Source organism: Panthera pardus, unplaced genomic scaffold, assembly GCF_024362965.1.
Source record: "Panthera pardus isolate Hobbes unplaced genomic scaffold, ASM2436296v1 HiC_scaffold_25, whole genome shotgun sequence".
NCBI lineage: Eukaryota > Metazoa > Chordata > Mammalia > Carnivora > Felidae > Panthera > Panthera pardus.
In genome coordinates this window covers 25,241,426-25,363,722 of record NW_026526821.1, presented here as the reverse complement: position 1 = coordinate 25,363,722, position 122,297 = coordinate 25,241,426, and the positions used below count along the sequence as shown (strand labels likewise).

General features: G+C 49.5%; 6 protein-coding genes and 1 non-coding gene across 16 annotated transcripts; 4 read left to right on the top strand and 3 right to left on the bottom strand.

Annotated features, from left to right (window-relative positions):
* Positions 1–5,716: 5,716 nt before the first annotated feature.
* NECAB3 (N-terminal EF-hand calcium binding protein 3) lies at positions 5,717–22,061 on the bottom strand. 2 transcript variants are annotated; one of them, XM_019458770.2, is made up of 13 exons: positions 21,848–22,059; positions 19,842–19,866; positions 18,233–18,341; positions 17,212–17,237; positions 16,895–16,992; positions 8,870–9,006; positions 8,491–8,609; positions 8,306–8,385; positions 8,129–8,182; positions 7,502–7,614; positions 7,255–7,332; positions 6,654–6,745; positions 5,717–6,564 (listed from the first exon to the last, which is right to left on the bottom strand). In XM_019458770.2, the coding sequence occupies exons 1-13, from the start codon at positions 21,962–21,964 to the stop codon at positions 6,536–6,538; spliced, it is 1,077 nt and encodes a 358-aa protein (XP_019314315.1). In that variant the 5' UTR covers positions 21,965–22,059; the 3' UTR covers positions 5,717–6,535. The 2 variants fall into 2 exon arrangements, with proteins under 2 accessions (XP_019314315.1, XP_019314316.1); XM_019458771.2 differs by lacking the exon at positions 7,255–7,332 and having other exon boundaries at positions 21,848–22,061.
* Positions 10,374–11,856, top strand: CUNH20orf144 (chromosome unknown C20orf144 homolog). Its single transcript, XM_019458773.2, has 2 exons — positions 10,374–10,686; positions 11,408–11,856. The coding sequence occupies exons 1-2, from the start codon at positions 10,441–10,443 to the stop codon at positions 11,816–11,818; spliced, it is 657 nt and encodes a 218-aa protein (XP_019314318.2). The 5' UTR covers positions 10,374–10,440; the 3' UTR covers positions 11,819–11,856.
* Positions 13,646–15,798, top strand: ACTL10 (actin like 10). Its single transcript, XM_053890709.1, has 3 exons — positions 13,646–13,697; positions 13,960–14,030; positions 14,426–15,798. The coding sequence occupies exons 1-3, from the start codon at positions 13,646–13,648 to the stop codon at positions 15,695–15,697; spliced, it is 1,395 nt and encodes a 464-aa protein (XP_053746684.1). The 3' UTR covers positions 15,698–15,798.
* A 1,910-nt stretch (positions 22,062–23,971) lies between the features above and the next one.
* On the bottom strand, positions 23,972–33,526 carry E2F1 (E2F transcription factor 1). The gene is given in 8 exon segments (XM_019458764.2): positions 23,972–24,741; positions 24,872–25,094; positions 25,189–25,303; positions 26,183–26,335; positions 27,161–27,380; positions 27,757–27,847; positions 33,149–33,229; positions 33,231–33,526. Coding segments are annotated over 8 exon segments (1,311 nt in total). The 5' UTR covers positions 33,411–33,526; the 3' UTR covers positions 23,972–24,493.
* PXMP4 (peroxisomal membrane protein 4) lies at positions 27,755–60,414 on the bottom strand. 7 transcript variants are annotated; one of them, XM_019458766.2, is made up of 5 exons: positions 60,238–60,413; positions 53,604–53,666; positions 50,364–50,562; positions 46,305–46,384; positions 38,733–38,936 (listed from the first exon to the last, which is right to left on the bottom strand). In XM_019458766.2, exons 1-5 carry the CDS (start codon positions 60,348–60,350, stop codon positions 38,855–38,857), a joined length of 537 nt encoding a protein of 178 aa, XP_019314311.2. In that variant the 5' UTR covers positions 60,351–60,413; the 3' UTR covers positions 38,733–38,854. The 7 variants fall into 7 exon arrangements, with proteins under 7 accessions (XP_053746316.1, XP_019314312.1, XP_019314311.2 ...); XM_053890341.1 differs by lacking the exons at positions 38,733–38,936; positions 50,364–50,562 and adding an exon at positions 27,755–27,847 and having other exon boundaries at positions 60,238–60,414; XM_019458767.2 differs by lacking the exon at positions 50,364–50,562 and having other exon boundaries at positions 36,662–38,936; positions 60,238–60,414.
* On the top strand, positions 50,008–50,110 carry LOC128773618 (U6 spliceosomal RNA). The gene has a single exon (XR_008417970.1). It is a non-coding gene; the product is annotated as a U6 spliceosomal RNA (small nuclear RNA).
* A 5,439-nt stretch (positions 60,415–65,853) lies between the features above and the next one.
* ZNF341 (zinc finger protein 341) lies at positions 65,854–117,777 on the top strand. 3 transcript variants are annotated; one of them, XM_053890338.1, is made up of 15 exons: positions 65,854–65,958; positions 71,668–71,778; positions 73,639–73,835; positions 77,237–77,386; positions 80,767–81,021; positions 84,810–85,005; positions 86,395–86,485; positions 88,433–88,626; positions 88,863–89,053; positions 93,381–93,589; positions 100,888–100,984; positions 103,760–103,892; positions 106,863–106,974; positions 107,230–107,300; positions 109,442–117,777. In XM_053890338.1, exons 1-15 carry the CDS (start codon positions 65,928–65,930, stop codon positions 109,969–109,971), a joined length of 2,568 nt encoding a protein of 855 aa, XP_053746313.1. In that variant the 5' UTR covers positions 65,854–65,927; the 3' UTR covers positions 109,972–117,777. The 3 variants fall into 3 exon arrangements, with proteins under 3 accessions (XP_053746313.1, XP_053746314.1, XP_019314303.1); XM_053890339.1 differs by lacking the exon at positions 73,639–73,835; XM_019458758.2 differs by lacking the exon at positions 80,767–81,021.
* Positions 117,778–122,297: the final 4,520 nt, after the last annotated feature.

Below are 122,297 nucleotides of genomic sequence, written 5' to 3'. Positions count from 1 at the left end.
TTACACGATGTTAAATCACGTGAGTTCACGGTTTCCTTCATGCTCACTTGCTCAGTGGTTGTTTGATTTAATTGGGGTTATACTTTCATGGACTCTTCGCCTCCTGTCAGGTAATTGGATCGCCTTCAAGGTTTCCCTGTCCAACATACTGAAGTGAACATCTTCCTCTGCCTGCTTTATTTCTTTGGGATAATTTTCCAAAGTGGGAGTTCTAAAACTGACCATTTCTTGCATCCGTGGAGAATACGTTCCGACTGCTTTCCTGAAAGCCCACCAGCTTGTGGTGCCCCCAAGCAGGCCGTTTGTAATACTTTCCACGGCTCTGAGGTGGTCTAACCAGCCGTGAAGTGACCCAGATAGGTGCAGGCACACCCGTGCACACCTGTATGTATGGAGTCTTAGGCTGTCAGTCCAGTTTCCTGGCTAGTGACCCAAGGCCTCACTTCCCAGGGCCCTGGCCCCATCCTCCCTCCTGTAGCCCGAATACCCATCTCTGGCCTCTGCCCTAGACCTACTTCGAAGCGGCCTTGCCCGAAGAGACTTGACACCAGCAGCTTCACAGGCCCTCAAAAAGCAAAGGGAGTGATCTTGGGGTAGGGAAAAGGGCTGGGCCGTGGCCATGGCCCCAGAAGACAAGGTGGCGGCCTCGCTGCGTGATCTTTCACGCAGATGGTGCCAACTGCCAGTCTCTTGGCAGCTGCCCAGCGCTGCAATCCGGCACCTAGAACAATAACAGGATCTCAGCCTTGTGACTGCCAGCCTCGCACAAAAGCACATTTGGTAGACAAGTCAGCGATCCACAGCCTGCCTTAGCTCTGAAAAAGAGACCCTCGGGACTCCAGTGATAGTACAGTAAAATAACTATTGGCTATAGAAATAGTCTAAAAAATTGCCGTTATCATTAAAAAAAAAAAAAAACCAGATGCTGGATAAATTCCAATGAATGGACTTTTAGCTGCATTGCTGAGGTCACAGATGAGGAAGTCTAGGGAATCCCCAAGAGCCAGGACAAAAAATTAGAAGAGTACAGCAAACCAAAACCACAGAGGTAGTTGAACACAAAAGAGGAAACCTGTACTGCCTTGGGTCAGGAGAAATTTCAAGAAGGTGGAGTCTGAGAGGTTAATTGCCTCTAGGGGCAGTGTGAGGCTCTGAAGGGCTTTGAGCCTCTACAAAATGCAGAAGCAGATCTGGGGCCAATCTGTCCACCCAGGTCACTCTGGCTTTGACCTCAGTGAAAAGGCAAGCAGGGAAAAATCTGCAAAGGGAACTATGCAGAACTCTCTGCCCGTCTGAAGGATGAGAATCTAGAGACTCCTCATGTCTGCTCTCTCCTGGGGCTGAGGTTCAGATTTTCATACTCCTGAGGCCAAAGCACTCCTGGGCTGAGGAATTAAGATAATTCTAAGCTTGCAGGTATCTCCTGGTGTCTGACAGAAGCAAAAATGAAAATTCTCTAGAGAAAAAAACAATATCAAAAATATAAATCATAATATAGCAACCAATTATAAAGTGTCCAAAAAAATTACTGAACATCCGAGGAAATGAGCCACTATGAGCAAGAGTCAGCAAGAAGAGTAAACAATTGATTTAGACCCCAGGAACTTCAGATAATAGTACCAGATACAGAATGTAACTATGAAATCTCTAGAGATGGTGCTGGAAAAAAGTGAGCACAAACTAAGAGACTAAATAACAGGCAGATGTGAAAATCAAATTCTGGAGAGGACCACTGCAGAGTAAATACCCTGCACTACCAGGCAGCATAGTAGATGAATCTGAAAGCGGGTGACGCATAGACAAGGAGATGGAAAACAGGAAAAAGTTCCTTCCGGAACGTGTCGAGTGGAGAGCCCTTTCAAATTTTACCAAGCGTGGAGTCAAGGAGCCTACTGACTTCTCAGCATGAAAAGGGAAATAATTGGCCTGAGATGATTCGACCTCAGTATGAGCAAATTGCATCGATGTGAACTCCTCTTTCCTGTCAGTGCTGGTTTCTTACTGCTGGGTTTTTAGGGTCCCGAGTTGGGTTTATCCTCTCAGCTGTCCTCCCTCCCAAGAGGGTTGCGGGGAACCCACAACAAACCACCCACCGACCCTTCCCCCATTCCCCAAGAGAGCTTCACTGTCTTGGTGCTGGGCGCCCTCTTGTGGAAAGAGCCTGACTTGCTCCCTCTGTTGCCTCGAGCCCGCAAGCCAGATTCCTCTCCGGTGCACACCCCAGCAACTTTTCCTTTCTCCTTTGCACCCTTTTCTGCCTTTCCGCCCCATGAGTTCGTCTAACATTATCTGGGTGCCTCCTAGGGAGTTTCAGAAGTGAGTAAATCAACCCCACCACCACCTACCTTCGGATGGCTGGGTCCTGAATAGCCCGCACCAGGTCAACCCTCCACCTTGCGCTGTGCTCCCATGGCTCTTCCTTGCTGCCCCATCTGCCATCCTGCAACCCCAAGCCTTGCCCTCCTTCCTTCCTTCCTTTGTTCTAGGTGCCACTGTCCTCCAGCCATGCGCTGGCTTCCATTGCTAAAGGATGCCTGGGATCTCCCTCAGCCTTGTTCGTGCTTGACAGCAAGCAGCTACTGGTGCCAGGGAGTAAGTCCGGCTATGACTTGGAGCAAAGTGTTTGCTAGCTGAGCTTTCTTCTTTCTCTTTAAATTGGGCATGCTAATGATGCCCACACCATTGAGTTGCTGTGAGGTGAAATGTGATGATACGGGAGTTGTCCCAGCACAGGGCCTGGTGCCCAGGACCCTCGGTAAACAGAGGCTGCTCTCATAGCCTGCTTCTCCCTCTGCCACTATGTGATTTCCTTGAGAGGATCCATCTTTGCCCCAGTATCCTGCCTGGAGCATGGTGTCTTACATATGTACTTGTTTTGAGAATAACTTCCTGGGGGCGCCTGGCTGCCTCAGTTGGTAGAGCATGCGATTCTTGATCCCGGGGTAGTGAGTCCAAGCCCCATGTTGGGTGTAGAGCTTTGGAAAAGTGTGTGTGTGTGTGTGTGTGTGTGTGTGTGTGTATCCGTGTGTGTCTTCCTGAAGGCCCACTTAATTCTCAGGTCCTTTGTTTTGACGCATCAGAGGCTGTAAGGGGACTTGGTGTGTTTCCCTCTGAGAGCTGGAGAGCAATGACAGCCATTTAGACTGTTGCTGTCTCTCCCACACCTGGCCTGGCACTGGCCCAGTCGCCAGGACAGGTTTGAATGTGTACAGGTGAGTCACTGGCACAGGTGGGAGAGGTGAGGAGGCAGGTGCAGGGAGTGGGTGAAAGGGCGGGAATGGCAGCTGGTGGAAGGACCCAGGAGCTCTCCCAGCTTCAGTGTTCTGCCTGCCCTTGACCTGGGTGCTGTCACCAGCTCGGGGCATTTCACCGTCCCCAGCACCTGCCACAAAGCAGGTGCCCAATGGCCGCTGAAATGAGATGAAGAGCCACCAAGAGCAGGGCATTGAGGGCAAGGGCTGGAAAGGTGACCCAGACCTGATGGCTTTGACCTGCTACTTAAAGGCTAAGGCGCGTTTCTGTGGTGGACAGGGGCAGGGGTGTGGGGGAGGCCAAGAGGGAGTGACAGGTCACAAATAGCCCAGCTCAGCTTGTGTGTGTTTTAGGGAGAGGAGGCTCCACAGAGTGGGAGAGGGGGCTGATTGCTAAGGGTCTTGAATGCCAATTCAAGTAACCAAACTTGATCTTGATGCTGAAGCCAGTGTGGTGGCACTGAAGGGTCTTAGCCACAGGGGTGTGGTCCCCACGTCAATGTTTTGAAAGCCCCTTGTCTGTTTTCTTATGGAATGGATTTGGGGTGGGGCGGGGGGGATGCAGATGGGAAGCCCAGTGAAGAGGCTGCCACAGTCTTCTAGGCCAGAGGTGATGGTGGACACGAGCTGGGGGTTAGGGTGACTACCGGATGGAGATGAAGGTGGGCTCTCAAGAGGTAAGTAAACACGACGTAAAGGCTTGGCAAGCTCCTCTGTGCCCCTGCAGGCTGCCGAGAACTTTGTTCTCCCTGTAAGCTCTAACTCCAGCGTCGGGTCTACAGTCCAGCCCCCACAGCCACTGGACATTTCTGACGGCTTCCAGGCTGCCCTGTTACCTGCAGGCCATCGTGCAAATTCCCTCTGGTCGGGCCCCCTGCCTCACCTCCAATCCCTTACACTCCATGGCTCCACCTCTGCTCCCTTTGTGTGCCACGTTCTCCCTCCCCAACCACCCCTGTCAGAGACCCCTGCTGAAAGCCAGGACACCACCCAGGAGGCCACCCCCGACCCTGCGGGACCGGCCCGCTCCCCTCCACCTGCAGCGCCCTCCCCAGCACCTGCAGGCTCCCGTAAAGGAGGAAGGCCACCGCCAGGTGAGGCGGGCAAGGGCGAAAACCCTCCGGAGGCACTCGCTTCACAGAAGTCAGCTTGAGGATTTCAGCATCATCATTCGAAGATGCCAACGGGGAGTGTTTTTTAGTGTTGAGGGTTTGCTGTTGCTGTTCATGTGGAGGAAATGGAACAGAAGCAATTAGAACCTAGGACAGAAAGCAGGACTGTTTCCTCCCGGATGGGCTTCTTGTCTAACCAGGACACCGAAGCCTCCTCAGGCCGCCCAGAGCAGTGCGGCACCGGTGCTGGCTGCCCTCTCCAGGAACCGCCCGGAGCCTGCGAAGAGGTGTGGTGGGGCACAGCCCGGCACGGTGCCGGCCAGCGAGCCACCAGGGACCCCCGTGCTGGCTCTTTGGCCCGGGTGGCCGGGCCGGCGGCATAGCTCTGTGGCACCCCCTCACGGGGAGACACCTCAGGGAAGACCCTGCCTAGAGTCCCGGGCCAGGACGTCCATCTGAGCTGTCTTCCTGGCACCACTGGGGCACTCGGAACACTGGTGACATGTCAGCCCACTGGCCAGTCACCCCCGGCTTAAAACCTACCACAGCTTCCTCAGCATGAAGCACATTTGAGGCCCTGCCGCCTCCTCACTTTCACCTCAGCCCACTGCCCCCTCACCCCAACCTCAGCCCCCTGCTGGGCTTCCTTCAGTTCGTGAGGCAAGCTCTCTTCCCCCTCAGGGCCTGAGCGTGTGTTTCCGGCCTAAAGACTCCTGACCCCAACACCTTCCAGACCAGGTCAGAGGCCATCCTTTGCTCTTGTGTTGCCAAGTGCCTCCCCTTTAGAACCCACGACTGTGGCAGTCGCCTCTCCCCAGATGGCTCAGAGGAGGGCCCCCTGGTGCCTGGATGGACCAACTTGGCCATTTTGCACCTGATTCTGTCAGGTGACATGGGTGGTGACAAACCCAGTCTGGAAGGGGGGCCGTGGGGAGGAAGGTTCTGTTGGGACAGAACTTCTCACAGGCATGCAGTTACACTATCTGGGACTCCAAGAAGGTTCTGTGCCCCCAACTTCAGACCACATCATGTTGGCAACGAGGGTGGTGGTGAAGCTAGGACGGCCAGCTGACTTTCGGGGGGTTGAGAGCAGAGACCCAATCCAGTCCACTCCCATTCCCAGACAAGGCCCAAGAACCAGGGCTTGTGAGCCTGAGAAGGTCCTGAGTTGAGGAAACGGAGACGAGCTGTGATTTAAGTTATCATCATCATCATCATCTGTTCACAAGGGAGCTCAAGATAGGAACTGACTGATTCCTAAGGATAGGTTGTCTGCCCTAAATCTCTCATCTGAGATGCAAACCAACCCCAGGGCCTGGACTTCTTGCAGAGGGAGAGAGAGGACACAACACCAGAGGTGACCACTGCCTTTATTGCCTCTGTGCTGGGGTCTTGGGCTGGGGGTCGGGGTTTGGAGGTATCTGGGGGGAGCAGGTGACACTGGGCCCAAATTATTGCTACTTGGCAAGGTCACCTTGGGACTTCCCATAGTGCCCTGAGTGTGGGTAGGCATGAACATGCAAAATATATGCAAATGACATGCAAACCAACCCAGGATCTTGACGAGGTCTCTGGTGCAGCCAAGGGTGCTGGAAGAGTTGGAAGCCTGCTAACCCAGGAGGGTGATGGGGACACCCAGGTCCTTACCCCACACTGCAGACGGATCCGGCCCAGCCTCAGGGGTCAAGGTTTGGTGGGGGGGGGGGTGGGGGGGGTGTCCCTGAGCATCAGCCCTTGTTCTGCTGCTGGCTGAGGAAGAGCAGAAGCCTGGCCCCAAGACAGCAGGAAGAAAGCAGGGTACCCACTAGGCAGCCAGACAGCCCGAGGCCCACCCAGAGAGGGAAGCGACCTCCTTCCTCTGTGTCACACAAGGCTGGGACAGAGGTGACCAAATCCAAGCTTCCTGAGCCAGGCAGAGGCCAGAATGCCTCAGAGGCCAAAGCTACAAACAATAAAATACACTGATAAATAAATAGAAAGTGAGCAGCCCAGTCCCTGATCCCTGGGCTGAGAGACTCTCCGCCAGCTAGGTCTGGGGCAGGGGGACCTTTGAGAGCCCGGCCCCAGTTCTAAGAGTGGCAGCGTCCTTGGTCTTGGTGCTGAGTTGACCAGTCGAGAAGCTCCAGAAGGAGGCAGGTAGGGCCCCAGGGCCTTGGCTTATGCAGGTCAGGCTCAGTTATTATTCATAATCCACCAGGAGGCTAGGGGTCAGAGGTTGAGGGTCAGAGGCCATCAGGGGCCCACTGCCACTCCATAGGGCTGTAGAGCAGGGTCGGGGGCCACAGCATACCTGGGAAGAACACAGTGGTGAGGGTGTCTGGAGCTCGCAGGTGGTCAATGAGGATGCGCTGGAAGGCCTTACTGCAGGCGGACTGCTGGTGCCTGGGGAGGGCCGTGGAGTGACCTGAGGCTGGAGCTGGTCCCTCGGAGAGCAAGACCACATGGCTGAGAGCTCCCCACCCCCACCCTGTCCTACTGTCTGGATTCAGATCCCGGTCCTGCCTCACATTGGCTCTGAGCCTCAGTTCTCTCTCTGTGAAATGGGGACAATAGTGCCTACTGTACCGGGACACTGGGAGGATGACGTGAAATAATACGTGGGTGCTTGGCATAGACCGTGGCACGGTGGTAACAGTGTGTATTCACTGAGTGCCCGCCATCTACTGTGTTCCTGCCATCGTGCTCAGCTTTTCATACACCATCTCGTTTGGCTCATAGAAGGGTAGACCTATTATGACTCTCATTTTGGAAAGATCACTGGGGCTCAGAGTGGATGAGTAACTCTCCCGAGGTCACACAGCCAGTGATTAATAGAGGATGGTTTGAACCCAGGCCTGACTCACTCCAGGGCCCATACTCAATAAACTTTAGCTTTCAGATACCATTCATACCTTCTCCAGGAGGCCTCATCCTGCCAGAACTCATATAGGGTGAAAGAGGCATTGTCCAGCATCTTCTGGGCAGACACACTGTGGGGCCAAAGAGATGGCCAGGCCAGGCCCAGGCTACCACCACCACTGCCCACCCAGCCTGGGTGTCTGACGGGAGCCTTGGCCAAGGACGCCCAGCCCCAGCACTTTGCCCTGCTCACCCCCCTCCCGTGACCTTGGCCAGCCCACTAGCCAGCTAGGGACTCACTGCAGGCAACGGCTCTGGGCCCCTGTGAAGTCCACATAGCAGCACAGGGCACGGTGGAAATCCTGCAGGGCTTCCTCTGCCACGTGCACCTGCCTCTGGGCCAGGAGGATGTGCTGGCAAGAGAGGCAGCCTGGTGAGCCGGGGCGAGGCAGGGCCCAGGGGAAGGACTGGCTGTGGCCTTCAGGAGGACTCCGCCCTTCTTGACTTGCACTAGCCCCGCCTACCGTGAGGTCAAGCTCCTGCCCCAACCTGGCCCCCAGCATCCCTGCCTCCAGCCTCTCCTCATGGCCAAGATCATTGCCTTGATCCGGCCACTGTCCCTCCCTCCAGCAGCATGCCACCACTTCCCCCTCTAGCCTCCACCCACACACCCCAGACCCAGCTTTCAGGAACGCAGATGAAGTGAACTAATACCCAGAGAGACACAGTGATTTCTACAGGGTCACAGAGCAAGGGCCAGAACCCAGCACCTGCCAGGCTTGGGGGACGAGGGCTGGGCCAAGCCTGAGAAATGGGCATGTGTGTAACACAGAGGCCAAGCGGGCAGCAGGCCCCGTGAAACCCCTCATTTGATGAGCACCTCATCCTGGCCCAATACCCAGTTGCCTGTCCCTCTCCTGGACTCACCGAGTCAGGCCCCTTGGTAAGCTCCTCTTCATGCAGGGGTTCCAGCCGGGGGGCCTATGAGGGACACAGAGTGTGGGCAAGGCCCCCGGTGGGGGACACAGAGTGTGGGCAAGGCCTGGCTTATGTAGATTCCAGGAAGAACCTCCCCCTTGGGGCACTGGCCACCTGGTCACTCACCTTACACTCAAGCTGGTCAATGAGCTCCTGGAGACGGTTGACCTGGAGCCGCCACTGCATCTCAGCTTCTGAGCTCTGCCCTGGGGTGGGACACCCATGGGGGGAAGTCAGGCATGGGCCCCCTCGGGTTGGGAAGCCTCTCAGGATGAGCTGAGGGGCAGTGGGTGAGTGGGCACCAGGGGCACCTGTGTCCGAGGAGCCAGGAGACCAGGCGGGTGACCGACTGACGCTCCGCGGGGCCCTGCGCCCTGCCCTCCGGCAGCCATGGGGCCTGCTCTGTACCTCCTCGCTGTCTTCATCTGACCTAAGAGAAGTGGAGGGTCAGCCCATTGCTCCCAGACCCACAGGCCAAGGACTGGGGCCCCTGCACAGGGCTGGGCCTGGGTGGAGCAAGACAGGCTTCCTGGGACACTGAGGCCCAGCCAGCCGCTCCCTCTCACCCCTTCTTGGCCTCCCTGTCCGAGAACAAGAATAATGGGCTCTGGGATGCTGGAGCTGAGGAATGTGATGAAAGCTGAGGGCCCTGGAATGTGGAGACAATGACCAGCAGGGCACCTCACGTACCGTGGGCCACGGGCCTGGGCCTCCAGGGTATCTGACGCCCCTTCCAGCGAACTCTGCAGGGCTTGTAGCTGGCTCACCGTCTCCCGCAGTAGGAAGCGGGTCACAAACTGGTCCACCTTGGAGGCCCGCTCATATTCCTGGGGGCAGAGGGAGCATGCTCAACATACCCTGGCCCCAAGCATATATTTCTGAATGGGGAGCCACTGTCCTGCTCCCCTACCCTTGCCCATCCAAGCAATAGTACAGCATGAAGAGCAGAGAGCGTGCAACCAGAGCAGGACAGTTCTGGGACTGGGAGCAGGGCCTGGCCTCCCTTTCTGGGAGGTGTAAGGCCACCTTTACAGGGAGGCATCTGCCATTTTCTGGGCCCTAAGGCCCCTTCCCTGTTGGGCCACCACCTTTAGCCAGGCTGGTGGCAGCGGGGGGAGAGAGGGGGGTGTAAGGCAGGTCACATGGCATCCGAAGGCATGAGGCAAAATGATGGTGTGATGTGGCCCCATGCTCACCAGTTGGCCCTAAACTCATGATCTATGCATGCATTCATTCATGCACTCATCCATGCAACAAATACTTAACTTCTACTAGGAGCTGCAGATACAAAACAGCCAGGCCACTGTCCTTATACACATAGCACTGATTCCTACATCACTAGCCTCCACTCAGCCCCTCCCAATGTGGGCAGAGAGACAAGGCCGACAGGCCAGTCCCTACACTGCCCATTTGAGATGCTCAGAGACTCTCCAACTACCTTCGCCTCCTTGTGCCTTAGTTTCCTCACCTAGAGAACAGGGAGGATAATAGCCGTCTCACCGAGCGGTTGAAAAACTTCAGTGAACTAATTCCTACATAGGACACAGCCCAGGATGGGAGTCCTGAGAAGCCAAAGTCCAGGTGCTTGCCCACCCTCCACAAAGGGCTCCAGAGGCAACATCCATCAGGGGCTTCATTTCTTTCCATGACCTGCCTCTGCTCAGCCATCAGATGGGCCCTGCTGGGCCAGGCTCATGAGCAGGGAGGCAGGAACAGAATGGGGGCCAGGTGCTCTCACTCTTAGGCCAGTGGTTTCTGCCCTGTCTCCAAGCCTCGTTCTCCAGACTTCCTGGCCATGCTCTGAGCTCTCTGAAATCCTTCCAATAAATTCCCTTTTGAGTGCTTAAGATGGTCGATCGAGTCTCTGTTGCTTGCAACCAAAAAACCCAGCTGCCACAAGCACCCACTCTGTGCCATGCCCTGTTCCAAGCAGAATTTCATTTAATCCTCATAACAACTTATAAAAACCATAATGGACCCCATTTTGTAGATGAGAAGACTGAGGCCTGGAGCAATTAATTACCTTGGGCCAAGATCACACAATTAGTTAGTGGCAGAGCCAGAATTCAAACCGGGACCACAAAAATTCGTCTCTACTCACCACTAAGCGCCTTACAAGCATTGCCTTATTTGTGATTATCAGCCCAGTTTTACAGCTGAGAAACCAAGGCCAGAAGTCACAGCCAGAGTAAATGTAGCCAAGATTCGCCTGTGGGTTCTGGGAGGAGGAGCTTAGAGCCTACAGCTGGTGAGGTTGACCTATGAGGTCACAATGTGGCCTCCCCAGGATAGAGTGGGGACAAGAGTGCCCCTCCCCCAGCCAGAGGGCAGGGCAGAGGCAGCATGGGCTGTGGCCTCCAGTGGTGACCAGCCCTGCCATGGGAAACAACAGTTCTCACAAGAGAACCAAAGTGCGCAAGCAGGCCTGCAGGGAGAGGCCACCTGACATGGACAAGGCTGGGTGGAAACAGCAGTTCTTCAGCCATCTCAAGCGGAAGAAGCCAAACGTGAGTGCCAGGGTGTTAGGGCAGGTGGGAGTCAGGGGAACTTGAACAGGCGGGCAGGAGGGGATGCTGGGATTCTAGGCCTTGTGGGCATAAGTCCGAGGCGCATGGAAGGGCTTGGATAACCCCTCTGAAGATGGCAGTCCCAGGAACCCACGTGGTGTGGTTGGGTCCTAAAAGCCCAGAGGGAGGGCAGGGATTCAAGCAACCAGGAGAAATTAGGAGACCGGAATCCAGGAGGGTGGGCCGGAAGGGATTCTCCCAACTCCCCACAGAGAAGTAGAGGGTTCTGCGTGGTGAATCAGCCTTAGTTGGTACCGCAGGGGCTATGGGCACAGGGAGCTCCTTTATGCCCCCTTTCCAGCTCCCAGCCTCAAAACATGCTACTTTTCCCCTTCTTCGAGTGGGCAGAGGCCCTGGAGGGGGTCCGGGTGGGTGAGAGTCCCGCTACTAAGGCTGGGAGGGCAGGCAAAGATCCCACAATCGCAGACGGTGCAAGTCTGAGGAGGTCAGCTACGGTGGGTGAACGTTTCCAGAGGGAAGGCAGGTGTCCTGGGCAATGGCACCCGGAGAGACCCACTCCCGCCCCCGAGCACGGGAGGAGAGCGGGAGTCCTGGAAATGTAAAGGGGGCAGAGTCTTGGGAGACTGGATCTGGGTGGGTGAGGATCCTCAAGAAGAAGGCGCTGTACGCTCTTCCCCCTCACGCTCCCGCCCCGCCCCAGGCCAAGATCGTGCTACTTTTCCCCTTGGACAAGCAGCAGCAGCTATCCGACGTGGCGGCGGGCTCAGGCGCGCGGCCCGGGCGTCCAGGCGAGGACGCGACGGGCGCCCCCGTGGGCTCCCCGGCGGCGGCGCCCACGCTGCGAGGAGCGGGTGACTGTGCTGATCGGTGCGAGGGCGCACGCGCGCGAGACCTGAAGACGATCTTGGTCCTGCTGCTGCTGCTGGACGCGCGGCTGCAGGAGGGGCGCTGCGCGGCCGGCGCGCCCGGACTGGGGGGCGGGGCCAAGGTCGCGCAGGGCTGGCAGCGGCTCTACTCGCGCCTGCTGACCGACGTTCAGGCGAACCGCGAGGCCGACCCCGCCGAGGAGCAGCCGCGCAAGCGGCGCCGCTGCCCTCGCTCGCGGCCCTGAGCGCCCGGCCCGTGGCCCAATAAAGAGCGCATAGCACCCCTGGCGCCTGCTGGCTCTGTCTGAGGAGGCGCAGAGCTGGGCGGGGGTAACCGGGCCCAGAGCGAGACGCGGATGAAATGGTAGGACTGAGGGCCGAGCAACGGCAATGGCTTGGCGCCAAAACCGAGCCTTCTCCTTCCTTGTGTCCCAAGCGTCAGAACCCCTGCCCCCAGGTGGGGAGGGACACCCTGCCACAGTGGAGGGAAGCTGTTTCCCTCCTCCTCCTCCAGCTCCAGGCCCGGGTCAGACCTTCAGGTTTGCAGGCCCAAGGGAGATGAGTTTGGGCAAACCCCGGTGTGGGCACGCTAGGAGGAGGGACCTGCCTCCAGCCGAAACCTAACATCTTCAAGAGTCCTCAACATCCACAAGTCCTTCTTAGGCAGGGGGCGGAGGCAACAGACACCACCATCCTGGAAAAAACTGTGAGGGTCCCACGGTCAGCTGGGCTGGGGCCTGAGACTCACATTCTGCCTGTGAGAGCACCCAGGAGGAGGGGCTGGGGTCTGGGGGCTTCTGACCCCTCACTCCTACCCCACTCTGCTTGGTAACCCCCAAGCCACCTCATCACTTGTCCCTCACCCTACCTTGTGCCATCCCCTTCCCCACATTGCAGTCAGAGACTTCTTCCAAACCACTTAGCTGTCTGTAGGACAGTTGGCTCTGCTCCTAAGCTCCCACTGATTTCTCCAAAGCCCAGAGGGAAACGCCCAAACTTATTGTTGTCAAATGCAAGCTCAGCCCCCAGCCTTAGTCTTTCCCTCTAGGGCTTCTGAGTGACTCATATCCTCACCCTTGCTCTGGCTATATTGCCACTGTGGTCTCCAATGCAAGGTTCACCTCCCTAATCCACCCAGGAGAGGCCTGGCATGTTATCTGTGAGAAAGACCCAGCTGCTTCTCATTTTCCTGGGCCCCAAACCCAGCTCCAGACCTGAGTGCTGCCCCAGCCCTACCGAACCTGTAGCCAGCCTTCCACTGGTGACCACCTCAGAATGTCCCAAAGGGGACAGATGCAGCAGGGGGTGAAGGTCCCAGCTCATTAAAGACAGGCCCGGCTTCTGCTACAGATGCACTTCCGTTAGTGTCAACACAATCGACATCCCTTCCGTATCCCCTGCTTCAGGCTGGAGGTTGCATGACCCACGGCATCTCCCCAAATGCTTATAAAAACATACCCTTTCTTGCCATCCCTGTGGTTACAATCAAGGTAACCATGTCCTTCAATGTGACCACACATCCTGGCCATACGTGATTGGCCTAGGCTGGTCCTATCAGCCTCTTTCCTGGGACTGTAATTCAGGAGATGTGAGAGACTGTTTTCTATGTGAGCATGCATGGGCTGAAGCCAGTCTTCAGAAGAATAAAACAATGCAGAGCCTGTACACATCCTGCAGCTAGGCCCTGCGTCCAGTCTGTTCCTGAAACCTGATTTCATCTTTGTTCTTGGCGTCCATAAGGCCTACAAGATCCTTGTAATCAAATCCCTATTTTAGCTTAAGCTCAGTTGAGTAGGTCTTCTACTTGCAACCGAAATGGTCCTAAAGAGAATAATAGACTCTGCAGAGACTAGAAATGGCCTTTTTCCTATGTGAGGATTATTAGTGCGTTCTGGAGGAAGAAGGTGAGCCCAGAGAGAGATTAGGACTTGCTCAGGGGGGCACAGTGAGTCATCTTCAGAACTGAGTCACAAACTCCTTGGGTCCACTGGAGTCCATACATGGAAGCCCCTGGAGGCAGTGTCCCTATGTGGGCTGCCTGGGCCCCTCAGGGCTGAGCTCACATAGATCCTATGAGTGGCTACAGATCTGTGATTAAGAGCTTTCCCTTCAGCATGAAGGAAGGTGGGGAGCGGGGAGGGGACTGCTGCACATCGGCCAGAGTACATCGGATAATCTGAAGCATTCTGGTTGTGCTGGACAGCTGAGGCCAGATCCCCTGATGCCAAAATCACTGCTCTTGGCCCTGTCTCAGGAGAGAGGATGGGTCCAGGGAGTTTTCATGGGAGAGGTCTGTGGAATACAGCAGGTCCTCAGGACTGAGGTCACAATGAGTCCAATCCGAGTTCTTTTCCTTCCTTCTCTGACCACCCCCTCTTACCTTAAGTCAAGGCCAAGAGAGAGGTGCCAGGAGACCTTCTGGGGCTCAAGGACTGGGCTGGACTCCTGGGTACCCAAGTAAGGATATATGTCCGGAGGACACTGCCACAAGGCCCCAACATTGTTAGAGCCCTGCTGCTCCCAGAGGCTTCTCATCTAGAAGGATTGAACGAGGCCCTCTCAACGTCTACGTCCACCAGGACTGAGGGGGCGGAGCCACATAGCGGAGGCGCGTCCTCAGAGGGGTGGGCCTGGTGCAAGGTGGGTCTTGAGCCTTGAGCCACAGGAGGGCAAAGAGGGCCAAAAGCGGCCGGAGCCCGCAGGAGTGGAGACTGACACTCAAATTAGTGGCGGGTGCTCGGGCCTGTGGGCAGAGCCAAGAGCTGAAAAGAGACGTCCAGTCTGGCCGGAAGAGTGGGAGCTCAGGACCAGAGGCCGAAGCCAAGAATCGAGGGCGCTAGTTCTGTAACCAGAAAGGCCAAGACTTAGGCCTGGGGCCCGAGCCAAGAGCTGAAAGGCGGGCCTCCAGTGAGGCCGGGGGCCGGGCCTCTGGCGAAGGGCGGGGTCGAGCCGGGAGTGGCGCCGTGGCGTCGGTGTCCGGGAGGTCCGGGAGCCGCCGGGTCCGTCGGCCCCCCTCGCTGGGCCGCGTGGCGGTGGTGGTAGACCAGGGCTCGGGCTTCATCAAGGCGGGCTTCGGGGGCGAGCGCCAGCCCCGCCTGATGCTGAAGAGCTCCAGCCTGGTGCCCACCTGGGACCGGCCGGTGTGTACCCGCGCACCCGGCTGCGGGCTGGCGGGCGGCGTGGAACGGGCGCACCCCATCAAGCACGGCGTGGTGGTGGACTGGGAGGCACTGGAGGGGCTGTGGGAGCGCCTGCTGGTGGGCGGCCTGCGGGTGTGCCCGGAGCAGTGGCCCGTGCTAGTGAGTGACTCGCCGTCGGCGCCGCCCGCGAGCCGCGAGAAGGTGGCCGAGCTGCTGTTCGAGGCCCTGGTGGTGCCTGCGTGCCACATGGCCAGCACGGCGTTGTTGGCGCTCTGTTCCACTGGCGCGTTCAGCGGGCTGGCCGTAGAGGCAGGTGCAGGCGTGTGCCATGCCACACCCGTCTATGCGGGCCACTCGTGGCACGAGGCCACCTTCCGGCTGGACATCGCAGGGAGCACCCTGTCGCGCTACCTGCGGGACTTGCTGGTGGCAACGTGCCCTGATCCATCGCTGCGGGCCTTGCCCCGTAAGGCCATCACACAGCTCAAGAAGCGCTGCTGCTATGTGTCGCTGGACTTTGAGGGTGACCTTCATAACTCTGACCGCCACCATCCGGTCAGTTTCTGTTTAGGCAACGGGTGCTCTGTCTGCCTCAGCAGCGAGCGCTTCCGCTGCCCGGAACCCATCTTCCAGCCGAGTCTGCTAGGCCAGGCCGAGCCAGGACTGCCTGCACTGGCCTTCCAGGCACTGCAGAGGGTCCCTGCGACTCTAAGGACGCGGCTGGCCAATACCGTGGTGCTGGCCGGTGGTTCCACGCTTTTCCCTGGCTTCACTGAGCGCCTGGAAATGGAGCTAGAGGCGCAGTGCCGGAGGCACGGCTATGGGGCACTGCGGCCTCATCTGGTGGCCAAGCCTGGGCGTGGCACAGCAGTGTGGACAGGTGGCTCCATGGTGGCCTCCTTGCGTTCCTTCCAACAGCGCTGGATAACTCGGGCCATGTACCAGGAGTGTGGCTCCAGGCTGGTGCACGAAGTGTTCAACTGAGTCATGTTGGACTGGAGGGGAGGTGCCACATGAGGGACACGGTGGGCTGAGCTATAGCTTTATCAGAGCATTGAGTGCCAAATAAAAGTCTCAAGTGATTGGAGGTGGCAGAGTCATCATGTGCTGATGGGTCACTCCTACCCCTTACTGAGCCAGGAGGAGGTGGTCAAGATCCCAAGGACCCTCACTTTGACCTGCAGTTTGGATCTACCATAACCAGTGCCAGTCAGTCCAGGTGCCTACCCCCAGGGCCCCGTTTCCATGGCAACAAGGAAGCTAACACTCCCACTTGTGTCCAGGCCACAGATATGGAAATTATCACAACACATCAACTGCTCATCATGTACCATTTGGATTCCCATCCTATGCCAAGCCTCAACAGCAGAAAACCTACTAAAACCCATGGAGAAGCAACCAGAAAAGGAAGCCCTGTCCTTAGCTGATCATTGACTCACTGAAGGCCTCAGTTTCCCCTTCTGTAAATATGGGGTCACACACAATCCTGACTGTTCCCTCCTTGCCTCCTTATTAAGAGCTATGGGACAAAGGGAGGTGGAGACATTTCTTAAAAGAAACATACAAAGGGAGGGGTGGCTTGTGTTTTTGAAGTCGCTCTCCAAGAGCCTAGAGCCCTGGCTGTGAGCACTGTTTGTGCTTGTATGCACATGTGGCCACGCATGCATACAAACACTTGGGTGCTACATGCCTGCCTGCCTTACACGTGTCCTCAGGCCAGGCCCTGCCCCACCGGGTTCCACATACCAGCATGGGCCTGTGGCTGTGTGTGAGTATGCCCACCTCCCAGCCCATCCCTGCTGGGTCCTGGGCTTGATACCCCACAATAGTTAGGTCTGGCCAATAATAAAAACAGCAGCAGCAGGAGCTCCAGGTAGCAAGTGGCTGCTGTGTGCCAGGCACAGCTCTGGGTGCTGGGAATAGAGAACACGAAAGGCAAAAATCCCTCCCTTCATTCTCATTTCTCTGTCACATCAAATGTCTGGAGGTAAGCTCTATTATCATCCCCAGTTTACAGATGAGAAAACTGAGGCCCAGAGAGATAAAGGTACACAGCCAGAATGTGGGAGAGAACCCAAGCCTCTAGCTTCACAGCCCTGAGCCATGACAGTAGAGGCTCCCATAGGACAGCAGACACCCTGCCCTCATTCCAGGCCCTCCACCATCAACCCCTCCACTCACCAGCTTGGTGGTGTCCATGGCAGTGAGCACGGCACAGTTCAGTGACTCCAGTGCGGCCAGCACAGGCTGGTAGACACCCAGGTGTTCTGAGAAATAGTCTGCAGGCAGAGAAGGTGCTCAAAGGTTCCCAGACCACGCCCTACTCCTGCTACGCGGCCTCATTTACCCAACCTGGGATTCCTCAACAGCCAACCAGGCCTCATATCCTGAGGCAAGCCCATCTTGTTCCATTAGGAGAGAAGGAACAGCCTCCAAGGAACATCACGCCCACCTGCCCAGGGGCGCCAGGAGACCAGAGCTCCTGTGGACCTACTCACCACACAGTTTCTCCGTTTCCAAATTGCTGCAGGAAAAAGAGGAGGCACGCTTCAGTCCCACAGACTTAAGCTTGGTGACCTGAGACTTTGAAGCCAATGTTCCTCCCACTGCCCACCCCAGCTCAGCCTGATGAGGAGGCTGCTTCTGCCTCCACCCAATTTAAGCTGCTCAGTGGGCCAATGGGGGCAGCAAGGGTATTACTGAGGGCAAAAATTCAGACCCACTCTTGGCCTCCAAGGGGATCTCAGGACCAGGGAGAGAAATGTGGACACAGGCCAGAGAGGAGTATAATCAGAGCTGGGAAGGGAAAACCAGGTCCGGGGAAGTTCAGAGAAGGCCTGGGGTATTACTTGGTAGGTTAGGGAGGACTTCCAGAAGGAGGGTGCTTAAGTTAGGCCTGCAAGGACAAGGAATTTGATCAGAGTGTCTGGTGGTGGGGAGGTGGCAACATTGCAAATAAAAGGTCCAGCCCAAGCCTCAGAGTAGGGAAGGGCATGGAAGCCTTGAACGCTGACCCAGAGTTTGAAATTTATTCTAAGGAGATGTTGGGGGAGAGGGAGGGACAGCTGTGTATGTGTATGCACCCATATGAGGAAGCATGGGGAGGGAAGCATGCAGACTCCTGCTAAGGCCCGTAGATGTGGGAGCACACATGGGGAGTTATGTGCATGTTCATGAACCTGCATCGATGCGTGGAAGCAGGTGAGGCCCAGCTATCCTCAGGCATCCCCTTGTCCCTGCAGGAAGCGGGAATGGGGAGGGGGGTGGGGGGACACCTGTGGGCTGAACCACGGCTGGTGACTCAGACCGGGCTATTTTGGGGTCCCAGCTGGAAGGAGTGTGATGGACAAGGCTGGAGCCAGGGAGGGAGTGAGTGGGCGGGTAAAGCTGTCATCAAGCCCTAGCACCTCTCTCCCTATGCAACCCCCCATCCTCCATAAGGAGGCAGGGGACACCGTGGGGCTGGGAGAGCCTAGCTTCACATCTACACCCAGCTCACCCACCCGTTCTCGTACTCACTCAGTGGAGGGCCCATCAATGCCGCTGAACAGTTCCCGCAGCTCCCCAGGGCTGAGAACCCCATCAGCAAAGTAATTCTGGAACTCCTCAAATGAGAGCTTACCATCATCTGGGGTGGGAGCAGAGAGCAGAGCTGGTATCCCTGACCCCTGGCTGCACCCCTGCCACCAGCTTCAGACCTCCTAAAGCTACTTGGCCAGGTGGAATGGAATTCTGAGCTTGCGGGGACTTGGCTGTTGGGGACAAAAGAGTCTCCAGGGGTGCTCACTTAAGGCAACAGGGCCCACTCTTCAGGCACCCAAAGGACAAGGCAGCACACACATGGCATTGCATAGGGACTCAATAAATGCTTGCCAAATGAAGAAGCAAATGGAAAGCCTGGGACATGGCCAGGTCATGGCAGAACCTAGACATCACTCGGAGGACTTGGGGGCTCAGTCTCTGCCCGCCAAGCCTGGCTCCAGGCTGCTCTGTATCCACACCCTTCACAGAGAAGCCACCAGGAGGCAGATGAGATCTTCCTAAGAGTTGGAGCCCCTGCAAGAAGCCGCAGGCTGGCAGGCTCAGGAGGGAATGCCCTTCTCTTCACAGCGGCTATGGAATAGTCTAAGAGCACCAGGGGGATGGCCAAAGACACCGGGAATTTGCCTGTAAGGTCTCTAAGCAGATGGGGTTGGGGGAGCAGAGCTGGGGGGGTGGGGTGGTCTGAGCCTCCCCAGACAGAGTGCTATGATCCAAATGTGTGCTGGCTGATCAATGGGTTGGGACACGATCCTGTCTCCAGGAGGCTGAAACACCAAAGGGTCTGAAGACCCCAGATGGAAGTAAGGCCAAGGCTGACCGGCTGCCTCAGCTCAGACCCTCACCTGGCCAATCAGGACACAGTGGGCTGCTCCAAGTTGTGGGCAGCAACTTGATCGTGGGCTCCCTTGAGGGCTCCTGCTTTAGCTTTCAAGGTTTTCCCAAACCAGGGTCTGAGACTGCCCAGGACCCAGAGCAGGGGAAGCTGATTCCCTGGACCCAGCAGCATCCTGTGCAAGCCTTCCCTGGGTCCAGGTGGTTGGTCATATGGGAAGTTACTGAGCCCTCTAAAGATCTAACAGCACAATCCCCCACAGCCTCATCTCCATCACCCAACCTTTCCAAGCCCCTTACGCAGGAAGCTTGGAACCAAGCATCACACAGACCTGGATTCAAGACCCACCACTTAAAGGCTGTGTGACTTCAAGCAACCTGCTTCACCTCTCTGGGCCTGTGCTCCTTAGTCTGTAAAATGGGATGAAGAATTCCCATCTAGCTGTTGGTTGTGAGGACAACATGAAATCATATAGAAGAGTTATCCATACCTGTGCCCGGGGCATTGTGGGAGAGTATGCCCCCACCTCCAGCCTCTGGCTAAACCACATTCCCTCCACTCTCCATCCTGCCAAACTGAATTCCAAATGGCACCCCCTCTGGGAAGGACGGCTTGACTGATTCTCCTGATTTGGGTCTTCCCAAGATTTTTCTCCATTCTAGACTGTGCTCCCAAACCCGTGACACTCCCCTGAGCCTCCTTGATGGCCCCCACCCCTCCCCACACTGTAGACTCAAGGGAAGGCACACTCACCATTCTTGTCTGCTCTGCGGAAAACCTGGAGGACAAAGGGGCACAGACGGGAGCTGTGAGTGCCGCCTAGGAGGCAGGATGCCCCCACCCAGCTCATCAGGGCCCCAGCTGGCCAGCCTACCCCCCCACAACCTTGCCTTTCCTCTTGCCCAGCCTGGTCCTAAACCCCTGCCCAGATCAGCCCTGTGGGAGGCTTTCCAACAAGGGGAGCACAGGAAGATCACACAGCAGGTCTCACCACTTGCTCACATTTCCTGCAGGTCCTGGCCCCACAGGGGGTGCTCCACACCAGCTTCCAGCACCCCCACCTCCCACACCCAGAGGCTACCCTGGGTTCTGTCTGAGGTATGAGCCCTTGCCACAGTCCCAGCTTGAAGAAGGTGGGGAAATGGGCCAAGTTCCTGGGCACTACTTGTCCCAGACCTGAACCCCTTAACTCTGCAGCATGGCCATGGTCCATCCCAGACTCTGCCCACTCAAGGCTCTTTCCCTGTGTGCTTAAGACCCTGATATGCAAACAGTGGCTAGTCCTTTCTTTGTGGGTGTCTGGGGTTAACCATTCCAGGGCCAGGGCTTCTTATGAGGCTGATTCAGTGTGAAGGCCTTGGGCAGGCTCGCACGCGCGCGTGTGTGTGTACACGCACACACATGTGCAAAGGGGAGTGGGAGTGGCAGAAAGCAAGGGTGGACAGACTGTATTTACAGAGAAGCAGAGATGAAGGGCAACAGAGGCAGAAAGGGACAGAGTCAAGACATGATCAGGGACCAGAGACTCCCAGGTCATCCAAAGCAGCCCAGCAAATGGGAGACCAGCACACCTGGCAAGGAGGGGCCGGCCAAAGTCTGGACAAAGAACCCTTAACAACTCCATGTCCTGAATGCCACTCCTCTCCAGCTGTTACCTCTGGGTCAGTGAAGCATTGGGATGAATCTAACCCCTAGCCAGAAGCCTGACTCAGAGGTCTGCCACTGTCTCGGGTCACACAGCAGCCCAGTGTGGCCTGGCTGGGGCAGATGGAGATGGCAAGAAGGGGTGCTATGCTGTGAATGAGGGCACCTGGGGCCACACTCAAACAAGCCTCTGCCTCTGTGTGATTGTGGACATGTTTCTAACTCCTCCGGCCTTGGTTTTTCCATCTGGGAAGCGGGATGGACAGATTCCTTCAATCCAGGACTGCGGTCAAGGTGCTGAGTCACTGGGGGCAGCGGGGAGTGGACAGGAGTGCCGTCTTTCCGTCTTTCCCACAGGCAGAGACCTCTGAAGCTGAGAGCGGGGGGGGGGGGGGGGGGGGGGGGTAGTGAATGGGCCAGGATGGGGCTGAGCACTAGGGGAGGAAGGGGCCTGAGGCAGTGACTGAGGCCTGGCTAGGCTGCCCTTAGTTGGTGCCCCTGGGGGCGCTGCAGGGCCACCTGCCACACACAGGAGGGAGGTACAGACCACTGTGGGCAGTCCTGACGAACTATGGGACTCCATGGCCCCTGGGTCAGATCTATGGGACTCTGGGATCAGCCCTGGATCAGCAGTCTGGGGGGCTGTTTATTCTTCCAGCCTCCCCTGACTGGGTCAGCCCAGCCTGGGATTGCCATAGAGGGGACTGCTCCTGTGATCAAGTGTTGACAGCCCCCACTGCATCATCCCCATGGGGTGGACTAGGGGCGGGGGGGGGGGCAGCAGGGGGGGGCAGCAGGGGCAGTGACACCAAACCAGGAGATAAGGAGAGTGAGAGACTGAGAACGGAGACAAAGATAAGGGAGAATGGAGACAGCAGGGTCAGAGAGAGATGGTGAGAGGCAGAGACCCAGAGACAGAAGCAGGGCCCCAAACAGACCTGGAGAGAGAGAGAGACACTGACAGAAAAAGAGACTGAGAGATGCAGAGACGGGGGTAAGGAGAGACAGCGAAAGACTGAGAGCCCAGCGAGACACAGGGAGAGAGCAGACAGACCTGGAGAGACTGACAACCCCAGGGCTAGAGAGCCTTCGCCCCCTGCCCGCTCCCCACTCACGTCCTGGAAGAGCGCGTGTCCGGCGGGCCCGGCGGCAGGCACGGGCGCGGGGGACCGCCGGGGCTCGGGCGCGGGCGGCCGGATCAGGCACACGGTGAGCAGCCCCGCGCACGCCATGGCGCCGCCACCCACTCGGCTCGGGCTGGGCTGCGGCTCCGGGTTCTGGACGCCGCCGCCTCGGACTCCGGGGGACGCCCGCCCATCGGCGCCGGCGCGGACGCCCGGGGCCCCGCCCCCCGCGGCTCCACCCCCTGCCCCGCTGGCCGCGGAGGCCCCCCTCCCCGCCCGCCCCTCTCTAGGGCCTCGCCTTCCCGACTGGAAAGGCAAACTCCAGCCTCCAGGTAGGCAAGAGCTGCACAACGTAGAACTCCCAACACCTTTCCCCTCTGCAGCTGTTACCAGAGGCCCCCGGAGGGTTGGCAACTGTGGAGTAAGGAACAACCCGAGGGCTCACGGTCAGCAGGGACTGCTGTGTAAATGACAAGTGACGGTCTGCTTGGGAGTACTACACAGCCAGCAACAGAACAGAGGGCTGCGCGGGGCGGGGGCACCGAGGGCAGGTCCCACACCACTGTAGGGTCGGCAAAGCAAACTGCAGAACAGACTGACACCTTGTGGGTAAGACCTGCAAGGGACTTCAGCTGAGCGTCTGTATCCTTTTCTGCAAAATGGGGGTAATAGTAGATACCATATAGGATTGTTGTGGGGACTCACTGACTGTAAAGGGCTTAAAATAGGACCTGGCTCAGAGAAAGCTCACCTAAGGGTTAAACAGATCCGTGTGGATCGCCTCCCAGTCACCCTCCCCTCCCCTTTCAAACTCAACTCGGTCCTTTTTACCCTCCCCTCTGCCATTCTGGCCCCTCTGCAGTTCATCCAACACACAGCAGCAAAAGGGAGCTTTTAAAATATAAAACAGGGTATGTCACTGCTATCTCAGGCTCACGAGTGAGTCCTTGTCCCCTGAATAAACCCCAACACTGAACTTCTCTCCACTCTAGCCCTCACATCAGAACTCCACACTGGTTTCTCTGAGGTCCTCTGTGCCCCTCTCTCTCCTGCCCTGGGGCCTTTGACCACAATGCCCTGTCTGCTAAGTGGGTTCTTATTTTCCTCCTCAGGTAACTATCCTACAGCTCTCAGCTCAAGCATCACTTCTTCCAGGAAACCCTCTGATTTTCCCATTTGTGTAAGTCTCTTCCAACAGATCCCAAGAGTCCCATGAGGGCAGGGAATGTGTCCCCAGAACCTGAAAGAACCTGACACATAATCAGCCTGTTGTAATTATTTGTTCCATATTTATAAATGCCCAGAAACATCTGGAAGGAACACAGCAATCAGAGTGGCCTCTCTGGGACTGGGAAAGGGAGGGGAGTTCACTTACCACTTCACTGGATCAGTTTTTAAGTTAGGACAAAAATGGTGATGAAGTCTACCTTTCTTGTGGCTGGGAGGCTCAAATGAAATGAAACCAAGCAGGGGCAGGGAGTGGGGAAGTAGACAAGGGGTGTTTTCCCAGCAGCCTTTACCTCTCCCTCTCTCAGATTCGCTCCCAGAACACAGTCCCAAAACCCAGCCCAAACACCATCAAAATATTTATTAAAACCAAAGCAAGAGGGAACAGAGCAGTTAGGAAGGCAAATCAAAGTGCAGATTGGAGGGTGGGGCAGAGCAAGAAGTGGGGTAGAGGGGGCACTTCAAATGCCACAGGAGGGGCCCCTGTGGTCTGGGCTAGGAGCAGCCCTTCACCCACCCCTCCTGCCCACCCTGTCAGTGAAGGTCCCCCACTCACCTCTCCCATCTCACATCCATCCTGGGGGGCAGATGGGGTCCTGCAGTGACCCCCTGGGAAGGGACCACCCCCTCAATCCACCCATGGCTGTCAGTCAGTCAGTCTGTCTCCCTCCCTCAATATCCCAATAAATAAACCGCTCAGGCCTCAGCTCCTTCGGAGTGGGGCAAATTACAGCTTAGGGACCCCCGCCCTCGCTCAGGCGTATAGGGAGTTGGGGCATCAGTCCCACATCCTTCCTACCCTTAGCTGGTGCCCCAGGCTTGCCAAAGAGGCCTTGATAAATAAATAACGCTCCATTAAAGCTTCGATCAGAAAAACCTTTTAAGACGACAGAAGTGCTCTCGCTGTCCTGCAAACAAGCAGGCCAAGGCCTCTCCACCTGGCCTGGTCAGCACGCAGGATTCTGGGGGCAGGTGGCCACCCTGGGCCTCGTGGGGCCCCTGGAGCAAGGAGACCAAAAGTGCAGTTAGAGCCCCCACCACGCGCACACATGGACTCATGCACACACACGTGGACACACTGGGGCGTGTTTTCAGTGCACGCACAGATGTGTTCACCTTCATTCCCCGGTACATGCACACACACATGCTCACACACCACTCACCCCGTGTACACACATGTTGGGTGCTGGGTGCATGCACATACACACCACAAACAGAATCCTTCCCTTCCTGGCTTGCTCAGCCTCCTGGCCATAGCCAGACTCCAGAGCTAGAAGCTTCCGGAGATAGGGGAGATAGGGTATAAATTAAACATTTCCAATCGGGCTGGGGGGACGGCCAGGGGCAGGGGGCTCCAGGGCTGCAGAGACAGGGTGGGATCTCAGGAGGCCCTGGTCCCCCGAAGCCCCGTCAGAAATCCAAGGGGGTAAGGTCCCCAAAGTCACAGTCGAAGAGGTCTTTGATGCCCTCACCCTCCTCAAGGCCAAAGTGGTAGTCGAGGGCCTCGTGGGGAGGGGACAGGCTGATGAACTCCTCAGGGAGGAGGCCGGAGAAGTCCTCCCGCACATGCTCCAGGAGCGAGTCGGCCGCCACCAGCGGGGACAGGCGGTCCTCGTCCACAGGGGCCCGCAGGCCACCCATCCGGGAAAGCAGAGGTTCTGGGGAGATGGGGGAGCATCACAGGCCGGGGACGGCCCGCGGGGAGGGCAGAGGGGGCTGTCACGCCTGCCCACCCAGCTGGGAGAGGAGCCCAGACCCACCCCACCCAGCCACCCACCCTTCACCCACCTTGCTCCAGGCTGAGCAGGGACTGGCTGGGATCCGCAGCAGGGGATGAGGAGGGAGATGATGGTGGTGGCACTGTGGTGGCAGGGTCAACTGCCCTGTCCTCCTCCCCAGAAGCTGTCCCCTGGGATGAGGTCTTCCCAGGGCTGATCCCGCCTGCACTCTCCTCAGGGCACAGGAAAACGTCAATGGGGCCTTGTTTGCTCTTAAGGGAGATCTGAAAGGTCTGGGTGGAGGCAGCAGGCAGGGTATATTGAGGCTCAGCTGACCACCAGCCCACCCCAGCCTGTCCTGGTCAGGTCTGGAGTCCCGAGTCTCACCTCTGAGGAGTCTATGGCTTGGAGCTGGGTCTCTGGAGGAGCCTTAATCACCATAACCATCTGCTCTGCGGGGTCTGCGATGCTACGAAGGTCCTGGCAGGTCACGTAGGCCAGGGTTGGTGGAGTCAAGGACCACGTGATCTTTGACCTCTGGGGCCACCCACCCAGAGGATTCATAAGAGCCCACACCTACCTTGTCTCTCTTGTCTTCTCCATCCCCCACCCCAGGGCCTGGCACATAGTTGGTGCTTGGGCCTATCTCACACCTTGAGCCCCAATTTCCACATGTGTACAGTGAGAGCATTCTACCCATCTAATCCCAAAGTAATGATGGTTGCCTGCAATAATTTCATGTAAGTTACATAAGACAACTCCAGGCCTGGTGCTGAGAATTCATTCTGACCCATGATCTTGGTGTCAATTGGTGGCTGTCTCCAAAACTTTTAAACATAATTTGGGTATTTACTAACAAAACAAAACAAAACAAAACAAAACAAACCCCTTATTTTAGAATAAAGTTTCTAGGGGAGCCTGGCTGGCTCAGTCAGTGGAGCCAACTCTTAGTCTCGGGGTTGTGAGTTCAAGCCCCATGTTGGATGCAGAGACTACTTAAAAATAAAATCTTAAAAATAAGTTACTATTTTTCTAGATGAAAGACAAACAAGAACTTAGATCTCTAGCTATGAAGCTATGGCCATGTACTGAATCACTGCCAAATAAATGTTTACTATTGCTTGTACTAAGTTTTCTTGTTTTAATCTGTGCAATTTCAGAATTGATTACTTTCCCCTTTTACAGATGAAGCTGAGGCTCAGAGAGGTTAAGTAACTTGTCCAGCATAACAACAAGTAAATGCTGAGCCCAGAACTTGCATCCAAAGCGAGACCCCTCTCCTGAATCCAGGGCCCAGGGTAACCTCACAGTCCCACTTGGATGGGATGCCCACCCGCCAGTCCTGTCCTCCATGGGGGCCATCCCAAAGATCCAAGGATATCGCTGACTGTCAGAGTCCTCAGAAAGCAGCCGCAGCTGGGCGGTACAGATATGGATGAGGTGGTCCAGCTGCCGCTCACTCTCCTGCAGTTGCCGGAGGTCCTGGGTCAGTCCTTCAAGCCGCCCACCGATCCCCACTGCTGCATGGCTGCCTCTGCAGGAGGCAAAGAGAGGGCTTGTAGCTCCTGGCCCAGGAGCCTGGACCCTCAGCACCCAGTCTGTTGCTGCCTGTTCTGTGAGATCTAAGTGAGCCCTTGTCCCTCTCTGGGTCTGGCTTCTCGCTGGGAAGCAGCAGAGGGCTGAACTGGGCTCCAAGTCAGACTGGCAGGGGTCTAAAGTTGGGCCTGAATGTCTGTAAACACCAACATATCCCTCACAGGGGGCAGGATAAGTAAATGATGGTGCAGGCATGCTGTGGAATACTATAAAGCTATATAAAAGGATGAGAATGCATCAGATGTACAGGCGTGGAAGCACTTCCAAGACGTAGTCAAGTAAAAAGAAAAAAAATGATGCAGAATGGAATCATCTGCTAAAAACTGAAAAGGCAGATGTGTCAATGAGAGAGGAGTAGGATGGCCAGGGGGGAGAGGAGAGGAGAAAAACAAAACAAGAATTAACAAGAACAAAACAGATGTGTTAGACAATCCCATTGATGGCAACAGAGGGCAGAAGAGTGATCACCTAACGGTGTGAGGGGTGGGCAACAACTGGGAAGCGGCACAGGGAACTTTCTGTGGTGCTGGGTGTGTTCTTTATCCTGATCTGGATGGTGGCTCCCCACGCAAAGAAATACATGAAGGTGCATTAAGCTGCATATGTGAGATCTGTGTACCTTCCTCTACTCCCTAAGCCCCAGTTTCCCCAGCTATATGACAAGGATGCCGGCAGCCACGGTGGGTATTGCTCTCAGCTCCTCCAGGCTGGTCCAGCCCTGTGCCTCAGTCTCTGCCTGCCCTCCTGTTTGGCTGGTACCTACAGCCACTGGATGTGATTCTTGGACTTCTTGGCAATGAGCTGGATGCCCTCGAGGACATTGGTGATGTCATAGATGCGCCGTTTCTGCACCTTCAGCACCTCAGCCGCCCAGTTCAGATCAACAACACCATCAGCTGAGCGGCTCAGCAGCTCCAGGAAGCGTTTGGTGGTCAGATTCAGCGATGTCTCATAGCGTGACTTCTCCCCTGGGGATTTCACACCTGGGGGTCCAGGCGAGGTGGCTCCCTCAGCACCCCCCCACCCCAGGCAGGCCAGCCTTCCTGGCAATGCAGGGCAGAGGGATAGGGGTGGGAGGGATAGATGGCTCCTTCCCCTTGGCAAAGCTGACGGGGAGGCCCTGGGGCTGCCGCCTGCCAACCACATGGCATTCCTTTTCTGGCTGGGGAACTCCCCACCCCCCAGGGTTTGGAAAGCCATGCCGGGCAGCCACTCCAGCTGCCCCTCGGGGCCTCCAGAGGCCTGGCTCAGGTCCAGGCCTGACAGACCAGAGCTCACTTTGCAAGCATATTTGTCTGTCCACACCCCCAACTTGGGCCGGGTCAAGGGGGCCTGCCCCAGCCCAAGTTCTGTGGGTACCTTTTCCTGGGTGGCGGCCTCTGCCCCGGGCTGGCCCGCTGCTCTCGGCCAGGTACTGATGGTCAGTTTCCAGGTCCAACCTCCGTTTTACCTGTGGTAGAAACAATGGGATGATGCCCAATAACCAGAAGTGAGGCCACAATAGACCTAATTTAGGGCTTGGTGCTCCTGGGCCACCCCTGCCCCACTTTCTCTACCAGGACATCTAAGTGTGTGAGGGATCCCAGGGGACACAATCCTACCACACAGGACAGATTACTCAAGTGGAGGGCAGAAGACCCGAGTTCAAGTTCTAGCTCCACCACTACCTCCCTGGGGGCCTGTGGTGGTTTAAAAATATGTCTGCAAATTTCTTTTTTTTTTTATTTATTTATTTTGAGAGAGCGCTGCGCGCACACGAGGGAGCACACATGCACACACACATGCACAAGTAGGGGAGGGGCAGAGACAGAGAATCCCAAACAGGCTCCACACTGTCAGAGCGGAGCCCGAAGCGGGGCTCAATCCCACGCACAGTGAGATCATTACCTGAGCAAAAGTCAAGTTGCTTAACCAACTGAGCCACCCGGGCACCCCTGTCTGCATATTTCTTGGTACTCTTCCTTTCGAAAGACAGGGCCTAATTCTCCTTCCCTTACATATAGTTCTGATCTGGTATCTTGCTTCTAATGAGCAGCGTAATGGAAGTGGTGACCAGTCACTTCTCAGACTGGGTCCGAGATGCACTGGAGCTTCCTCTTTGTTCTCTGAATTGGACCATTCACTCTGGGGACCGCTGCTGCCATGTCACACAGACCCAGGGGGACAAGGAACTGAGGCTTCCTGCAGTAGCACCACCGGTGAGCCTGGGAACAGGTCCTCCAACCCTCGTCATGCCTTCTGATGATTGCAACCTGGCTGGACATTTGGGCTGCAACCTCAGAAGAGATCTCCTCTGAATTCCTGCCCCACCAAAACTGTGTGATAATAAATGCTTAGTTCTTTTTTTTTTAATTAAGCTTTTAATTTCAATTCTAGTATAGCTCACATACAGTATTGTATTAGTTGTTTGTTGTTTTATGCCATTAGGATATAGGTCCCTTGGGCAAGTTGCCTCCTCTCTCTGGTTTTTGTTTGAACATGGCGGCAGCTGGTGCTCACACATGCTCTGCATGTTCGGTCCGTCTTGTGGGACTAGCAGCACAATAATGGCCCCATTTTACAGATAACGTAACTGAAGCTCAGAGAGGCCCAACGTCATACTGCCCGGAAGCGGCTGAGCCAGGATCTCCGCCCAGAACACCCCACGGGTTAGTCACCCACACTGGAGGATGGAGTCTCACAGGCCTCTCAGGTGCAGCCTGACCCAAACCAGCCATACCCTTCCTTCACGCATAACCCCAGCTAGAACCTTCGGCAGCCATGCCCTCATCACATGTAGTTGCCAAGAAAGCCCATCACCACAGCCACTATCTCCTCCCATGTGGACCACTCAGCCATCTCCCCACCTCCACCTGTCCCTCTCTACCCTAGTGTCCTCCTCTGCCACTTCTCCACCTGCACTTCTGCTGAGACAGGTCTCTAAGCCTTAGCCCATACTGGTTCCTTCCCGGGAGTGCCCTCACCTCCCTCCCTCCTACTCTTCACACCAATTCCTTCCACCTCCGGGGGCAGGCACCTTCCCCATCACTTTCTGATCCCGCAATAGACCGGGTCCCTTCGCCCACTGAAGTGCCTCATACCTGATCTTTCCCCACATTATCTCTCAATACAAATTTCTGCAGATGTGTTTGTCTCACCTGGAGGGCAGGGCCCCCTCGGAGGCAGGCACTGGGCCTAAATAATCACTGGATGCAGTGCCTGGCATCAACTACTGTTTATTATATGAACCTCCACACAGACCCTCCCTCTGACTGCACATTCACAGGTTCCCTCAGGTGTCCCAGGGACAGAAGCATTCACACGTGCTGAGTGCCTCTTGTGTAATGGGTACTGCTAAATCATTGCTTTGCCTGCATTTGGTCATCAAAGCTTCTGCCTGGACCTTGCAAGCAGAGGCCATGATGACTTCCACTGCCCGAGGAAACTGTACCTCGGAAAGGTTGCACAGACAGTGAGAGGCAGGGCCAGGATGTGAGTCCTAACAGGCTGGCACTGAGCCCACGTTCCTATCTACCATGAGTCCTGCCTCCCTAGAGCCTAGTCCAGAACCTAGCCCCGAAAAGCCAACCAGAATGTACCTCCTCTCCAGCCTTGCCCCTGGCGCCTGAACCTAGCATGCTCCTGCCAACGGCACCCCTCCCCTCCTCTTCTCCCTGTTCTGCAGGCCCCTGCCCACCCTGAAGACAGGTCAATGCCACACCCTAAACCAAGGCCTCAAGCAAATGTCAATTTCTACCACTGCTCTCTAAAGATCTTAGCACAGGGGCCTGGGAAGGCAGAGGTGAAGAAACACAGAACACTGGCAAAAAAAAAAAAAGGAAATCTGTACAGCTCAAATACCCATCCGTGGAAGGGGAGGCACAAAAAGTATGGCTCTTTCAGCCCCTAGAATACCACCCAGCTGTCCAGGACTGAGGCAGGGTGACACAGAATCCTCTCGAAGACATAATGACAAGAAAAACGTTAGAGGGCAATGCATTTGTATGATCCCTTTTTGGACTAAAAAGCTCACGAAACATTTTTCTCCAGTTTCTAAATATCTAAAATATTTTTTAGAATCCATTCTAGGAGCCAGCTCTGTACGGTGTGTGGGTGGGGGACAATCATGGGGGACTGTTACCATATCTGTAAGGTGTGGATGATCCACTGTTTGAACACAGAAATAAAGGAAAAACTACAATTTTTGAAATTTAAGAAAAAGAAAGCTGTCACAACCACCTTAAAAAAAAAAAAAGAAGCTTAGGAAAAGAAAACAGAAGGAAAAATGGATGGGGCTGGCATTCTGCCCCCTTCAACTTTTTAGTCTAACTCTTTTTCTGTAGTAAATGTGTATTTTCTTTAAATGTTTATTTTGAGAAAGTGAGCACGCACACGCGTGGAGTAACGCATGGGGGAGGATCAGAGGGAGCAAATCCCAAGCAGGCTCCAAGCTCAGTGCAGAGCCTGACGTGGGGCTCAATCTCACCCCAGAGATCAGGACCTAAATAGAAATTAATTTCGAGTTGGAGGCTCAACCGACAGCCTCCCAGGCACCCCAGTAAATGTGCATTATATTTAATTTGTTTTTTAATAGCCATGACAGGATAGAGGTGGACAGGAAGGGCCCGGAGGAATGGCTGAATTGCAGAGAGACTTGTACACTAGAGATGCTCAATGAATGCTCACTGATGCAGAAGCTGAACCTGTAGCTTGTTTCAAAGACTGTCCCAAACAAATGTCAGTGCAGAGGGTCAGTGGAGGCCACAGCTCATATGGCCAGTGGCTACCCAGAGGTACAGGAGTTGGGAGGTATTGGAGGGCAAAAGCTGGGCCCATGTTTCTGGGCTTTAGCTCCAGGATGGTGCCAGCCCTCGCCCCTACCATCCACTGACAGGAAGTGGCTACTAGCACTTAAGTCCTGTTGAGGGCAGAGGTTTTTAGTTGCTTGTGTCTGGTACCTCTTGGGTGTTCACTAACCCAACAACAGCTGAATGAATGGAATGCTCAGGCTCACAGAGGCTGCCTCTGACACCACTGGGGGTGGGGTGGAGGACATTTCCTCAGCCGAGTCTCCAGCAGTCCCTCTGAGCGCAGAGCTCAGCTTCTACAGCCCCAGGCCTGCTAAGTACTTCTCAGTCAGCTAAATGCAGTTTTCATGTCCAGGACCCAAGCTGGCACCGGCAGAGACAGGTCACTGGGATATAGGTGACCCACCCCTGGTAGAATCCTCCTCCTTTCTTTCACCCATTAGAAGGGTCTGTGAACTTCCTTTGCCCTCTATTAGCATCTCCAGGAGGCAAGGCATCTCGGTGGTTAATTGGTTAACCGCTCAGGAAGTCTGGACTGGCCCCACCATTTCACTAAGCTGAATGACCTACCATCTCTGGGTCTCAGCTTCTCTATCTGTAAAAGGGGATGGTTGTTGAGAATTAATTGGGTGAAGTGCTTGGCACAGAGCCTGACACACAAAACAGTCTCAAAACAATGGTGGCTCCTATTGTTATTATTATTAGCATCTTGGTGATTCCGGAAGGAAGGCAGAACTGGGCGTGAGGCCAAGGGAGTTAGGGGAGACTTGCTGGGATGCCTCAGGGACCAGCTGCCACCCAGGCCCCCATAAGCAGTTGGACAGCTTCCACCTCCTTGCCCTGGGCTCTGCCTCACCCCTCCCACTTGTTCCAAGCCCCCTGCTGAGACCCCATCCTGCCAGGCTGGCCTGGCCCCTGCTTGCCTCCCAAGCCCCACCTTCACCCACAGGCTCTGCCAGTCCAACTGGTCTCCACACCCTGTCCTGAAGCCCACGGGTCCAAGCTCTGGGCCTCTACTCCCTTCTTCCCTGTAATTCAGCCACCTCTTCTGCGCCCCCCCAGTCTTGAGCCTCTTGCTGCTCCAGCAGCACTTTATCAAAGCATCTCCCTGGGATGTTTCCTCTCTCCTGGCACTGGGGGCTTCCACTCCAGCTCCCTGAGGCCCAGCCCACCCAGTACTTCCCTGGGGGCCTAGGGGTCTGCCTGTCTCATTAATGAGGTTCCATGGCAACCAGGGCCTGTGAGGGTGGAGGGTGGCAGATGGAAGGACAGGCAGAGGGAGGGGATCAGCAGCTGGCCCAACCACCCCGCCCCTGCAGAGAAGGCCTCCCAGCCAGGAGGCCTGTCCCCAGAGGCCCAGGCCTGCACCTGGCAGTGGAGCATCTAGGCAGGAAGGAGGGTCTCCTCAAGGACTCTTCAAAAGTTTGGCTCCAGGACACCCCCCCTTCACCTCCCCAAGGCGCCGTGGCCACTACCCCGCCACGAGTTCTGGTCTGAAGCCAGCAGGCCGCAGTTCAAATCCCTGACCCGCCACTTGCAGCCGTAGGACCGGGGGCAAGTCACTTCCCCTCTCTGGGCCTCAATTCAAGATGGGCACAGTGACAACACTGAGCTCACAGCATGGTTGTGAGTTTTAGCCGGCTCCAAGTCTGCCAGAGACCTGGCATACAGGCAGCGCCAGCTGAATACACGTGGGCCATTATTATCACTGAGTCTGACCCTCGAGCGGCTCTGGGAAGCCGAGGCCCAGAGCACAGAAGCAAACGGGGACTGGCCCGAGGTCACCCCGCACCCCGGGGCGGGGCCCGGAGGCCCAACCCAGGCTCGGCCCCGCCCAGCCCGGGAGCCTCGGCCCACCCCCCTCCCCCGCCCCCGTTGCCTCCTGGCCAAAAACCGCGCCCCGCCCGGGTCAGCACGGGGGTCCAGACGCGCACTCGGCCCAGTATCCCTTGTGTTGTCCGTACCGGCGGGCGGCCGAGTGCAGGGCGCGGCGCGCTGGGTGTGGGCCGGGGCGCCTGCGGCGTGGCGAAGAGCAGCAGGTCGGGGGTCGCGGGGGCCGGCAGCGGGCGCGGCGGGACCGGCGGGGGCCGGCGGGGCGCTGGCGTCCTGCGCCGTGGAGATGATGACGATCTGCGAGGAGTCGAGCAGCCGCAGCGCGCCGGCCCCGAGCAGGGCCTCCAGCGCCGGCGCGCATGGGCCGCCTGCGGGGGCCCCGGCCACGGCCATGGCGCTCACGGCCCGCGCGGCCCGGGTGGCAGGCGGCGGCGGCGGCGCGGGCCCATGGCTGCAGGCCGCGGCGAGGGCTCGATCCCGCTCCGCCCCCGGCCGCCGCTGCCTGCAAAGTCCCGGCCACTTTTACGCGCCAAATCCTTTTTGCCGCGAAAGAGCCACGAGCCGCGGAGCGCTCCCATCATTGGCTGTCTGGACTGTGACGTGGGCGACGGCGACAGCACCCGTTGGCTGCAGCGCACCGGACCGGCGGCGGTGGGCGGGACGGGGCGTCGGCGCGAGGAGGCGCGGCCAATCGCGGAACCGGGCGCGCGCAGGCTTTGTCGGGGCGGTGCCAGGAGGTTTCGCACTCCCCGCCCCCAGCGGGGACTGTCCCTACCCCAGGCGTGGTGGCCAGGTTCCCGCCCCGACTCATCGCATCCTGCTGATCCCTGTGTGTGGAGACCTTTAGGACAGAGGGTCCGTTCTGCACTTCTCACCATACGCAGACCTCACGTGACCCCCAGATTCCTCCACCTGTAGCCCCAACAAGCTCGGTCTAGATAACTAGGTGCTGCTGTTCCGCGTTTCTAGCTTCTCAAGCCCATCTCCAAAGTCCCAGCTGCTGCTCCCATCCTCAACTTGCTCCACCTATATATTTACTTTCAAATCCTGCACCTGCCTTGTCCTTGTCAGCTTGAGCAGAAGGGGGCTGCTAGAAAATGGGGAGGGACATCTGGCCCAACACAGCTTGGGGCTTTCCTATAAGCCCCCTTTTAGCTGGAATCTTCAATAGCCAATGCACAGCTTCTTGAACTCATTCATTCACTCCTGTATTCAACAAACGTTTTGAGAGTCTGCTTTGTGCCTCATTCCTAGTTCAGACTTTGAACAGCTCAGTTTAGTGAAAAGAGGAGGAGAGGAACAGAGGTAACAAATGTTTACAACATGATGAGGAATTTCCACCATTAACTCCATGTTAGATCTCACAAAGGGAGGAAGTGAGGGTGCTGAGCATGAAAATGCATTTAATCCTGAGGCCCTGTGACCTCTCCATCAGCCATTTCTCTTTGCTCAGGTCAGCTGATTTGACCAATATTGTCCTCTTCTCTGTGCCAGGCCTTGTGCCAGCTCTGAGGGCAGAGATCTGAGACTTGATCGTTTCTGTGAACTTGCCTGCCATCTGGTGGGGATGACCCACAGGGAAAAAAAAAAAAAAAAACCGAAACAAGTAATACACAAACAAGGATCAAATCCTGAGGCCCAGAATAAACATGACTTCCTCCAGAGAGCCCTCCAGAGTCTTAGTTATTCACTGCCGCCATTGCCCAATGCTGCCTCTGTTCCAGCACTCACCACACACTCAATTTCTCCATCTGCCTCTCCTACCAAGACAGGGAGCTCCATTAGGGCCTCCTCCCAACACTGGTCGGCCCCGAGCAGATGCTGAGAAAGGTTAGGAAAGAAAGAGCCTGATGCCTGAAGCTACCCAGCATACAACAAGGAGGCCCTGACTCTCCAGGAGTAGTCCTTAGGCACCAGGCTTCAGAATTACCTGGGCACTTGTTACCTTTGGGCCCACCCCAGCCTTGCCAATTTAGAGTCTCTTAAGTGCCCAGGAACCTACATTTTCACAAGCACTACCCTACCCACCCCACCCCTCAATTCCAGGTGATTTTTATGCAGGTTCACGTTTGAGAACAAATAGTATACCTGTATAACCAAAATGTGTGGTGCAGCCTCAAGTTATAGCCCCTTGAGGACAATTCTCAGCTCCAGTTTCCTCATCTGTAAAATGGGCACTTTACCTTGGCCTCTCCCAGGCTTGCCATGAGGATAAGAAGCATAAGGGAGCTGAACGTGTTTTATAAACTATGAGGTGGTTTAGGTAAGCAGGAGGAGTCTCCTAAGCAGTTTTTGAAATTGCTCATTGTAAATCTTAGATTGTGTCAGCATTGGAAGGGACCATAGAGACTGCACAAGCCTCTTGCTGTAGAGATGGGAAAACTGAGGCCCATTCGGGAGTAGAGACCTGTGATGCCAGCCAGTGATAGAATCTGGCCTATGCTGGATTGCCAGCCATGGGATCATCCTGTTCCTTCTCCCCGGATAAGCCACCATTATTAGAATGGTAGGTCTCATTTGAAATAACCAAGCCAGACTCTGACAGAGGGTAAGAGAAATCAGCAACAGTCCCATTCCAGATGGGAGTTTCTTTTCTCCATATCTTCCCAAAGGGTCTCAATAACAGCAACATTCTCTTTGTAAAGTCCTCTCATACCCAATAGTCACTCAACAAACAGTTATTGAGCACTTGTCATACACCAAGCACTGTACTGGTTGCTGGAGAAGGAAGACAGATGTTGTTATTGCCCCATTTCATGATGGACAAGCTGAGGCCCAAAGGGCATGAGCTTACCTAGCAGATGAAAGGCTATTATTCATGCTTGGTGAGGTCAAAGCTAGAAGTTTACCAAAGCCCTGCTCTCCCCAAAGTATTCAAGTACCCAACCTCCCAGGTAGAATCAGGTGCCCTTCTTCCCACAATCCCTCCTGTCCTGCTGCAGCAGAAAGGAGGGAAGACCAGAATTCCCAGTGTGAATTCAAGGAAGAGATAAGGTCCTTCTGTATCTATTAATACCCACTTGAAAGCAGCAAAGGCCTGAAAGATGGGCCCCTTGGCCTCAAGCCTGGGAGATACTGATAAGGCTGTTCTCAACATCAACAGTTCTCTTCTGGCTGGTAGGCTTCCAAAAAATCTACAATTACTGGGCAGCCACTTCCAGTGATGATATCCTTTCAACCAATAATCCCCTAAGTGAAGCTTATTTATCCACATGGTGCAGGAAGAAGGAGGCTCAGGGAGGGCCACTCGCAGCTCAAGGTCAGGGAGCAGAAATGAGATGAGAACTTAGCCTGTTCCACGGCAAAACCCTAGGGCCCGCACTTTATACCTCAAGACCCCCTATAAATACCCCACGTGCCAGGCTCAGGTCTGTCAAGATTATAATGTGAGGTTTCCAAAAGGTATCATGATGGATAGTGGCCTAACTTAGTAGGCGCTCACCCCCATCATCACATCTCTACCAACATCTAACTCTAAAAGAGTCCAAAGGTGTGGAAGCTCCTGGGCCCATGATCCTCAGTGTGGAGACATCTTTCCTTTGAGTTTTTCCAAGAGGCAGGATTGTGCAGAAGTGACAGCATGAACTTCTAAATCAAGTGGATATAAATGGGAACATTGGTCTGTGTGACCCTGGACAAGTCAATTCACTTCCACAGATATTTATTGAGCAATTGTATCAGACATTCAATCTACAAGATATTTATTGAGCAGTTCTGTCAGACATCATGCTTAGATGCTGGGGAGACAGCTGGAAGCAAAACTGACCCATCTCTCATACCTGGAGCTCACAGTCCAGTGGGAGAGTCGAGAGTCAGAATTATTTACATGAACGTGTACAATATGCTCATTAAGAAGTTTGACAAACACCACAAATAATTCAAGGCTATTTATTCCACATACACCACCTCACCTAAACATACATTCTTAGGTTTAAAAAAAAAAAAAAAGTCTCCAAACATGAACATCCCATCATTATAAGGAGTGCCTAATTGGGAGAAATGATTCTGTGGTGACTGAATTTTATTAAGAGGCACAGAGACATCCATTGTTGAGTTCTGGCAGAGGGAGGTGGGGAATTTTATGTCTGCAACATCACATTTGTCTCAAATGATCCCTCACTGCTACACTGAATTCTCTGACTGACGGTTTGCTGTCCCTGGAGATGTTCTGTCACCACGCCAGTTCTGGTTGTGTCTGAACACAGGCCTCTTACCCATCTGAGAGGCCATCAAACACAGGAGCAAGCTGCAGGAGTCAGACCCCAACTACGTGGCTTGGCTAGATGACCTTGAGTAGATGATTTATGCTCTTAAAGAGCTCGCCCCATCTGTACAAAAAGGGGCAAAGGCTCCTTCATGGGATGGGTGTCCGGGTTAAATAAGCAAACAAGCAGATTTGCAAACTGGCTCACAAGTATGGTTTAATTTGCCCACAGGTTTTGTTTTTTTTTTTTCCCTGAATTGTGAATTAGTTAAAAATTTTCTTAAACCGGAAAATGCTATATAAAAATTCAAATGTCTGGCTTTCCTTTAAAACCGTAATATCTGGCAACACTAGCCATGCCATCACAGTGCTGAGCAATTGCTGTTGCCCCATTTCACCAGAGCCTTGACCCTCTAGGCCACCATAGTCCCTGTATGGCTTGCCTCACCTAGTGACCTTACTTGCCCTGCCATTCCAGATATCTGAGTTTGCAATCCCTGATGCCTGTGCCTGGCAGAGAGTAAGCGCCCAATAAATGTTAACTAGCATTAGTGATATTCTTACTGTCGAGGAACTAACTAGCACCTGCACAGCCCCTCTGTTTTGCAGAGAAGACATGGGCGTGGAAGAGCAGAAAAAGTGGGCATTCATGGTGAAACAGGAGACACGGGGCTTGGTGCCAGCCACCAGTTACCCAGCTGGATGGCCTTGGCCAAGTTCTTGGTCCATCCATCGGTCCATAGTTCAGTAGGGTGTGGGTCAGAGGGTTCAAGGTACAACAGTGCAAGTGGACAGGTCCCAGGTTGATAAGCCATCCTCCCTTCCCCCAAACCCTACTACCCACTGAACTCAGGCTCTGGGGACCTCTCTTCCCTTCAAAGCTCACCCAGTGTCACTTCCATTCTCTACATCATCTCCAACCTCTGAGAAGGGATGATGCTTTTCCAAGGAGAGGGGGGAAACCAGACACAGTAGCTGTGCTTGCCCGGGACCAGAGCTGCAGTGTCAGTAAGGGACCCTTAGAGGGGAGGGGCTCTGTTTTTTTCATGTGTAAAATGAGGAGGACAAAAATAGTGTTTACCTGATAGGGCTGTTGGGGCATTAAAGCGCTTAGGACAGTACCTGGCACAGAGAGAGGGCCCAGTAAATGTCAGCTGTTATTAGGAATGAAAGATGAATCACCAAGGCAGCTTGCCTACATCTCCTCTCAAGGAGGCAAGGAAAATCGTTCTAGGGAGGCTGCAGACTAGGAGAGTTTTCATCAGGCTAGTTTTCATCATCCCTGCACTGCCCCCCCAAACTCTGGTTGGCACAGATAGGCACAAAGACAAGGAGAAAAATATGTTCAGAGGGCAATGAGGTGTGTAGATGAGGCGATCTCGTAATTCCATGGATTCTAAGACTTCTCCCCCCCCCCCATATTTTAATACCTCTGAAACTGAGGTGCATCATACAATCAATGGCCTATCCTAAATTTTTCGTTGGTAGCTCCTTTCTTTCTCAGGGGCTCAAAATAATGTTGTAGCTCATCTTTGATGGTGTCCTAGAAGTAGTGAGATATAGTGTACAAAACGCGCTGGGCACCGCGCCTGCCATGTCACAAGCCCTCAGATTATTCTCATGATCTTCAGCATCACCAGCACATTCGAGGTTGGCCATGGTGGAGCAAGCGGCTTTTCTTTCTTTCTCTCGTTTTCTTGCTGACACCTGCTGACCTGCATTTGGTCGGGGGAGGGGGGGGTTGATAGGCACATGCAAGTGCGGTTAGGGAGGGGAGTACGGAGGGCTCAGGATAGGAAGAGAAAAGCTTTTTCTAATATATTAAGATATTCAGAAAGGAGGAGCCAGGGATTTTTGTTGTTGTTGTTGTTAAAAAAAAAAAAAAAAAAAAAAAAAAAAAATCCCTGCTGGAAGCCAGAGTTATATATATGCCAAACAGGCCAGGAAACCCAGCAGGCCTCCTAGAGCTGGCAATGAACCGAATCAGGGGCATTGTGTCCAGGCCACTGGCTGGCTGAGGGGGCATTGTTAGGGCCTGGCCCTGTCTGGGAAGAGGGGGCTGAAAGGGGCAGGGGGAGTGTGTTCCCATGACTCCCTGGGGAGTAACAACAATTGGGGCCAGCTGGGAAGCCCGCATGCCAGGGGCCCCAGGGCTGTAGGGGGCTGAGGAGGCAAGGGTGGGGGGGCAAGGTCAGGGCTTTCCTTTCTCAGGTGGGGGGGCAAGGCCTAAGGAGGAGGAACATGGGGGTCATTCACTATACCCCTCTTGCTCCCCCCGCCCCCAGCCCTGGGCCACAAAGTCTCTCTCCAAATTATATCCCACATCTGTCCACTCCTCTCCACCTCATAGCCCCACCCTGGTCCAGGCTGCCATGGTCTCTCACCCAGACCATGACATAACTTCCTTACGGATCCTTACTGCCAACCTGGCCCCCTACACTCTTCTCCACTTGTAGCTAGAAGAATCTTTCCAAAATGTAAATCGCATCATATCACTCCCTTGCTTAAATTTGCCAGAGGCTGCCCGTAACACTTAGAAGAAAACCCAAACCACTTATTCTGCCCACAAAGCCTGCCTGATGGGCCCAGCCAGCTTCTCAGCCTCCATCTCCAACACTCACTCCAGCACTCCAGCGCACCCCCACCCTGCACTCTGTCCCAGCCACACGGGCCTCCTGCCAGGCCCTGGAATGCTTTCAGCTGGTTCCCTCCTCTGCACACTTTGCAGATCCTGTGCTGGGAACACCCTTCCTCTGTATCTCTGCTCTCTCCTCACCGTGGATCTCAGAGAGACCTTCCCTGGAAAACAGACCCTCTTGTTCTCCCTTTCCACGTCATTCTATTACACTGCCCTGTGCTATTGACTTCAGAGCACCCACTGCTCTCCAAAATCATCTTATTTGTGTATTCATGTGGCAGCCTTCCCTCCCTTGACTCTAAGCCCCCAGTGAGCAGGAGCTGGCTTCTTCCATTGCCGAGTCCTAGCGTCCAATGTCACCAGGTACTTGGTACTGGCAGAGACTCAGACAACATCAGCCAGTATTTTTATTATTCCCATGTTCAGGGCTAGGTTAAGGACAGCTGCCATGTGGTCAGGCTGAGGTCACTCTCAAACATAAGTTCTGAATCTGTGACCCATGAACCCAAGTTCCAGGAACTTGGACAGGAAAAAAATATTATATCTATTAATTCACCAGCCTCTGACTGCAATGTAACATCTCCTTCAACTCCATGCAGGCAACAGACCAGAGGCAAATTAGCAGCACCAGAACTTTATCAGCAACAGAAACCACAACTACATCAGTGCCCTGTCACAGCTGCTGCCGGATCTGGAGGTACTGTTTATGCCTAATGCACCTGTGAAATCATGACACTTTTAGATCTGCTACTATTTATTTAGTGTGCTAAAAAAAGAACATATAATACTAAATCACAAATTTAAAAAATATTTTGATAATTAACTCTATAGTCAATATAATTCTTGTCTTTTGTAATCCTATGCATTTTATTTGTATTATTTTTTAAGATTTTATTTAAAAAGATTAAAAAAAGTTTAATGTTTATTTTTGAAAGAGAAAGAGAGAGAGAGAGAGAGAGAGAGAGAGAGAGAGAGAGAGAGAGCATGAGTAGTAGAGGGGTAGAGAGAGAGGAAGACACAAAATCTGAAGCAGGCTCCAGGCTCTGAACTGTCAGCACAGAGCCCAATGTGGGGCTCAAACCCACGAACTGCGAGATCATGACCTGAGTTGAAGTCAGACGTTTAACCGACTGAGCCACCCAGGTGCCCCTAAAAATAATTTTTTTAATGTTTAGTTTTGAGAGAGAGAGAGAGAGAGAGAGCAAGCAGGGCAGGGGCAGAGAGAGAGGGGAAGAGAGGATCTGAGGCAGGTTCCATGCTGACAGCAGTGAGTCGGATGCGGGGCTCGAACTCAAAAACTGTGAGATCATGACCTGAGCCAAAGTCGGACACTCAACCGACTGAGCCACCCAGGTGCCCCAAGATCTTATTTTTAAGTAATCTGCACACCCAATGTGGGGTTCAAACTAACAACCCCAAGATCAAAAGTCACATGTTTCATTGACTAAGCAAGCAAGGCACCCCAATAATCCTATGTATTTTATTTTTTTTTTAAGATTTATTTATTTATTTATTTATTTATTTATTTATTTATTTATAGACAGAAAGCGTGAGCAGGGGAGGGGCAGAGAGAGAGGAGAGAGCAAGAATCCCAAGCAGGCTCTGTGCTGTCAGTGCAGAGCCCGACACGGGGCTCAAACCCAGGAACCATGAGATGATGACCCGAGCTGAAGTCACACACTCAAATGATTGAGCCACCCAGGCGTCCCTCCTATGTATTTTATTTAATGGGTTTAAATACAGCATTCTGAGAAGAGTCCATAGGCTTCACCAGATGCCAAAGGGGTTCATGACACACACTAAAAAGACCCCCTAAAAAGGAAAGTAATAAGAGCCGATGTGGCCTGGCCCTGATCCTTCCCTCAGCTGACATCCAGCCCATGAGGACAGTCTGACGGAGGAAGCCTGGAAAAGCAATGGGAACAAGGTTTTGGATGGAGACCCTATGACCTACATTTCCATTTTGCCTGTTTTCCCGTCTTGTTTGTGAAATCGTGACACCTGCAAAGCTCTGGGCACGGAGACCTGGTGCAGAAAGCAGGGAACCCTCCGTGAGGAAGCGTCTCTAAAAACAATGCCAGAAGGGAGCCCAGCTTTCCCTCTGTCGTCCACCTGGGCCCCTGCAGCCTGTAGTTCATGAGCGAGTCCTGTAGGAGACTCTCTGGTTAAAACGAAACCCCTCTTACCCAAATGCTCTTCAGGGCTGAAGGAAGACACACTCTTTCCCTATCCATCTGGAACATGACAAGGGGAGGGGAAAAGAAATAACGTTTCTTTTTATAAATACCCTCTAATTCGTTAAAGAAAGCAGCCCAGCTGAAGTCACAGATTGTGGCGACATGGGGTTCGCTCTGGGGGGTGGAATGCGTGCAGCACGATGTTCTGGTTTAGGAGAGCATCAGGTTCAAAGCTTGATTCTTGTAAACCCGAGCAAACGATGGAGAAAGAAACACCATCTCTAGAATTCTTTCTGGGGCCTGCGACGTAGAAGGGAGCAGGGAGCAGGGAGCGTCACAAGAGGCAGTTTCTTGGCATCTTGGCCTATGAATCATTGCTCTCACATGGGCCTCACGGACCCGTCTCTAATTTGAAAGTGGAGCAGCAGAAGGCCCCAAATTAACCTCAGTTTTGTCCTTTCCCTTTCACTGGGAGCTCCATCGGCCTGAACGTGGGGTGTCACCGATGGTAATATCTGGATATCTAGGGAGGTTCACCTTTACACTGATCACAGTAACAGCGTGCCTGAGGGGGTGATGGGGTAGAGTTGGGGTGGGAAGCAGCTCAGAGAAAGGGCTCACTTTCATATTAGATTATTGATTAAAGGGAAATAGAACACGCAGAGGACAAGGAAGAAATGCCAAAGACTTGTTGAGATGACAGTGTGATATAAAAGTTTCTCATAAGACAGGAGTGCCCGGATGGCTCAGTCGACGGAGCATGTGACTCTCGATCTTCGGGTTGTGAGTTCGAGCCCCATGTTGGGTGTGGAGATTACTTAAAAATAAAATCTTTTTTAAACGTTTCTCATAAGACAAAGATAGGTGGCTGTGTACAGAATATCTCAGAAAGGCTGTACTAGTAAGTGCTAACAGTGAATGCCCCTGGCAAGAGAAGGGGTTTGAGGGTGGAGCTTGGGGGTACGAAGGAACTTGACTTTTCCTTGTGATCTACCTTTTGTACTGTGAGTTTTGCTGAAAAATTATTTTGTATAGTCTTACGTGTCAGAAGACTTCATAGGAATGTGGCAGGTCCTTAATAAACACATTAAACCATTGTACTATTTCAGGAAGTAGCATTTATAGAGTGCCTACTGTGTGCCAAGGGCCCTTTGGCAATGCTCGTTTTACGGATCTTAGGAAATGGAAGCTCAGCTAGGAGGGAGCCAAGTGGGGACTCCTCCCAGGTCTGCTGGAAGCCAGAGCTCTGCTCCTCAGCAAGGACCACACAGCCTTCCTCCCTGGAGTGAGCAGTTGGAGGCACCAGATGCTCTGGCAGGATCCAGAGAGATGCCATCTGTGAGGGAAACCTATTCTTAGAGAGCAGAGACAGTCGCTGGTGTAGCTGGCCAGGCCCCCACAGCAGTGGGGGGATGCTAGGCAGGCACACAGCCAAGGCTCTACCTTTAACTGGGGGGGGTGGGGGGGTGGGTAGGACAGGCTAAAAGCGGGGGTACTCAGTTCTTAGGACCACACTTCCTCCTACGTTGGGATGCTATATTAGAAATAACAGCAAACATTTATTGAGTGCTTACTTTATATTCGTCATGTTGTTTAATCCCCCAGGCCATCCTGTGAGGTGAGTGCTATCAGACTGCATATTTTACAGATGAAGAAACAGAGGTACCGAATGGTTAAGCCATTTGCCTAAGGAAACAGGGCTGAGCCCAGGCGCTCTTGCTGTCCCCAATCAGCATGTTATACGGACTCTCAACCTGCTGCACTGGAGGCCAATTTTAGTTTGGGTTTCCTCAATAGCAGACCCCAAGACAAGGATTTCAGTGCAAGTGGTTTATTTGGGAAATGGTCCCAGGAAGTACTCATAGGGGCATGAGGAAGGGAGACAGAGAAGGAAGTGTTATCAAGCAAGTGACCACTGTGGGCAGCCCGAGTTCAGTCCCGCTGGGGAACTCTGGGAGCCAGTGTGGAGCATGTGCCTCGGAGTTACCCCACCCGGTGATAATGGGGGGGGGGGGGGGGCATTCATCAGTCATTGGTTGAGAGCTGCTCCTGGGATGTGGTAATCCTCCAGACCTGCTGTGGGGCGACGGAGCAGACGCCAGTAGCAAGAGAGGGCCTTCAGGCAGAGACACAGGGGTGGCAGGTGGAAAAGTTGGCTGGTGTGCGGTGAAGTGATAAATTGGAGGAGATATGGGTGCAGCACCCCCAGCATCTGCTTGCTGATGACCACCCCCTTCCCCCACGTAACCTTGGGATCTCATTCAGCCTCCACAGAGTGAATTCAGAGACCTTCCAGATCACCTTCTCCAAACGTGTAGTACAACACCATGGCTGAGAACACTGCTATTGGCATCAGATGTGATGCCACCATGATTACCTAACAGCTCTGTGACTCAGTTTCCTCACTTGTAACAAGGGATAATGGCTGGTTGCATATCATTCCCTACTGCCTCATTACTCAAGGTATGGCTTAGACCAGCAGCACCACCAGCGGCACCTGGAAGCCTGTGAGAAGTGCAGAATGTCTGGCCCTACCGCAAACTCACTGAGTCAGAATCTACATTTTAATAAGATCACCAGTGACTCATGTGCACATTTCTACTAGTAATTTCTAAAATATAAAAAGAGACTGAAGTATTCTTACTAGACCAAGGGTCTCAAATTGGTGGGCCATGGACCAAATCTTCCTGGAGACCTGTTTGATTTATCCAGCACACTGATTTTTAAAATCAGACTGGCCCGTGAGTCTCCAGTTGACCGTGTCCCCACCACTCCCTAGTGCACATTTTCATTTATGCCCCTTGCCAGGTCCCTGTGGGCACCTGAGTTTGCACCCCCGGCCTGGAACCGATCCTATAACCAGCTAACGTTTGCATAGCTTAGATTTCTAAATTTAACATAAGGCACTGAAAAAAACCCATGGGCTTTGAACTCAGACAGCTCTGGGTTCAAACCCTGATTTGGCCATCATACTAGTTGTATTACCTTCAGCAAGTTACTTCCCCTTTCTGATCCTGTGTCTACATCTGTGAAATGAGGATCAGAATACATACTTGCAAGGTCACTGCATGGATTAAAAATAATATGTGCAAAGCACCGGGAGGAAGTAGGAGCTCACTAAATGGAAGTAATTAGTAGTAATAGCAGCTGTTGTAGTTATACAAGTCCAATGAGGACACCCGCTGTGTTTTATGATTATCCTCATTTTACAGGAAACTGAGGCTCAGAGAGGTTAAGTACCTTCCCCAAGGTTACATAGTGGTGGAGTGGGGACTCAAACCCATATCCCCAGCTCTGTATCTGCACTGTCCACTAGAATTTTCTGTAAGGACAGCAGTGTTCTATATCTGTGTAGCCACTAGCCACATGTGGCTGACTGAGCACTTGAAAAATGACTGGCCCAAATTGAGACATGCTATAAGCATACAACACAAACGTGACTCTGATGACTTAGTACAAGAAAAAAGAATGTAAAATAGCTTGTTACTTTTTATATTAATTACATGTTAAAATGATAAAATTTTAGAAATATTGGGTTAAATATATAATTAAGATTAATCTCACCTGTTTCTTTCTACTTTTTTTAATGTGGCTACTAAGAAAAGCTTTAATTACATATATGGATCCCATTGTGCTTCCACTGGACAGTGGAATTCTAGAGCTTCTCCAATAGAACACCTGAGCAAGGAATATAATATTTTCTAAAAACGTATTTGCAACCCACTGCCCACCAGCAAGGAGCACTCTGTTACTTAAGAATGATTGAAGACCGTACACACCAGTAAGAGACTTCAGGGCCCTCCTCTGATGCCCAGAGGGGATGTCTTTCCCTGGTCTCACAGAAGTCAGCAGCAGAGCTGGAATCATGTCCAAGGCTCCACAGCCCGAATCGCCACTTGGTCCACCATTTGGGAGTACCTAACGGGACTTGGAAATCAGTGCTTTTGCTTCAGCAAATGGAACCCTGGGACAATAGAATCTGGAGTCTGAGAACCATGATCTTGAGAAGAAGGATCCACTGGGAGGATTCACCGATGGAGCCAATCTCGGGTGTAGATGCCCCCATAAGCACCTTGGGAGCACGTTACTTTGAGGGAAGGCTTTTGTTGTAGAGGAGGAAGTCTGAGATATCGTGCCATACATCGCTGTCCTGATACAGGTAGGTCATGGAGGACTGCAGTGAGGGTTGTAGAGTGCGCTGGTGGTACTCAAAGAGCCACAGCACCAGCCCCCACACTATCCCAGTGAGCAAAGGGAAAGGGTCCCACCTGGGTTCGGGAATGTAGCCCTTCTCCACGCCCAGGCGGCACAGGGCAAACAGGAGTCGTGACAGCAGGTACATGTTGATCTGCAGGAAGGGAATGACAGGGGATTACAGGAGGGCCCAGCCACCGGGAACCTTCTCCCCCTGACCCATGCACTGGGGCACCTACTGTGCAGTGGACTAGTGTTTTTCTCTTTTTTTTAAGTTTCTTTATTTAGAGGTGCCTGGGTGGTTCAGTCTGTTGGGCATCTGACTCTTGGTTTCGGCTTAGGTCATGATCTCACGGGTTCATGGGATTGAGCCCCATGTCAGGCTCTGTGCTGACAACACTGAGCCTCCTCGGGATTCTCTCTCTCTCTCCCTCTCTCTGTCTCTCCCCCACTTGTGCTTATGCTCTCTCTCTCTCAAAATAAATAAACATTTAGAAAAGTAAATAAATAAAGAATAAAGTTTTAAAATTTATTTTAGTAATCTTTACACCCAATGTGGGGCTTGAACCTATGACCCCGACCGAGTTCAAGAGTCTCATGCTCTTCTGACTAAGCCATCCAGGAGCCCCTGGAACAGTGTGCTGGTATGCAAGGTGATTTGAAATAGTATGTAGCAGGTATTTTAACATTGCTATTCATTTCTTAATTTATCATTCTTGTTAATTAAAAATTTTAGAAAATAGGGGCACCTGGGTGGCTCAGTTGGTTGAGCGCCCGACCTTGGCTCAGGTCATGATCTTGCGGTCTGAGTTCGAGTCCCATGTCAGGCTCTGTGCTGACCGCTCAGAGCCTGGAGCCTGCTTCAGATTCTGTGTCTCCCTCTCTCTCTGCCCCTCCCCTGCTCGTGCTCTCTCTCTCTCAAAAATAAAAAATCATTTAAAAAAATTTAGAAAATGAATACATTTACATGTTTCAAAACTAAAAGGTAACTTGACACCAAAAAATACAATGTGCACACACACACACACACACACACACACACACAATAGGTTGGATCTTATCGAAATTTAAAATTGATTGTGAAAGCCCCTATGAAGAGCCTGAAAAGAAAAGCCACAGGTGAGAGAAAATATTCACAAACACATATCTGACAAACTGGTATCTGGAATATATTTAAAAAAAAAAACTCTTAAAACTCAACGGTAAAGAAAAGAAACAATCCAATTAGAAAACAAGCAAAAGATGCGAACAGATGCTTCACTGAACTGGTTATACAGATGGAAAATAAGGACATGGAAAGATGTTCAACGTCATTAGCCATTAGGAAAATGCAAATTAAAACCACAATAAGAAGCACTGCACACCTATCAGAATGGCTAAAATTAAAAATGTGATCAACCAATGCTGGCTCAGATGTGGAGAAAATGGATCATTTGTATATTCCTGATGGGAATGTAAAATAGTACGGTCCTCTAGAAAATAGTTTGGCAATTTCCTAAAAAATTAAACATGCAGGGGCACCTGGATGTCTCAGTCGGTTACGCGACCAACTCTTGATTTTGGCTCAGGTCATGGTCTCAGTTCGTGGGTTTGAGCCCCGCCATCAGCACAAGAGCCTGCTTAGGATTCTCCCTCCCTCTCTGCCCTCCCCTAATCGCATGTCTGCATGTGCATGAGCTCTCTCAAAAAAGTAAATAAACTTAAAAAAAAAAGTCAATCCTCAAAGGTTACATACAGCAATGACTCTACTTCTAGAACATTTTTGAAATGACAAAATTTCAGAAATGGAGGTCAGAGGGGTCAGGGAAAAGGAGGGGTAAGAAGATGGTGTGACCAGGATTCCTAGGCCTTAGAAGTTTATAAACCAGTGCCATTTCTTTTATTTATTTTTTTTAAGTTTATTTCTTTTGAGAGAGAGTATGCACCCACACAGCAGGCGAGAAAAAGAGACAGAGGGAGAGAGAGAATCCCAAGCAGGCTCCATGTTGTCAGTACAGAGACCTATGCAGGGCTCAACCTCACAAAACCTGAGATCATGACCTGAGCTAAAATCAAGAGCTGGACACTTAACCGACTGAGCCACCCAGGCATCCCAGACCAGTGACATTTCTAACATCAACAACAAAAACTGGGGAAATTTTCTCAAAATACAAAATGCTCATATCCACAGATTCCACAATCCCATGTTGAGGAAATTTCAGATGGATTGACAAACGCCCAAAGATGCAGACTGCAATGTGTGTGTACTGGCAAAAGGCTAGAGACCCCCTTGTCCATCCAGAGGAGACTGGGAAAATCAAGCCTGGTCTATCCACCCAATGGAGAACTTTGCTGATGTTAAAAAGAATGAGGGATTGACAAGAAAGGTTTCCAAAATACATCATTCTGTGAAGAAAAAGTGTGGTGTGATCTCATTGGAGGAAAACTCCTGATATGTTCAGACACAAGCACAGACAATTTCTGAAGAGCACACAAGACACAGTTGGAAGTGTTCATGGACAGTGGCTGGACAATTAGCGGGGGGTGGGAACTTTCTTTTAAATTCTTTTTTTTTTTTAAGTTTATTTATTTTGAAAGAGAGAGAGCATATGCACATGCACAAATGGGGGAGGGGAAGAAAAGAGGGAGGGAGACAGAATCCCAAGCAGGCTCTGCCCTGTCAGATGTGGGCTCGATCTCATGTCTCACCAACAGTGAGATTATGACCTGAAACGAAATCAAGCATCAGACGCTTAACTGACTGAGCCACCCAGGTGCCCCTTTTCAATTTATTTTCTAGTTTTATTGTGACCATACCCCAAGCACCTAGGAGTATGCCAGGCGCACAGGGGTGCTTAGTCTGCATTTTTTAAAATGTGAAAATAAAACATTTTATAATTTGAAAGTATTTAATAAATTTGAGGGAGGCAAAAAGAGGGGCTGCCAACTTTTCACAATGACCAAAAAGGACTTAAAACAATAACTAGCATTTCATTTCACAAAAAAAAGAAGAAAAAAAAAAAGGATTTTAACCTAGAAAAAGGACAAGTTAAAGAATAGATCATTCTTCGAGCGTAATAAGTTATGTTTTATGGGGCGCCTGGGTGGATCAGTCGGTTAATAAGTTACGTTTTATGGGGCGCCTGGGTGGATCAGTCGGTTAAGTGTCCAACTTCAGCTCAGGACATGATCTCACGGTTTGTGAGTTTGAGCCCCGTGGCGGGCTCTGTGCTGACAGCTCAGAGCCTGGAGCCAGCTTCAGATTCTGTGTCTCCCTCTCTTCTGCCTCTCTCCCGCTTATGCTCTGTCTCTCTGTCTCTCTCAAAAATAAGTAAAATGTAAAAAAAAAAAAAAAGTTATGTTTTATGAATATCTTACTCCAGGCCAATTTAAAATTTTTTCTTTTAATGTTTATTTTTGAGAGAAACAGAGACAGTGTACAAGCAGGGGAGGGACAGAGAGAGAGGGAGACACAGAATCTGAAGCAGGCTCCAGGCTCTACGCTGTCAGCACAGAGCCCGACACGGGGCTCCAACTCACAAATGGTGAGATCATGACCTGAGCTGAAGTCAGATGCCTAACCAACTGAGCCCCCCAGGTGTCTGGTAGCCATTTTTTTTTTTTTTAAGTAAGCTCTACACCCAATGTGGGGCTTGAACTCATGACCCATGATCAAGAGTCATATGCTCTACTGACTGAGCCAGCCAGGTGCCCCCAGAGTGGTGGTGTGTTTTGTTTTTTTTTCCTCATTTCACTGCACAGTGTTTTTTGGTTTTTTGTTTTTAAATCTTTGCTCCAGTGCTCGCTTCGGCAGCACATCTACTAAAATTGAACAATATAGAGATTAGCATGACCCCTGTGCAAGGATGACACACAAATTTGTGAAGCGTTCCAGATTAAAAAAAAAAAAAAAAGATCTTTGTTCCAGAAAACAGCACACACACTGAGTTTTGGGAACGATGGAATTTCAGCAAGCCGCTTGCTTGGTTTACAGATAAGGAAACTGAGGAGAAAGTGACCTTCCCAAGGTCACACAGGGACTGGTGAATTACAGACCCTTGGACCTCTACCTCTTTGACCTCTACCTGGACCACATCCCTCCCACCCCCCACCCCACCCGCAGCCCAACCCCTATCCTGGGGCAGGGTCTTTACCTGACTGTTGATGTTACTGTTATCTCTAAACACCAGCAAGGCCCCGATGAAGGCAGCCAGGAACGAGTGCACCTGGTAGGTCTCGCCCTGCACGTGGGACTGCAGGGCACAGAGCCCCTTATAGGCGAACACAAAGCAGGCCAGGTTCCGGGAGTGGGTGTACGTGGCCTGCAGGATGGCCCGCAGCTTCTCCTGGAGGCTGCACAAACACAGGGAGCCCCCATGAGCACAGGCCCACTGTTCCACGTTCACTCACTGGGCGTGCAAATGTGAACCAGGCGAGGAGCTCACGGCCACTGCTCTTTCAGCCCCAGGCCTCTAGCTTCCATGTCCTGGGGGCTGCTGTCCCATTGGATTCAGGCCTTGACTCCATGCCACTTCCTCAGAGGGCCCTTGCCTGACCACCCGACTCAAAAGAATGCCCATCATATCCTGTCCTCTTTTCCTTCACAGCTCTTACACCAGCTGACACTTATATGCTTGTTTATTATTTCTCCCTACTCCCACCCCACTCCAGTGCAAGCTACTGAAGAGTGGTGTCTACATCTGAATAGAGCCTGGCACATAGTAGGTACTCAATACGTGTTTTTTTGGAGTGAGCTGTGAAGACATGAATGAGAGAGTAAGGGAGAGCCTACTATGTACTGGAGCTGGGGAAACGATTCTGAGGGAAAGTGCTTGCTGCCTTCATAAGATATATGATCTAAAGGGAGAACATAAATAATCACGAAGCAAGGGTCAAATTTCGACCTTGACCAGAGATGATCCTGGGATCTGAAGGACTGATGAGGTGTCAATGAAGTCGAGAGGGGAGAGGACTTGCATCCAGGCAGAGGGATCAGCACATGCAAAGGTTTGGAGGAGGGACAGAGAGTAAGGAGTAAAGGGACAGAGAGAAGCCATCAAGGCCTGAGCAAAGAATATGGGGGGAAATGATGTGGGGAGAGGAAGGGCCATGCTCTTCTGTCTTTATCCTGAGAAAAGTACACATTTAAGTAGGGAAAGGATTCTATTTATCTTTTAAAATTAAGTCACTAGGGGGCAGTGAGGAGAACACAAGGACAAGGGCAGAGTGTACTCTGGGAGTCAATTCAAGGATGACACAACCAACCAAGTTCTCTCGAGGCTAGATGAGGACCTTGAAGTGGGTCAACTGGAACCTGTGGAAATCGGCCAGGTGAGTGGGGACAGCCAGGAGTCAGCTGGCTCTCGCCTCACAGGAACACAAGCCCCGTGTTGCCAGTTCTTAATCTTTTTTTTTTTTTTTTTTGAGTAAACTCTATGCCCAACATGGGGCTGAAACTCATGACCTCGAGATCAAGAGTCACATGCTATAGTGACTGTGCCAGCCAGGCATTAATGCAAGAAAGCTGGATTTCCCAGTTATCAAGTGTTGGTACTAATCTTGCCTTCAAAATGTTTCGAGAGTCTGACCACTTACCTCTCACCTACACTGCCACCACCAATGTCTGGGCCACCAGCATTGTTCCTCTTGATCACTGACTGCTTTGTTCGCTCCTCTATCCCTAGCACCTAAAATGGTGTCTGGCACATAGTAGATGTTCAATAAATATTTACTGTTTGAAAGAATGAGTTAAATTTTAAGAAAACGGAGGGCAAAAACCAAAACTAAAATCAGCGAATCAATAAATAAAGCAAAAATACAAGAGGTGTGAATTCGAGCCCCATGATGGGTATAGAGCTTACTTAAAAAAAGAAAGAAAAGAGCAACCCTAAAAAAATACAAAAAGGGAAAATCTTGTGAGCTGGATTTGGCCAATAGGCTGTCCATGTGTACTTCTTATAAGCTCTAGGTGAAGCTACATACATTAAAAACCAGGCCACAGGGGCGCCTGGGTGGCTCAGTCGGTTAAGTGGCCGACTTCAGCTCAGGTCATGATCTCACGGTCAGTGAGTTCAACCCCCGAGTCGGGCTCTGTGCTGACAGCTCAGAGCCTGGAGCCTGTTTCAGATTCTGTGTCTCCCTCTCTCTGACCCTCCCCTGTTCATGCTCTGTCTCTCTCTGTCTCAAAAAATAAATGTTAAAAAAAAAAAAGTTAAAAAAAACAAACCAGGCCAGACGCTTAGTTAGCTAAGTGTCTGACTCCTAGTTTCGGCTCAGGTCAAGATATCACGGTTTATGAGTTTGAGCCCCACATTGGGCTCTGCGCTGAGAGCATGGAGCCTGCTTAGGATTCTCTCTCTCCCTCCCTCTCTCTCTGCCTCTCCCCCGCTCATGCGCGCTCCCTCTCTCTCTCTCAAAATAAATAAATAAAGGGGCGCCTGGGTGGCTCAGTCGGTTAGGCGTCCGACTTCGGCTCAGGTCACGATCTCGCGGTCCGTGAGTTCGAGCCCCGCATCGGGCTCTGTGCTGACAGCTCAGAGCCTGGAGCCTGCTTCAGATTCTGTGTCTCCCTCTCTCTCTGACCCTCCCCCATTCATGCTCTGTCTCTCTCTGTCTCAAAAATAAATAAACGTTAAAAAAAAAAAAATAAATAAATAAATAAATAAACTTTAAAAAGAAAAAAGCAATGGTTCACCCAAGGAGGACCCATGGCCAAATAAATCTCAGCATTAAAAACGAGGCCACAGAGTAGTTTCTGAGAAGTGCAATGAGGGGAAAGTCACGGGGGTTGGAGGAAAACCAAGAAGTTTGAGTAAGAGAGGTCATGGACAGTTTTCCCAAGGAAGTAACCCTCATAAAATTGGTATTGGTTGCCAGGAAGGAAATAAAAGTAGGGCAGAAGAGGAAAGAGCATGCCCGGCAGGGGGTGTTGTATAGGTAAACGAGTGGAGGTGGGACCACATGTGGCATGGCAGCGAGTCCTATGTGCCAAGGGCACTGCAGGCTGGATGTAGGAGAACAGTGTGGGGATGCAGCTGAGACCAGGCAGCAGGGGGCCTTTTTTTTAAAGTTATCTTAAAGTTTTTTTAAGTTATCAGTATACTTAATATACACTGTTATCTTCATTTCAGGTGTACAATGTAGTGATTCAACAATCCCATACATCACCCAGTGCTCCTCGTGGTTAGTTGCAGAGGGGCTTTTAAGGAAGGAAGTTGGGCTTCTCTGGAGGATCGTGGGAGCCGGGGGAGTTTTTGAGCAGCAATAATAGATCAGACTCGTACTTGAGATGGTGGTGATGGGGGATAGGCTAGACCTAGCTAGGAAGCTAGTGCAACCGTCCTGGTACTGAGGGCTGAACATACTCTCTCCCAGTTTGAGGAGGGGGTGGGTACCTGCCACTCCGGAAGAGAAAGGTCATGACCAGCGCGTGAGGGGCCCGGATTTTGACTCCGTAGCTGCAGAAATGAAAGGAAACAGTTACTATGGCGTCACTGCCTCACAGAGTCTCCCTGGGCAATCTGACTCCTCGCCCCCTCTCCAAGCTTAATCCTAACATCGTCCTGGAAGGGGAGATAATGCTGGCTTTCAAGTTAGATCTGGGTTCAAGTTAGATATGGGTTCGAATCCCAGTCCTAACACCTTCTTGGTAGTGTGGCCTCGGGCTTGTTATTTAACTTCTCTGAGCCTCAGTTTGCCTAACAGTAAAAGGGGATGTCAGCCTAGAGGGCTGGTTATAATTCCAATGAAAGGGGACCATGTGTGTCAAAGGCCTCCACCAGCCTCACCCAACTGGCTGTGTGGAGTTGCTCCCTCGGTTCCACACTGACTTACCATTGCAGCCAGACTCATTTTTTTTAAAGCATAAATCATATCACATCCCAATTTAAAAGCCGCCAATACATTTCCCCTACTCACAGAATAAAATCTGGACTCTTCCCACAGCCTTGAAAGTGATGCAAGATGTGGCCCCTGCTTACTTCTCCTACCTCTTGCCCCCTACTTCTCCTGCTCCATCCAACCCCCCCTGGCCTTCCTATAGGTCTTTGGACTGCCAGTTTCTCCCCTGCCTCTGGGCAGGCTGTTCCCTCTGCCTAGACTGTCCTTTACTCCTCACGTAGCCACTGCTTCCTCAGCTCTCCAGTCTCAGCTGGGGCCTCTGTGGAGGCTTCTTACACAACAGCCTAGGTTAGGGTAATATTTGCATTGCCACAGAGCCCCAAGCCTCTCTGTGGTACTCTATACTCCTGGGTTAATGATTCAATTTCTCATAACTACTTATTCTATTCTAATTATCTCTTTCTTCCACTAGACTGTGGGCTTCGCGAGGGACTGTGATTTGTCCTCCACAGAGTCCCCAGCACCTTGCGTGGTACTTAACATATAGCATGTGCTTAGTACATGATGGCTGACTGATTCTGGAACAACCTTTAATTATCTGTGAGGGAAGGTAATTTCTAGAAGGTTCTATCTTTAGCTTGGTTTATCTTAAAGTTAATAAGTTCCCTAAAATAGTTGCTGAGTAATATAATTCCTTCTACCTGTTCAAAATACACCTCTTTCCAACTATTATAGACAGGAGGACCTGAGCTTTGTAAAACTGGATTTAAAAAATAAAAAACACTGGAAAAAAATATGCCACAATGTTAGCAATGTCCCCAGAGCTGGAGAAGTATGCAAATTTACTTTTATCTTTTAACTTTTCTATACTTCCAAAATGATCTATAATGATTAAGCATTGCTTTTAAAATTAAAGCAATTGGAATAAAATTTTTTTTTTAAAGTAGGCTCCATGCCCAGTGTGGGGCTTCTTGAGCCCATGACCCTGAGATCAAGAGACACACGTGCTATGTACTGAGCCAGCCAGGCATGCCAAAATAAATTTTAAGTTACATAAAGGCCTCTTTTTTTTTTTTTAATTTTTTTTTTTTTTAACGTTTATTTTTTATTTTTGAGACAGAGAGAGACAGAGCATGAATGGGGGAGGGGCAGAGAGAGAGGGAGACACAGAATCGGAAGCAGGCTCCAGGCTCTGAGCCATCAGCCCAGAGCCTGACGCGGGGCTCGAACTCACGGACCGTGAGATCGTGACCTGAGCTGAAGTCGGACGCTTAACCGACTGAGCCACCCAGGCGCCCCAAGGCCTCTTTTTAAAACTCAAACCTCTTCCCCTGACCCTCCTTGTACTTCTTCATTTGAGCACTGGGGATTGTGTGAACATGAATACTTTCATCCTCATTGTTTTTCATTTATTTTTTAAAGATTTTATTTTTAAACAATCACACCCAGGGGCGCCTGGGTGGCGCAGTCGGTTAAGCGTCCGACTTCAGCCAGGTCACGATCTCGCGGTCTGTGAGTTCGAGCCCCGCGTCGGGCTCTGGGCTGATGGCTCGGAGCCTGGAGCCTGTTTCCGATTCTGTGTCTCCCTCTCTCTCTGCCCCTCCCCCGTTCATGCTCTGTCTCTCTCTGTCCCAAAAATAAATTAAAAACGTTGAAAAAAAAAAAAAAAAAACAATCACACCCAACAGGGGGCTCAAACTCACAACCCCAAGATTGGAGTTGCATGTTCCACTCACTGAGCCAGCGAGGTCCCCCCTCTGTTTTAACTATATTCAAGTGGGTAGTAAAAAGGAAATACTGTAGTATTTGGTGCCAAAGCCCTGCCACGTTTTACTGTGTGAACTTGGATAAGTTACTTAACCTCTCTGAGCCTCTCTTCTCCCATCAGTAAAAAGTATTCTCCATCTCAGACTTGCTTCTGGCAGTTAAGGACATAGCACATGTGAACGTTCTAGTCTCTTCCTTCTTGTTCTTGACTGGACTCCCTCTTATCCCACCAAGTTCTCCAGCTGCCAGGCCCTGATCTTACCAAGCTACAAGGTCTAAAAATCCTTGGCACAATGACCATGACTACATATTGTCATATGAGTATCTGTGACTGTTCACCACAGGCTTGTTAGAAACAGCAAAAGACTGGAAGCGAACCCATGTCCATCCACAGGGAGCTTCTGGATAAATAAACAATGGTCCCACCACTGAGTGGAATACTACACAGATGTAAAAGATGGAGGCAGCTTTATGTGCACTGCAGGATATATTAAAGCAAGATGTGTAAAATATAAAGTTGCATCAAACGAGGTAATTCTTCCATAAATCTAAAATTATTTCAAAATAAAACTTGTCTTGGGGCACCTGGGTGGCTCAGTTGGTTGAGCATCTAACTTCAGATCAGGTCACGATCTCGTGATTCCTGAGTTCAAGCCCCACACTGGGCTAGCTGCTGTCAGCATAGACTCCACTTCAGATCTCCTGCTCCCCTCTCCCTTCCCCTCCCCTGCCTGCGCTCTCAAATATACATAAAAATATTTTTTAAATAGTAAAATAAAAAAGAAAACTTGTCTTAAATGTGTGTGGGGGAAATATATGTATTTGTTTGTACATGCAGAGAATACTTCTGGAGGGAGACATGAGACTGGATATAGGTGTCACCTCCAGGGAGGGAGACTGAGTGATAGAAGAATGGGGTGAGCAGGCCTTCATAGCATCTACCTTTTTTTTTAAGTAGGCTCCACGCCCAATGTGGGTCTTGAATTCACAACCCTGAGACCAAGAGTCTCATGCTCTACTGACTGAGCCAGCTAGGCATAGCATCGAATTTTTTATGCCTTTTCTGAAAGTTACGTAATTAAAAAAACATTTTTTTTAAGTTTTATTTGTTTTTTTGAGAGAGAGACAGACAGAGTGAGTGGGGGAGGGGCAGAGAGAGAGGGAGAGAGAGAGAGAATCCCAAGCAGGCTCTGTGCTGTCAGCATGGAGCCCGATGCGGGGTTCGAATTCACACACCGTGAGATCATGACCTGAGCCGAAACTAAGAGTTGGACTCTTAACCGACTGAGCCACCAAGGCGCCCCGAAAGTTACCTAATTTTTAAAAAAGATTTTACTATTAAGTGATCCCTACACCCAGTGCGGGGCTCGAACTTACAACCCCAAGATCAAGAGTCTTATGCTCTACCAACTGAACCAGACAGGCACCCCTAACGTTACCTAATTTTTAAAATATAGGGGTACCTGGGTGGCTCAGTCGGTTAAGCGTCCGACTTCAGCTCAGGTCATGATCCTGCAGCTTGTGAGTTCAAGCCCCACGTCAGGCTCTGTGCTGACAGCTCAGAGCCTGAAGCCTGCTTCTGATTCTGTCCCCCTATCTCTCTGCTCCTCCCCTGTTCACTCTCTCTCTCTCTCTCTCTCTCCAAAAATTAATAAACATTAAAAATTAAAATATATATACATATATATAAATTAAATTAGTAAATGTTAACAAGTTGAAGCCAGTGTTATTGTTGCGATGGCCATGCTGAATTGCTTATCTTGTCTCCTGCCTGGCAGTGGGCAGGGCCCCCATCTTGGCCACAGCAAGCTCTCTGGCACACCTCATCCAAAGCCATGTCTCTTTCCCTTGAACAAAGAGGCCCTCAGCCTCCTCCAGCTCACCAGGGTGAAAAGGGCCCTTGCTTATACCCCAGACATAAGTGGAATAGTGCCCCCACCTCCGTATATCTGCCAGGCCTCATTCCCAAAGCTCTCAAACTCAGGTGGGAGCCAGTTACTATCATTCACAGGATTACTCTATGTCCTGAAAAAGGGGGGTGCCTGGGGTTTGAAAGGACTTACAGGACATAATGACAGGTTCAACATGATGTCCAGGAAGAGCCTGGTCTCAGCAAACTAACATTTAGGGAGGACATTTAGGGGACAGCCAGGACAATTTGACTATTAACTGGACAGTAGTCAACACTATAGATTATTATTAATTTATTAAGTATAATCATGATAATTAGCCATATAGGAAAATGCTCTAATTTTTAGAGATGCACACTGACATATTGAAGAGTAGAAATCACAGCGAGTTCAATTTTACAAAGCTTATATGTCTTAGTCGTCCAAGATTGCCTCCCTGAATGGATAGCGTCTCTGCACAAACCGCATATTCTTTTCCCCCTCCAGGCCTTTGTTCAAACCATTCCCTCTGGTTGGGATGCCCTTCTCCTCCTGGAAAATTCTAACTCGGCCTTCAAAATATCACCATCACCTCCTCTGTAAAGCATTCCGGGCACTGCCATGGTACTTTAATGATGAATCTCATTAGGACCTTGAACTCTTGGTCCTTACAGGTGGACATGGTGCCTTAGCACTAAACAGTAATGGGATCACTGCCTTAGATCACTCCGTTTGAGTGAGGCTGTTTCCATTTTACAGAGAAGGAAACTGAGGCCAGAAGAGATGAAGGCACCCAGCTTTGAAATAAAGGAACTAGGCCTGAGAAGGGCCTGATCTTAGCAAGTGCCTGCCCTGGCTGGGAAGGCTGAGACAACAGGAACAACTGGGTTGAAAGTATATACACAAAGCTAGCATTGGGCAATGCCCATTGCTGCTTTGTCCTGAGAATAACTTAGCAAAGGGCCACTTATATTATCCCATCTTAGTCACACCTCAGCATGGCTGATAAAACCTTCAGGCCCAACAGGTACCAATTCCACCTGACTCTGGGTTTCCAGAGAAGCCAAGAGCCTGGCATTGGGATCAGGCATCTCTGTGTTTGAATCCTGGCTGTGACACTGGCCAAGTGATGTGACCATAAGTAATGAGTTTACCTTTCTGAGCTAGTCTTCTCATTTGGAAAATGGGGACAATTGCAATTCCTACCCTGTACACTTGTACATGCATTCAGAAAATGTTTGAGAGTATCCTATGCACCATGTACTAGGAATACACCAAGGAACAAAGTAGATAAATATTTCTGTCCCTATGAAGCCCACTTTCTAGTGAGAAAGACAGAATATAAAAACAGGATACATAGGTGAACTTAGTGTCAGATGGTGACAAGTAGTATGGAGAAAACTTAAGTATGGGAGGAAGTGAGGAGTTCAGAGATGACCTTATTGAGAAGGTGACACTTAAGCAGAGACCTGAAAAGGTGACAGTGTGATCTAGGCAGACGTCCTTGTTTACGCACACGCACACACACACACACACACACACACACACACACACACACACACCAGCCAACAGATATATATACCAGGCACTGTGCTGAGCATTTCACATACACTGATTCAATCCTCTGACAGTATGATGTAAGTATTATTATCGTCCCCATTTTATAGAAATTGAGGCTTAGAGAGGCTAAATGACTTGCTCCAGATCACACAGGTCGGTGGCACCAAGATTTGAACAAAGGCAGTCTCACCACCATGCCATGATGCCACTAGCATGCCAACTCCAGGAGAACAAATCTTTGGTTTTTTCTGTTGTGTCCCCAGTTCTGGCACAGTACACTCTCAATAAATGACAACAGTTATGCATGAGTTTTAAAGGAGGGGGAGCTCCCCTCCAGTTACCAGCCAGGTAAAATGAACCCAAGACCTCCTTTCCAGCAGATCTGATGGCCAGGGTGGAATCAATTTAATGTCGAGCAAATATCTGCAGGTTCTTTCACAGTTGTTCTCACTCCTCAGGCTTATGCCTTAGGAGTTCCCTGGGCAGGATGGGGACTTGGCGCTAGAGTCATACAGATAAGAAGTGAGAAGTGGGATACGAGCCCATGGGCTCCTTAATGGTGGGAGCATAGGCAGAAGGCACCGCTGGCCTGCTAGAGGCCAGTGGCCACTTCTCACTGTGCAGATGGGACTGCTGAAGCCAGGCAGACCCAAGGACACATAGCGGGGTATGGGGGGTGGTGTGGGGAGGGGTGGGCCAAACGAGAGGATACAAGGGCTGGCGTGGGAGGTGGTCAAGGCAAGTGGGCCAGGTTGCAAAGCATGTAGAGCCCCAAAACAGCTTAATGGGAGCCCCAGCTCAGAAGGCTCACGGAACCCCAAATCCAGCGCCCACCGTGCTGGACACCTCGGTGGACCGAGGCCTAGGGAGGCTGCTCAAGGGCACACGGCGTTGCGGTGGGCCCAGAATCCACTCCTCCGACCCCAGCCGGACCCACCCTTCAGCCCGGGCCCGGCCCGACAGCCCCACTCACACTGCCCCGTTCCGGAAGCCCTTAACCATGGCCAACGCAGCGTGGTAGCGGCGCTTGCGCAACAGTGCGTTGACCGCAAGGAGCAGAGCCCGTAGCTGCGGCGGGACGGCCATAGGGACGACGAGACAGGGCAAGCAGCAGGACCAGCACTGGAAGGGTCCGTCGGCACACCTTGGAAGCGCGGGGCGGAGGAGCCGTGCCTTTGCACCCATAGGCTCTGTCTGCTGTCACTCTTAGGGGAAGAGCCAATCAAATGGCCCACTCATCTCGCATGGAGAACGGGATGTTGGCACTCCTCCCGAGTAGCGTCTGATTGGAAGAGTGGGAGAGCTTGTAACCAATCACAAATGGGCTCCGCCCGACAGGCCCTAAGGGGGCCAGAATCCAGAGCCCGTATTTGTCCCACCAGATAGACTGTAGACCGTGGTTGGAAGTAGGTGGGCGTGAGTTTTCAAGGAGGTTTCTTGAAAGAGGAGCTGCCCTCCCTAGTATTGGGATAGTGACCCTGGGAGGAGCCAGACCTCACCTTTACACATGACAGTTCTGATTGGATAACAGTGATCATAGCAAACTTGTCAGAGCATAAATCATATGGCATCTCAAAGGCTTCCGTTTATTCTTCAAATCCAAACTCCTTCCCACAACTCACAGGAGAAGACTGTATAATCTGGCCCCTGCTTCCTTCTCTAACCTCATATCCTGTCACTTGCCCCCTCACTCATCTCCAGCAAAACTGGTAAGGGTGCCATTCCTTGAGCATGCCAAGAATGCTGCTGTCTCAGCGCCTTTGAACTTGCTATTTCCCTGACTGGTATGCATCACCCCCAGTTCTGCCCATGGCGGGCTCCTTCACAAACGTCAGGTTTCAGATCAAATGCCGCCTCTTCAGAGAGGGCTTCCTAGATGCCCCATCTAAAAGTAGCACTGCCCTCCCTTTTATTTTCTTCATATTAACTCTTCACTCTTTGAAATTATTTGTTTGCTACAAGTCCATCGTCCATTGTCCCTACCAGGTTGTAAATTCCATGACAGCAGAAACTTTGGCGGTCTTGTTTTCCGCTGTAACCCCAGTACTTAGCACATGGTGGGTGTCCAACATATGCTTGTTGAAGCAATACAGTTTGGGGTTGACATCTCCCAGAGCACTGGTGGGTAAAATGTATGTATGTTACTATATGGAGTTGTCATTGGATAACAGCTACACATTGAGTGGTGGCTATGGCTTGTGAAGGTGCCATATGTGGTACTTGGGCCACGTGGTATTTATCTGGGATATTATTGCCTGAGTCAGTGTCAGAAGATGGTGTCAGAGGTTAGTAAAGGAGGAATTATACTTGGCCTATTTTATCACTGAAACTGGATTTTGTTTCTTTTCTCTCTTTCTTTCTTTTTCTTTCTTCCTCTTTCTTTCTTTCTTTCTTTCTTTCTTTCTTTCTTTCTTTCTTTCTTTCTCTTTCTTTCTTTCTTTCTTTCTTTCTTTCTTTCTTTCTTTCTTTCTTTCTTTCTTTCTTTCTTTCTTTCCAGTAATGGTGGACTGGTTTATTCAGTTAATCCTCTGAAAATAGTGGCAATGTTAGATAACGTTTATAGGTGGCTGTCTTGTTGTGTCTTCACATAGTCTTCCCTCTGTATGTACCTGTGTCCAAATTTCCTCTTTTTATAAGGACATGTTGGATTAGGACCTACCTATATGATACATAACCTCGTTTAATCTTAGTTACTTCTTTAAGGGCCCTATCTCTAAATATAGTCACATTCTGAGGTACTAGGGGGTTAGAATGTCAACATATGAATTCTTGGGAGACCCAATTCAGCCCATAGCAACTACCATGTCTTGCTATCTCCTACCGATAACAATGAACAAGATGTCAGGGCCCAGTACTGCTATGTGTGTCCTAATTTCCTTTCCCTTGCAGCTAGGAATCTGGTTTAAGCTGCTCATGATGTCTCTCCTCCCCACGGAGAAAGTTTACTTTTCTGGGATGGTTGGAGCACTCATTGTGGAGAGCAACACTGGAAGTTTCCCAAACTTTCCCTCCTCCCTGCTTGGCTCCATACCTAGAATTACTATGTTACTTATACCAGGACTCTCTAAGCTGTGATTTGATTCAGTTCAGTGCCAACCAGCTGGTCCCAGGGAAATGGGACCTAGGACTGGTAGATTTGGGTGGAGGAAGAGATGAAGGCGAGGAGCAGAAAGTTCAGAGCAGGGGGCAGCCTGAATGGGGAGCCTGCTGGAGATGGGTTCAACATCCCTGAAAGCTCATTCAGGTGTTATATCAGTCAGGTAGTCAAGTAAGGAGCATTTCACAGGTTACTCTGCATCAAGCTTTGAGTTCCAACCAACCAGAATGGATCAAGTGCCTCCCCAGCTCAGAGAACTCCTTTTGATGGGGTGGAGAAACTGGGGGTTTCCAAGAAAAGCATCACATGACAGCAGTAGTACCAGGTACTGTGAGAAACTGGAACAGCAAGGGAGGGATGGATCCCATCTAGGCAGATCAGGGAAAGCTTTTTAGAGGGGGCACAAAGGCAAGCTTGTGGTGTCCCAATGAGGGTGGAAGAATAGCATTTTGGTAAGAGAGAACAGCATTTGCAAAGGCCTGAAGAGCAGATAAAAATCAACGATGTGCATATGCACCCGGATATATGAAAATGTATGGAAAGTTGCCAAGACTTGTGTTGGTGGAATCTTTTACTGTCCAGTGCCTCCCACCATGCTCAGAACTAAACCCCAACCCTCACGCTGGCCTTGTCTGTCTCTCCATTTTCATGTTCTTGTATCCATACCTCACTTATCCTCAGTTGCCCCTTTACAGTCCTTGGCCTCCTTTCATTTTGGCCTCAGAGTCTGCCTTTGCCCAACATGATTGAGCTGATAAGCTCTGCGTGTTTCCTTTTCTCCATATGACTCCATCTCATTTCTCAAGTCCACCTCCTCAGAGTGTCCCTGAGAAAGAGAGAGAGAGAGAGAGTCACAGAACATTTCTCTCTCTCTTTTTTTTTCTTGTTACAGCCCATCTTGCCTGCTGGACGATGACTCCATGAAAGCAAGGATTTTTGTCTTTTTATTCATGGCGGTGTCCCCAGCATCTAGAACAATGTCTAACACAATACGTACATAGTAAGTATTTTAAATTATAGTTAACCTTGAACAACACAGGTTTGAACTATGCAGGTCCACTTTTATGTGGATTTCTCACAGTACAGTGCTGTAAATATTTTTTCTCTTATTTATGATTTTCTCTCTCTTTTTGTAAGATTTTATTTTTTATTATTTTTTTAAAGATTTTATTTTTTAAAGTAATCTCTACACCCACCTCAGGGCTGGAACTCAACCCCAAGATCAAGAGTCGCATGCTGTACTGACTAAGGCACCCCTTTAAAGATTTACTTTTTTAAAGTTTTTATTTATTTATTTTGAGAGAGAGAGTGAGCAGGGGAGAGGCAGAGAGAGAGAGAGAGAGGGAGGGAGAATCCCACTCATGCTCCACACTGTCAGCTTAGAGCCCAACATGGGGCTTTATTTCATGAACTGTGAGATCATGACCTGAACTGAAATCGAGGGTCAGACACTTAACCGACTGAGCCACCCAGGAGCCCTTAGTTTTATTTTTTAACTAATCTCTAAACCTGATGTGAGGCTCAAACTCACAAGCCCGAGATCAAGAGTCACATGTTCTATGTACTGGACCAGCCAGGTGCCCCTCTTCCTTAAGATTTTCTTAATAACATTTTCTTTTTTTCTAGTTTACTTTATTGTAAGAATACAGTATATAATACATATAACATACAGAATATTTGCTAACCAACAGTTTATGTTATTGGTCAATAGTAGGCTATTAGTAGTTAGATTTTGGGGGAGTCAAAAGTTATACACAGAATTTTCAACTGTGTTCAGGGTTGGTGCCCCCCCCCCATGATGTTCAAGGGTCAATTCTAATTAAATGAATGTGCATGTATTAATATATTACTTAAATAATTGTTTAAAAGAACAGTTATGTTGAGAAGCTCTTGAAGGGGAGAGATAATGAGACTCTAAGGCCATTGGATCAATGGTGATGTTAAAGGAAAGACATGGACGAGGAAGCCTGGCTTCACTCCTGCTAGAGAGTCAATGGGAAGGAGGGTTTAGGGCTTGAGGAGGGCCCTAGGTCTCCAAGGCTCCCAGGAAAGAAGGTGAGGCATACAATCTGGGAAAAGGGTAGGTTCTCTGTGGTGGACATTTGCTCAGGGCTTGCTGTGCAGGGGAGAATAGGAAGGGGAAGGGGTGTAGTGCTGGGGGAGATGGGTGGTATTCTGGGTAAGATGGGGAGTTCACCAGCAGAAATGAGCCTTGAGGGGGCGTGTAGACAAAGGATCTGTGAGGCAACTTATCAGGAGCAGTGGCTGGTAATGTTCCACAAGGGTAAAGTACTCTTGAACAAATATTTTTTTTACTTTTAGGAGTTAATATATTTATTTAGTGAATATCAGAAAATGAAAGTTGTGATTTTTACGGTTATTGCTTTAGATGAGTCTAAAATAGGTAAAAAAAAAAAAAAAAACCAAACAAACAAAAAACAAAAAACAAAACACAAAAACAAAAACAATGAGAACATTTAGAGTCAGATCCATGGTAGTCCAGTGGGAGGATTTGGCTACATTCATAGGAGAGAGAATGATTGATGGCACCTCTCTGGTTTCCTCTCCCTGCCACACACTCCCCAACTCTTCCTTGTGACCCAAGTATACTCCTTTGGAAACACTATCACACCTTGTTATTAAGTAATTTTTAAGATTTAATGTTTGTCTGCTCCCTCCATCCCTAACTCCATGGGAAAGGAACACTGCATCCTGGAGGTATTATAGGACTAGGTGCACAGTAAGCCCTCAGTGGCTGATGGAGCATGAACAAGGAAGAGAGAGGGGCGTGAGATGGGGGGAGGGAGGGACAGGGGGAATCGCTGGAACACCTGGATAGGCTTTCTACAAGGCTGGGCTGGAGGTTCCTGAGGTAGGTATTGGGGGCTTACTGACAGAATGGAATCTCTAGGAGGCAGGATGGAGGTCTGTTCATTCCCAAAAGGTGGAAATGGGTGTTTAAGCAACAGTCGTGGGTGAATATCTGCGATGATGGGAGATGAAGACCAAGCTGAGATGGGAGACACTTCATGAGACAGGTGGCTCCCAATAGGCAGAGATGGGGCTCACTGTGGTTTGAGGCAAATGAGAAGGGGTGGGAATCAGTGTTGCACAGCTGAGGCAGGGGTCTTGTGTTAGGTGGAGGTCCTAGTGACAGAGCTGGGTGGTCCGGGTCAGGTGGGGGATACTCTGTGCGGTGGATATAAGTTCCATGTTGCAAAATTGGGGGTCTCACTTGCAGGGGTGGGGGTGGCAAGTCCACTGTGGCAGAGATGGAGGTCCAGATAATATTACGGATCTAATACTCAACTGGGAGGTCCCCTGTGTGCGGCTGGGATGCGGTCCGTGTGCAGAGTTGCGGGTTCAAGTAAGACAGGGATGGGGGTCCACATGCCCCAGTGACTGGGTTACCAAGGCGGCCCCAGGGGAAGGGGCCATGGCTGAGTTTCAAGGACAGGGGGCTCGGCGGCGACTCCCGCGCGCCCCCTGGCGGTCCTGATTCCGCCGCGGCTCCCACAATGCTCACGTAGCCCCGCAGAGACTCCGGAGACGGCGGCGGCTCCAAGATGGCGCAGACGATTTTCGAGGCCCTGGAGGGTGAGCAGCGGCGGAGCCGGGGGAGGCGGCTGTTCCACGTTGCACCCCCTCCCGCCGCGTCCTCGCAGCGCCCGGCCCAGGGCGCGCGGCGGCCGCGGGGCGGAGGGCGCCGGGACCGGAACAGCCGCGGGGCGGGAGGGGCACGGACGGGAACAGCCGCGGGAGCCGAGGCCCGGCGGGGGGGGGTGGGCAACGGAACCGGAACAGCGGCAGAGCTAGGGCACAGTGGCGGGGGGCGGGGGCATCGGAGCAGAACAGCCGCGGGAGCCGAGGCTCGGCGCTGGGGGGACAACGGGACAGGAAGAGCCGGGAGGGAACGCCCTGGGGGCGAGCACCGGGGCAGAACTGCCGGGGAGGCATGGCCGGGGCCTTGGTCGTGGGGGAGGCCTCGGACAGGAACAGCGTCCACCCGCGAGGGCCTCGGGCCGGCGCGGGAGGGATTTCCTGGAGGGAACAGCCGGGGAGCCCGCGCACCCGCCAGGCCTGGAAGAGCTCGACGGAGGGTGCCGCTCCCGGGGGGGACAATGGTGCGAGGGCGGGAGGGGCTTGGAGGCCGAAGCAGCCGAGCCAGGAGTCCTGACCACGAAGAACTTGCCTTGAGCGCCAACTGTGCCTCGTTCCCTGACATAGTCTCAAAATCAGACCTGGAAGGGATAGGTGCTACCTGTGCGCAAGGCCAGGACTTAGTGCGCACAGACCCAAAGCAACAAACACTAAGTGCCTATTTTGTGCACTGTGCTGGGGTGCTGAATTTTATAAACTCAGACCAAGAAACGATGAGTATATGGGTGTCAACGGTGTGCTTGGCTGGAACACAGTGCCCTCAGACGGAAACCTATAAACCCTGGGCACCAACTGATGGTCCTGTGCTTTGCAGGTTCCTAACATGGAGGTGGGTCTCAGACCCAGGGAACTGTGGGTTTTGGAGACAGAAAACACTGAAGGCCTCCATATGCACTCCTGGACATGGGTGGGTGGGAAGGAGCCTTAGTGGCTTCAGGGCAGTGGTGCAGAGTAGATACGGGGGGGGGGGGGGGGGGGGATACAGACTGGAGAGGTGTGAATGTTCTTGGAGAGGTGTGATAAGATCAGTGTGCACATAATTAGGGTGCAGACTGAAAGTTGGCCCGACGAGTGGTATGTAGCTGAGACTGAGCCCCTTAGGAGATCTCTATGATGTCCCTTCACTTCTTGGGGGATCAGAGTTCTCACCATAAAATGTAGGTAACCCTCACCCCATCTGGAGAGTTTCTAATTCAAGAATACTCACTGAGCCAGACACATTTCCTGCCCCACAGTGGGGGGCAGGGAGGAGGCATAAAAAAATTATAGAACAAGCAAATATTGTAATTCTAGAATTATAGAAAAGTTAAGCCATAAAAGATTATCTTAGCTGGCATTTAGTGCTGATGTGGGTGATGGATGTGGAGGGCCAGGGTCAGTGTCAGGATCTGGGAGACCAACAGAATGGGGTGAGGCCTACTTTCTCTTTAGGTTCCATGGACGTCCTAGATGTTTGAATTTGTTCATGTACTGAGTGATGAGGAAATTAGAAGAAAAATCAGTTCCTAGAACAGTGTGGTACATGCTGGGCTTGGGCAAGGACAGCAGAACTGTGGGGATCCAGAGGTGACCCAGACAGTAGGAACTGCATTTGCAAAGCCCTGGGAGGAAGAGAGGTCTTCTAGGATTCACAGAAGTTCGTGTGAACGAGGAGCTAGAAATGAGACTTCTGAACTTTATCTTGGAATCAGTGTGGAACCAAGAAAGGGTTTTCAGCAGGGGAGCAACACAATCTGATGTATGTTTTATAAAGTTCACTCAGGCTGCTATGAGAACACACTGGAGGGGGCCAGAGTGGCAGCTGGGAGGTGAGTGAAGTAGCTGCAGTTGTCCTGCTGAGAACCGATGGTGGCCTGGGCCGCAGGGGGGACAGCCTCTCAGATGGAAGAAAGTGGATCTGAGAGAGGCAGTGGAAGCAGAATAGGCCAGACTTGCTGAGGGACTAGAAATGAGAAGAGGGCCGGGAAATAGGTTGGGGAAAGAGTGAAGGGGTGCCCCAGGGGCTGTGGCTGGGTGAATGGTGGTACCTGTTCTTGCTTATGAGGATTATTGGAAGAGGGAAAATTGAGGGGTGAGAGTGACACATTTAGCTTGATTTCCATTTTAGATGGGCAGTATTTAAAAAAAAAAAAAACCTTTTTCATTTTTAGCAGTCTTAGGTTCACAACTAAGTTGAGAGGCAGGTACAGAGATTTCCTGTGTACCCTCTGATCTCACACATGACTAGCCTCCCCCATTCTCCACGTAATTCGTCAGAATGGTACATTTGCTGCCAAGGATGAATCCACATTGACCCATCGTAATCACCCAAGTCCATGGTTTGTCTTAAGGTTCACTCTTAAAATTTTTTTTTTTTGTTTAACATTTATTTATTTTTGAGACAGAGAGCATGAACAGGGGAGGGTCAGAGAAAGAGGGAGACACAGAATCTGAAACAGGCTCTGAGCTGTCAGCACAGAGCCTGACGCGGGGCTCGAACCCACGGACTGCGAGATCATGACCTGAGCCGAAGTCGGACGCTTAACCCACTGAGCCACCCAGGTGCCCCTTAAGGTTCACTCTTGGTGGTGCACATTCTGGTAGACAAGTGTGTAATAACATATATCTGTCATCACAGTGGCATCACAGAGGACTTTCACTGCTTTAAAGATCTTGTGTCCCTGTAAGCCTCTGGGTATCACCGATCTTTCGATTGTCTCCATAGTTCTGAATCGCTTCTCAGCCTTTTGGCTAAGATCAAGTGTCTGGCAGGCAGTATTATTCATTTACTTATTTATTTAAAAAAAAATTTTAAGCTTTATTTATTTTTGAGAGAGCGAGTAGGGGAGGGGTAGAGAGAGAGGGAGACACAGAATCTAAGAAGCAGGCTCCGGGCTCTGAGCTGTCAGCACAGAGCCCAGTGCGGGGCTCGAACCCACAAACTGTGAGATTATGACCTGAGCCAAAGTCAGATGCTTAACCAACTGAGCCACCCAGGGACCCCTATTTATTTATTTTTAAACTTTTTATTTTTTATTTCAGAGAAAGAGCAAGCAGGGAAGAGGGACAGAGAGAGAGAGAGAGAGAGAGAGAGAGAGAATCTTAAGCAGGCTCCATACTCAGTGAGGAGCCCCATGTGGGGCTCAATCCCATGACCCTGGGATCATGTTCTGAGCTGAAATCAGGAGTCGGACACTCAACTGACTGAGCAACCCAGGCACCCTGACAGGCAGTATTTTTTATATTTATACTTATGTTTTTAAAATATTTGTTTGTTTTTGAGAAAGAGCATGTGTGAGTGGGGGAGGCACAGAGAGAGGGAGACAGGATCAGAAAAAGCACAGAGCCTAATGTGCGGCTCCAACTCCCAAACTGTGAGAGCACCACCTGAGCTGAAGTCGGACGCTTAACCAGCTGAGCCACCCAGGCACTCTCAGGCAGTATTTTTTAAATAAAATATTTTATTTTGAAAAAAAAAAATTTTTTTTGAAATCATTCTTTTTTTTTTTTTTCATAAATTCACATGTGGTTGTAAGAAATAATATAGAGAGATTCCATGTACTCTTTACTAGTTTCCCTCAATGTAACATTGTGTAAAACTATTTTATAACACAGCATACAGAACAGTTCCCTCACTGTCAGGTGTTGCCCATTTATAGCCACACCCACCTCTTTCCCCTCTCCCCTCATCTCTGATGTCTGTCCACCACTGATCTGTTCTTCAGTTCTAAAATTTTTGTCTTTTCAAGAATGTTATGTAAATGGAATCATATAGTATATGACCTTTGAGATTGGCTTTTTTCACTTATAATTCCCTGGAGAGTCACCCAAGTTATTGTGTATGTCAATAGTGTGTTCCTTTTTATTGCCGAGTCATATTCCACAGTGGGATATACCAGTTTGTTTAACCATTCACCCGTTGAAGGACATCTGAGTTTCCAGTTTTTTACTATTATGAATAAAACTGCTGTGAATGCTCATGTACAGGTTTGAATACAAATGCTAATATACTCACAATCTTGTATAAAATGGATTTACTGAAGTTCATCCAGGGGAGCAAACCCCAGGTTTGAGACTCCAGATTTGGGGGACAACTAGATGGGGGTGAGTGAGTCTACCCAGGGAGAGTGTAAGAGGGGAAGGAGAGAGAATCCGGACAGAAGGAACCTTTCAAAATAGAAACTTTAGGGGACTGACAGAAAAGAGCAAAGGAGTCTGGGAAGGAGTGAGCAAAGGTGGGAGAAGACCCAGGAGGGGGGTATCCTAGAGCAGGAGAAGGGAGTGTTTCAAGGAAGGAACATCCAATGCTGACAGGTTTCTTTGGTGATTTTTGTGGAATGCTGGGGGCCAGAGCCTCACAAAGTGGGTGGAGGAGTATTGGGAGGTGGGCAGAGGAGATGGAGGGATGCTTGATGTTGAAGGAAGGAGAGATAGGAATGTAGGTTCAAGAGAGGGCATTCTAGAGAGACCTGAGCGTGTGTAGCTGTTGATGGGAAGGAAAGGTTGCTGGCATGCTGTGAAACAAGGGACCAGTTGGTGGAGAGTGGTTTCTGAGGGAGTAGGAGGGGTTGGAGGGAAGAGCTGGTCTCAGGAAAGACACAGCAAGCATTGTGACGAGAGAAAATATGAATTCACCTTGGCTGCAGGAACTAATGGTTCTAATTTGCATTGCCTTTAGAAGCTGGGGCAGGTGTCCAGGTAAAAGCTGAGAGGTTGGAACCAGAGCACTGGCTGTGGGGACAGAGAGAAGGAGGCACCCTCTGGGTTTTTTGGAGAGGGAGGTAATGTGCTTTGGTGGCCACTTCGATGTGAGAACACCTGTCCTCCAGCTGGGGACATGGCTAGATAATGTTCTACCGTGAACCTCAGCAGTGACAACGGATTGGAAAACATGGAAGCACTCGGCTTCTCACGGGTGTCCCCACCATCAATTCAGATTACACTGGTTACTGAGGAACTGAAAAGACAAGCACATGTTGGAAAACAAAGGAAGCAAAGATGGCCAAGTGCACAAATAAATTTGTTGTGGGGTGGGTGGAATAGGGTGGGGAGGACTTGGTAACATGATTTGTGGAGGGGCTATGTGATTTAGGATCAGACTCTCCAAGAGGAAGAGAGAAGCCCAATCTAGTAGTGGCTTAAACAGGCTAGTAGTTTATTTCTTTATTTCTCTCATATGGGAGTCCAGAGGAAGATGGTCCAGAGCTACAAGGGTGGCTGTGTCCTACAAGGTTCCCAGAGGCCCAGGATCGTTTCCAGCTTTTTGCCCTGCAATCCCTAGGGTATCACCCTTGTCCTCATGATCTGGGATGGTGGCTAGATTATTCACTATTGTATTCTTGTTCTAGGAAGCAGGATGGAGGATGGGGAAGAGAAGGACATCATGTGCCAGGCAGTTTTAAGAAAACTTTCTAGATGCTGCCATAGAATACCTTTCCTTATATCCCATTGTCCAGAATTTAGACATTCTGTAGCTGCAAGAGCAGCTGGGAAGTGTGATCTTTATTGTGGGGCCATATTTTCATCCAAAAACGTTGGGTTCTACTGCAGTGGAAGTAGGAGAGATGTGCATCGGGGCACGGCCAACTGTCTTTGCCACAGAGGCCTTGCATTGGGTCTGGCTTGTAAGGGTGAAGTCAGAGACACCATTTTGTTGTTGTTTTTCAGGAATGGACAATCAGACTGTCCTGGCGGTCCAGTCATTGTTGGATGGCCAAGGAGCAGTCCCTGATCCAACAGGCCAGAGTGTCAATGCACCTCCTACTATCCAGCCACTGGGTGAGTATCTGCTCAGGTTCACCAGTGGGAAGGGTGAGTAACTCCCTGTGAAAAACAGGTGGGGCTCCTGAGAGGGTATGGGAATGAATTGCCTACTGTGGTCCCCAGGATGTCCTCTGGTGTCTGAACCCTCTCCCCTCTCCCGGCCTGGATTTTCAGGCTCATGCTTTTCTCTGCTTAGCGATGAGGACACTCTTTCTCAATCATTTAGTGAACGTGGGGATTGTGACATAGGGAAGCTCTAGGCAGTGGAGCTTGGCAGTGGTTGTACCTTTGACCCAGAAGTTATTTCTCAGCCTCCCTTCTATGGAAAGAACAGGCTGAGCATGAATCTCCAGTTTACGGGCCAGGCCCCTGAGACAGAGAGAGAAAGTAAGGAACTTTAAAGCCCTGTGTGAATCTGTGTATTTATTCATTCCACAAACAGTTTTGAATACTTGGGAACCATTCTGGGCACAGAGAGATGCCCACCTGGGTTTGAATCCTTATTCCCATAGTTCCTGGCTCTATGACCTTGGACACAAGTAGGTTAGCTTCTCTGTGCCCCAGTTTCCACATCTGTAAAATGAGGATAATAGCCTTGCCTCGTAGAAGCCTTGTGAGGACACTTGGGATTTACTTTCAGCAGTTGTAAATAAGAAACGTGAGTTTCTTGTGGTTTGTACAGATGAAAGTTTATTTCTCTGTTACATGAAGTCCTGATGTGCATTTGGGGTGGGGATGGTGAGACTCAGACCCTTTTTTCTTTTGGTTCTGTTGCCCTCTATCTGCAGTCTATGTTGCCTGCTCCAGCTTTTCACTTTCATTTCCACATTGTAGCCAACACAAAGGGAAGAAAGAACTTCCTTTTAAAAGGAAGTTGCATAGGGGCGCTTGGGTGCCTCAGTCACTTAAGTGCCCGACTCTTGATCTCAGCTCAGGTCTTGATCTCAGGGTCCTGGGTTCAGGCCCCCACTGGGCATGAAGCCTACTTTTAAAAAAAGAAAAAAAAAAAAAAGAAAGAAAGGAAGTTGCATGGACAGTATACTGTTGCCCTTGTCCTATTGGTCAGAATTTGGTCACATGACATGTTTAGCTGCAAAGGCTGGGAAATATAGTCTTTAATGAGATGGTCATGTTTCCCACTAAAGTTTGTATTACTGTCTAAGAAGGAAGAGTAAATACTGAATGACAAATAGACATTCCTGCCATAACATGTCAAGTGCTTGGCATAGTGCATGGCCTGTGGTAGACCCTCAATGGGTGGTGTCAGCTATAGCTAATCATTCATTTAGTCTTCCACTCATTCAACAAATGTGCCAGGATTATTGCAGTTCTGATAGTAAGTCAGACTTATTTCCTCCCTTTCAGGGGACTCATAGTCTGGTGGTGCTGGGAAAAGTGTGATATGTGAGGAGCTGTGGTGACTAGCTTTAGGAAGGCTTCCTGACATTTGAGCAGAATCTTGCAGAATCAGTTGTTCTGAGAGAAGCAGCTTGGCAGAGAGAACAGGGCCTGCAGAGACATAGAAAGTCATGTAGGCCATTTGGGGACTGGTGAACGAACTCAGGCAGGATAAAGATTCCGAATATCTCAACTTTGAAGTGCACCCACTCTACTATTTCTTGATTTCTGATTTTTTGATACCTGGGTAGTTGTGGCTGGATGTTCCTGCAGGTGCCTATGTGGTTTTGAAATCTCCCAGGAAGCACAATCTTGACATTTGTTACACGCACACTGAGTCATGGGTTGCTGTTAGGTTTGCCATGCTTATGGTCCAGCCGCAGGTTTTGTCCTGTTTCTTATTGTGATGCCCTCTCATTTATCTTCCCTTTTATCATTGTTCCTCTCCCTCTGCTACTGTATGGATGTGACCCCTAGATGATGAGGATGTCTTTCTCTGCGGGAAGTGTAAGAAGCAGTTCAACTCGCTGCCAGCATTTATGACCCACAAGCGGGAACAGTGCCAGGGGAATGCCCCACCCCTGGCCACAGTCTCACTGGCCACCAATAGCATCTACACGCCTTCAGCAGCACCCACAGCAGTCCAGCAGGCCCCACCTCCTGCCAATCGCCAGGTATTCATTCGTTTGTTTGTTCATTCATCTGTTCAAGTCTTTTTTTGAGCATCCACTATGTGTCAGGCACTGTGTGGGCACTGTTTTGGACACATACTTTTTTCAGGATGTTAAGCGCAGAGAGACGGGAGGTTTTGCCATTTTGTATTTGGTACTTGGGGAAGAGCTCTGGGAAGAGGTGCCATATGAGCAGAGACCTAAGGAGGTGAGGGAATGAGTCATGCTGCTGCTTTGGGGAAGAGTATTCCGGGAGGAGCTATCCGCAAGTACAAAGGCCCTGAGGTAGGAGTATGCTGGGTTTATTCCAGGAACAGCAAGGAGGTAGAGTGGCCGGAGCTGAATAAGTGAGGAGGAGGAGGGTGGGAGATGATATGATCAGACAAGGCAATAGGGGGATCCTGGTGAGCATGTGGGCCCTACGGGCTTTTATCCTGAGTGAGATGGGAGCCTTTGTAAGGTTTTGAACAGAAGAGGGACATAGTCTGGTTTACACCTGAACTAGATTACGCCGGCTGCTGTGCAGAGAATAGATTTTGATGAGAGTCAAGAGAGAGACCCAGGAAATGCGTTAGGGGGCCATTGTACCAAGCCAGGCAGTAGGTGGTGGTGGCTCGACCAGGATGGTGGCAGTGGCAGTGGAGAGAAGGGAGGAGGTTTTGGAAGTATTTTGAAGGTGGAGCCACTAGAGTTTGTGGATGCATTGGATGGGAGAGATGAGATTAGGAGGAGTCCAGGGTGATCCATGGCAGAGGTGGAATTGCCATTTACTGAAGTGGAGAAAACAGCAAGATTTTGGTGGGGCTGTCAGGAGTTCAGCTGGTTATGCTGGATTTGAGATGCCCATTGGACCTGTAAGTGGAGGTGGCAAAGATGCAGACAGATAACACAGGTCTGGAGGCCAGGGGAGAACAGAACACCCTGGGTCAGGGGCTTTTAAAGGGATTAAAGAATTCTTATAAAAGAGGCTGGACAGGGGCACCTGGTGGCTCAGTCGGTTAAGTGTCTGACTTCGGCTCAGGTCATGACCTCACCGGTTCATGAGTCCGAGCCCGCGTCGGTCTCTTTGCTGCTAGCCTGGAGCCTGCTTCAGATTCTGTGTCTCCCTCTCTCTCCCCGCCCCTCCCCCACTCACACTCTGTCTCTCTCAAAAATAAATATTAAAAAAAATTTTTTTTTAAAAAGAGGCTGGACATGTCTCAGGATGCCAGGTCAGGGGGTCAAATTTCCTTCTGGCTTCCTCTTATCTCCTTATTCCTTTAAAACATCATCTCCAGGGGCGCCTGGGTGGCTCAGTCGGTTGAGCGCCGACTTCGGCTCAGGTCACGATCTCACGGTCCGTGAGTTCGAGCCCCGCATCGGGCCCCTGTGCTGACAGCTCAGAGCCCGGAGCCTGTTTCAGATTCTGTGTCTCCCTCTCTCTGACCCTCCCCCATTCATGCTCTGTCTCTCTCTGTCTAAAAAAAAAATGAATAAAAACGTTAAAAAAAAAATTTTTTTTTTTAAATAAATAAAACATCATCTCCAAACGGGGGCGCCTGGGTGGCTCTGTCATTTAAGCGTCCGACTTCGTCTCAGGTCATGATCTCACGGTTCATGGGTCTGAGCCCCATGTTGGGCTCTGCGGTGACAGCTCAGAGACTGGAGCCTGCTTCAGATTCTGTGTCTTCCTCTCTCTCTGCCCCTCCCCCGCTCTCGCTCTGTCTCTGTCTCTCTCAAAAATAAATAAAGATTAAAAAAAAAATCTTAAAAAAAAACATTATCTCCAAACAAAAAACATATCTCTATCTACTGTATAGACATAATTCCTGCCATCAGAATAAAAGCATTCACCCCCAGATTCAAAGGACTTGCAGACTGAAACTTCTCAGGTTGCCACAGACATCTAACACAAAACATAATGATTCTTCCCACTTCTTGATTATGAGTTTGTTAGCAGAAAATATTCCCTCTCCCCACCCCACTGTTTTTTTTTTTTCCAGTAAAAGGAGAGTGGGAAATTCCTTTACTCCTGGGCAAGGAAATAACTTTAGAACATAAGCAGTTGGCTCATAGGCAGACTTGAATCCCCTGCTAAGTGACTTGGATGGACGTGGATATCTTTTCCCATTTTTTGTCAGCCTAACTAATGCATGTGACATTGTAAAAATACTTGTGAGCCAGGATCTACATTGCCTTTCCCGGCCATGACATGGGGCATCATCTAACCTACCCAGGCTGTCTTTACGTGGTTGAGGGACTCTGGGGTCTGGGGGCCAGCTGCCGTGTCCCCAGAGGTCCCAAAGAAACAGGTGACCTAGGATGATGCCAAGAGCTGTCAGTAAAGAAAAGCAACAAATAAAATAAAAACCCTTTACTTCTACTTTGAGGAGAAGTCACTGTACGTTTGACACTCTGTTGTAGGGTCTGCCTTTCGTCCTCACCAGTACCCTCGAGAACATATTATTATTTTTATTATCAATTTGTATGTTTGCAACTAATACATATTTCCCATCTCCACTTTAAAAGTTAGAATGTTATAAATCAAGGTCCCTTTGGCACTATTCCTTTTCTCTGCCCCCCAGCTAACTATTGAAGGGTATCCTTCTTGATCTTTTTTTCTTTTTTAAGTTTATTTATTTATTTTGAGAGAGAGAGTGTGTGTGTGCACACATGGGAGGGAGTGGGGGAGAGATGGGGGGGGTAGAGAATCCCAAGCAGTTTCTGCACGGTCAGTGCAGAGCCCAGTGTGGGGCTCAGACTCACGAACGGTGAGATCATGACCTGAGCTGAAATCAAGAATCAGATGCTTAACTGACTGAGCCATTCAGGCACCCTTTGACCTTTTGAGATACTTTCACATACTTATTTAAGTGCCCACAGGAATTATATAGTACTTTTAATAGTATAATAGTACTATTGTTTTAGAATTTTTAGATTAAGAATATGTAATCTGCATGTTGTTATGTAATTTTATTTTTCATGCAGTACTTTTTATCTGCTGTGTAGTATTCTGTCTTATGACTGTATTGTATTTTTTACTCCATTTCCCCTTTGATGGACACCAAAGTTGTTTCCAGTTATTCGCTATCAGACATAAGGCTGCATAGAATACCCTTGTTCATAGACTCCCTGTGAAATGTGTGAGTGTTTCTCTAGGAGAGATACCAGGAAGTATTATTGCTGGGTCATGGAGTATTTATCTTACAGGGAGGTATGACTTATTCTCATTTCATAGATAAGGAAACGGAAGTTCAGAGAGGTGGAGTGACTTGCCCAGGGCCGCACAGCAGGGAGAAGCAGAGGTGGAAATGAAATGCAGGTCTATGGGATTCCAGAACCCAAGTCTTTTGCATCATGCACTGTTTCCTTCCAGAGCTTCAGACATGTCTCTTCTCTGTCTCTTTCTCATTCACACTACTCAGATCTCCACGTACATTACAGTACCCCCATCCCCGCTGATCCAGACGCTGGTGCAGGGGAACATCTTGGTGAGCGATGATGTGCTCATGTCTGCCATGTCAGCCTTCACGTCTCTGGACCAGCCCATGCCCCAGGGCCCCCCACCCGTGCAGGTAAGGACGGGGCCAGCTTCTCAGGGGGTCTTGATTCCAGGACTACATGTTAACTGCTATGGATTCAGAACCTTGTAGAAAGAAGAGGGGTTGGCCTTAGCTCTCTCTCATGCTGAAGAGAGACTGTCAGTAGCACCTTGGCCTGCCCCACTGTGGGTAGGGAAGCTGTCATTTCATTCGGGATCCAGAACATTACTTTGGGGTTTCATTGCCATTATCTGGCTACTTTGACTCCTTTTTTTTTTTTTTTTAAATAAGTAGGCTCCATGCCCGGTGTGGGGCTTGTACTCATGACCTCACAACCCCAAGATCAGGAGTCACATGATCTCCTGACTAAGACAGTCAGGCACCCCTCCTATTTTTATTCTTAACAAAAATATTTCATGTCCATTGGGAAACGATAGAAAATACACAATAGGAAAATAAAAACAAAGTTTAATTACTCATAATCTGGAAACTAGAGAGACATGGTAACTGACTATAATGTATAGTTCTCTTTTGTTTTTTGTTTTTTTGCCTGCTCTACTGACTGAGCCAGCCAGGTGTCCCTGATCACTCTATTCTTTTTGGAACCTTTCTGTAGGTTTGAAAGTTTTCAGAATAAAAGTTGGGAGACACCTGGCTGACTCAGTCAGTAAAACATATGACTCTTAATCTCAGGGTTGTGAATAGCCTATTGGGTGTAGAGATTACTTAAATCTTTTTTTTTCATTTAAAAAAAATGTTTATTTATTTATTTTGAGAGAGAGAGAGAGTGCGAGCCAGGGAAGGGCAGAGAGAGAGGGAGAGAGAGAATCCCAAGCAGGCTCCATGCTGTCAGCACAGAGGATGCGGGGCTCCGTCTCCTGAACATTGAGATCATGACCTGAGCTGAAATCAAGAGTCGGTCACTTAACTGAGCCACCTAGGCGCCCCCAAAATAAAATCTTTAAAAAAATGACAAACAAAGAATAATGGGGTGCCTGAGTGGCTCAGTTGGTTAAGCGTCCAACTCTTTGATTTCAGCTCAGGGCATAATCTCAGGGTAGTGAGATTGAGCCCCGAGTGGGGCTCTGTGCTCGCAGTAGCATCTGCTTAAGATTCTCTTTCTGCCCCTCCCCTGCATGCATATGGACGTGCTCCCTTTCTCTCTCTCTTTCTGTCTGTCTCTCTCTCTCTCAAAGAATAAAAGTTGGGAAGTCAATCAATTAATCAACCATCCATACTCTCTCCACCCAAAGAAAACACTACTAGATTTTTGGTGCCTGGTTTTCCTGATCTTTGAATGCAAATAGAGATAGAAACAGCTTTTTATATAAATGCATTTATAATATACATATCCATGTAAATGAACCATGTTATATGCACTGTTCCGAAACTTGCTTTTTTTATTTTGCCTTTTGCTTAAAGTCATTATCTATGCCTACAGTTCTTTTTTTTTTTTTTTTTTTAACATTTATTTATTTTTGAGAGACAGAGAGAGGCAGAGCATGAGCAGGGGAGGGGGAGAGAGAGACACACACAGAATCTGAAGGAGGCTCCAGGCTCTGAGCTGTTTGTTAGCACAGAGCCCGACGTGGGGCCTGAACTCACAAACCGCAAGACCAAGACCTGAGCCGAAGTCGGGCACTCAACTGATTGAGCCACCCAGGTGCCCCTATGCCTACAATTCTATATCAGTATTTCCCAAAATGCTCCTCAGAAGAGTGGCTCCTTGGGATTTTTCTAATATAAAAAGGATCTCTGGTCAAACCAGCTTAGGGTAGAGGCATTCTACTTCTTCCCTTGCCCTGTTTCTGTTGTTTTCCTGCAACAAAACACTTTTGTTTTTTGTCATCCCAGGTTTTTTCCAAACCATGTTTGACTGTGGAACCCAGGGAACTGTAATTAAGAGGAGCACCCTTTATGAAATGCTGATTACCATCATATATATATATATATATAGATGAGCGATAGATATATATATATATATTTAAGTAAACTCTTTGCCTAGCATGGGGCTTGAACTCATGACCCACAGATCAAGAACTGCATGCTCTAGGGGCACCTGGGTGGCTCAGTTGGTTGGGTATCCAACTTGGGCTCAGGTCATGATCTCATGGTTCGTGAATTCAAGCCCCACATCTGTCTTTGTGCTGACAGCTCGGAGCCTAGAGCCTGCTTTCAATTTCATGTCTCCCTCTCTCTCTGCCCCTCCCCACTCACACTTTGTCTCTCTCCCAAATAAATACACCTTAAAAAATATATTAAAAAAAAAAAAAAAGTATTGAATGCTCTATCAACTGAGCCAGCCAGGCATCCCTGACCACCATCATTTTAATACCTATACAAGATTCCATCATGTGTGTGGACCATTCTGTATTTAACCAGGCTTCTGCTAATGGCCATGTAGGTCACTGCCATTTTTTGCTGTTATAAAAACTACTGGAGAATCATCAATATACAGATATCTTTGCCCATCTGCTTGATTATTTTTGTGAAATAAGTTTCTAGAAGTCAGTGGCTGTGTTTCAGGGGTCTACAGCTACCTACACATTCAGTGCCTCTCTAGAAAGACTCCCGGGACTTGGGATGGTTGTACTCATGGTTTATTCCTGACAAAGGATACACAGCAGGATCAGCAAGAAGAAAAGACATCAGCTGGAATCTGGAGGAATCCAGGCCTAGGTTTCTACTGTTCTTCCTCTTGCGGACATAGGGAGAGATTACGCAAAACACTTCTTTCTTAGTAATCTCCACACCCAACGTGGGGTTCGAACTCACAAACCCGAGTTCAAGACTTGCATGCTCTTACCAACTGAGCCAGCCAGGTGCCCCACAAAACGCTTTTTCCTTCAGCAGTGAAGAGCAACAATGTGTGTGCATGCTTCTGCCCAAGAAGCACACCTGCAATTCAAGGGACAGGACTTTTATTGGGGATTGGTCGTGTGGGCGCCACCGTGACCAAAAGTCCACGCTCCTAGAAGGAAAGGAGGTGTTCACCATAGATCACACTGCCCGTACAGCAATCTAGGTGACCTGGTACAGAGTAGTCAGTGCCCTAGTGAGCAAAACAGCCTCACCGATATAGGCAGCCTTCTACGAGGCGGGTTCTCAGATGCCGTTCAAGAGCAGGTCGTACAAGCAAGTCCTCCTAAAACAGCAACACCGGGGCTGCTGTGTGGGCCCAGCCCTGTACAAGCTGGGCCATTTTTGTGGACTTTCATTGAGAAGAGGGGTAACGGCGCCTGGCTGACGCTTCCTCTGTATTCTTCCGTGAGTGTTTCCGTGCCTCCTGTCAGCCCTGTCCTCTGAGCTGCCTTGTGAGGGGGCTCCTCTTTCCACGTGGCTGGCTAAGACAGATGTCCTTCCTCACTGGTATCAAGAGGGTGTGGCACTTTAATTTTCTCTTCTGATTGCAGAGCAGCCTGAACATGCATTCCGCACCCAGCTACCTCTCCCAGCCTCCGCCACCTCCCCCACCCCCTCCACCACTGCCCCCACCCCCACCACCCCAGCCCCCACCACCCCCGCCCCAGAGCCTGGGCCCCCCCGGGCGTCCCAACCCTGGCGGAAATGGCGTGGTTGAGGTGTACAGTGCCACGACGGAGCCCCTGGCTGGGAGTGGCACAGTGGAGATCCAGGCATTGGGAATGCAGCCCTACCCACCCCTGGAGGTGAGCAGAGGCCGGGGCTTGGGGGGAGGGGAAGGAACTGGTCACGGTCATCATGGGTAGCTGGAACTTTTCCTGAGCACCAGCTCTGTGCCACACGCTGTGCCTGAGACAAAATCAGATCAGGGAGAGATCACATCATGGGAGAGAATCAAGCCATTTAATTTAATCAAGCCATCATGCCCGTAAACGTGAAATGCGAACCATGAGAAGGTGGCATGAAGCAGAGGGTTGTGGCAGAAATACAAACTGCCCTCAGGAAGTCCTCAGAACAGTCAGAACACCTGTGTTTTAGGGAGAGGATTCCAAGAAGTGATCGATGTGATCATTGGTCAATGATCAATTGACCACTGATCAATCTTACATTTTGAACAAGCTAGATGTATGGGTTAGTTATGGCCGAGGAAGAAATAGCCACAGAACCTCAGTGGTAGATGGCAAACCGTGTTTATTGTTCTCGCATCTATGTGGCTTGCTTTGGCAACTCTGCTGATCTTGGCTGGGCTCTCCCAGGTGTCTGGAGATGGCAGCTGTCAGCTGCTCTAGGATGGCTGGGGTGGGACAAGTTGGCCAACCCGGCTCTGCTCCAACGCATCTGTTAGCCTCCAGCGGGTTAGCCAGGCATGTTCTTGCTGCAGTGGTGGGGGTGCAGGAGCACAAGCAGAAATGTTCGAGGGCACCTCTTGAGGCTTAGGCTCGTACAGTGTCCCGTCTGTTGGTCAAAATAGGTCACAAAGCCAGCTTAGATTTAAACAGTAAGGAAACAGATGCCACATCTTGATGGGAAAAGCTGCAAAATCACACTGCAAAGGGCGTGGGTCCTGGGAGGGGTAAAGAACTGAGGCCATTATGCAATCAGTGTACCATATGTACACTGATTCCCTGCTGAAGAGCTCTGAGCTGTAAGTTCAGGGTGCTAAGAGTTCAGGACCTTCCCAGACACCAGTGCTGACTCATACTCAGTCTGGCCATACAGACATTCCGTGTCGGGGAGCATGTATATCTGAAGAGAACCAGAGCAATGGGAAAATTCTACCACCAGCCATGTGATGTGATGAGAGCCTGCAGGAGATTTGCCCTAGCCTGAGGGAATAGAGCAAGCTTCCTTTTGTTGACTTAAAAAAAATTTTTTTTTTGAGTCCGTGAGCTGCTGAGAGACTAAATAGTGGCCCGGTAGGTGAAGGGGCCAGCCCCGGAGGAGCCTTCCCATGGAGATGAGGGTACTCTTTGAGCACAGGGCCTGAGTCTTCTTTGTTTTGGCAGCCTTAGCACCTAGCGGAGTACCTGGCCTGTGGTAGACCTGTGGTAGGTATCTGAAAATCTGAAATAGGGCCCTCTGACTTCAGTCTCCTCTCCTCTGAAATGGGAACTCCCCTTGTAGAGCTGTTGAGGGTAATGAGAGCAGACCCAGTGGCAGTCACATAATTTCTCAGTAATGACTTGAAAGGTGAATTCATCCATGTGATACCTATTTACTGAGTGCTGTATTGGTCAGGAAAGTAGGAACCCTTCTAGGTATTTCTGGCAGAGGGATTTAATACAAAAAGGTGCTTACAAAGCTGACTTCAGAAGGGCTAGATGGAGCAAAAGGCAGAGTGGGCGAGCGGCACTGATTTTCAGGTTCACGGTTGTTGCTTGGTCCAGAGGGCCAGGAAGCTACTGCTGCGCCCAGAGGTGGGGAAGCTTTAGGATTCTGTTGCTGCCCTGCCATCCTTGAGGCTGGTGGCCAGGAAGGGAATGTAGAGTTCAGCCAGCCCCTCCAACACTCAGGACTGCAAACCTTGTCTCCCACCACGGCTGCCAGGGGAAAGCAGTTTCTACTTCCCCTCTGCCTTCCAAATCTCATGCAGGTGCTTCTCATGGGCAGAACCTAATCTATGCTTAGAACCTTGCTGGCAAGGGAGTCTGGGAATGCACGTATCAGGGGAGGGCATGGAAGGGTGTAAGAATGGTGCCAAGGGCCAACAGACAAGATCCAACAGAAGCACCTACTGGTACCATATCAGATGCCCAATACATACATCTACTGATGTCAACTCTTTTGGTTCCTGGACCCAATTCCAAAGCTGGGTGGGGTCCCCCTCCACCCGCCCCAGCCAATGCCAAGCAATTCTCAGACACCAGTGCAGTGTCTAACAACTCAACTCAATTCTGATGTCATAAGCCCAGAGATCACAGCAGATTCCACAGGTTAAGGGTTCAGTCCTGCAAGACTGCCCTCACCCTCACTTTGTCCCGTTGCAAGCAACCTGTGCTTCTGACAGACAGGCTACAGATTGGAGGTTCCAGCGACCTCCTCCTTAGGTTCTGTTAATTTGCTAGAGCAGCTCATGGGACTCAGGGGAACATTTACATTTGCCAGTTTGTTAAAGGATATAATAAAAGATAATGAATCAACATCTCAATGAAGAGACACATAGGGTGAGGTGTGGGGAAAGGGAAGTGGATCTTCTGTGCCCTCTCTGGTTGTGCCACTCCCTCCACACTTCCCTATGTTCATCAGCCTGGAAGATGTCCAAACCCAGTCCTTTGGGATTTTTATGAGGCTTCGTTACATAGTCACGGTTAAGTCATTGGCTATTGGCTGATTCAACCTCCAGCCCTTCCTCACTCCCCAGAGGTTGGGGTTTGGGACTGAATGTTCCAACCCATCAGTCATGTGGTTGGTCCTCTTGGCAACCAGCCCCCCACCCTTGGGTCAGGGCCAAAAGTCACTTTTGTTAAAAAAAAAAAAAAAAAAAAGTCACTTTCATTAATAATAAGACAAAAAAAAGAAGACACCTATTTCACTTTTATGGCTCTGAAGCATTTCCAGGAACTGTGGATGAAGACCAAATATATGTGACAAACATATTTTGGTCATCTGAATGAACAAGTATGTGTTTCTTATATATCATTATGTTATAATGCATACATGAATTCATGGATTCAGAAATATTTATTGAATGCCTATTTTGTGCCAAGGATTACTCCAGGCTTTGAGGACTAAATAAAAGTAGACCAAAAGTCCCTGCCTTCATGGAACTAGGCAGGTAATAGATAAGTAAGTAAAATACATAATTTACTAGCGGTAAATCTACAGAGAAAAATAAAGCAGAGAAGACTAGGGAGTGAAATTTTGGATAGGCCAGCCTGGAAAAACCAATGAATGAGGAGTACACTCACTGAATTAATGAATTCTTCACAGTGCCCCAGTGTCATGATGTAAGCTTAGTGTTAACTAGGTTTGAGTGGCTCAGAATGTATTTGGTATGTCAGTTCTCAGTTGAGAGCTGCTGGCTGGTATGGCATCAGGCAGGGTCAGTTAGGGAGGGGGTTGCTGATGAGGCCGCAGCCCCTCCTGACTTCCTGGTTCTCCTGTGCTGACAAACTGCTGCTAGTAACAGTAGTAATGGCAATAAGAGCAGCTAATGTTTATTGAGTCTTTACCATATGTCAGGCACCGTTCTAAGCTCTCTACATGTTAACTCATCTAACCTCACAACAACCCAGTGAGAGGAACACTCTGATTATCTCCATTTTACAGATGTCAACCTGAGACAGAGATGTTGAAAGACTTGGCCAAGGTCACTTAGATAATAAGTGGCAGAATCAGCATCATTTGAGCCCAGATGGCCTGGCTCCAACGCTGCTTCTAGCCTACTGGCTCCATGAAGTTCTAAGGGATTAGGATGGTGATGTAGGCGGGAAGTGGCTGAGATTAGCCAGGACTACAGTGAGCATCCCCCTGGCTGGTACAGCTCTTCTCCATCCTTCCCAGGCCTCTCTCCCTGATTGTGCTGTCCTTCTAGGTGCCAAACCAGTGTGTGGAGGCTTCAGTATACCCCACCCCTCCGGTTTACAGCCCCGGCAAACAGGGATTCAAACCGAAAGGACCAAACCCTGCCGCCCCCATGACCAGCGCCACTGGGGGCACGGTGGCCACCTTTGACTCCCCACCAACGCTGAAGACCCGAAGGGCCAAAGGTGCCAGTGGACTCCCAGAAGGTGGGCCTGCAGCCTGTGATGGGCATCTTTCCTCAGCATTATCCTGTCCATAAGGCTGCTTAGTTCTGGTCTTTCCTTTTATGATGGTTAGGATTGAGCTTGGTTGCATGTAATGGAAAATCCAAATTAGAGTGACTTTAAAATGATAAAGTTTTATTTATTTATTTTTTTGCCTGTGCAAAATGAGACCAGTCATGGAAATTGTGGAATTTCCATGGCAGGCAGTCTGGAAATTGTGTGCCTATATGGTCATCAGGCCCCCGCATTTCTGTCTTTCTGCTCTGCTGTCACTAGAGCAGAGCTTCTGTTATCAGGGTGCCTCATCGACTAATATGGCTGCTGGAGTTCCAGTCATCAATTTCATATTCCAGGCAGTAAGAAGGATGAAAGGGGCATCTCCCACCTTCCAGAATTTCTGCTTGATGCTTTTATTTACATCTCATTGGTCTCAACTTAGTCACATGACCCTGTCTAGCTGTAAAGGAAGCTGAAGTGTCACTTTTAGCCAGGAACACTGATGTTCCCATTATGCAGGGGATTTATGAGGAGCAAAGGGGGGCAGTGGATATCAGGCAGGCAAGCAACAATGTCTGTCGCCCCTTCAGAGATGCTAGCAAGGGACAGGAGCAGTGTCAGAAAGTGGTGGTGGAGAGGGAGGACACAGAAATCAAGAATTTTTCAGGGGCTTTCGAGTCAACTACCTCCAACCTTCCCTTTATAAATATCTGTGTACCAGAGTCAGCGTCAGGTACTGAGGATCCAGTATTGTGGTCCATGATTTCTCTGACCTCCGTTACAGTTAATGGAAGAGACAGACAGGGAAAACAGGATAACCGTTTATGGGTTGCTCCAGGCAGGAGATTGACGGGGTTCTGTGATTGAGAATACTGGGGAGAGACTAGAAAATGCTGCTACCTATCCATCTAGGGATGAGAAGGAAGCAGCTTTGTGGCCCTCTGAGGGATGAGCACACCAGGCAAGGGGGAATAGCTGGTGTAAAAGCCCTGAGGTGGGACCATGCCTGAGGTCTTTCAGGGTTAGAAGGAGCCCACCGCAGCTGGATGGAGAGAACGATGAGGTTAGCAGGAAGCAGAGGATGCATAGCCCTGTAGGCCCCAGCAGAGAGGTTGGCTTTTATCCTAGGGCAGAGGGGAGCCTTTTGGGGGTTGTTCTCTCTCTCTTCCAGCCAGAGCATGTCCTGGGCTTTCCTCCTCCAGGCACTGTGAGAGGCTCACCTGTGCTCCATCCCGTGCATTTGGGGATCTGGACCTCCCAGAGTCTGGGCTTTCTGGCCCCAGGCCCAAAGGGTAGAGTGTCAGGAGGCTGCTCTTGTTGCCCTCAGTTGTACCCCCCAGCCTCACCTTCCCCTTCCCCCACCTTGTTTTTCAGCTGCAGGGAAGCCAAAGGCTCAGAAACTCAAGTGCTCATACTGTGACAAGTCGTTCACCAAAAACTTCGACCTTCAGCAGCACATCCGCAGGTACCACCGGGTGTGGTGGGCCAGGTGGCTCTGGCGGGGGCGGTGGGAGGGCATCCACAGTAGAAGCAAGGCTCCCCGCCCAGGCCCCTTGGCCAGGGTGGTGACCAAGGCCCCATCCATCCTGTCGTGGTTCTCAGACCATTGGGCCAAGTCAGGATGGTTTTCCCTCTGCTGTTGGGAGCAGCAGGAGGGATCTGTGAAAGCTGTAGCGCCCGTCCGCTAGGGTGGTGACGGTCCGAGTGGGGCGAGGTGAGGGGAGAAATGTACTTGAACTGTAGGAGCTTCACAGGTGTGAGGGGTGCCTCAGTCCTCACCTCTGCAGAAAGGACCGACCTCAAGAGCTGCCATGATCTGCGAATAGGACTACGAGTTCTGCTCACTTGGGACAAACCGTGATCCCTCCTGTCCCAAGAACACACAGGGAGCCCCTCTGGGCCTGGGTTTTTCCATCTGTGAAGTGGAGGGGTGAACTTATTTGGTGTTTCTCACAGAACGAGTTGCGTTGGTACCTGAGATGATTTTAGGTGGTTTGTGGATATGGTGTTGAGAAGTTCTGAAGGATACAGGAAATTATTCAAGTATTCGCTTTTTGGTTTCTTTCAGTCCTTAGAGAGTCAAAGGAGAAAGCCTCAGTCTGGTGCTAGTCTGTCCTGAATGCCTCTCCTATACTTGCTCGTCTTTTATAGCAAAGAGAGAGAGAAGGAGAGAGCACATGGATGCGTGTGCACGTGCACAGGCTCAGATTCCAGTCATGGCGGGCAGCAGCTTCTCACTAGACTAGGGCGTCTCAGCCTTGGCACTGTTGACGTTTTACATCACATCATTCTTTTCTGTGAGGGGCTAACCTGTGCCTGGCAGAGCGTTTAGCTGCATCCCTGACCTCTAACATGAATTAGTTGCCAGCGACACCCCTCACACCTCACCTGTAACAACCTGAAATGTCTCCAGACATTGCTGAATGTCCTCTGAAGGGCAAAATCAAACTCGGTTGAGACCCACTCGTCCACACTAGTGTGTTCAATAGAACTTTCTGCAGTGATGGAAATGCCCAAATTGGCACTGTACCCAGTAGGGTAGCCACTAACCACGTATGGCTATTGAGCACTTGAAATGTGGCCAGTATGACTAAGAAATGGAATTTTTTCTTTTAAATTTAAATCATCCTGTGTGGCTTGCGTCAACCTTACTGGACAGTGCAGCTTTGGGTCTTAACAATACTGTTTTTTAAATTGTTGCATTTTTTTGGTTACTTTGCATTTATGACAAGTGGTTTTCCATATACAATAACAAGAGGAAGCTCAATTTTTAAATTATTTTGAGTTGTAAAAAAGTGGGTTGATTTGAAGGAAAATACTAAATAATGATACAAATGCTGTGCTGTGACTATGCTATTTCTCCTTCAAATAATAAATCCCTATTTAGGGGCGCCTGGGTGGCTCAGTTGGTTAAGCATCTGACTTCGGCTCAGGTCATGATCTCACAGTTGGTGAGTTCAAGCCCCGAATCGGGCTCTCTGCTGTCAGCACAGAGTCTGCTTCAGATCCTCTGTCCCAGTCTCTCACTGCCCCCGCCCCCGCCCCCGCCCCTGCTCACCTTCTCTTTCTTTCTCTCCCTCTCAAAAATAAATAAACATTTAAATAATAATAACCATAAATCCCTATTTGGATGGGCTTAACCAGTCAGGAAATGTTTTCTTTCACAGTATGAGATGGCCACAGAGAAGGTCAGCTCCAGGGCTGGTTGACTCAGTAACTCAGTAATGTCACCAAGAGCCCGGGATCTTTCTGTCTCTGGCCTGCCTGCCTCAGCAAGAGGGCTTGACTTCATGGTGTCAAGAATGATGGCCGACAGCATCTCTGTGTGGGCCTTGTTGGGGGCTGTGAGCTCCTATGTTGAGGTCACATCCCGATTCCTACGTAAGGTGCTGACAAGCTTTGTTTCCTACAGCCACACTGGTGAGAAGCCCTTCCAATGCATTGCATGTGGCCGTGCCTTTGCCCAGAAGTCTAATGTCAAGAAACACATGCAGACTCATAAGGTGTGGCCCCCAGGGCGTAGCGGTGGCACTGTCTCTCGCAACTCTGTAACTGTACAGGTCATGGCCCTCAACCCCAGCAGGCAGGAGGACGAGGAAAACACAGGTAGGTGGAAGTGGGGAATACCATCATTCCGATACCTATCCTCGGAAGCTTCATGGGTTTTATTCCTAGCTGTGTGACCTTGGGCAATCTCCTTGACCTCTCTGGGCTTCAGTCTACTTTATGTATAAAATGGCGCATGACATGAAAGGAGGGATGGCAAGTATGCGTGGCAGACTGTCTGTCCTGACTCTTCTTCTGCACTTCTCAGTGACTTCCTTCCCTGGTTTTCTCCACAGGTTTGGGCCAGACCCTGTCGGGTGCCCCACAGCCCCAGGCCTTGCCCACAGCAGGTGAGGATGAGGGGGACAAGCTGGAGGCCAAGCAGGTGGTCCTCATCGATAGCTCCTACCTGTGCCAGTTCTGCCCCAGCAAGTTCAGCACCTACTTCCAGCTCAAGTCCCACATGACCCAGCATAAGAATGAGCAGGTAGGTGAGTGGTGGGCAGTGGGAGGCCACAGCCACCCTAGTTGTGAGCACTGGCTGCTGCTGAGGTCTTGAACACTGCCCAGAGAGGGACGGGAGTGGGCCTCAGTTGCCGTGAGCTATACCATCTAACCACCGGGATAGACAGGCCAAACTTCCCCTCGCTGGGTGGGGCTAGTTCACTGGGCCATTATGGTGTGAGGCCAAGGAAGGAAGCCCATCTCTTATTAGGGGTCATATAATGGAGGAATTGGACATGAGAAAAATTCTTAATACCCCAAGAAACTTTAATGTCTAAAAACCTACCCATGGGGATATAGGACCACAGTCTTTTTTTTTTTTTTTTTTTTTTTAATTTTAATGTTTATTTATTTTTGAGAGAAAGACAGAGTGTGAGCAGGGGAAGGACAGAGAGAGGGAGACACAGAATCCGATGCAGGCTCCAGGCTCTGAGCTGTCAGCACAGAACCCGACACGAGGTAGAACCCACAAGCCACTAGATCGTGACCTGAGTCAAAGTTGGACGCTTAACTGACTGAGCCACCCAAATTCACCTTTTTTGAAATGTACACTTCAGTGGTTTTCAGTTTATTGATAAATTTGTGCATCCATCACCACTATCTAATTCCAGAATATTATCACCATCCCAAAAAGAAGCCCTATACCCATTAGCTGCCACTCCCCCCTTTCCCCAGTCCCTGGCAACCACTAAAACTATTCTTTGTCTCTACGGATTCGCCTATTCTGGACATTTAATATAAATGGAATCACATGATATTTGGCCTTTTGACATCATGTTTTTAAGGTTCACCCGTGTATTAGCATGTATTGGTACTTCATTTTTATGGTAGAATAATATTCTGTTATATGGCCATAGCACATTTTGTTTATCTTTTCATCAGTTAATGGACATTTGGGTTGTTTCTGCTTTTTGGCTATTGTGACTAACGCTTCCATGGACATTTGTGTACAAGTTTTGTCTAAACATACATTTTCAGTTCTCTTGGGTATCAACCTAGGTGTGGAATTGCTAGATTATATAGTAACTCTATTCCAGTCTTTATTTTTTAAAATAAGTTTTATTGTTATTTTTTTCTTCTTATAAAACTATCATGTATCCAATGTAGAATTAGAAAATTCAGAAAAATCTAAAGAATGTATAGGTTTAAAGAATGCATTTATTATATGCTGGGCACCCTGCTAAGTGCTTTACATTCAATATTTTATTTAATCTTCATAACAAGCTTAGAGATAGGCATTTTCAGTATACACAAATGAAGAAACTGAGGCCCAGAGGGGTGAAATGACCCATCCAGAGTCACACTGCCAGTAACTGACTGGGTCAGGGTTCAAAGCCAAACCCTATGTCAGTAACCACCTTGCAATGCACCATCCCAAGGATGCAGCACAAAATCCAGCATATTTTGTGGAGCTCCTGGGGTAGGATTGTTATTATAATTGGGATTGGTCTACACATATTATTTTGAATTGTGCTTTTTTTTTCTGATAGTGCTTTTTTTTTTAAGCTTTTTCTTTTGGATGAATTACAGATTCATAGGAAGTTGCAAAGGTGGTACCGAGATGTCCCTTATGCCCTTCAGTCAGTTTCCCTTGGTGGTTACATCTTACATAACGACAGCATGATACCAAAACTAGGAAACTGATATTGGCATGCAGTGTGTGTATGGTTCTGTGCCATTTTACCACCTGTGCAGGTTTGCAGGGTTGTGTAACCACCACTGCCATCACGGTACAGAACTATTCCATCACCACAAAGACCTTCCTTGTGCCACCGCTCATTAGTTACACCTACTCTCCTCTTCCCTAACATCTTTAACTTCTGGAAACCACTCATCGGTTCTCCATCTTCGTGAGTTTGTCATTTTGAGAACGTTGTACAAATGGAATCATCCATACAGGGCCTTTTGAGATTTTTTTTTTTAATTTTTTTTTTTTTTTTTAGCATTTGTTTATTTTTGAGAGAGAGAGAGAGAGAGCGTGCACAAGGAAGGGGCAGAGAGAGGGGGGTACAGAGACTCTGAAGCAGGCTCCAGGCTCTGAGCTGTCAGCATAAAGCTAGATGCAGAACTCACCTGAACCACGAGATCATGACCTGAGCCAAAGTCAGACGCTCAACTGACTGAGCCACCTAGGTGCCACGAGATTTTTTTTTTTAATAAGCATAAATTCTCTTGAGATTTGTGCTTTCTATTTTTTAACCTAATTTTATCTTCTGAGAATTTTCTCATGTTGCTAATTTTAAAAAACATAATTTTTAACAGTTGTACTTTTAAAAATCCCATTGTTTTAACATTTTGGATATTAACTGTATTTTGCTATTGTAAAAAAACTACAGTGAGCAACACTGTAATCAAATATTCATCCAAATCTCTGGCTTATACCTTAGGATTGATTCCCAGCAGGGGGGGTTGATGAAATTAAGTTAGGATACCCATGGGGCAAATCATAGGAAACTTTGACTCAGACTGCTAACACAATTAAGAGGTTTATCATTGCACATAACAAGAAAATACAAGATTGGGCAGCTCCAGGCCTGAAACAGTCAGTTGACTCAATCCAACATCAGGGACTCTGTGTCCTTCCCACTCTTGTCTCTGCCATCTCAGGGTATGACCTTGTTCTCTACTGATGGCTTATCTGTGGTTGTGGGATGGTAGTCACTCTTTCTAGGCAGCAGTCCAGATACAGTGTTATCCGCGAGCAAAAAGGGGCTCGCTTCTCTGTGCCTTTTTTAGGGGCAAGAAAATTTCCTAGAAGCCCTCTGTAGATCTCTCATTAGTTGGAGCCAGTGCATGCACTCAGTCACTTAGGAATTCATTATTACTTGCAAATAATAAGACAACTAGCTTACTAGTTAAGGTTTTACTTCCCTCATGTTATAAAAAGCTGTAAGTAGTCAATGTTGGGCTTATATAGCAGGTCAGATATGTCATCATAGACTCAGGCTTCCCCTAGTTTTCGGCCCTACCATTCTTAGCATGTGACTTCTCTCCTCAAGGTTGCGTAGTGGCTGCCGTATCTCCAGTCATCACATCTGTATTCCAGTCAGGACAATTGAGAAAAGCAGAGGGGATTTCTCCTAGGAAGCCTTTGCCTTTTTTGTTCTGGGAGTAATCCCTTCTCTAAAGACCACTGCCTGAATATCACTAGCAAGAAAGGATGCAGATGGCTGACACTAGATGAAAGGGAGCCAGGGAGATCAAGTGTTTTAACTGGGCATGTTGCCACCCTGAACAAATCAGGATTCACTTTGCTAGGAAGAAGGAACATGTGGGATTGTGTAGGCAATCAGGAATATATTTGTCAAAGTATAATTTTGGGGGCACCTGGGTGGCTCAGTCAGTCCAACTCTTGATTTTGGCTCAGGCCATGAGCTCACGGTTCATGGGTTCGAGCCCCACATCAAGCTCTGCGCTGGCAACAAGGAACCTGCTTGAGATTCTTTCTCTCCCTCTCTGCCCCTCCCCAGCTCACGCTTGTGTGCTCGGTCGCTCGCTCTCTCTCTCTCTCTCTCTCTCTCCCTCCCTCAAAAATAAATAAATAAATGTTAAAAAAAGGTATACTTTTCAAAATTTAAAAACATAATTTTCATGTGAATGACATAGTGAATATAAGCCAGAATTTTACAGAACTCGTTAATAAGGAAACTGGAAGGATGACAAAGCCAGTTCAAAAGAGGATATGAGACTTTGGTATTTATACCTGTGTATAATTATGTCAGTGAAAAAAGGGAATATTCAGAAAAGATTGCTAAGGTAGATGCAAATCTGGTTAATGTCCTAGACGGCAATAAAACCCATGACTTTTGGGGTTACCCTTTCTGCTTGACAAAAATCATTTACATCAAATCTGTTTTCTACAAGTAAAAATTTAACTCTAGAGTCTGGATCCTAATCAGTAGTAAATAGTCAAAACAAGACCCATCCCCCGGAGAGCGAGAGGGCCAGAGCAGCAGCTTCAGCGTTTCCTGGGCACATGTTAGGAATGCCACATATTCAGGCCACCCAGACCTGCTGAATCAGATGCTCTGGGGGTGGCACCCAGCAGTCTGTCACTGTGATGGACTCAAGTCGGAGAGCCACCACTCTAGTACAACAATGGAAGGACACGATGTCGTCCTTTTACTGTATTTCCAGGTTTGGGGTAATTTTTCTAAATCTAGCAAGGTCACACAGAGCCTGAGGGAAGGGTAATGGGGCCCTTATGACTGGCTACAGAGAGAGGACTCTATAATCAAAATAAAACAGGGCTCCGGCAGCAGGAGAGCAGGGGAACAGCCTGCCTCCCCTGCCCTGTATCTTCCCCCAAGGTGTACAAGTGTGTGGTCAAAAGCTGTGCGCAGACCTTCCCGAAGCTCGACACATTTCTGGAGCACATCAAGAGCCACCAGGAGGAGCTGAGCTACCGCTGCCACCTCTGTGGCAAGGACTTCCCCTCGCTGTACGACCTGGGCGTGCACCAGTACTCCCACAGCCTCCTGCCACAGCACAGCCCCAAGAAGGACAGCGCCATCTACAAGTACGTGCCCTCCCACTGCCCGTACCCCCTCTCCCTGCGGGGACCCTGAGGGCCAGTGGCCTCGGTGGTTCTGACTGCTAAGGACCCGTGGGAACAGATGCTGGCCCTCCTGTCATTCTTCAACTTGGCAGATGTTTATCCTAAAAAATAATCTTAAAAAGGAGAAACCAATATTTTTTCCTTCATGGGGGGTAAAGTGTGGATTTTTTTCCCCTCTAAACTAAAAATATCATGGAAGTATTAGTTTGTCTAATAATCTACAAAATTTAGGTTACAGTCAGAATGGTACCCAGATTCATCGAATGCAACGGAATGAGCACGCACATGTTGGAAAGCCAAAATCATAAAAACAAGATGCATTTGTTTTTATAATCTATAAAATGCAGGTTAAAGTTGCAGCTCTATGCTGATTCTTAGGGCGGAAAGGGAATGAACCAAGTGTAGATCTCGTTTGGGGTAATTCTTTCTGACAATCCTTTACAGCATTTTAGTCTTCTGTTGCAGTCATAGGGGTCTGGCCACGTGCGTTTCGTCCTTGGATCTTCAGATCATTCTCAATGGAGCTAGCAGTCCTGTGACCATCCTCACTGAGTTTCTCTTGGTGGTTTTCTGGTCCCTTTTTCAGACTCTCTTTAGTTATCTGCATACACCCAACATCACTTTCATGACTTTGGGAAATCCCACAATTTTGCCCTGCAGTCATTTTGCTGTGACTTCTGGTAGAAGCCCTGTGACTTCTGGTAGCAGCTGCCTCATAAAACCTGGCATGTAGTACATGGGAATAGATGTTAGTGATAAGCAAAGAGGGGTATTTGTCTGGGGACTTCTCCCAGTTCTCAGTGAATATTTTCATGTTGGAATGGTTTTGCTTCTCTGTACAAACTTGTACCTATAGGGATTTGGCTGATAACCTCTGTTAGTGAGGCATAACTCCTGGGAGATACTTCTCGGGTTCAGAGATAAGTAAATACAGCCCTTGAGTTTAGAATGCACAGGCTTCTTAGGGGGATGAGTGTGTAAATGTGCTTACCATATACTTTGATAAAATGCTAACATACATGTAGATATGAGATAGAGAAGTACCACAGTGGGATGTAGGGCAGGGAAGGTATCCCTGAAGCGGTGATATCTGAACCGAGTTTTGAAGGACGAATAGGAGTTTGCCAAGTAGACAGTAGGGTAGAGTGCATTCCTAGCAGGAGGAACAGCAAGTGTGGAAGTTTAGAATGATTGTTGTGTAGAGTTAAAGTGAGAGAGGATGTTTAGATGTAGCCTAGGGGATGTTTAGAAATTAGGGCCAGGATATGAAGGGCCTTGCAGAAATCACAAAAGCTTTGAGAAATTAGCGGGAGCACTGGGACTGAAATGGGTGTAGGGCAGCTTGCCCGGGGGCGATTGGGAAGTGGAGCCAGAGAGGCAGGAAACCAGACAAAGCTTTGGCCAGTTAAGGGGTAGAGATTTCTAGTTAGTGATGGGTAATTCCCTTTTGTACTCAAGGGGCATTTTATTTTGCTTTTGCCCTATCAGTTTGTTGATTATCTGTGAGTTCCTGTGGCGGTGTGGCTCTCTGGAGTGAGAAGCCAAATAAAAGGAAGGGAACATCTACTAGGGGCCAGGCTCTGTCTTAGGGACATTGATCCCTGCAATCCTGGGAGGTAAGTGGTCATATTAGTCAGCTCCAGCTGCCATAACACGATACCACAGACACATGGTCTTCTTATAAGGGCACTCTGTCAATGACGAGGACCCCACCCTCATGATCTCATCTAAACATAATCACCCCCAAAGGTCCTGTCTGTAAATACCATCACATTGAGGGTCAGGGCTTCAACATACAATTTTTGGATGGTCACAGTTCAGTTCATAGCAGTGGTGTTCTCCCCATTTTGAAGATGAGGACACAGAGTCTCAGGGAGAAATGACTTGCCCACCAGAGTAACAATGTCAGCACAGAGCTGAGATTCAAACTCTTGTCTGGAACCTTGGAAGCCTCACAGCTCTGGTCTTGGGATCTGTAGGCTAAGGGTTGAGCCCAGTACTAATGGCTCTGTGTCTACAGTCAATTTCTTCTCCTAGGTTCTCTTACAAGGGTTACAGTGCCACTAACCCTTTGTAGCCATTGAAACTCTTGGCCCAAAAGTTAAGGCCTGCCATGGCAGGCCACCATCTGGATGGCCCGAGAATGGTGTGGTGTCTTGAGTAATAATGATAAGGGCTCCGGAGACACCTGTCTGTGCTCAAATCCCAGCTTGACTACATGCCCAGTAGATGACCTTGGCAAGGTATTTGGCCACTCTGACCCTCTGTGTCCTCATCTGTGAGATGGGGATAACTATAGTGCCTACTGTGTGGGATTATTTATGAGGATTAGTTAAGACGACTATGAGGCTCTTAGACATGATACCTGGAACAGAGTAGGTGCTCAATAAATGTCATTGCTGCAATTATCATTATTTGTACAATTTAGATATAGGTTTGGTTGCATGCAATAGAGACTCCAAATAACTGGCATAAGTGAAGTGAGAATTTATTTCTGTTTCACAGTAATGTTTGGGCAAGTAGAGTGGCTTCATACTATTTTCAGGGTCCCAGGCCACATTGGTCTCTCTGCTCTGCTCCCTTTGGACCACATTGCCTTGGCCTGCCTATGGTGCCTTCCCAAACCCCAAGCCCCTCAAGTGAGTTTTATGTGTGCCACTATATATGTGCTATATATTGGCTTTTCCCTTTTAAAAGTAAGATTTATTGTTTGTTTTTATTTTTAAAAATTTTTTATTATTTTTTATAGCAAAGAGGGCGTTTTTTAAAGTTTATTTATTTTTGAGAGAGAGTGTGTGTGAGCAGGGGAGGGGCAGAGAGAGAAGGAGAGAGAGAATCCCAAGCAGACTCTGGGCTGTCAACACAGAGCCCGAAGTGGGGCTCAAACTCACAAGCCATGAGATCGTGACCTGAGCCGAAGTCGGACGCTTAACCAACCACCCTGGTGCACCTATTGATTTTTTTTTCTATTTACAAAAGTTATCCACGTTCAATGCAGAGAAAAAGATTTTTTTTAATTGCACAAAAAAAACTCAAAAAAACAAAACCCCCTGCCATGCAAAGATAATCCCTCTTAACTTCTTGATACATGTTATTTGATCTGTGCCAGTACTAAGCACGTTTAGAGGTAGAACTGTCACAGGCTGTATGTGAGTCAGGTCATCCCAAACACAGTTACTGACTTCGGTGAAAATTCACTGTGCCGTCTTCCTGTCCCACAACTTCTGACAAACTGAAACGTGATGTGATCACTGTACATACGCATGGTGTGTGTTATCACAACCATAATATGGATATCTTTGCTTCTCGGCACAAACAGACCTGCCTCATCTCTTTATTTTTTTTTATTTTTTATTTTTAAGAGGCTCCATGCTCAGCGCAAAGCCCAATGCAGGGCTTGAACCCATGACCCTGAGATCAAGGTCTGAACCAAGATTAAGAGTTGGACACTTGGGCCCCTGGGTGGCTTAGTCAGTTAAGCGTACTACTTTGGCTCAGGTCATGATCTCACGGTTGGTGAGTTCGAGCCCCACATCAGCCTCTGTGCTGACAGCTCAGAGCCTGCTTCAGATTCTGTGTCTCCCTCTCTCTCTGCCCCTCCCCTGCTTGCACTCTGTCTCTGTCTCTGTCTCTCTCTCCCTCAAAAATAAAATAAAACATAAAAAAAATTTTTTTTAATAAATAAATAAAAGAGGTGGACACTTAACCGACTGAGCCACTGAGGTGCCCCTGCCTCATCCTTTTAAATGGCTCCTTGGTATTCGGTTGTACATGCCAAATTTATGTAACTGGTCCTTTATTGCAGGATAGTTGGGTTTTTTTCCAGTTTGTCATTATTACAAACAACACTACAGAGAACAACTTTGGACATACATGTTTGGTCACTTGTAAATAAGTTCCTACAGACGCCAGTGTAGCTCAGTCAGTTAAGTGTATGACTCTTGATTTCTGCTCAGGTCATGATTTCCCAGTTCATGAGTTGGAACCCTGCATTGGGCTCTGCACACACAGTGTGGAGCCTGCTTGGGATTCTCTGTCTCCTCCTCTCTCTGCCCCTCCCCTGCTGGCTCTCTACCCCTCTCTCTCAAAATAAATAAACATTAAAAAAAATAATAAGTTTCTAAAAGTGCTTTTGCAGGTCAAAGATCAATGGAGGAGGGGCACCTAGCTGGCTCAGTCAGAAGAGCTCCTGACTCTTGATCTCAGAGTCGTGAGTTTGAGCCCCATGTTGACTGGAGAGATTACTTAAAAAAAAAAAAAATAGGGGCGCCTGGGTGGCTCAGTTGGTTAAGCATCTGACTTCACCTTGCGGTTCGTGGGTTTGAGTCCCGCATCAGGCTCTGTGCTGACAGCTCAGATTCTGTGTCTCCCTCTCTCTCTCTGCTCCTCCCCCACTCACGTGCTGTCTCTCTCTCTCTCTCTCAAAACTAAACATTAAAAAAATTTTTTAATTAAAAAAATAGTATTTAATAGTAAAATTTCTTTTAAAAAAGATCAATGAGGGCTTGCTTTAAAAAAGATTGATTACCGACTTCAAAAAATAATTATGTGCATACAGTGCAATATTTATGAACTAAAAATGGGCATAGGATGAAAAGGAATTCCCCATCTATCCTCATCCCCTTCCCCATACCACAGACAGTCATTTTCAGGAACTTACTTTGACATAATTTCAGACTTCCAGAAAAAACATATCCTTCACCCAGATTTCCCAACTGTTAACTCTACCACATTTGCTTTATTATATTTTAAGCTATTTGGAGATTATTTGCTGGCATGATGCTCTTCTACCCTTTGTCTTTAGTGTACATTTTCTAGAAATAAGGGCACCCTGTTACATAAGCGCTGTGTAGTTCTCAAAATCAGAAAGTTAAATCAATACAGTTCTGTTGCCCAATCTATAGACCTTATTCAAAAATCTCCTATTATTTCAATAACATCCCTTATAGACAAAGAAAAATATGTTTTTTCTGGCCTGGGATCCCATCTAGGATCACACGTTGCATTCAATTATTGTGCCTTTTTATCCTCCTTTAAGCTGGAACAGTTGCTCATTCTGTCTTTGTCTTTTATGACTGTGGTATTTTTAAAGAGTATAGGCTGGTTATTTTGTAGAATGTCCTCGGTTTGGGTTTGTCGGGTTGACCTCAGGTTAGATGCAGGAGTGGCATCACACAAAGTGCTGCTCAGTCCTCAGCGCATCGTATCAGCAGGCACATGACGCTGGTTTGCCCCCACTCTGGGGATGTTACCTTGGATGACTTAAGGTGGCATTTCTGGCAGGGAGTTTTTATTTTAATGCTTATTGCTAAGCACTATTGCTTATTGCATTTTGAGCTTATTGCTAAAATACCTCCCACACAAACCTGTGTCTCCTCATTGCTAAAGCCCATGAAGTTCCTCTCCCACCTCACCAGTTTGCAAGGTCTCTGTCCCCCCAGTAGCTCTGCTCCCAGCTGACTTGCTCTTTCTTTCTTGCCATCTGGAGGCATTTAGCCTGTGGTTTTCAGAGTGTGGTCTGAAGGGGTCCCCTGGGCCTGCCACAGGTGCAGCCTGCCTGTGGGTTTTCCGTGGTGGCCCTGGTGTACCGATGTCCAGGCCCGTGTTTCTGTTTTTGGCACAAATTGCTCACCTACCTGTGAGCATTCCTCACTGGAACCTCATCATAAATGGGCCCATTGCCGGCAAATGTTTTTATAGTCAGGAGACTGGAGGGGTCTTTTCTTCAGAGTGGCTTATGACCTTAAACTGCTGTTTTGAAGGCTTGTTAACCAGTGATATTAAGAGTAGAGACTGCGGAGGGACCTGGGTGGCTTAGTCGGTGGAGCGTCCAACTTTGACTCAGGTCATGATCGCACGGTTCATGAGTTTGGGCTCCACATTAGGCTCCTGCTATCAGTGTGGAGCCAACTTTAGATCCTCTATCCCTGTCTCTGCCCCTCCCCCACTTGCACTCTCTCTCTCTCAAAAATAAATAAACCTTTAAAAAATAAAGTGTGTTAAAAAAAGAGTAGAGACCACACTTACAATGCTGTTTTGATTTACGAGCTGTTTGGCACAGTTGTGTCCTTTGATTCTTGTGACAATCTTAAGAATAAACAAGAAGCAGGCCCATTTGGGATTCCTACCCCATTTTATGGATGAGGAAACTGAGGGTCAGAAATAAGAAGGTGCAAGGCCTGGACCCTTTTCTGTCTGACTCTTTCATATATAACAGATTGTCACTGGTGCTTCAAGCAGGTTATGAACGGGACAGATATGGTCCCTGCCTGTAGAGCCCAATTGCTGGTGAAAGAGACAGATACTAATCAAGTAAGCAAACAAGTAAGTAATAATTATAAATAGTAAGTGCTAAGAAGAAAACAAAACTGGGTGATGTAGTTGGGGGGTGCCCAGGGGTGGGCCATAGGGGACAGCTTGAGACAGGATGGTCAAGGAAGGCATCTCTAAGGAGGTGACATTTGAGGTGAGACCTGAAGGAGAAGAAGGTGCTGCCCAAGGGAATACTTGGGGAAGAGTGTTCCAGCTGTCAGGAACAGCAGGTGAAATGGCCCTGAGGTAGGAAAGAGTTTGGTGTGTTCAACAAATATTAAGGAGGCCAAGGTGGCTGGGGCAGAGTGAGGTGGGCAGTGGAGAAAGATGAAGTCTGACAGGTAGGAGTGGTCAAGCCACTAGAGCCTTGTAGGCCCTAAGCAAGGATGTGACATGGTCTTATTTATTGATTGACTGATTGATTGATTGTTGATTTTCATTTTTAAGGACTTGTAGGGTGCCTGGCTGGCTCAGTCAGTAGAGCATGCAACTCTTTCTTTTTTTTTTTCTTTAATTTTTTTTAACGCTTATTTATTATTATTGAGAGACAGAGAGACACAGAGTGTGAGCAGGGGAGGGGTAGAGAGAGGGGGAGAACAGAATCTGAAGCAGGCTCCAGGCTCCAAGCTGTCAGCACAGAGCCCGATACGGGGCGCAGACTCACAAACTGTGAGATCATGACCTGAGCCGAAGTCAGTCGCCTAACCGACTGAGCCACCCAGGCGCCCCAAGCATGCAACTCTTGATCTCAAGGTCATGAGTTGGGTGTGGAGCCTATTTAAAAAAAAAAAAGAAAAAAAAAAAAAAAAAAAAAGAATGAATTAAATGTAGAATTTTGCCTCCTAGTGTTGGCCCTGGGAGGAGGAGAATAGCTGGTTCCTGTGTCTGTGGGGCCAGCCCAGCCTCCACACACTGCTCTGTCACCTCTCATGCTCCTTTCCGTGTAGGTGTGTCAAATGTGTCAACAAATACTCTACTCCCGAGGCCCTGGAGCACCATCTGCAGACCGCCACTCACAACTTCCCCTGCCCGCACTGCCAAAAGGTGGGTACCACTGCCCTTCCCCAGCTGGGACAGCAGTTGGGGCTGAGAGGTGGTAGAGCAAACACCTCACTGTCTCCTTCTCCCCTCCCGCCTCAGTACATGCAGCAAAGCCTAGGCTTGTCTCCGCAGACTTGTCTCCATGGACTTGTCTCCATAGGCGCTTCACCTTTGAAGAGTAGGGGCCCTGCCTGGCCCATCTTAGCCATTAGACGGCACACATGGCCATCCTGGAGCTGCTGCTGGGCCAGGCCGGGCCAGGCTGCGCTAATGTGGGGTGAGGCCTCTTCTGGGCCCAGGCCCAGCATCAGGACAGCGGCCTCCAGCTTCCTGATGTATTATGCTTGTTACCATTGGTTCTTCTTTTCGGTGAATGTGAAAGCCATCACTGAAGCCTGTCCTTTAGTGTCATCAGCTAGCCAGGCAGTGTTCCGATTTCTGAGGGTCTCAGAAACATCGTAATTTTTAGAAAATGTTTATTTATTTATTTTTGAGAGAGTGCACGCACCTGCCTGTGCGCAGGGTTGGGGAGGGGCAGAGAGAGAGAGAGGGAGAGAGAGAATCTTTTTTTTTTTTAAGTTTATGTATTTATTTTGAGAGAGATAGGGTCCTAGTGGGGGAGGGGCGGAGACAGAGAGAATCTCAAGCAGGCTCCGAACTGTCAGTGCAGAGCCCGATGTGGGGCTCAAACTCATGAAATCATGAGATCATGACCTGAGCCAAAATCAAGAGTCAGACACTTAACTGACTGAGCCACCTAGGCACCCCGAAGCATCATAATTTTTATAAGGTTTATTTGTTTGAATCAGACTCACATACTCCAATTGGTTGATACAACCAAAATTTCTATTAACAGTTTCTCCCACAAGTGCTCCTTTTTTTTCCCCCCTTTTAATTTATTTGTTGAAGAAACTGGGCCATTGGTCTTGTGGAGTTTCCCAAAGTCTGGATTTTGCTGATTGCATCCCCCTAGTGTGTTTAACTGGTTTCTGTTGGGGTGCCTGGGTGGCTCAGTCAGTTGAGCATCCAACTGTTGACTTTGGCTCAGGTCATAATCTCACAGTTCGTGGCTTCGAGCCCCACATTGGGCTCTGCGCTGATGGTGGGGAGCTTGCTTGGGATTCTCTCTCTCCCTCTCTCTCTCTCTGCACTTTCTCTCTCTCTCAAAATAAATAAATAAATAAATAAATAAATAAAATTTTAACTGGTTTCTTTATTCTACTCATTTTCTTACAGCCTTACACAGCAGATTTCCCAGGACAGCCCTCGTTTCACTTCAGCCTCATTGTAGATGTTTCTGATTATGTATATAGCCTAATTCGGGGCTTTGGAATTTGTGTTCCAAATAAAAGTATCATGAATTGAAAAAGAACCATGTGCCACATGCTGTCCTGAGCATCTTATCTGAATTGAGTCATTTAACTCTAGGAGGCATACTATTACTATTCCCATTTTACAGATGGGGAAACCAAGTTACAGAAAGATCACCTAGCTAGGAAATGGTGGGGCTACTAAGTACTTGAGTCCGTAACCTTGACTACTTCTCTGTAACGAATGAAAAAAATGAATGAATATCCTTCCTATGGCTGGAGAGGAAGGAGATTTTGGCTTCCATGGTTTCTGGCTCTTCCTTACCTTTTCATTCATTTCTTCAGTTATTTACTCATCTTTTCATTTTTTCTTTTGCATGTAAGTCATTTCATACAGGCCCTGTGCTGGGAAATGAAAGTTCCTCTGCCCTCTTAGAGATCTCATAAAAGCCAAGGGTTATAATTCAGGGTTAGATGGGTTAGATGGTGACTTTAAAATTGTAGATGGAGGCGCCTGGGTGGTTCAGTCAGTTAAGCATCCGGCTCTTGATTTTGGCTCAGGTCATGATCTCACAGTTAGTGGATTCAAGCCCCATGTCAGGCTCTGTGCTGAGTGCAGAGCCTACTCGGGATTCTCTCTTTCTCCCTCTCCCCCTGCCCCTCCCCCACTCATGCACCCATGTGTGCGTGCATATGCTCTGTCTCTCTCTCTCACTCAAAATAAAGAAGCATTTTAAAAAATGTAGATGAACAGGGATGCTTGGCTGGCTCAGGCAGTAGAGCATGCAGCTCTTGATCTGGGGGTCATGAGTTTGAGCCCCACATTGGGGATAGAGTTTTCCTAAAAAACAATAAATAAACAGGGGCGCCTGGGTGGCTCAGTCGGTTAAGCATCCGACTTCAGCTCAGGTCATGATCTCACAGTCCGTGAGTTCAAGCCCCATGTCAGGCCCTGTGTTGACAGCTCTGAGGCTGGAGCCTGCTTTGGATTCTGTGTCTCCGTCTCTCTCTGCCCCTCTCCCGCTCATGCTCTGTCTCTCTCACTCTCAAAAATGAATAAATGTTAAAAAAAATTTTTTTTAAAGACAAATAAACAGATAAACAGATGGTAAACAAATAAATATAAATGAACATTCAAGGGCAGGATTTGTTTTGCCTGGCACGGCATTGAAAAGTCAAGAGGGCTTCACAGAAGCAGTGACACCTGAGTTGGGTCTTGAAGGATAAATAAAAATTTGTCAGGCTAAGAGAGAAAGGCCCTCTGGGTAGAAAAAATAGCCTGGCAGAAGCTCAGAACATGCATTGTGGGTGAGTAGTGGGAGTCATGAGGTTCTAAGCCTGACACTGGGCCCTGATCCTGGTTGGGGAGAATGGTTTCCACAACTGCTGGGAATGAGGGGCCCCTTGAGCTCAGGAGGTGGTGAGGGTTAGTGAGTCAGACCTAATGCCAACTCGTCTCTTCTGCCAGGTGTTTCCTTGTGAGCGCTACCTACGGCGTCATCTGCCCACCCACGGCAGTGGGGGCAGGTTCAAGTGCCAGGTGTGCAAGAAGTTCTTCCGGCGAGAGCACTACCTCAAACTGCATGCTCACATCCACTCAGGTGAGTGCCCTGCCCCCCATCAACTCCTGCCCAGTCCCCCTCCCTCTCTCTTCCCTTTCCCACCCCCCTCTAGCCTTTGCTCCTGTCTTTCTCCAGCCTTCTTCTCCCTCCCCGTCTTGTCCGTCCCCCACTCTCTCTTCATCCCCCTCCCCATCTCCTTTCTGGCCCCCTACCCACCTGCCCTCGCAAGTGAACAAAGGGTTCCCACCAACACTAAGGTAGAGATGAATCCCTGTAGGCTGGTGGGGAGGACTCTTGGCTCTGCCCCCAACAGCTCACTCAGACCATTCTGAGCCCCTAGGGGTGGGGGTCCTGTTCTCACTACAGAATTCCCACCCAACCCCCTCTCCTTGGCTCCCCAGTTGAGACACATTGACATTTTCTTTTCTTTTCTTTTAAGTTTTTTTATTAAGTTTATATATTTATTATTTTTGAGAGAGAGCACAAGGGAGAGACAGAGAGAGAGGTAAAGAGAGAGAATCCCAAGCAGGACTCATGGCTGTCAGTGCAGTGGCTCAGTCAGCTAAGTGTCCGACTTCAGCTCACATCATGATCTCATGGTTCGTGAGTTCGAGCCCCGCATCAGGCTGGTTGCTGACAGCTCGGAGCCTGTCAGCTTCAGATTCAGGCTAGTTGCTGAAGCTCAGAGCTTCAGATTCAGTGTCTCCCCCATCTCTCTGTCCCTCCCCAACTTGTGCTCTCTTCCTCTCTCTCTCAAAAATAAACATTTAAAATAAGTAAGTAAATAAATAAATAAAAACTTTTTTTTTAAATAATAAATCTTAAAAAGTGTATGCATTGGTAATTTTGGTAGATATTACCAAATTACTCTGTTTATAGTTTTAAAAAGTATTATGCAAGGGGCACCTGGGTGGCTCATTGGGTTAAGCATCTGACTCTTGATTTAGGGTTGGGTCATGATCTCGAGGTTCATGAGATCGAGCCCCATATTGGGCTCTACCCTGCTGGGGTAGAGCCGGCTTGGGATTCTCTCTGCATCTCTCTCTGCCCCTCCCCACTGTGTGTTCTCTCTCTCTCTCTCTCTCTCTCTCTCAGAATTGATAAACATTAAAAAATTTTTGTTCAAAAGTATATGCTTATTTTAAAAATGAAGCAGTATTAAGAGCACCTGGGTGGCTTGATCGGTTAAGCATCTGACATCAGCTCATGTCATGATTTTACAGTTCGTGAGTTCAAGCCCCGAATCGGGCTCTCTGCTGTCAGCGCACAGCCTGCTTCAGATCCTTCATCCCCCTTTCTCCCTGCCCTTCCACTACTTGCGTGCACACGCTCTCTCTCTCTGTGTGTCTCTTGGTCTCTCTCTCTCAAACAAAACAAAATAAAATAAATGAAGCAGTATAGAAGTACATAAAGTAAAATGTTAAGTTCTCCCTTCAAATCGTAATTGTTACCGGTAGTTTGGTGTGTACCCTCCCTCAACTTTCTCCCTTCATATTCTGTGTGTATACAAACACCTATGGCGAGGGCCATTTGGGAGTATGAGGATTACATTTCTTTTCATTTTTTGTCTTAAGCTGTTCTACAAATTTCTTTCCTTACTTAGCAGTATGGCCAGGAGATCTTTCCAGATCAGAAAACACAGATGGACACTAATCTTTTTAATGACTGCAGAGCATTCCATTATAAGGACCAGAATTTCCTTAATCACCGGGTTGGCATTTTTCAAAAGTACTTTATTCATTCCAGAGGGAGAACAGAGAGGAAATAATGGCAGGTAATCCAGACAGCCCAGTAACAGTCCTTTTCCACAGGACAGGTTGTAAGCCCTGATGAGAGCTGTCAGGTGAGAGCTGCTTTCCTCCCCTCCTGCCCCCACCCCCCCACCAGATTCTTTTGCAGCCGACGAGGAGCCACTCGGGTGGACTCTGCATCACACTGCTGGGCCGGCGTCTTAGTTCCCCCAAACACTAGGTGCAGACCGTGACCTTCAGTTTTCTCATCCAGTACTTACCTCATAGTTCATTACAACGATTCCAGTAGATAAGGTATAATTCCCCTCTCTGCCTCAGTGGGCCCCTTTCAGTAAATGCCACAACCATTCACCTGTCACTCAGGCCCACCTTAGACTCGTCCTTGACACCCTTCCCCTCACACCCCACAGTCAGTCCATTGGCAAAGGCTGCCGATTCTGCTTTCCTGACGTTGCCTGTACTGGCTGCTTCCCATGCCTCCACCCCCACCCCTTCACTGTATTTTCTGCATGCAGCTAGAAGGAGACTGTGAAACTCTTAAGTCAGATCGGTCCTCCCTCTGCTCAGCCATTCTGGTGGCTTCTCCTCTTGCTCAGAGTAAAAACCCAGGCCTTCCAGGCCCTCCCTGTTGGGCCAGGCTGTCTCCCTAACCTCCCCTTCTGCCTCATTCTCTCTCCCCTACTCTGTTCCAGCCATACTGGCCTCCCCTGTCTTCAGACATACCACACACTCCCATCTTTCCTTCAGCCTGGGACCCTGACTCTGGTTTCCATCATGGCTTGCTCCCCTCCTACCTCACATCTCCCTTCTTGTCTCATCAGAAAGGCCTTTTCTTTTCTTTTTCTTTTTCTTTTTTAAACTTCAATGTTTGTTTATTTATTTTTGAGAGACAGAGATAGAGCATGAGCAGGGGAGGGGCAGACAGAGAGGAAGACACAAAATCTAAAGCAGGCTCCAGGCTCTGAGCTGTCAGCACAGAGCCCAACGTGGGGCTCAAACCCACAAACCATGAGATCATGACTTGAGCCAAAATCAGACATTTAACTTACTGAGCCACCCAGGCGCCCCAAGCCTTTTCTGACCGCCCTCTCTGAAATAGCTCCCTTCTTCTCCTTGGAAAAACAAAGTCATGAGGAATGGGAAAGGCTGTTTTCTCCCAGGCCACTTCTTTAGAGGAGCTGCTACCCTCTAGTGTGCCCCATATTCGGACTCCATCTCATGGGACTCCCTCCCCCGCCTCCATCTGTGTCTTCTACAGGTGAGAAGCCCTACAAATGCTCAGTGTGCGAGTCTGCGTTCAACCGTAAGGACAAACTGAAGAGACACATGTTGATCCATGAGCCATTCAAGAAATATAAATGCCCCTTCTCGTGAGTAGAAACTGGCATGAGTGGGAGGGGCAGCTTTACCCAGCAGTGGGACACAAAAACGTCAGGGCTGAGTTTCTGAAGGCCCTCTCTCCTTTTTCCTGCTGTGGGCCTGGCTGCCTACCTACTCCCCACTCTGCTTCCCAGCCTGGCCCTTTGGGTAAACAGGAAGTCCCTCATGCCCTGCACTAGCACAGAGGCCAGCAAGAGAGTCCTGAGTTTGGTGAGATCCTTCTGACCAGTGGTTTTGGGTTCTAGGACACACACGGGCTGCAGTAAAGAGTTCAATCGGCCGGACAAACTGAAGGCTCATATCCTCTCCCACTCTGGTAAGTGACTCCTGGACATATCAACAGGGTCTGGTTCAGCTCAAAGTCCCTGGGACAGGCCCTCTGGAAACAGCAGGCACAGCCCATGTGGCTTTTTTTTTTTTCTTTTTAACGTTTTATTTATTTTTGAGACAGGGAGAGACAGAGCATGAACAGGGGAGGGTCAGAGAGAGGGAGACACAGAATCTGAAACAGGCTCCAGGCTCCGAGCTGTCAGCACAGAGCCTGACACGGGGCTCGAACTCACAGACCGTGAGATCATGACCTGAGCCGAAGTCGGCTGCTTAACCGACTGAGCCACCCAGGCGCCCCTCCCATGTGGCTTTTAATCACTGCCTGGTATATTCCAGCCAACAGACTTTTGCTCGCGTGAGCCATGAACCAGGCCTGCATTAGGGACCTCAGGGTCCTACAGAGGCGAGTCAGATACACTCCCCTGGGCTGAGGGGAAGCTGACCTAAGAGTAGATAGCTCATAAATCAGAGAGGTGCCTGGTGTGATAGAGGTGTGGATCAGGTGTGGAGGAAGATCGGGTTCCAGCTGGCTCCAAGACACGGCCAGGAAGGCTCCTTGGTACCCTCAGCAGAGCGGGGCAGGTGGGGTGTGGAGCAAGGGTCTTCACCCTGCTCCTCGGTTTCCCAGGAGCTCCATGGCTCTTCTTTGGGTGCTGCTGCATCCCCAGAGCAGCTTGGCTGTCTTTCCACATACCGTTTGGGCTAGAACATGGTTTCTTGGCACTATTGATATTTTGTACTGGCTGATGCTGTGTGAGGGGGCTGCCATGTGTATTATAGGATGTTTAGCAATATACTTAGCCTCTACCCTCTAGATGTCAGTGGCTTCTTCCCCACAGTTAGGACAATCACAAATGTCTCCAGGGGACAAAAGTCTCCTGGATGGTAAAATTGCGCCTGGTTAAGAATCATGGGTTTAAAGAAAGGATTTAGTTGCTGAAGAAAGTTTGAAACCTGAGAGCGTAGAGTTGAGGACTTTGCAGACAGATGGCCTGTGTTTGATTTTTAGCACTACCACTGTCCTGCCGTGTTGCCTCATGCAAGTCTCTGCCCCTCTCTGAGCCTTCATCCGAGGGAGGCTGAGGAGAGCATGGCTCAGGCTGAGCGTGGGCTGGACTTGCCTTCATGGTGGATACGGAGGCACCAGTGATTCATTGAGTGAGTGACTGACTATTGAGAACTTATCACATGTCAGACTCTGGAGGTGACATGGGGGAATCAGATGGGCAGATCCCCACCCTGCCCTCCTGGGGAAGCTTAGCATTCAGTGGCAAAGATTGAAAATGAACAACAAACAAATAAGTATGTTACAGAGAAGTATGCAGACTACAAAGACAGGAATAAACAGTGAGGGGGCAGAGAAAGATATGAGGCAGGTATCAGGGACAGTCTCCTGGAGGAGGTGACATGAGAGCTGTCTTAAGGGATGAGAAAAGCCAGGAGATAGCTTCCAGAAGGAGGGAGCAAGTACAAAATCTTGAAGCAGAGAAGGGACTGGGGGTGTTTAAGACCAGGAGAGGTGAGTGGGAGTATGGAGCTCCGAGAACAAGTGGGGGGAAGGAGGGAATGGGGCTGAGAGGTGAAGGGAGTGGTCAGACTGCACAGGGCTTTGTGGGGAACTTGGCAAATCACTGGAAGGTTCAGAGCAGAGAATGTCACAATCCTTTGTGTATTTCATGAAACCATTTCTAGCTGCCCTGTGGGGACGGTCTGAGGGGGCCGGGGTGAGACAGACAGACCAGAGAGGAAAGAGATGATGGTGACCTGGCTAAGTCAGCTAAGGTTTGGGGGCTGAACATCCTATTCCAGGCAGAGGGAAACAGCAGTGCAAAGGCCCAGAGGCAGGAGCCAGCTTAGTGCCCTGAGGAAGGCATGTGTGGCTGGCCACGAGTCAGTGGCTGGAAGAAGGGGGGACATGAGACTGATAGGAGAGCAGGGGCCCAGATCGCACACATGCTCAGCTGGGAGAAGTGGGGAGATGAGACTGGCAGGGAGCAGGGCCCAGATCACGCACGCGCTCAGAGGACAAGCCGAGAGACTGGGTTTTATTCCAAGTGCAGAGGTGCGGTTACAAAGTAAGGGGTCTGAGTGCCTCTCTCTGACTTTGCCCCCCTCCCCCCACCCCAGGCATGAAGCTCCACAAGTGCGCCCTGTGCAGCAAGTCCTTCAGCCGCCGTGCCCACCTCGCGGAGCACCAGCGCGCCCACACGGGCAACTACAAGTTCCGCTGTGCTGGCTGTGCCAAGGGCTTTTCCCGACACAAATACCTCAAGGATCACCGCTGCCGCCTTGGCCCCCAAAAGGACAAGGACCTGCAAGCCCGGCGGCCCTCCCGGAGGAGGGCGGCCCCCCGCAGCGGCAGCAGTGGTGGGCGCAAGGTGGTGACCCCCCTGCCTGACCCGCTGGGGCTGGAGGAACTGAAAGACACAGGGGCTGGGCCTGTGCCGGAGGCTGCCCCAGGCAAGCCGCCCTTCTCAGAGCCAGATGCAGTGCTGTCCATCGTAGTGGGTGGCACGGTGGGTGGCGAGCCTGAGCTGGTAGTGCCTGGGCATGCCGAGAGCCTGGGCTCCAACCTGGCGCTGGCGGAGCTGCAGGCAGGGACTGAGGGCCCATGTGCCATGCTCGCTGTGCCTGTGTACATCCAGGCCTCAGAGTGATGGACCCGCGGGGTTTGCTCCCAAAGCCTGGCCTCATGCTCACCTTTGGGTCCACACGTCAGGGACCAGCTAGAGATTCTTTCCAACGGAAGTGAGCCATGGGCTGAAATCCTTTTGGAGTGTCATGTATAAACCCTGGCCTGTGGCCAGCCTGCCATGGCCCCAATTCTGCTGGAGAGCCCTGAAGCATTCTGGAATCTGAGGCAGGGCTGCCTACAGCTTCCAGGTCAGGGCAGTGGAGAGAAGAGAGATGGCCGAGCTGAGCAACCCCAGGGTCTGGCTGGTCCAGGCTGGTGTCGGCCCACCTAAGAGAGAAGACAGGGTGGTCCTGCCGCCCCTCCTCCAGGCTGTCTTGGTGTGGCCTTTAGTCAAGCTGCTCTTCTGGAGGCCTGAGATTGTTAGAGCCCTGATCTGCTGGACCTTTTCATACACAGTTCCTTACGATATCCCCAGGTGACTCTGATGTAGGCATTTAGGCGGCACTCAAGTGTCATGGTTAGAGTGCAGCTATCAGCCAGTTTTGGCTTCACATCTAAGCACTGCTGCTCACTTGCTGTGTAACCTTGGGTAAGTCACTTTACCTCTCTGAGCCCTGTATTTCTCACCTGTACAGTTGGGGGTGGGTATGACAGTTCAACTCCATAGGGCTGTCGTGGGGTCCAGTATGATGAAACGTGCAGAGGACTTGGCATAATGCTTGGCACTTGAAAAGTGCTCAATAAATGTTTTTATCAAAATTGTGTACCCAATGGCTCAGGCCCGAGCCTTGGGAGTTTCTGCCCCTGGGTGGCAGCACTCCCTCCTCCAAAGTGTGTGGGGGCTGAGAGGTCCCATGGCCCCTTGCACACAGCTGTGCTGCCCTGTTAGCCATGGAGAGGTTTGGTGCTCCCGGAATGGTTATTTCAGAGCATGGCCATGGAAGAGGTTTTAACTCACTTTTGAAAATGCAGGATCCTGGGCCTTGCCCCAAACACTACTGCATCAGAAGCTCTGATCAGAGCCAGAAGTCCATCTCAAGCAGGCCTCTAGAATCCGTAGTTGCCCCCACCGCCAGCACTCTCTCCGCCTCCCCAGCTAGTCCAGAGGAGGAGTGAATCGGGGAGGCAGGGAAGAGAAAGGGGACCTTGACCAGTGTTTCCTCATTTATATCCGCAACCACCCTGCTGGGCCACACTGGCCAGTTACAGGAGAGGAAACGGGCTGGAGAAGGGACAGGGTGGGGCGTGGCAGGGCTATCAGGCTCAGTTTGATGACTCAGTTTCCTCAAAGGCTGGTACGTCCCTGAGACATCTGTGCTGGGGCTGTGGGCTGGAGCTGAGAGCAAGCCCATCTTCCCCTCAGGAAGGGTGTTATGCAGGAGGAACAGCAAGTGAGGAAGTAGCACACAGCTGAGGCAGTGAGAACTGTAAGCCCACCCAGCCTTCAAGGCCAGAAGAAGGACTGGCGAGGACTGAAGATCTGTCCAGGGGAGGTCACATTTGAGCTGGTCCTTGACACAGAATGTTTTGATGGATGGATAAAGGGAGGAAGGCATGCCAGGGAGAGCGAGCCATGAGCAAAGGCTTCGAGGTATAATTCTGGGGCTAATGCAAGGTCCAGGGTGACCAGAGATTTAGCGGTAGTAGGTAGATCATGACAATTGCTAATATGCTTCAAGCTTCCACCTGATGGACACTTCCACATGATGGATACACAGCACTTCAGCCCCATCGGGTGGAAATTGTAACTTATTTTACAAATGAGGAAACAGACACAGAGCTCCTCGCCCAAGTTCACACAGCTAGTCAGTCACAGAGCTGGGATTCAGGCAGGAATGGCCTGCCTCCATGTGCTGTTAGCTACTTTGCTCTATTGAAATAGGAGTTGATGTCGAATCAGAGATACTCTTGGTTAAAGAATTTGGATTTTATTCTCTACAAAGTGGAGGAGTCATGGGAGACATTAATGTCCATTTTTAACAATCGTGACATTAAATAAAATGTTAAAAAATCACATCTCCATCCTAATACAACTGTTTAAGGTATGTTTCTGTCTCTGCCTATCAGTATACACACGCGTGAACATTTACCAATAATCGTGAAGACTAATGTTGACTAGGTACCTGTGCCATATGCCTGACATGTTCTAAGCACTTTGAGGTGGGTGCTACTTCTAATTCCATTTCATGGTCGAGATGAGGCAAAAGGCACAGGGAGGTTAAGCAGCTCCAAATCACACAACAGTAAGTGGCAGAGCCAGGCCACAGACCAAGGGACATATTGGGGCACCTGGGTGGCTCAGTAGGCTATGCATCTAACTCTTGGTTTCTGCTCAGGTCATGATCTCACAATTAGTGGGTTCGAGCCTCATGTCATTATCAGCGTGGAGCCTGTTTGGGATTCTCTCTCCCTGCTCTCTCTCAGCCCCTCCCCTGCTCTCTCGCTCTCTCTCTTTCTTGAAGTAAATAAATAAACATTAAAAAAAGAACAAGGAAAATATCAAGTCCTAATATTTATTTATTTTTTTTTTAATTAAAAAAAAATTTTTTTTTTTTAACGTTTATTTATTTTTGAGACAGAGAGAGACAGAGCATGAACGGGGAGGGTCAGAGAGAGAGGGAGACACAGAATCTGAAACAGGCTCCAGGCTCTGAGCGGTCAGCACAGAGCCCGACGCAGGGCTCGAACTCACGGACCGTGAGGTCGTGACCTGAGCCGAAGTCAGCCGCTTAACTGACTGAGCCACCTGGGCGCCCCAAGTCCTAATATTTAATAGATGCACAGTTGGACTGCAAGGGAGGAAGCTTGGACCATAATAACTAAATCCCTCCTAGGTAGGCAGATGGGATGACTGAGGCCTAGAAAGAGGAAGGCCCTTGGTCAAGGGTCACTCTAAGTTGACAACAGAGCTGCTCCAGGACCCCAGAGTCCCTCATAGACCTCCAAGATGCTGGGAGAATGAAGTGTAAAGAGGGTCTGTCCTGAGCATCCAGGGTCCCACAGATTTTGACATTAAGCAGAGCTAGGTTTGAATCCTGACTCTGCCCCTTCCCAGCTGTGTGACTGTGGTAAGTCACTTCACTTCTCTGAACCTCAGTGGCCTCATATGTCAAATGGGGAGAATAATAGTACCTACCCAACAAGGTTATTAGAATTCAGAGGGAAGGGGCACCTGGGTGGCTCAGTGGGTTAAGCATCTGACTTCAGCACAGACTATGATCTCAGGGTTCGTGAGTCCGATCCCCGCATCGGGCTCACTGCTGTCAGCACGGAGCCCACTTAGGATCCTCTGTCCCCTCTGTCTCTGCCCTTCTCCCCACGTGCGCTCGCTCTCTCAAAATAAATAGATAAATTTAAAAAATGTGAAAAGAAAATATTTTTTAAAAATTGGGAGATTTCATATAAAAATCTGGATTCTGACTTCTGTTGAAAATTAGGATGTCTGGGGACACGTGGGTGGGTCAGTTGGTTGAGCGCCTGACTTGGGCTCAGGTCATGATGTCAATTTCTTGAGTTCGAGCCCCACATCAGGCTCACTGCTGTCAGCCTGTCAGTGCAGAGCCCTCTTCGGATCCTTTGTCCCCCTTTCTCTGCCCCTCCCTTGCTTGCGCTCTCCCTAAAATAAACAAATATTAAAAAAAAAAAAAATTAGGCAGGGAGACAGCAGTCAGGTGGAGCTGAGCTAGCAGCCCCTTTAAATGGGTACATACATTCTGGATGCCATAGTTCCTGTTTTTCTCTACTGTCTCCCTGACGTTGCAGCTGGATGTCAGTTGCTACTTGCCATACTTGTGTTGATTTGTTTTAGAATAGAGACATAATTCTAATTTCCCATGTCTTTCAAGAGTAGGAGAACAAGATGGCCAGAGAGGGTCACATGAAATTTTTTATGTTCCTGACCTCCTCAATCATCTTACTGTCTGGACCTGAGGTATACGACTTGAAGAACCCTATAAATAGTGCTTTGTTTTCTCCCTTCCACTTCTAGTCCTCTATTTGCCTCTAAGCTAGCTGGCCTCAGTTTCTCTTTCAATAAACGTGGGGAATTGAGTCATAGCTAACTTTACTGTCCACTAAATGCCCAACCTTGTGCTCTGTGTCTTATTTACATGTCACTGAGCCCTCAAGACACCCCTTGGAAGCAAGCTCTCTTATAATGCCCAGTTTATATATGGGGAAACCGAGACTCACTCGGAGAGGTGTAACAACCTGCCCGAAGACTCAGCTAGAATGTGTGGAGCTGGGCTTCAAACCCAGGGCTGACAGACTCCAAAGTTCCTACCTTGTCTTAGGATCGCTAAAGCTCTCACCAGCTCTGATAGGCCAGTATTTGGGGCTTTTTTTAAAAATCACTCCTCCAAAGCTCCAACCACTTTTCGTCTCTGCCATCGCTTCCCTGTCCAGGCTGCAAGCCTCTTTTGCATGGATGATTGCATCAGCCTTCTCTTTGATCTCCCTGCTTTCTCTCTCTCTACACCATGATCCATTCTCTTGACAGCAGCCCAAGGGATCTTTCTAGAGCCTCAATCAGATTATGCCAGTTTCCTGTTTAAAACTCTAGTGGCTTCCAATATCTCCCAGAATGAAATCTAAAGTTTTCCTGGTAGATTTCAAGATTCTACATGATACAGCCCGTGTCTCCTACCACTCTTTTCTTCTCTCATTCTACTCCAGCCATACTTGCCCTCTTGCTGCTTTTCCATCATGTAAATTAGTTCCTGCCTCAGGGCCTTTGTCCTTGATGTTCCCTCTGTCTAGAATGCCCTTACCCCAGATTTTCCTATGGCTGGCCCCCTCCCTCTATTTACCTTTGTCCAAGTTATTTCCTCAGGCTTTCCTTGGCCAATCTGTCTAAAATAGCCCCCACCCTACCCCCATCACACTTTAGTCCCTTACTCTTCTTTTTTATCCATCATCCTTGACACTATATTAGATATTTCTCTCTTTTTTTTAAGATTTTATTGTTAAGTAATCTCTACAACTCAACATGGGGGCTCAAACTCACACCCCTGAGATCAAGAGTCGCATGCTCCGCTGACTGAGCCAGGCAGGTGCCCCTAGACATTTCTTTATTGTCTGTTCCCCTCATTAAAAACCAAAAATTCCACAAGGACAAGGACTTTTCTCTGTTTTGTTCGCTGATACATCTATGGTGCCTAGAACTGCTCAGGAATTGCTCGATCAATATTTATTGAATAAACCAACAACGGCACTTTGAGGAAACAAGACCCACTCTACCACCCCTGCTCCCGTTCCATGGAGGCCAAGGGTAAGTTTCCCTCAGTAAGCATCTGCCATGTAGGCTAACCCAATGCACTGTAAAGCCCCATTTTCCTTTGTTTTAAGAGGAAGCCGAGACCATCTGGGACAAATGATCGAGGCAGTGGTTTGGAAATCTCAGTTGACACAGCAGGTATCTGGTGTGGCCCAGCAGAACCAGTTGGACCAGTTCTGCCTCCCTTGCGAAGGCTGGAGTGGAGGTGGCAGCTGCAGGTGTTCCCAACCCCCCAAAGCTGCCAGCAAATGCCCCCTACGGGTTCTCAGGTCCTGTAGGGTGGGAGCAGAAAGCCCAGCAGATTCCACCCCAGGGTTGGGGGTGAACCCCTGCTCACCAAGGATGGCTTATGGGTGGTCAGGCACAGAATCCTGAGGCCAAGGGCTGAGGCCCAAATTCAGGGCCTTGAGCCCTTTGTAGAATCCTGGAGAATAAAATGAGGCACAGAGAGGGAAGGGGTCTTGTCCAAGGTCTCATAGCAAGGCTAAATCCAAATCTAGTTCTCCTGCCCCCCAAGTCACTGCTCCCTCAGCCCACTCATGTATTCATTTCACAAATGTTTTTATTAAGTGCCTACTATATGCTAGGCATACTTCTAGGCATTGACAACACATTATGAGCCAAACAAATAATGATCTGTGGAAGAAGCAGACGATAAACAGCAAAAAAGCAAATTATATAATACGTTAGAAGGTGATAAGTACTATAGAAAAAAAAGAAAAAGCGGAGGAGAGTAGAATGTGAGTGTGGGGTGGGGCGCATGTTGCAGCATTGTATGGGGTGGCCTGAAAAGCCTTTCAGAAGGAAGCACTTTACCCTCTAGGGCACAGAGCCTGTTGCATGGCCTACACATGCTTGGATGAAGAGGTATGGAGTAGGCAGGCCCTGGAACCTACCATTAACTCAAGGGCAGGGGCCCTTCCAGGGCAGTCTCCACCCCCGCTCTCCACTTGCCTCTCTCAGGTTCTGCTGGGTCTCTCCTACCCCTACTGCTAACTTTGCCCTGTTCCCAGGGAGGTCATTCATACCTGCTCCCCGGCTCATCACACTTCATTTATTTGTGTTTATTTGTGCATCTCTCTCTATCCATTCATTCATTTGGATGAAGGCAGTGTAGAATAGAGAGGTTAAGGAGGTTGTCGTTACAGTAAGACTCTCAGCTTTGCCCCCACAAGCTTGTGACCTTGGGCAAGCTGTTCAACTTCTGTTTCCCCAGTACTTAATAATATAAAATGGGGACAATGATAATGCCCACTTCATGCAGGTGTGCAGGCTAGATGAGGTAATGGATGTAAACGCTCAGCTCAGTGTCTTGCTTAGCATGAAGTACTCAATAAAGATTTCCGATTGTTTGCTGGGAGTTCAAATGCCAGCCACGTCACTTAATAATGGTATTGATGAGGGAGCATGAGGCAAGTTGAGGGGCAAAGCACAAGCTAGCAACACCTCCCACCCCCTGCCCCAGGTGGGATCTTGTGATATTCCTCAGACACTCCCGGCTACCCAAGAACAAAGGAAAGGGGTTTAAGTGCTTGCTATGGTAATGTGGGAAACTAAGGCAAATGAAAAATTAAATTCCCTTACTGCCTATAGCCCATTGACAAGTCCTTGAAACCAGCAGAGTGATCTCCCTCTAGGAGCTCAGCTGCCTTCAACATGACACTTTGCTAGGGGCAAAAGAGAACCTTGGCTTAACATTGTCCCAACCTCGAGGATCCAGTCAGTCTACTTCCTTTATCTCAACTGCCCCAGGATATATGCTGGCAATCATGCTCCAAGCTTATGGCCCCCCATATGCATTTGAGGGGTCTCATGACTGAGGTTTTATTAAAGGGTGATAAATGGTGTTTCCCTAGCAACAGCTAGCCCCTGGAAACCTTGCTTCCAAAATTCCTTAGAGACATCCTCTTTCCCTGACCCCCTCCCAACCTGAGGGTATATAATGAGTTACCCATCACAACCCCAGTGCAGCTCTTCCTGCCCATGGGTCCTGTCCCCATGCTTTAATAAAATCACCATTTTTGCACCAAAGACGTCTTCAAGAATTCTTGGCCATCGGCTCCAAACCCCATGAATCCCGCCCCCCCTCTCATCACCACAAAACTTCATCAGTATGACTGTGGGCAAGTCATTCAAATTCTCTAAACTTCTGTTTCCTCGGCTATAATCTGTACCTACCTCATAGGGCTATAGTCAGATAATTAATGAGATATTCTTTGTCAGCCATCTGACTCAAAGTGAGGGCCCATAGATGTCAGTAATTAATTATTATTCCTGTTGTTACTATTATTGTTTATTTTATAAATGTGTATTGGGTGCATATTCTGTGCCAGGCTCTTTATCTATGTTCTTATTGAATCCTCAAAATGGCCCGGTAAGGAAGATAGTGTCTCTCACAGTTGGGAAACCGAGTCGGATGGCACACCTTGCCACATGGCTGAATGGCAGAGCCTCAGTTCTAATCTGGGTTTGTGTGGTGGGCAGCAAAACATGTTTTCCTGTCATGACTTCAGCACACTTTTTTTGAAAATAAAATTCACATAACAAAATTCACCAATTTAACTATTTTAACATATACAATTTAGTGCCTTTTGATTGGGTTGTTTGTCTTAAAAAAAACTTCTTTTAAACGTGTATTTTGAGACAGAGAGAGAGAAAGCAGGGGAGGGGCAGAGAGAGAGAGAGAGAGAGGGAAAGGGAGAGAGAATCCCAAGCAGGCTCCACACTGTCAGGGCAGAGCTTGACAGGGGGCTTGATCTCACAGACCATGAGATCATGACTTGAGCCAAAATCAAGAGTCAGACACTTAACCGGCTGAGCCACCCAGGCGCCCCTTGTCTTTTTGTTTTTTGAGTTGTAAGAGGGTTTTTAAATATAAGTATATTCTGCGTGCACCTGGGTGGCTCAGTCAGTTGAGCGGCCAACTCTTGATTTTGGTTCAGGTCACGATCTCGCAGTTCATGGGTTAGAGCCCCACTTTGGGCTCTGCACTGACAGAGTGGAGCCTGCTTGGAATTCTCTTCTCCCTCTCTCTCTGTCCCTCCCCGCCCCCCCCCCCACGCTCTCTCAAAATAAATAAACATTTTTTTAAAAATAAAAAAATCTAGATTCTGTGTCTCCCTCTCTCTCTCTCTGCCCCACCCCCCTGCTTGTGCTCTATCTCTGTCTTTCGAAAATAAACAAATGTTGGGGCACCTGGGTGGCTCAGTCGGTTAAGTGTCCGACTTCGGCTTAGGTCATGATCTTGCGGTCCGTGAGTTCGAGCCCCGCGTCGGGCTCTGTGCTGACAGCTCAGAGCCTGAAGCCTGCTTCGGAATCTGTGTCTCCCTCTCTCTCTGCCCCTCCCCTGCTCATGCTCTGTCTCTCTCTTTCTGTCTCAGAAATAAATAAACGTAAAAATTTTAAAACAAAAGAAAATAAATAAATGTTTAAAATAAATAAGTAAAAATTAAAATTAAAATTAAAAATCTATACTCTGAATGTTAACCCCTTGTCAGGTATAGGATTTGCCATTATTTTCTCCCATTTCATGGGATGTCTTTTCACTTTTATTTATTTATTTTTTGAGAGAGAGAGAGAGAGAGAGAGAGAGAGAGAAAACGTGTTGAGTGGGGGAGGGGGCAGAGGGAAAGAGAGAGAATCCCAACTCAGGGCTCGATCCCACGACCCTGGGATCATGACCTGAGCCAAAATCAAGAGTCAGATGCTCCACCAACTGAGCCACCCTGGCGCCCCATTTCATAGATGTTCTTTATCAGATTGAGCAGCTCTTTTCTATTCCTACTTTGTTGAGTGTTTTTTATCAGGAGAGGGTGTTGGATGTACTCTGTTTTTTACAGTTAAAAATCAGCAAATTCTAGGGGTGCCTGGGTGGCTTAGTTAAGCGGCAGACTTCAGCTCAGGTCATGATCTCAAAGTTGGTGGGTTCGAGCCCCGTGTCGGCTCTGTGCTGACAGCTCAGAGCCTGGAGCCTGCTTCAGATTCTGTGTCTCCCTCTCTCTCTGTCCCTCCCCCACTTGCACTCTGTCTCTCTCTCAAAATAAATAAATAAATAAATAAATAAATAAATAAATAAATAAATAAATAAACAAAATCGGCAAATCCTCTATTTGATTTCATATAATCACACGAGGCCAAGTTTCATAAAAAATTTTGTTATTCATAATTGAAACCTGTTTTATTTATTTATTTTTTATTTTTTAAATGTTTTTATTTATTTTTGAGAGAGAGAGGGAGATTGTGTGTGCGAGCAAGAGAGGGGCAGGGAGAGAGGGGAACAGGGGATCTAAAGCAGGCTCTGTACTGACAGCAGAGAGCCCAATGCAGGGCTCAAACTCATGCACTGTGAGATCATGACCTGAGCCAAGATCAAGAGTTGGACACTTAACCAACTGAGCCATCCAGGTGCCCCAACAATTTGAAACCTATCATACCAAGTTTTATTAACTCAGCTTTTCTTGACTTGATATTTTTAAAGATTACAGGGGTGCCTTGGTGGTTCAGTCTGTTAAGCATCCAACTCTTGATCTCAGTTCAGGTCTTGATCTCAGGGTCCTGAGTTCATACCCCATGTTGGGCTCTGTGCTGGGTGTGAAGCCTACTTAAAAAAATAATTAAAGAAGTTTACAAATAAATATATAGCTGAGTGTCTTTAACCATGTGACCTTAGGCAAATTCTATTCTCTGGGCCTCGGTTTCTTCAACAGCAAGCTGTAGATAGGGGCGCCCAGGGGGCTCAGTCGGTTAAGTGTCCAACTTCAGCTCAGGTCATGGTCTCACAGTTCGTGGGTTCAAGCCCCACATCGGGCTCTGTGCTGAGAGTTCAGAGCCTAGAGCCTGCTTCGGGTTCTGTGTCTCCCTCTCTCTCTGCCCACCCCCCACTCATGCTCTGTCTGTCTCTCTCAAAAATAAATAATAAACAGGGGCGCCTGGGTGGCTCAGTCGGTTAAGCATCTGACTTCGGCTCAGGTCATGATCTCACAGTCCATGAGTTCGAGCCCTGCATCAGGCTCTGTGCTAACAGCTTGGAGACTGGAGCCTGCTTCAGATTCTGTGTCTCCCTCTCTCTGACCCTCCCCCGTTCATGCTCTGTCTCTCTTTGTCTCAAAAAAAAAAAAAAGTAATAAACAGTAAAAAAATAAATAAACAGTAAGCAGTAGATGGTATAGTAATGCTTATTTCTTGGGGCTTTGGTGGATGCAGATGAGATTTTGTAAGTGAGAGCACTTTGCAAATTAATAAAAACTGTATGCTTCTATTGCTGCTCTTACCAGACAAGTTTTAAAAATGGCAATATATTTAGTAAAGTACATAAGATATGTGAAGGGCAGTTATCTTCATTATGAAGACAGGTTAATTTGTATACAGGCAGGTGAATACCACTGGATCTTGATATAGAACCTGTCCAGCACCCCACAAATATCATTCTGCCTGGTCTGTACCACACCTGAAGGTAACCACTATTCTAACATCTATCGCCATAGATTAGTTTTGCCTGGTTTTGAACTCTGTATAAATTGAATCATACAGACTTGAGTCTGATTTCTGTCACTCAGCCTAATATCTGCAAATCATCCAGGTTGTTGCATGTAACGATAGGTCACTCTTTTCACATAGTTTTTAAAACTTATTTATTTATTTAGAGAGAGAAAGAGAGAGGGAAGGGCAGAGAGAAGGAGAGAGAGAGAGAGAGAGAGAGAGAGAGAGAGAGAGAGAGAGAGAGAATATCCCAAGTAGGCTCTGTGCTGTCAACACAGAACCCGACGTGGGGCTTGAACTCACCATCGATGAGATTACGACCTGAGCCAATATCAACAGACGCTTAGACTGAGCCACCCAGACACCCCTTTCACATAATTTTTAGCACCAGTCAGTCATGGCTTGAAAAGGCTGTGCATTTGCCCAAGAGACCAGAAAAAATGAATTCTCCGGGCTCTCCTGTGTTGAGTCAGCCCACCCTATGAATTTCTACCAAGGCAGTTGGATTCTCAGCCAGGATTGCAGCTACCTTGCCCAAATATCACCACTTCCTATCCCACACTCCAGGTAAACATCACAAATAGATCTCAGCACATTTTTCAGGGAGTCCTGATGCAGCCTCAGAATTCTTCTCAATCCAGCAATCTGAGCACCCTACACCAATTGATTGGGGTTGGTACTCAAGATAAAATCGAAATGTTCTGTTATCATATCCCTAAGATGTTTTTCTAGGCTCCAGTTATGACATGAGGGCTTCTGCTATCACCCTCAGTTTATCCCACAGCAATATAAGACATTGATGGTGGTAAAGCCTATAGTGTCTCCTGCTCATATATTCATTGAGTCATGGCTCAAAGCCAGCAAGTCTTTTGCTACCTGTATGCCTGATTGCAGCATGACTTAGATAAGAGGGGAGGAAATAAATTGCTTAAGTATGGAGGGGTTGCTGTAGCCACGAGGAGGCGCTAATGAAGCCTCCTTATTGATATTTTTGTATTTTGATAAAACCTTGCAATATCTCAATTACAAAACAAGCACAAGTGTGACTTATGTTTCATAATTTATGCAGCTGTGATTCTTGACAGTTCTGGCATGTCTCTCACATTTGAAAAATTCCTTCCAACCTGGAAAGTTGGGTGAAATAAACTTTCCCATCCTCTGGAAATGGTTCTCTGTGTATGTAGGCTGGGACTGTGGCTGATTACAATAAGAACAACAACATCTGAGGTATTAAAAAAAAATTCTTTTTAATGTGAGGTAGGTTTTTATCTACATGTAGATCATAGTCTGGGAAGGAGACAAGACTTGTATGTGAAATAATAGAGAAAATTTTCAGTTAAACTTTCATTTATTTGAAACTCACTTCAAAACAACTTCACATATTTGGAAGATCCAGAAAGGGATAAAAAAGCACTTTGAGAAGATATGTTTTTCTTTATTGGAGAGCACTTCAGACCCTCACTCAGAACTGGTTTACCCTTTGATTTCATACAAGGCTAAGTGACAAGTAACAAGACTTCCAAATAAAAGATTGGAAGCAGCAAATTAGAATGCTGGCTTAGGGTAGGTATTGGCTACTAGATGCTGCCTCACTG

Bases quoted from the DNA above. Each gene is read 5' to 3' on its own strand.
- PXMP4 (XM_019458765.2), bottom strand. From the start codon at position 60,350: ATGGCCGTCCCGCCGCAGCTACGGGCTCTGCTCCTTGCGGTCAACGCA. The intron at 53,667-60,237 runs GTGAGTGGGGCT...TCATTTCTGCAG, and splicing joins GGCTTCCGGAACGGGGCAGT to CTACGGAGTCAAAATCCGGG. The intron at 46,385-50,363 runs GTAAAGACCCTG...CCCTTCCTGCAG, and splicing joins ACAGTAACATCAACAGTCAG to ATCAACATGTACCTGCTGTC.
- CUNH20orf144 (XM_019458773.2), top strand. From the start codon at position 10,441: ATGAGGTCACAATGTGGCCTCCCCAGGATAGAGTGGGGACAAGAGTGC. The intron at 10,687-11,407 runs GTGAGTGCCAGG...GCCCCGCCCCAG, and splicing joins TCAAGCGGAAGAAGCCAAAC to GCCAAGATCGTGCTACTTTT.
- ACTL10 (XM_053890709.1), top strand. From the start codon at position 13,646: ATGAGTGGCTACAGATCTGTGATTAAGAGCTTTCCCTTCAGCATGAAG. The intron at 13,698-13,959 runs GTGGGGAGCGGG...TCTTACCTTAAG, and splicing joins TCCCTTCAGCATGAAGGAAG to TCAAGGCCAAGAGAGAGGTG. The intron at 14,031-14,425 runs GTAAGGATATAT...TTCTGTAACCAG, and splicing joins CTGGACTCCTGGGTACCCAA to AAAGGCCAAGACTTAGGCCT.
- ZNF341 (XM_053890338.1), top strand. From the start codon at position 65,928: ATGGCGCAGACGATTTTCGAGGCCCTGGAGG. The intron at 73,836-77,236 runs GTATTCATTCGT...CACACTACTCAG, and splicing joins CACCTCCTGCCAATCGCCAG to ATCTCCACGTACATTACAGT. The intron at 88,627-88,862 runs GTAGGTGGAAGT...TTTTCTCCACAG, and splicing joins GGAGGACGAGGAAAACACAG to GTTTGGGCCAGACCCTGTCG.
- NECAB3 (XM_019458770.2), bottom strand. From the start codon at position 21,964: ATGGCGTGCGCGGGGCTGCTCACCGTGTGCCTGATCCGGCCGCCCGCG. The intron at 19,867-21,847 runs GTGAGTGGGGAG...TTTGTCCTCCAG, and splicing joins GACACGCGCTCTTCCAGGAC to GTTTTCCGCAGAGCAGACAA. The intron at 6,746-7,254 runs GTATGAATGGTA...GGCCCTCCCCAG, and splicing joins GATGAGGCCTCCTGGAGAAG to GCACCAGCAGTCCGCCTGCA.